This window comes from Ambystoma mexicanum, chromosome 12, assembly GCF_040938575.1.
Source record: "Ambystoma mexicanum isolate Mex_15411 chromosome 12, UKY_AmexF1_1, whole genome shotgun sequence".
NCBI classification, from domain to species: domain Eukaryota; kingdom Metazoa; phylum Chordata; class Amphibia; order Caudata; family Ambystomatidae; genus Ambystoma; species Ambystoma mexicanum.
In genome coordinates, this window is record NC_090936.1 from 915,035,245 (window position 1) to 915,179,423 (window position 144,179).

Here is a 144,179-nt window from a genome sequence, read left to right on the forward strand (position 1 = left end):
CACTTTTCTTTTTAATGTATGCAGTGTAGTGACCTGCATTGGTTGTAGCTCCTACGTGGTAGATTATACCTATTGTTGTAAAGGTTTTCTTTCCAAGTGACACTTGACCGTGCGTGAATCCAGTCAGCTTGCAGTTGGTTTTGGTACCATCTGAATTGTAAAGTAGAAGCATAAGTATTATGTAGTTACTATGTGTTTGTATCAGTAAGGTGGAGAGATTATCTGAATTGCACATAGCACATAATCTGCCATGGTTTGCATTCTGTACAAATTGCTGAAATGGAATGGATTCACAATTAGGTATGGATACATACACTAATCGCTCATTTGGGATTTGTTCCTGTATCACATTGTTACAGAGAGTGCATGTATGTTTCCATATGTATGAAATCTGGAAGATTTCATTTATAGGTATGTTTTTGTTTTCCAGTACTTGTAGTAAGTACATTAGAAATTCTTGAGGATCTTCTTGTGAGTTTATAGTGAATCTCACCATTGCAGCACATTAGTCCAATTCTTGTCTTATTCCGTGAACACTGTACATGTTGTCAGGATTGTTTGGTGCGTTTCTATGAAGGATTAACATTTGCAAACACAATTTATCTGTACTGTGTAAGTAAATATTGTTAACAATTGGTGGCAATTGAAATAGAATATTCTATGCTACATTTGCATAGCAATTTACAACAGTTTCATTTGAAAATTTGAATGGACCACCTAGTTCTGTCTCTGAGTGCTTTTTTCAGAGTTTTTGTTCCTTCTTTGAAAAAGTACCTGATTTGCTTTCCCTAATAGGTTCTTCTTTGCTTGTGGTAATTGATGATGTTTTATCTTCTTTTGTTTTCTTTGAAGGATGTGCCGTCAGATTTCGTTGCATTTCTGTTTGAATTAGTTTTCTTTTACCAAGTTTTACTTTTTCTGGAACAGGATATTGTTTCAGATGGGGGGTGTACAGTGAACACAGTCTATTGTATTCTAAAATGAAAGGAATATCATTGTTCAGTTTACTTGCATCGAAGTTGATTAGAAATAGACTGTCAAGTGTACGTAAGCGTGATATTGCTATGTAGCTCATGCCTTCTTTAAAGACTATGGCCCTCATTACGACCCAGGCAGTAAGTTACCGCCTGGGCCGTGACTTTACCACCATGGCGTAAACTACGTTTACGCCATGGTGGTTGGCGGACTTACCGCCCCATTCCGACCTTGGCGGGGCGGTAAGTCCCCAATCCCCATTTACCCTTCCCCATTCCCATTTTTGCCCCATAGGGCATAATGGGAGTGGGGAAGGCGTTAATTACGCCACCGTAAATTACGGTGGCGTAATTAACTCCATGGTCCCTTAGCGCCATGGATTTTAACACCTGCTAAAAGCAGGTGTTAAATCCGCCATGGCGCTAAGGGACCTCGTACTCAGGCGGTAAGGGTCGGCGCTGTTTACGCTGCCGTAAACCCCTTACCGCCTGGGTCGTAATGAGGGCCTATGTTTCCTATATCTATCAATGCTTTGTCCAGGGTAAGACCTTGGAATTTATGAATGGTGACTGCATTTTCAAGCATTAGAGAAAATTGTTCTCTACGTACATACATGTCTTTGAAGAGAAGGAATCGAGCAGTTGAGTGCCCTATCATTTTCACTTCTGAAAGTTTGTCAAAGCGAATATTGTGCAATTTCCGTGAGGAGAGGACACTTTCTTGCTGCTTGCTGCATTTTGATAACGTGCGCTGGGAGTTCTAAGAACTCGCGCATTTCGCATTTCCCAACTCGCCAGCTCGCTCGCTTCCAGGAGGAGGCAGAGCTCTGTGCCTGTCACGTGACTGCTCACGTGACCTACCCAGGCCTACAAAACAGAGCTCAGCACACCCTTGCGGCGTTAAGCCCGGCCACGTAAAGGGTGTCTGCTGTGATTCCTGCTGTTTGGCTGTTTGCTGCTTTACTGCTGTCTGTAACTGTGAGATAAACAATGACCTTGCTATCAGACGGCCCCCAAACCCGGAAAAAATCATCACAGCAACGTTGCGTGACTAACCCTTGGGCCAGGATGAAAGCCATTGCTGGGGCTAAGGTAAGCAAAACCACTGGCCGTGCGCTAATGGCTGCAAATAATTCATCAACACTAAAAAGCCCAATAATTACTGGAGAAATTAAACCTTTAACATCTCCCCCATCATCGACTCTTGATGAACGATGCACCCCAGATGATGGCTCCAACGTACTGCTCCAGCCTTGCGTTCTTTTAGAAGCGCCAGCATTCCAACCTGACAACCAATATTCATCAGGCACTTGTGTTACCAATCTCGAATGCAATCCAACTCCCAATGGCGATCCCTGTGCAAGAGCGTTAGCCAGCGAATCTGACTCAGCTGCATTTCAAGCAGCTAGCGCCGACCGGCGAATTTACCTAGCCTCTCTGCTGCCATTCGGGTGTCTCAGCCTGATGCGAGAGCTCCTCCAACTGAGCGATTAATGAATTCAGTCTTGTTGGCTCCTGTGCCTTTCAGGACTGATAACTTCACAAATGGTGTTGACCTCTGGAAAGAAAAAGGTCTTCTTTCAAATGTAGTGACTGACGAAGAACTGCTTAAAATTTCTAATTTAGACTTGGGAAATCCTCTGTTGAATAATTCGAATACCAAACATACTTTGCACATTAATCGACCACTAATGCCCACAAAGGTGCCGACTTTACTTCTTAACGCCAGAAACACTCTGTCACAGGAGAATTTCTCTAGTTACTCTCTGGCCAAGTCAAGTGGCTTACAGACTGGCACGATCAACGCCAAACACGTCTTGAAGCCCTCTGTTTATATTCCATGTCCATCATCTACAACAAATTTAGGTGGCTCTCTAATCGACCCTATTACACTAAAATCAGCAGGCCGAGCTACTTCAGAAGTCGAACTTGAATGTACCGAACCTGAGAACGACAGTGCCTTAGCTTGCCAAGCACCTGATGTTAGGCATCCTTCCATGTCAAGCATAAACGATAAATTCATCGATCTTAATATTCCAAGTATTTCCCAACTCCCAGTAAAAAAACTCAATCTATTGCCTATACTTCTTAATCGGAGCGGGATCGCTCATGCTAGTCGCCTGCAAAGAGTCGCTGAGCTTAAAAGAAAAAGCATATCCACCATACCTCCTCGACATGGAAATCCAACACTGAATGCAAGTACTCCGCATCATATGCAATCTCAATCAAGCGACGAAGTTCATTCAACGAACTTTGTAAAGAAATGTTCACATTTAATCCGCAGTACAATCTGGATAATTCAACTTGCTCCTCATCACTTCAGGAACTTGAGCCACAACTGCTCGGTATTTCATCTGAAGCACTTTCGCAGATCCATAACAATGTGTTGGCCGCCTCGGCGGTTGCTCTAGCACCATTTACAAAAATCTTTGAGTCTCTGATTGGCACGATAAGTGATCAAGGTGCTGCAATATCCAATTTAACGACAAAAATTGACAAGTTAGAACATTTCTCGAGCTTTCTACGGGATCAAATGACAACTAATGCAGAAATTGCAACGAGATGGCAGGACAGGCTGAGTGATCTAGCCGCTCGGCATCATTGCCAAAATGATGCTTTAATGGAAGGCCTCTTGGACTCTGTAAAATGGATGCGAAAGAATACATCCATTCAAGTATGTGGAGCCCCGGTGTCTCGAGACACATCTTCTGGTTCTAGTCATTCTCCATCGAGAAGCGATTTGGTGACAGTTCCTAATGAATCTTCACAGTCTGGTTTACCAACGAGCTTGTTGGCTTCCATGCAGGACGCTCAAGATCCAACTCAGACTGCACAAGGCTCTGTTCCGCAAGTGAGCACCCTTGTACCACACACGATTCCGCTAAAAGGAACTGTATCATTGCAAACCTTAACGACAGTAAATTCTTTTAATATTTTTAAAGGCTCTGCAAAAACAATTGCTACAACGACAGAAAGCAATCAAAAAAAGATATCTGCGAAACAAGCCCAGCAATCCCAAAAAAAAAGTATTCCACCGAAACAAATACAACAAAAGGTCAAAAAATTCATAAGAAATATAACAACTCCGAAGAAGACAAGTCTGTTCACCAGACCAGCTCACACAATAACTACTAAGAGAACTGTTGGAAATCCTCCAACAAGTTCAACAGGCACTGTCTTGAGCTTTTCAAAGATTTCGGCAAAACGGCGGCGCTTAGCATCTAGCGCTTCTTCTTCTGAACACGGCTCCTCAGACTCTTCAACTGATTTATGCAATTTATCCACCTATTCAGCTGATCCTGAGAATGCCATCATCGTCTCTGTCGAAGACCAAGTCGTTAGAACTATCGAACCCCCTTTGAGGAAAATCCAAGAGGCAAACAATCTTTCGAGGTTACCGCAGGCTAGCCCAATCAGTAGTCAACTCTCCTTAGTGACAAAAAAGGCTCCACAGAAAGCACTAAGTTCGAGGTTAAATCCAAAACAAACATTGAATCAGCTGAAAACGCGTTTGCCTCCAACTCAGCGAGCCCCCGGATTCGGAAATTCGGAAACACAAAAATACAAGTGGAAACTTTGCCTAAAAAATATTCACTCAGATGGCAACGAAGTTAATTTAAACAGAGGAAATATTCTAAAATTGCTTGCTTGCATTCCACCTTTGCGAGCGATCACATCAGACGACATCAAAATTGTGGAATATGTCTCTGAAATGTCCTCTGATCATGTTCTTCTTCATATAGCTTCTGCAGCAGTAAAATATATGCTACTTCAAGCAAACGAAGATCTTTTGGTATATGGCTTTGACCTCACCCTCGAGCCATTGGCCTCGAATCCCATTTCATCGACTAAAACAAATTTTGATCACGATGCAAAACTTGGAGCTGCCAAGCGATCAGCCCTGCATCAGTCTATGGTCTCATCCCCTGACATCTTAGATGCTGCCACGCATCAGTCTTTCGAAAGAAGAGCTAATAACCTGAAAAGATTTCCGCATGGGCCACGCAAATAACAACGATCACAAACTAAACAACAAGAGCTAATTCTATTGTCATGGAATACAAGGGGTTTCACACATTTATTCAACACATTCCAGGAATCTCTGGAGAATGTATTCATCATATGTTTACAAGAAACGTGGCTACGAGATCCTCCCACACGTGATGGTTTTTCCATATTAATAAATCCAGCTGGAAAGAACCCCAAAGGCCGGCCTTTTGCAGGATTAATAACTCTCTTGAAAATCTGGAATTGGTGGACGTTGGTGACGTCTACGAACCCTAATCCATTTGTGCAAAGCACTTTGATTAGACTATCATTGAGAGCTACGGTTTCTAATCTCTTAATTATCAATGGATATTGGAATCCCGCCATGATTTCATCCTCATCTTTCATTCAGTCAGTATTGAATGAAATTGATCTTACCTTTCTAAAATATGAAAACGTCTCTGTACTCCTCTGTGGAGACTTAAACTGCAGCTGGTTTAAGTTTGATCTACTCTCCAAATCAAATGTTCGGCTGCCGGATTCTGAGGTTACTCTGAGAGGCCAACTTTGGGCCAAAGATCTTCTAGATCGCAACTGTCACATGCTGAATGGAGCAATTCAGGGCGACTCGCCCGCAAATCCAACATGGCATAGCATGACTCGGACGAATACACTTGGTGCGAAGAGCATTGTGGCATGCCAGATAAACACTTAGATCGACTTCAAATAAATGCTGCAGGAAATCGACTGAGAACCAACGGCTCTACGATCGCCCATTTAAGTCATAGCTTAAATGTACTTCAGACAGTAGAGTACACACCGCTTCTGACAGACCAAACTCAGATAACCCTTAATTAAGAGTCCTTGGGACAATCCCGAAACACTTATATAGTTTAGAAATAGCAGAGGAAAAAAAAATCATTAAGGATGGACCTCAGGGGGCGTGGCCAGCCAGCGACCGATGAAGACGTGAGCCCGTAGAGCTCCCGAAGCCGCCAGCTACATCCTGAAATATCCTACGAATCTGGGCAAATACAGCCCTAAAAAGGTTCCTCAAGGGTGGCGGAAACCCAGTAGGAACAATATCTGCAACTGGTGCTAATTCCGAAGCGTCAATCCCGAGATATCGGCAGTTGGAGAGAGAGAGGCGGTCGGCGCCAAGACGAAATCAAAATGGCCGACGGCGACACAATATAGACCCACGGGCGCTGCCTCCCGTGGAAGCCGAAGAGTAGTGGTGCCAACCTCCGCTGGGGAAAGTCAGCAGCCCTGACTATCGTTGCTGACCGAAAAGAGCAACCACCTCCCCGCTCCCCGTGGCCCTCGCTGGGCTAGCTATCCTCCGGGAAGACATCCCGGCTACGCCGAGGCCTACAACACCAGCGTATCTTGGGAGACCAGCACTACAGGCCTAAGCTGAGCGGGCGCTCCAATCTCTCGTAGAGCGCCTGCCGCCAACAGCAGCGACCGTTGCGACAACGAAAGGAACCTGGAGAGCGGCACGCGGCAAAACCGGTAAGGTGAAGGGGGAGGAAGGGAGGCGATCTCCTGAAACACCGAAGCACAGCAGACGGCACCCCGGACTGTCCGTCTGCCAGCCCGCCTCCACCCCCCCCCCTACTACGAAGAATAGCCGGGGGGAACGCACGCACATTATTCCCCCCACACACCAGAAATGGGCAAAGAAAGGCTTAGAAGAACTGGAACCCAGAACACAATGGAGCAATATACAACGTCTGCCCCGACACCTATGGCTCAGAATAGAACTGTCGAATCACCAGAGCCCGAGGACGACATATCCCTTAGAGACGTGATGAATGCTATCTCCAATTCTCGATCCGCCATGGAAGTCAAAATGGATAGCATTTGCACAGAGGTCTCCCTGCTGCGCCATGATCTGCAGAAACTATCATCCCGTACAGGGGAGGCGGAAACGCGCATATCAGTGGCGGAGGACACTATAAGAAGCATGGGTCAACAAGTGAATGCCGCACTAGACCGCATTAAGACACTGGAGGAGAGGGTGGAAGAAGGAGAAGGCCGATCGAGAAGGAATAATATCCAAATCCTCGGCCTGCCAGAGAAAGAAGAAGGACCCAGCATGGAGCTGTTCCTCGAACAATGGTGCGCCGATCTATTCGCTCCCAAATCCCTCTCAAACTTCTTCTCAATCGAACGGGCACACCGGATACCGACTGGCAGACCAATTCCCGGAGCACCACCACGAGCGGTGATAGCCAAGATCCTAAATTACAGGGATCGAGATGCGATTCTCCACATGGCAAGGACGAAAGGGGCCATGACATATAACGGCTCCAGGATAGCCTTCTTCCCTGACTTTACCAAAGAAGTACAAAGAGCAAGGCAATCCTTTGACACTCTCAAAAAGCGACTTCAAGGGCTGAATGTGAAATACGGCTTGCTATTCCCAGCTCAGCTGAAAATCTACCATAAGGGCACTACTGTGCACTTCACGGATCCAAAAGAGGCATGGAGCTGGGCGGAACGCAGCCTAGAAGGCGAATGGGGCCCATGGAGACGGCAGGAAAACCGAAGAAACAGACCTCGACCAAACAGGCCGCCAAATGAGCCGCCACAGCAACAAATGGAAGAAATACCACAGAATGCCGATGATTAAATATGACCGACAGATCATTGCATGTAACGCTCTCCGCAACTGAACAATCGGAGGCACAAGCTGGAACAAATACTACACAGAACGGCTGGCGGCTGCGATAAACCACACCACGCAAGCCACCCCCCCGATTGCAACCGCAACAGAACGAAACTTGCAATCACCCGCCTCCAACCCACGGCGCCCAATACAATACCCAGACTCTCCACTACGGCGCCTCCAACGCCACAGTGACTAGAGACACCCCAAGTTCAACGGTTTGATTAAGTTTGGTTGTGTGGGCGACAGATGCTTCAGTTGGGGAAGGAGTATGGGGAGGGGGGAGAGTTGGGACTTGTTCGCGTTATTTGTTGACAACAAGGAAAGCACGGCTCAGACAAGCACTTTGAGATGGGAAGAAAACAGGGCAGTCCAAACACCCATAGCGCAGGATTCCTCTCGCCTAAACTGCTACCACTGACACGGACATTCAAACAGGACAAGGAATGAGTGCGAAAGAGCCAAATACCAAAAAACTTACTATCATGACATGGAATGTCAATGGCCTGGGAAACTGCATCAAAAGAAGACTGGTAACACAATACCTGAATCGTCACAACCCAGACATAGCACTGCTTACCGAGACGCATTTAGCTGGCACACGATGCCAATTCTTCAACAGAACCAAATACCGTACAGCAATACATGCAGGTTTTTCAATGGGCTCGAGAGGTGTGCTAATACTAATAAACAAGAGAATCCCTATTGAGATATCCAACATAACCCTGGATACCGGAGGGAGATTTGTCCTCATAAAAGGAACGCTATGGAATCAAACCATTGCCATACTGGCGATCTATGCTCCCCCGGCGCTTATAACTACTTTCCTCGACGACATCACACCGATCATAGCCAACAACACTGCAGATATACTAGTAGTAGGTGGAGATTTCAATGACGTAATGGACGTCAACTTAGACCGCACACATATAAGAGGGAGAAACCCAGCGATACCAACTAAAATAGCCACCTTCGCTACAGCAATGGGACTGAAGGATGCATGGAGAGATTTGCATCCGACGGAGAAACAATACTCTTTCCATTCGGGAGCACATGCATCGTTGTCTAGACTAGACTACTTCTTCCTCCCTGGCGAAGACATACACAAGGTAACAGAGGCAACGCTACAGCCCAGAGGGATCTCAGACCACTTGCCGCTGATGATCCTACTCGAAACAGAAAGACCCATGCCCCCACTGACTTGGCGCCTGAATTCATATTATCTAGGATTCACAGAGTTAGTAGAAAAGATTCAGGAAGCCACTGCCTCATATTTTGAACTAAATCAGGACTCGATAGACGACCAAGGAACCATATGGGAGGCGTACAATCAACGCTGAGAGGTGAAATACTGAGTTGGACTGCTGCTCACAAAAAAGCGCACAGGAAGGAGGTTGAAGATGCTGAAACAGAGGTCAGAAATGCCAAAATGCAATATATAAATACAGGCGCTCCAGACGACAACAGAACCCTGCAAGCGGCACAAAAGAAGCTGCATAATATCACACTCACCTGTGCGAAACAACCACATAGAGCTATGCGCACTAGACTATACGAGACTGGAGACAAAGCCGGCAAGATGCTGGCGTGGTTGGAGAAAAGAGAGGAGGGGCAACGCCAGATAAGATGTATAACCACCATGAAAGCTGAACGGACCTGGACTGATTCGGCCATTGCTGAAACCTTCGCAGAGTACTATGAGACACTATACGCCTCCCCGACGACTGCAGTGGATCCCAGCATCCTAGATACACTCACCATACCACACCTAAGTGATACACAAAGGATGAGCTTAGAAACAGAAATCACAGAGGAAGAACTATCAACAGCCCTATCCCAACTCCAAAATGGTAAAACCCCAGGGCCTAACGGCTTCCCAGTGGAGGCTTGGAAAAAGATTGGCAACGAACGAATAGTACCATATATGCATAAAATGTTCCTGTATGCCAAAGAAAGAGGAACCCTACCCCCGGACCTGAGAAAGGCCACCATAGTGGTGATTCATAAGGAAGGCAAACCAGCAGACATATGCAGCTCCTACAGGCCGATTTCACTTATAAACATAGAAGCCAAAATACTAGCCAAGATATTGGCTAACAGACTCCAGGCAGTCATACACACTCTTATCCACCCAGACCAATGTGGCTTCATGCCGCAGAGATACACACGCATGAATATCCATAGGCTGCACGCCGCCATTGAAAAGTCCCCAACGTTGCGGGAGTCACTAGCACTCCTCACGATTGACTTCGAAAAAGCCTTCGATTCAGTCCACTGGGAGGCCTTGTGGTGCATCATGGGTAGGATGGGGTTGGGTGAGCAATTCATAGGCTGGGTCAAGTTGCTCTACAATACACCGACAGCTGAGATAAGGGTGAACGGATGGACCTCACGCACCATTAATCTGGGTAAAGGGACCAGGCAGGGGTGTCCCCTCTCGGTGATGCTATTTGCACTGGCAATTGAGCCCCTGGCAATAATGCTGAGAGACTCACAGCTGTGGAGGGGGTTCCAATGGGCCCGGGACTGGGAGGATAGAGTTTCCCTCTATGCCGATGATCTACTGATCTATATGAGCGATCCACCAGTGTCATACCCCATCGTCACCCAAATACTAAACAGTTATGGAGCATTTAGTGGTCTACGGGTAAACTATAGCAAATCCATTCTATTTCCGATCCAAGGAACTGATGCGACAGCTCTATGCAATTGTCCATACAGAATAGAAACCGAGCAGTTTAAATATCTTGGGGTACAGGTTACGACGGACCTCAAGCAATATGTATCCCAAAATCTACACCCAATCAGAGATAGATTTGCAAACGACGTGAAACACTGGATGACCCTCCCTCTCACCCTATTAGGAAGGGCGGCAATGTTTAAAATGCTCGCTCTACCCCGATTCGTATATATCCTCCAAAACGCTCCACTGTATGTACCCAAAATAGAATTCCACAAAACAGACGAGATTCTCAGAAAGCTCCTCTGGGGTGGAGGACACCCCCGGATCGCACTAAAAACCCTGCAACGCTCCGTATGGGAAGGAGGTATAGGACTTCCCCACCTACAAACATACTATTGGGCAGCCCAGATGCCAATAATAAATGACATCCTGCATAACAACCCTGAATTACCACACATTAAAGCGGATAGCCAGATGGTTATGGGGCTCACCCCACTAGAGACCCTCTACCATAGCAAGGTACGCATGATCCCCAACACAATTAGAGCACACAGAACACAAATATGGCGAGACGCACACAAGCACCTAGGATGGGATGGGAAGCTCACGCTGGCACAGCCCCTATGGCGTAATAGGCGATTACCGGAGCTTGGTAAACTGCCGAAATGGGCGGCCTGGGAGGTAGCTGGGATAACGAGGCTAGCAGACATAATTCAAAACGGAGTGATAATGCCATTCCAGACCCTGAGGGACAAATTCAACCTATCCCCCACAGAACACTTTCATTACAGACAAATGCATCATGCACTTACCACATGTGCGATAGACCTACCGAATATTCCAGATTGCACACCAATTGAGAGGAACATTGTGGTAGAAAGTATCGGCAGTAAAATAACCTCCATAATGTACAATGCAATAGCCTCTTTCGCCACAACGGAACTTACAGACCTGAAAGCAAAATGGGAAAGAGATGTGGGGCCAATACAACCGGAAGAATGGACCAAAGCACTCATGTACCCAAGGGAAGTCGCCATGTCGGCTAGAATCAGATTGATCCAACGTAAAATCCTACATAGGGTATACTACCCAAGAGAAGCCCTACACCAATGGGGGAGAGCAACTGACCCCAACTGTCTAAGATGCCAACAGGCGAGGGGGTCCTTTTTTCACATCTTGTGGGAGTGCCCACGAATCCAGATCTTTTGGCAGAAATGTTGTGACAGATTGTCAGCGGTCATGGGCCAACGAATACCTATGGACCCCAAACTGCTGTTGCTTGGGATGGATGACGACTTAGATATTTCCCGATTTGAGAGACTCATGTTGGCAACAACCACAGGACTCGTAAAGAGGAATCTGGCCCAACTATGGGGCTCATCCTTATCCCCACAATACGACCAATGGATAACGGACGTGGACATCTGTGTGCAAATGGAAACGAGAATATACACTACCAGAGGATGCCCAGGGAAAGCACGCAAGATCTGGCAAAAATGGGAAGACACATAGTATGTTGTGAGCTCATGAATAGATTTCATAGACGTTTGGACTCCCTTGGAGACCCATCTGCATCATGTATAATTTGGATGACCTGTAACTTATTATATGAGGGACTTGATATTTTGACACTTGCAATGTGTATGAAGAGCCGTGCTTAGAGAATGCTTGTATGCCCGATCGATTCGATCGGGTTCTTTGTTCTTGATTTGTATGTTTATGTTTATAAAATGAATAAAATTTGTTATCAAAAAAAAAAAAGGATGGACCTCATACAAATCAAAAGAACACAGTGTGATCAGACTTGTAAGGCTTTGGAAGTGAAGAAGCGGCGGCAATCATTTAGATACTGGTTAAGATCACATCTTGTCATAATCGATCAAGGACGAGCAGAATCCATGTTAAAACTTCTGGTACAGAAAAACACACGTGAAATCTGGGCCATTTTAAATGGAGGTCGCTCGAAATCCAATCCTTCAATTTCTAATGAAATTCCGAGCGAGAAATGGCGTGAATATTTCACTTTATTATACGAAAACTCTGCATTGAAAGTTTCTCTCCCGCCAAGTGTGTCAAATTCCAGTTGGGACCCTATACCTTCGTGCGAAGAGATTGAATTTGCAATCGCTAAGCTAAAAAATTCAAGAGCTGCCGGCCCCGATCAAATATCAAATCTGATGCTTAAAAAGCACAAATCACATTGGGCCAAATTCATCCACAAACTATTTCTTCAGATTGCTACTAGCAAGAAGCTGCCCTCTTCCTGGTCCAAGGCAATAGTGGTCCCGATATATAAGAAGGGTTGTCGGGCTGATCCTGCGAACTATCGCCCGATCACCCTTCTCGACTCTATTGGCAAGATTTTTGGATCCTTCTTGCGCCAACAGCTGGTTAATTTGGCCCTCTCATCTGGTAAATTTGACTCCAGACAATCAGGCTTCACAAAAAATGTTGGCACCGATATGAACCTTATACTCTTGTCATTTCTAAAATTGTCAGCACTGGAAGCGAAAAAAAATCTTTTTTGCATTCGTCGACCTTCGACAAGCTTTTGACGCCATCAATCGGACCAAATTATGGGCAAAATTACGCTTGTGGGAGTGCCCAGATCATCTGTTAGATCCCATCATCGCCCTGCACTCTGACACCTCGATCCAAATCAGAGTCAATTCACAAGGCGACCTCACAGATCCAATAAGAACGTTCAAAGGCGTCAAACAAGGCTGTCCACTCGCAGCAGACCTCTTTAAACTCTTTATAGCCGACCTACCAGAGTGGCTAAAGTCTGTCCATTGCTTTCCTCCCAAGCTTAATGGTCACACTGTAAATCATCTGGTCTACGCTGACGACATAGTGCTGGTCGACCAGACTCAAATCGGCCTCCAACATCTTCTCTCCCGCTTGCAAGAGTTTCTATCCATCAATGAGCTCTGTTTGAATGCAGAGAAAACAAAAATTATCTGCATTGAACGATCCATGTCAAAGAAAGATAAATCTTTCCGTTGGCATATAGAGCAAAAAGCCCTAGATGTCGTTAAGTCGATTCGCTATCTAGGTGCAATGGTCAATGACTCGCTATGTGAAGCTGCCTGGATAGATGACTTGAAAGCTAAAACAAAGATCTTGAGTCTTCAAGCGGCCAAAATCAACTTTGACTATGGGAAATTTTCCATCACGCCTGTTATCATGTTCTACCTCCAAAAAGTAATACCAACAATAACCTTTGGCGGTGAAGCTGCCTTGAACATCGATCATAATGTCTGGAGCCGTCTGGAAGGAACATTTTGGAGACGTGTCTTGAATCTTCCGAATTACATCTCAATATCAGCACTGAGATATGAGTTAGCTCTGAACTCAATCTACATGACAATCGTCTGGAAATCTTTATCAACTCTACGTAAGATACTACTTGGTTCCTCTATTCCCGCATATAACATTCTCAAGCCAAGTAAAGATTCCACGGATAGCGTACTGATTCATGCATGGAAGCTTAAACTAAACTTGATTATGGCTGAAGCAGGCATACTTGAAGAAGAGTTAATCCAGCGCCCACAACACGCGAAGAAGAAGCTAGCAACATGGGATTGGATTACAACGTACAACAGCCGCTCAGCCCTCAAGTCCACCCTTCCTTCCTCCAGAAGTATGGTTAAATTACACTCTCAACCAAAATTTCTCACAGACTGCCCTTCGCGCCATCATAGGGCACAATTTTTGAGGTTACGATTGAATGCTCTAAACACTAATGAGATGCTCTGGATGCGTAAGAACAAAGATACAGTCAACAACAAATGCCGCTTCTGCAAAACATCAGCAGTCGAGTCTCTAAAACATCTGGCAGCAGCATGTCCCATGTTGACTAAACTACGTGAAGTACATTTAAAGGAATTCAAACCACTATCCAATGAGTCAGACGATTGGTGGGACTATGCTGTGGCAGGGCATAACATTAAGCTGTCCTGTCACTTAATTAACTTTTTTGATGAAGCTTTAAAGTCAGTTCCTATCTTAATGGCATAACTGCGCAATCGGAAACAACCCATTTATATCGGATAGTACTCCATGAGACCGACTCTCCCAATAGTCTAGCTTGAACTGTTAAATAAGATCTGAGTAATACGAAGGAAGAGTTGGAAAGAAGGAAAGGAAGAAATACTTAACTTTTTTTTCTCTCTTTTAGATGAAATGTAACAAAAACATGATATAATTTTATCAAGTTGAAGTTTTACAATAAAAACAAAAAAAAAATATTGAAAAACTGAATGCTGTTGTCACGTGGGTATGTTTGAAAGCCAACAACTGTACCCAGTGCCCCATTAACTAGCCCTTGCTCCACGTCAAGGTTACGTTTAAGCATTACTCTACAATTTAAGGATAATTTTAATATTTTTTCCAAACCAGCTGTGTTGGAGATTGAATTTTCTAAGGTATTTAGTCTTGTTGTGGCTTGCTCACACATGGGTATGTCATACCATGTACGTCTAGTTTGTCTGTGGTGCAAATTTCCATTATTGGTTGCATTTCTTTTTTTAACATTGACATTTTTGTGTGCTAATTGTTCCATAACATCAGTAGCACATGCATTATCGACATAAAGGGCATGAATGTGCCGGTTTTTCAATATTGCTTGTGGTTCTTGAGATAGTACACCAACTCTAATACTTTTTAAAATGTTGGCATAAGTGAGATCTGCAGATTGCTGCATGTTTTCTGTTAATTCTCTGTATTGGAAATGTTGCCAAAGATTGACATTTCCTATGCTGCCAACAGTTTACTGCAGAGTTTGTGTCCTAAGGTTTTAAAAATAGGTTCACCTTTTGCTGGTGTCAATTGTAGAAGATCTCCGAAAACGATAATGTGTTTCCCTGCAAAGACTTCTTCCTACTGTGTGTTCAGTACCTCTTGCAATCGGAGGTGAATCAAAGCCAACATTAGGTTGGAGACCATGCTCACTTCATCTATTAGTAGCATTTTCATTTGTTTTAATATTCTGCGTAGTTCCATTGCAGCTTCTGCATAAAGTTTGTAATAGTCTAATTTGTTTTGGTGTTCTACTGGAAGGAGTAGTAATGGGTGTAAAGTGACGCCACCTATGTTGTAGGCAGCTAAACCTGTGGGGGCAGTTTCAACAGCTGCCACTTGGTTGTTTGTCAATTGTTGAAGGAACTTGCTGATGATTTTGATTAAGAATGTTTTTCCTGACCCAGCCTCATCACTGACATACAGCAGTATAGGATTGTAATTTTGGCAGGTACATTCTTTATTTTCGTGTTGTACACCATGTGCAATTTGTTTTGTTACTTCTTCAAAAATGGTTTGCTGATCTTTGTTAAGTTTTGCCTGTAGTACAGTTAAGTCTTCTATATCTTGTTCATAGTGACACATGGTGTTTTCCACTTCTGTCATAGCTAATTCTGCCTCATTTGCTATTAGTGGCTGTCCTAGTGGTTCTTGGCTTCCTGTTACGGAAGATTGACTACTGTCGGAAGTGTCCTTATCTAGTTGGGCCTGAAGTTCTTCTTCGTGTTGCTGTTCATTTGCAACATTGTTTTGTACTGTGTAAAGTTCACATCGGTGATAGCGCTTTCATTTGCTTTGAAAGCATCTTCATAGCAGTCATAGTTATCTAGTATTTCTTCCTCTTTTCTCCATGGTTTAAAAAGGTGTAGCAAAGACATGTAATATTGTTCTTTCTGTTAAAGAGTTTTTAATGACAATTTGACATGATTAATTAAGCTTCGTTTGGTAAGTTTCACTAAGCTGCCTTCACAATCTGTCACTCTATATCTACCGTTGCTTTCATCGGGTTTTATATTATTTTTGTATGCAAAGTTTTTACCTCTGTGGTATAGACACATGCTTTCCAAAGTGCTACTCCTGTTCGGATAGTATGTGTCTGGTAATTTTTTTTTTTTAATGTCTTGGCTGTTGGGATCTTTTCTGCCAATTGTTTCTATGTCCTCATATGATTTTAGAACTCTTTTTCGAGATTTAGCAGGACCAAGACTTAGCCATACTATGTTGTCTGATTTTCCATACAAAGCAGTACCGGTTAAACGATCTGCCGCTTCATAGGCACCACATTCTCTATGAGAGAGAATTTTTATGCCGAGGATGTACAATTTCTGAGATAGTGTTTTGTCTGATGATAGGTCATTCCAGAGGTCTTGAAGCTCTGTTTTTTCTGCTTTGGTTAAGTAGGCTGCAACATATCGTGCAACTGCAGTGGAATTGTTTGCAATATATTGCACATATATTTTTGCATTCCATAAGAGGTCAAGGATTGTATTGTAATCATTGATATATTTTGACTCTTCTGTTCTTTTTATGTAATACGTGTTCTTAGATGATTTACCTTTAACACTATGTCGAACTGAAGACATGAAGTTGTTCACTTCACCTGTTTCTGTAACTGGTCTAGGGAAACCAAAGCGGCATTTGGTGTAGTATTTCCCTTTGCTTTTGTATTTGCGATGACAATATTTGCCACATTTGTGCCTTTGAAATTGTAAAATCTGTCCATGCAGGTCACTATGTGTCCGTTGTGAAGGGATTTCACAAGTGACATATTTTTGGATGAACTGCAAAACAGTGGCATCACTTTCGTGACCAGATTTAGCTGCACCTTTGATCCATAAAAGCATGTAAATATGTGGTGCTCCTCTCACTTGGTATTCTTTTCTCCAAAAGAAGTGTTGCACTTCTCCAAAGTGAGTAACAGTTTTATTACAAATAAACTGTAGCATAGCAATGAAACGATGATGGAAATATCTTGACACATTAACTGGATCTAGAGAGCAAAATTCTCCCGGTGTTAATATATCTTTGTTGGTTTTGTTGTTCGTTGATATGCGTAGGAACTCACGTAAATCTTCCCATGCATATTCTGCACAACTTAGTGTAACAAAGCAAGTCTGTGGTCCAAAGTTTCTGATCATACACTGCATGTCTCTGTGCCATCGGAACCAGTATTCTTTTGTACCACGCATGTTTGCTAACAGATTTGTTATACTTGATTGTAAAACCTCATCTTTTTCTTGTACTTTTTGTATTAATTGCGTAGCTGACATATTTTGAACGTGGGATCCAGATTTCAAAATGTGTGCAACTCCGTAACATAGGGTTGCTAGTTCACTTTCAAAGAGTAGGTGGAATATGTGTTACACATTTTGTCTAAATCTGGGATCTTGCAAATACATTCGTAATGAGCGTTATTCTGATGCTGTAATCTGAGTGGGTCTATCATCATATCTTCTGCCTTTGCCAGTAGGAAATAGCAGTGGAAAAGCATGTGCTTCCATACTTTTTTCCTATATGCTCATTGGTGACCCTTTGGTTTGTCGCATTTGGTAAGTTTCTAGTGCATCATATATGCTTTCATTGTAATGCAATGGATGAATTGTGTAATGGTCCAAAAGAGTGGATACTGCAGCAGGATCCAGAAGTTCAAATTGACCAGTTTCTTATGACTCTTGAATTATTTCAGTTGTTTCCCTTAAGCTTTCTTCAATATTTATTTCTTTGTAGTATTCGTTATTGTCTTTCAGATATTGCAAGGCTTGTCTAACATTATGTAAATCGACCAGTTTTTGGCAATTTGTTTTGTCTTTTGTGGTACACCATTTACAAAGACAATTAAAGAATGCTGTATTGGATGTTGCACTCCTAGAGTGTGTACATTTTCTGTTAGATCTAATGGCAAGTAAACTACTTTGCACAAATGTCTTTCACCAATTCAGAGGGAGGTAATTTTGCTGTTTTTGGTTGAAGGCGTATAATTGCTTGAAATTGATGACTGTTTGAATTATGATGCTCTCATATAAATTGAGTTGTTGCAGGGGTTTGGTAGTGGGAACAATTCCAAATTATTTGTGATAGCACGTGAAGGAGTTTGGTTGTTGTCGAGTTTTGTAGTGCAGTAACTGCAACATATTAGGGGTTCAGTTATTTGGTATTTGTTTTCTACTGCAAGATAGAGAGCTAATTCAAACCATTTGGAATCTTCATTGTCTTCTATTTTGTATGATATGTCTACAGTTTTTGTGTTTCTTTTGTAAAACGTTCTGCAGCAACACACACACACATGGTTTGGTACTTCAGCTGATGCACTTTTAAATTTTAGTATTTCTTTTTTGAATGTGTGTAATAGAAGGTTGCTATGTGCAAAATTGTTGCTAGTCTGTTCTAAAACTATTGCATTTTACAAGTGGCTTTCACTTCCAAAATATTTTCTCTGGATACGGTTGATTTCTTGTTGTAGATATTTGGGTGTACCATGCAGAAGAGTGTTATTTAAATTGGCTAATTCTAAAGCTGGGCTTTTAGCATAGTACATTTTATACACTAGATTTCTTACATTTGAATGATGTATTGATATCCTTTTGATATCATTGAAGGTGCTTTTGCAAATAGGTCCTGAAATGCAGGCTAATTAATGTCCTTGTAGACCTGTGTATTTGCGCACTGGACAGATATCCATATTTTGCAGCACTTTCATTTTAATTTTGTCTTTACCTTTCACATACTGATTGAGGAACTGACGTAAAGATTTGAAAGATTTGTTAGGAATGTCACACATTGATGTTCATGGCCATTTGTATACTGGATGTTCTGGTTCAGTCGAATCGAGAGGTAATTCTGAATTTTCAGGGGATACTTTTGTAAGCAGTGTTTCTTGTTCCATCATGGTATTATTGATTTTTTCATACCCTCGTCCACTGCTATGGATGGCAATTGTGTTTGTTTGATTATGTTTGTATGCTTCTTCATTAAAATATGGTTCTGTGGTTGTTGTGTGACTCCATTCACCTCTACAAATATTTAAGAAATTATTTTTGTTCACATTCTGTTTATTGACAAGTTTCTTTTGTAGTTTAGTACTTAGTTTTGTTAGTGGTTTCATCCTATTTAACACTAATATAAACAACTTCCTTTTGAGAAAGATTGCACTGTCTATGAGAGCTTGTAGGATACATTTTCTACGGTAGGTTTTAAGGGTTGAGGATGATTTCGGTCCTCTTCTTATTAGATTCTGAAGGACTCTGTGGCGAAACATTTTTGCTAAAATACTTTTTTTACTATGGGTTCTTGTTACTATATCAGGATTAATAGGAGCATTGTTAGCAGTACTTCTAGCCGATTTTTTGTGAAGCATTTTGTGTTTTGTGCCACATTTTGATAGAGGAGGTACAGTTTCGGTAGTTGAAGCGTCCTTTGTTTCGCTAAACAACTGTATTAGGTGTTCCAACGTTCTCTACAAACTCTGCTACAGATAGATGCTTACTTTGGACACTTTTATTTTCATTTGCTCTATTTCTGCGTTCCTTTCTTTGGACTTGCTTTTTTGGTAGGCATTCTTTGGGGTCTGTTGAAAAAAAGAAGGCATGGTTTGGTCTGTTGTACAAAGTATGTGTGCTGTGTGGATGAGTGCATGAGTGCAAGAGTTTGATGGGGAAGCTGTTTGTGGTGGTGTGTGAACGTGCATTGGCCTGTTATAATGAGTTGGGGAACCTAATTTTCTGTTTGCATGCTACTACACTGTGCTTCAAATGAGAGTACAAAGTGAGCTAGTGGTGAGGAGAAGCACTAATAGTAAACGTAATGGTATAAAATTAAAGCAGCTATTTCTTTTCTAGTACTGACATTCTAAGGCTTCTGTATGTTATTTGAGTTCCAAAAACAAAGGGATTTGTGAGCCACTCTGCCTGTTATTCTTTGTTCATTAAATGGGGATTTGTGGGTAGAATGGTTCAGAAATCATTGTTTGTTTTGATGCGCAAATTAAATAAATAACCCACACAGTCTCTTTGAGGAGCAGTAAGAATATAAAGGTAGTACTGTACTTACTTTTTTTTGCAGATTGACCAGGTTTCTTTGGATATGTCGTTTGCAGTGTAGATGCTGTTGATTTTCAGGAGAGTAGCCTTCACTGCGATTGTAACAAGAAGAAGTTAATAACTTTTTGTGTTTAAAGCAGTGATGTTACTGTGCACATTAATTTAGCATCTTTCGTCGGAGTATTCTCCTTTGACATCTCAACTGAGTGTATGTGTGCATTTCACTACACTATGTACTGCCTTTGTATGTTATTTGCAGTATGTTAGTTGAACGTGATTCGCAAATGAGTACAATTTTTAGTTTATGAAAATGTCTTATTTTTTTTAAGCTGCGTTGTCCATAGCAGAGAGGTTTGTAATTGATAAGTCATCATAGTAGATGGGAACAGATTCACTACTTTCATATTATAAGTACGGATCTGAAAAATCGGGAGACCCTCAGAGGGAGATGTCACCACAGCAATCGGGAGCGTTTATTTTTCTCATACGATCGGATTGGAAGTAGCATTAATATAGGCGGTACACAGTAAAAAATTGTGACATTTGCTAATGGAAAATCGAGTTTCGTGCTAAATAGGGAGTGTTGTTACGTATGTATAGATTATGCGGGAGACAGTAAGAAGTAGTGCGGTTTGTGAATGAAAAATCGAAAGTCTTGCCCTTAAAGGGGGAGCGTTGGTATGTATTGGCTATGCAGATTTAGTGGCATTAATTTGTTTACATTAAGGGCCTCATCACGAGTTGGGCAGTAACGTCGGCGCTATTAGCGCCGGCGCTAATAGCCCTACCGCCAAACCCCCCGGCATGATCGGCGTGATTAGCGCCGGATCACAGGTTTGGCAGAAGGGTTATTGCCCATTCCCCATTGGGCCCATTCGGGAATTCCTCATTCCCCATTGGGCCCAATGGGGAAAATTCATGCTATTACCGCCAGCGGATTTCCCGCCAGAGGTAATCGTGCCGAAAATCAGCAATTTTGCCATGGATTTCCCCCCAGCTCAGAGCTGGGGGGGAAATCCGCAAATGCCATGATCTGGCGGACCCTGAAATGCAGCGGTAATAGCGCTACTGCTGAATTTAAGGGTTACCACCAGACTCGTGATGAGGCCCAAAATCATTAAGGTTACACATGTTCTCTGATTAAAATATACATACCTGTACTTATACTCATGCATGTGCGCATGCACAGAGCTGTATGTAGAAATCCGCAACACTTGCACAGTAGTTTTTGAAGTTGGTGCTTTGTAATGATATGCGACTTGCATTCAGAGTGATCAATAGTACATTTGAAGTGCGAAATTTTGATGACAGAGTTAGATGTAGAGATGTTGCATGTGATTGGCGGATGGTTGTGTGACTGCTTAGCTGTGTCCAATGAGGGAATGGATTTGCGAGTGATGTCGAAAGGGTTGAAGGACTGGCTAAGAGTTACGTGCCGCTTGTCCGCAGGTAGGGCATGTGACATACGGGGTTCTACAGCAAATCCAGCATGGAAAGGGGACTCTAGGCATCAGCCAATCAGATGTTCACATTGTTCTTTTGTGTCGAAAGACGGTGCGTATGCTGAAGATGGCAGAGGTGGAGAGAGTCAGGGTTTTGGTCCTTGGAGATTTTTTTGTGCATGGTTTGCAGCACTATTCTGAAAGTAGGCATGTGGCACACAATTTCGATGTGAGAGGAGTGGAGGTGGTGTGGCACGCTGAGAGTGATTGCAATATTGCGACAATTCTCCAAGTTTGCAGAGACATGCGTAGGATGACCACTCCCCATGTGATACTTTTGCACTACGGTGCTTTCCATTTGGGCTATGTGAGTTCACGTACTTTGTTGGAAGATTTGGAACAGTTGGTGCTAGCAGTCATTAACATCTTTCCAACTGTGAAAGTAATTTTTTCTGGGTTACTCCCTAGAGGAAAATGGGACAACAGTTCTGTTTTCTGTCCTGATCACACTATTGGGAAGTGTATCATCAATCGCTGCATGCATGCTTTCATGTTACACGCTGGTATGTTTTTCTGCAGCCACGAGAAAATTGTTCCCAGTAATGCATCTTATTTTGAAGCAGATGGTGTTGCGTTATCTTCTTTGGGAAATGCCATGTTCATTTGGAATGTAAGGTTTGCTTTGGAGAAGGTTCTGTAATGATTGTAGGAGTAAAGTAGGAAGAAAAAATATTTTAAAAAATACAAAACAACAGGTGTCTGTAAGGCATCTGCCCAAAAAACAAAAAAAAAACTGCTCTTTTCAGAACCCACCTTAAAGGGGAAAAGGGGAATAATATTTAAATGTACAGTCGTCACGCTCTGATCCTCTACGTGTCCGCAGACATGGCGGTAGTCTGCAGACAGCCCGTATTACCAACAGGGATTCTGGGGTGGAAACACATGCAAATGAGAATGTGCGAAGGAAGGGATTGGTCTGTAAAGTTCAGTGGGTGTGTTCTGAACAGAGAAACTTACTGCGAACATCTTCTCTTTCACAGGACACCAGACAGCCATGGCTCTCTGTGCTCAAAAACAGATTATCTGGATTTTGGGAGACTCATGGATACATTGGTTGATGGTGCATGAAGAAAGTTGCTGTCTATCTGCAGATCTTGGATTTCCTCATGTGGAAGTGCACTGGCATGGCGTGCGTGGAATGAGGTGTCTGGACTTGGTACCTCTCTGTGCTACTTTACAGACAGAGCTTCATCCTGATATAATTATCATTCATTGGGGAGGAAACAGATTAGGCCTTGTCTCTGTAATTTCTTTGCAATTTGCAATGAAGGAAGGACTTGCAAAGGTCATGGACATGTTTCCAAATTGCCAAATACTTTTTTCCCGTATTGCACAATGACAAAGATGGAGAAAGCGAGGCGCAATGTTAATAAGGCTGTTTGTGCCTTTCTAAGGGATGTTGGCATGTCCTCATTCCACAATGAAAACATTTTGTTTCGCAGCACTTTCATTTTTCGCAGAGATGGAGTCCATCTCACATATGCTGGCAATCAGATTTTTTCTTCGAAATGTACAAAATGCATTGCAAACTTTTTTGGATTCATAGTCACCTATTTGGCAATCCCTTCTTTCCAATCCATAGTTTTTGAAACACACAAAACACCACCGAAAGGCTCTTTACAGAGCCACCACTTACTCCCAGCGAAAAGTGCTTTGGTTTTCCTCTGCTTGTACCCTCCATTTGTGTGCGTCCTATGACTGTCCGCTGACTTTTTGAGAAATGCTCTGGGGCCTACAACCGTCACTTGATAGTTCTACGGTTAAACTGAGAAAGGCGGCTCTGAAAAGAGCCTTTTTTGTAATTTTTGTTGTTTTCCAGTTTATTGCTTTCAGTACACAACACACTAGGAGAGGAGGGCAAAGGAGGGTAAGGAAGGGACACCAACCACGGGGATAAGAAAGGGCAGGTGGAGAGAGAAAGATGTAGGGTGGCCTTTACTTAGGTAATTTACCATGTTTACATAAGTTCTTTTGAAATGTTGCGGAAGCAGACAAACTGCGCGAATTAGTCCACATGCTCAGCGTGGGTGCGGTCACATGATGACGTCCTAAACACTTCTGCGAAGGAAATGCGTGCCCGTTGGACAGCAAATGCAGAGTAACGGACGTGCGCATGCCCGCGGGTGTTCTACAGACTGTGTTTGCGTCCTGAAAGTAATTAAAAGTGCAACACAAGTGACATGGACAGTTATGGACAGGCACGCTGTTTGCAGTACTTATGAGTGTAGTGCGCATGTGCGTACATGATCTGCTGACTGTACGGCCAGATACAGTGTCCTTAGTACACTTCCATTTTGTTTGCCTACGGACATGCCAGCCACCACGCCTGTTCTATGGAAGTTCCATCTTGGCTGCGGACGGTACGGACAGGTATATCGTCCACAGGACTTTCCCATTTTATTCATTTACAGACATCCCGGACACCAGGTGTGTTCTAAGAACATTTTTTTATCTTGTTTGTGAGCAGTACAGAGAGGTATACTCTCCTTAGGACACCCCATTCTGTTCATTTACGCACAACTTGACCAGATGGTGCGTTCTAAGATCCGTTCCATCTTGGATGCCATTGGTAGGGGTAGGTGTATTGCCGTTAGAACATCCATATTCTATTGTTTACGGCCAGCTCGAACAGGTGCCCTGTCCGTGAACATTTTTACTCTTTTTAAAAAAAATGTTTTGCCTGACACCCTTCCACTACAACTAACATAAGAACATTTCCAATACACACACACACATCAATCAAAAGAAATACTGGGGGAAGCAGATACTGAAACAAATATGGGGGAATTAAGGTTTAATACGAGCTGGTTCTGAGGGGATGATTTGTGAGGGGATGAAGGGATGGATGTTTCATCAAAATGTTTCTTCAAGGTTTGGGGATGGTTCACTAGGGAATGGAGAAGGGTGGGCAGGTACAGTGGGACAGTGATATTGTATTTTTCCTCTAACATATTCCTCCACAAATTGCCTTAAATTGTTAAAATTGTCATTTAGTATGCCCATTTTCAATTCCATCCTTTTCAGCCTATCTTCCTCTGTGTTGTTTGTTGTCCTTTCTTCTTTATTTACCTGGTCTGATAAAAAATAATATATATATATATATATATATATATATATATATATATATATATATATATATATATATATATATGTTAAATGACCATAAAATTAATTTGCTTATGCAGAGTAGTGTGTACCATTATTATTGCTATCTTCCGACATTTCCCCATGCAGAAAATTCTCCTCCAGGCACACCAAAGTACTGCACATTTCTGTGTCAAAACAACAGAAATACATTACTTTTTCTGCGTCTCATACAAAAAAAATACACACACATAAGAAAAATGAAGTTCACTTACTATTTTGTTGTAATTTCTCTTTGTTGTACTGTGTGTGTCTACTGTCGCTCCTGGTTGCACAGTTTTGTGAGATAATTACATTGGAGGCATACCTTTTTTTGTTATGGTATAATCCATTTCATTCCACATGGTCATTAAATGCATGGTTATTGTTTCAGATGTTTAGGTTCACTTATTTTTTTATTAGTACATATAATGTCTTTATGTGTACTTTTTCAAAGTTCTGCAGTTTCCATATAATACAATAGTACAATTCCAGATATCCCCTGACTGTTTGGGTACTGTTGACCTCGTCCGCTCCCGTCTGCAGACAGGCGCTCAGTCCATGCCTTTCAAATATCATTAGCGAAGGGGTTCAGTATGTTCTATGTTACATCTATATAAAGTAAGGAAATTATAGTACATATCTCCCAAAATCACCTGATGAAAGTGTATATTCAGTAAAAAACTTTGTTAAAGACATGTTATGATTAGGTTCCCCTTCTAGAAACCTGTGAAATTCACTAAAAAAAAAACTTTGTTAAGGGGACGTTATGGTTAAGTTCCGCTACTAAAAACCTGTGAAAGTCACTAAAAAAACTTTATAAACGTGACATTATGGTTCAAAGTAAAACCGAAAAACCCCTGAAATTCTAAAGCTATGGTAGGCTAAGCAACGATAACTGCCCGCACCACTGTGCACTGCTAAAACTACCACCCAGGATATGAAAGATGGCATCACAAATGTCATTTATGACATCACTGATGACATCACATGTCCATTTACTTTTCAGACGAGGGGTTGTGAATGTAATTTTAGCAAAAAAATATCAGGGATTATTGGGACATATGTAATAAAGTACATACTTCATCACGCAATGTAGTGTTTTAAATGAAATTCCATTGCAGTGTTCTTTCCAGTACAGGAACCTACTCATACAGAAATGTGGGTATTGGCTGCAGCAGACACCACAGAGGTGCTAAGTTTGTACTTTCCAAAGTTCTATAATAAAAAGGTGAATGTTTCTGTATCACACTTTCCTAGTCTACTAATTTTCTATGTACTAAATTGCTAATAATGCATCACTTACTATATATGTCTAGTAATAACCACAAAACATAAATAGACTACAATGCATACAAAGATGGGGCTTATATGTGGAGAGTGTATAATCTACATGATTATATTCACACACAAAAATGGTTGCTGTGTTTCAGGCCTACTTCTTCCCCTATGTATGTACATCATAAAATGCGATTAAATTCTAAGGAAAGTAGTGTAAGAACATGTGAGAATAGCAATATTTATAAATGTAATACCTTTTGAAAGTTACGTTTCTGAATGTCAGTAAATAAACCCACCTGGCCTAGATATGGCAGTGAACAAAAACGAAGGGGCTACACATGTGATGTCATAAGTGATGTCATCAATGACATTTGTGATGCCATCTTTCATGTCCTGGGTGGTAGTGTTAGCAGTGCACAGTGGTGCGGGCAGTTATGGTTGCTTATTATTTTTTTTTTTATTTGACTTTTAGTTTTGTAAAAGAAAACAAACTTTTTGTCATTTCCATTCCAATTCCCCAAAACCCAAGTCCTTCGACATTTCTCATCTATGGTTAGTACAGACTTGGGCTAATTTTTCGCAGATTTTGGGGCTATGCCATTGGTGGTTCCTATGTTTTCAATGGTGATGGTAATATCGTATCCATAAAGTTAATCACACCGCAGGTTAGTAGTACATTAGTCCCCTTAATCAGATGGCTCCACCATTCAACCATGTTACCATTTAACGGTGCATATCGTTCTAGGTTTAGAGAGTGTTGCCTTAGCCTACCATAACTGGCGAATTTCGGGGGGTTTTCGGTTTTACTTTGATCCATAATGTCACGTTTATACACTTATTTTAGTGAATTTCACAGGTTTTTAGTGGCGCAACTTAACCATAACGTCCCCTTAACAAAGTTTTTTTTAGTGAATACATATATACACACACACATATCCATGCCCTTGTAAGAGATTGAAGTTTGCAAGCAGCCAAGCCTTAGCGCTTAGGGTCAGAGGCAGGACAGATGAAATCATGAGAAAGGAAGGACATGCAAGTAACATTTCAACGAGTTGAAATGTGGACTGACGATGAACAGTTCACAATGGTGAGAATGGTAAAACAGTGCCAATCACTTAGTTCAATGAGAAAGGATGTGAAAGTTATCATTTCAATGCTACACTGTCACATCTCACATAGGGATTGGTCAAACATTACTTAATAATTCACTCCACACTTACTCCAGCTAGACCAATCAATTGCAAGTCAAATTCGAATGAAACAAGTTTAATACAGTGCTATCCAATCAGTAACCATGTCAAAGGCGATGACCTCAATGCAAATTAATGAATAGTTCAATATTTAATTTAGTAACAAGTTTAGAATAGACCAATTGACTTAGGGGAAGTATGCAAGAACGTACAGTGTTAATGACGACCAAAGGAAGACTTGGAAAGTGTGATCAAACTGTAACATTTGTTGTTGTTTGGGTAGTTCATAAGGGTTCCACGGGTGGAGAGAAGTTTGAATTGTGCATGTCATAATGGTCTATGTTATTGAATCACAGAGGGAGTCCGGCCACCTTGTAGGGCTGGAAATTAGGGCAAGACAATTAAGCCTGATGCATGTTGCTTGTAGGGAAAGGAGCACCGATAGATCATGGATTTTCAATTGAGCTGTGAAGGTATTGGTTGGGACCACATCGGCTGGAATGGTAAATTGCATAGTTTACAATGAAATGTGGACACCAACATGTGTAGGTGATAAAACCAGCAACAACAGATCAAAAGGAAATGTGTTTGTTCCCTCCTCTTCATATCAATGGAATTTCCATAGAATAGTTGTGCGAATCACAAGTAGGGGTAAAGATTTCCAACCAGATAGAGCCTGTTATAATTGAAATAGCTTTAAGTTGTGTAAACTGTGTAACTAGGAGTTGGGGTATAACCAAATATGGAAGGACCCCAAAGAGGGGTGTGGTGCAAATATCAATCATGCAATTATAAGTGGATGATGCTTAGATGAATTTATCCAATAAGAAGTGTGGGAACTAAAGGGAATATGGTTACATTGTATAGGTTTAACCAATCATGTTTGGGGGTTGACCTTGTAACAAAACCTCTAGGAGTGTTTTAAATGTTGCAAATTGTTTAACATGTGTGTTCTTTGAGTGGTTCAGGGAGACAGCCGAGTTTGATCCCTTGATGTCATCTAACACCTCCCGGCCGTTTGTACAATAAACTTACTTTACGCTTTAAGGGTTGGCTTTTTTTGGGTTGGGGTGATCAAAGGCCCACTCCTACCTTGTCTTTTCAGTTTTGTAATTTGCCATATAACTGTCAATCTTACAATTTGTAGTTGATGTCTTTTTAGATGATTCTCTGCATGGGCTATTATAATAAATGTTTTGCTCATATCTCGTGCATTCATTTTTTGGCTCTTTTGGATTGATTTTATTACTTGGAGTGGGACTTGCTCTACAACACCCATTGCACATAAGAAAGCACACCTAGAAAGAAGTCTCACATGCACGGACGCCACTCTCACATGCACAGATACCAGTTTCTGCTGGTTCTGCACACACCGACAGATGAGCACAACGTCTACCCTATGCCTCTCCCCCTCACTAACCAGACCTACCCACTTTTGTAACAGAGCCGTGTGACTACCTGGAGGCCATGCAAATGGCAGCGGTGTGCAGTATAAATCAATATAACATAACATAATATGATCTTTCCCAATAGATGGTGGAATATGACTCACAGCTTTGTACAGCACATGCAGCCGGTGGCCCCATCAATGTAGAAAGGGCCTCGTTATTTGTCGTTGCAAGACTTCAGTGCACAATTCTTTGTCCTGAGCTTTAACTTGCAATGTATTGGTTTAAAAATTGAATTTGGCAGATACTGTGAACCTCTTTCCCATTCAGGGAGTGCATGTGATCGTGGACTGTCCAGTTCTCATTCCATGGTTTCATGTCTTCTAGTACCCTTAATACGGCAGGAATGGATAACGATCGCAATTGATTATGGATTTATGGGATAGATAAGTAGGAAAATAAGATCAGTAATAAACAAGTGTGATGACACCATGCACCTTAGGAAAGACTTGCTATTAATGATAATGCAAAATCAATCGTCAACACAAAGACGTGTGTTGCTCTTCCTCACGGGTGCAAGAGGGGCTTGCCAAAGGAAGGGCATAAGGCATTGGGCAGGATTGTGGGTATTGAGGCAAAGGGGTGGCCGGAAATACAGTGCTTAATAGTACTTGGGAGGATAGCTCAGGGGCAGCGTGCTCGTCTTGCAAGCAAGACAACATGGAGAAACACAGGTTTGATCCTCGGTCCGCGCTTAGAAACTTTTGGGTGTTAAGAACATCATAAATATCATATCATATGTTTAAAAACCTTGTTTATTCATAAACTGTTTTGTCATGGCTTCATATGAGTGGATACCTCGCTGTATTTAGACTTCCTTAGGCAGGCACAATCATTATCCAATGCAATTGGTACACAATAGGCCTGATTCATGGACGCCTTTTATAATGGCGCAATCCCATAGCAAAATGTTCTGTGAATCAGGCCTAGTGTATCAGTTTCAGAAAGATGAGGAAATTGACTCTGCTTAACGTGACAGGAGATTCTTCACTAGGCTGCCCGTTATAGCAGAGCTATCCACCCAACCTTGAACTTCACAAATATACCTTCAATGTACAGACAGAAACTAGCACAAGAAAATCATGATTGATTGGCATATTTAATGTTTTGAGCACATACTTTACAAACCAAATCTATATTTCTTCCGGTGGTATCAAATAACGTGATTGATTCTAGGAACGAGTTGAAGGACTTCACCTATTGGGAAGAATATTTCTTTTGTTTCTGAACAGGGACACATCACGAGTGCCCACGTGGTGTATCTGCATTTTCCAGCGGACACAGGAGGCCCTGTTCTGAGCTCGCAATACGGGGGCGTTCAATAGAACTTCAGAAATGCATTGTTTGTTGTGAAGTCTGGCTGCGATGGCATCAGCTTTTGTCTCGTGTGTCCCTCCACAGATCTGCCGCCCAATGTGTCATTGTGCACAGACAGGCACTTTCTTTATTAATTGGCTTCACAAAACATGAAAGCTGTTTGCCGGTTTATTAATGGGTGACATTTCCAGCCTTCCGCCTCTTCCGTTCTAATGACAGTGATGAACAATTACAAAGATACAGTATAATGCAGCAACTTGCTAATCATTTTATAATTATGATATAAAAATAAATGATGACATTGAACTGAATAAATTATGAAGCGGCAAGCGCTATCGGCACGGGCAGCTTAGCTTTTCATAAAGCAGTGTGTCGAGAGTGGACGGGGAGTTGATTAATCGTGTTTTCAACGATTCCGCCTTTCATCAGGCCGGTTGATGTTTTCGCAGTGGCTTTTCTGTTGTTCAAGAACGATTCCATTGGGAAGGGACAGCGAGGAAACAAGAGCACGGATCTCTGCATTTTTTAATTTTTTTTTTTTTTTTGCAGAATTGCTGGAGCTTTGAGCATGTCTGAAATATTTATCCAAACTTTTTACTGAATGCAAGCCGAGCCGTAACACAAACTATTATGTTTTTTGCTGCGTCCCTTGTAAAAGCAATTGAGTCAATCGTAGGATGTCACCATATCACAGGTATAGAATGGCAGGCACTATTATATTAGCCAAGTGCAGTCTCAAATGCCCCAATAGTGCCATCATCTGCCTTCTCCCCGTATGTTTAAGTATAGCCTCACAGGTTATGCCACGTGCAGGCACACAGGCCACCACAATACAATACATTTTGGTTGTGCCCGTAAAAATAGAGCACAGCAACATAAAAATGCACATGTCAATCGTCAATTTTAAAATTAATGTCAACCTTCTGCATGAAAGCGAAGTCCCTGCAAGGCTTTTCATTTTTTCGAAGGTCCAGTTAAGAATGTTATTTTTTCAGTGGCTAATGCCATTAGAAAAGTCCTTTAAAAATGCACACCCTGCTGTGCTTTTCCCTTCCCTGCAGTCGATTAGAAATATTAGAACTGCAAATGCTTCATATTGCGTAACTGTATCTGATTGGTTCCAGCTAGGCATGATGCTTAATGTTTCTTGTGCATTAGAATGACATGATCATTTTAGAGCCATTCTGTAGGCAGAAACAGTGGGAATGGTGAAGAGGGTATGGTTGCAGCCTGGGCAGTGTTTGTAAGCAGTCAGTAGTTATCTGAGAATGATAGGGGGTGTTCAATAGGGGGCTGCAGGGTCTTGTCATCTAGCAGTGTCATTTATGATCTAATAAGGGCCATGAACAGTACTCCATTTCACAACTGGCAATGGGACGATGAAGCCGGGAGAAGTGTAAATGAGCTTCAGCCTATCCACACACAACTGAACCCACTCAGCTAAAAAGGACAGTCACTTTCCACCACTTCAGCCTATGGTACAGAATAGTGTGCATTCTACACCCACTCCACTTACCAGCAACACATACAGCACTGTTCTTCAATTACTGCGCAACTGCACAAATGAAGCATTGGCACACTGTTTGCCTCGTGCCATCTGCCCTAACACCCCTGGTCCAACACCTCATTTGGATTCTCTTCCCTCTCTGCCTCTGACTACTCTTACATCACCTGACATCCAGCTAATGCCCTACCATTGACTTGGTAAAGGGCCTTTAACAGTACACTAGTTAGTGGGCTATTATGTGTCAGGCATGATAGACAATTTCCCTACCTTCTGGTACCTTCACTTTGATGTCCCATGAAAGTGATCATTCTTACATTAATAATAATAATAATAATAATTTTAGTGTGATTTAGTCCAAATATTAGAACTTTATACAAAACATTACAATATTCCAGAAGAGATAAAACAGAACAATAAAACATTTCATAATTATACAAAATTACAAGAGTAAAAACTTCATGGTTCTTCACACTGTAAGAGTGCATATAAAACATTGCATATATAAAATAGTAATCACTAGTACCACCAATACAATTACACTGCTGTACAGATATCTAAAAACATTATCAGGGCATCCCATGTAAATTAATTTCAACAACGGTAAAACAGTGAAACAGGTATAATCGATTCAGCAAAACGAACTAAGCTAAACTAAGTTAAGTTTGTGACAATAATTTTCTAACCTGAGTCCACACTCTGAACGGGGCAAGTTGGGAAAATATTGTATATGAGTTGAGACAGTAGCCCCAACAGCAATCTCCAACGATACTCTCATAGTCTTCCCAACAAATTCATGTATAGTGGACCCAATTAGGGGCAAGAGGTAAGAACATGTCTGGCAGTTTCCAGGGTGCTTGGGTTCTTACAAATACGACATGTCCTATCATTTAAAACTAAGCCCTGTTGGACATCCGTAATAGCGAGGACCTGGAGTTGGTTTGTTCGAAGCCTTAGCAGGAAATCTCTTACTGCCGGATCAGGGCATAGTAATAGATAAGGCTGCGTTGTCCTATACCTGTGTATTATATTAACCACAGCATCATATCCTTTCAATCTTTCAAGGTGAGAGTAGTTTTCACACCAGTCCCAGTAATTTACAGGGTAATTCATAGAATTTCGCACAAAAGTGGCGCACGCGGCTGGCGTACAGTGTGCGCGTGCGAATGTCTGCGCCAGCCGCATGTGCTAAAATCAATATCCGCGCACAGCGTATTCATGGATTTTAGCCTCCAAAACCAGCCGTGGCGCAGAGTGGTGCAGCGACACTGCAGCAGCACCACTTACGCCCCCAAGAATGCCCTCGCGCAAGGAAAAGCCATCAAAATTCCCAATTCAGCGCAAAGGGCTAGGCTAACCCTGGACCAGTATACAGGGCTGTCAAATAGCAAACGCTGAGCGGGGAACGTGTATTACTGGGGTGCGGGGAAGTTTAACACGCAATTTCAGCAGGGTACGTGCATTACTGGGGTGCGGGGAAGTTTAACATGCAATTTCAGCAGGGTACGTGTATTACTGGGATGCGGGGGAAGTTCCACGCACAATTTCAGCAGGGTACGTGTATTTCTGGGGTGCGGGGAAGTTTAACACGCAATTTCAGCAGGGTACGTGTATTACTAGGGTGCGGGGGAAGTTCCACATGCGATTTCAGCAGGGTACGTGTATTACTGGGGTGTGTGGCAAGTTCCACACACAATTTGAGCAGGGTATGTGTATTTCTGGGGTGCGGGGAAGTTTAACATGCGATTTCAGCAGGGTACGTGTATTTCTGGTGTGCGCGGGAAGTTCCACACGCGATTTCAGCAGGGTACGTGTATTTCTGGGGTGTGGGGAAGTTTAACATGCGATTTCAGCAGGGTACGTGTATTACTGGGGTGCGCGGGAAGTTCCACAGGCGATTTCAGCAGGGTACCTGTATTTCTGGGGTGCGGGGAATTTTAACACGCGATTTCAGCAGGGTACATGTATTTCTAGGGTGCACGGGAAGTTCCACATGCGATTTCAGCAGGGTACGTGTATTTCTGGGGTGCGGGGAAGTTTAACACACAATTTCAGCAGGGTACGTGTATTACTGGGGTGCGCGCGAAGTTTCACACGCGATTTCAGCAGGGTATGTATATTTCTGGGGTGCAGGGAAGTTTAACACGCAATTTCAGCAGGGTACGTTTATTTCTGGGGTGTGGGGAAGTTTAACACGCAATTTCAGCAGGGTCTGTGTATTTCTGGTGTGTGCGGGAAGTTCCACACGCGATTTCAGCAGGGTACGTGTATTTCTGGGGTGTGGGGAAGTTTAACATGCGATTTCAGCAGGGTACGTGTATTACTGGGGTGCGCGGGAAGTTCCACACGCGATTTCAGCAGGGTACGTGTATTTCTGGGGTGCGGGGAAGTTTAACACACGATTTCAGCAGGGTACGTGTATTTCTAGGGTGCACGGGAAGTTCCCCATGCGATTTCAGCAGGGTACGTGTATTTCTGGGGTGCGGGGAAGTTTAACACACGATTTCAGCAGGGTACGTGTATTACTGGGGTGCGCGGGAAGTTCCACACGCAATTTCAGCAGGGTACGTGTAATTCTGGGGTGTGGGGAAGTTTAACATGCAATTTCAGCAGGGTACGTATATTTCTGGTGTGCGTGGGAAGTTCCACACGCGATTGCAGCAGGGTACGTGTATTACTGGGGTGCAGGGGAGTCCTACACGTGAATTGCCAGTGTGGGTCCTCCCAGGTGTTCCTTCTACACCCTCCACAGCCCCTGCAAGCATCCCACACCACAGGGGACTACCCTGCACCCCTGGTCATGTCCCGCAGGCAGCCCATCCACCATGGGCATGCCCCCCCAGCCAAGCCACATGTCACCTTGCACTACTGATCACCAACACATTACCCCCTTGCACCCCCACCCCCCAGCAGTGCAGGGCACCTGCCAGCAGGCCCCCACTCATGTCCCACTCATGTCCCCTTGCACCACTCCCCCAAGCAGTGCAGGGCAGCTGCCAGCAGACCCCCACTCATGTCCCCCAGCACCCCCACCCCCCAGCAGTCAGGGGCACCTGACAGCAGGCCCCCACTCATGTCCCACTCATGTCCCCTTGCACCCCCGCCCCCAGCACTGAGGGGCACCTGCCAGCAGGCCCCCACTCATGTCCCCTTGCACACCCACCCCCCAGCAGTGCGGGGCACCTGCCAGCAGGCCCCCACTCATGTTCCCTTGCACCCCCACCCCCCAGCAGTGCAGGACACCTGCCAGCATGCCCCCACTCATGTCCCACTCATGTCCCCTTGCACCCCCACCCTCCAGCAGTGCAGGGCACCTCCCTGCAGGCCCCCACTCATGCCCCACTCATGTCCCCGTGCACCCCCACACCCCCTCAGCGCAGGGCACCTGCCAGCAGGCCCCGACACATGTCCGCTGCACCGCCACCCCCCAGCAGTGCAGAGCACCTGCCAGCAGGCCCCAACACATGTCCCCCAGCCAACACGTCACCACAATCTAGATCCCTGGCCCTTATGGCCAGCCTCCACATGCCAAAGACCCACCCAAGTATTACATCCACCCACATAGAAATGCCAATTACATGATACAACCCCAATGGCAAGTATGTAAATGAACACATGTCTGTCACACACACACAATGCGTGCAAGTGAATGTCAAAACCCATATCATGACATGCATGAAACCAATGAGATAATACCACAAATGGAAGTATAACAAAATATATATTAAAGATAACATGAACGTAAATCAAATAAAACACACAACAATGGGAATAACAAAAGAAATGGTCCATGTCCGATAAATAATGAAAACAAAAGAAATCCAAAAAGAAATGTTGTCCAAAGTCACAGTTCAAAAAATCAAATCCAAGGGAAAATAAAAAGTAAAAACCATTGCTCCATGGTGAACACAAAAAAATATTAATAAAGATGAATCCAATGTAGAACTATTTAAAATTGAAGAATCCAGGGTCCATGAGCCCAATTTAAGAAATGAAACCTACCAAAAACTACTACCTAATAAAAAAACTATATACAAAAATGTGGTACATTGTCCAAGTGGTCCAAAATAAAGAAAAAACGAAAGGAAACCTAATACTAACTAAATAACTATTTACAAGGGCAGCGGGCAAGTCCAACCGCTCACTTGTTGATGTCCCGGGCCAGGGCATCATCGAACTCCTGCTCGATGTCCCGGAGGCGGTCCTCTTCCATGGCCCAGGGGGTTCGCAGGGACGATGACATCTGGATCTCCAGGTCCCTGCGAATGGCTTCGAGGCACTCGGCCTGCCTCAGGGCCCTACGCATGGAGTTCTCCGCCCTGACCATCGTGAGCCGTGCCTCTTCCGCCCGCTGCCGCTCCGCATCTATCGCATGGCCCAACCACTGCCAAACGGAAGACACTTCCGTCCAGGGTCCTCCTGCCCTATGGCCGATGCCTGCCCCTCCGATAATGAAGGCCCCGAGCCAATATGGCTCCCACCTTGTTGCTGATGTGCCACTGCCTGTGCCCTGGCTCCTGCTGCCTGCACATCCTCCTCCAGCTGGGGTGCAGTTGTTGAGGTGGCCACCCCTGCTGGACGTCCGACTCCCGACTGTGGCAGGGATGTGTCCTCCACCAGCCTGGCCGCAGGGTCAGAGGCAGCTCCACAGGGCACCCAGGTGACACATGGGTGGGAAGATGGCACGGAGGAGGACTGGCGCATAGGGGGTTCAGTTGAGGAGGGGGTCGGAACAAGGTCCAGAAAACGGAGGAATCCGGCCCTGGTGAGCTGTCCCAGTGGGTCAACGCGGTCAACGAGCCATGCGAGAAGACGTGCAGTCTCCTCATGAAAAGACTGCAGGTCAGCTCGCATGGCACGTTGACGCAATTCCACCCCACCCAGGACAGGCTCAACCCGGTGCCAGATAGCCACATCCGCAGGGAGAGGAAGGCCAGTTGGTGTAAGCCGATCCCCTCCCTGAGAACAGGTCTGGACGTAGGTATCCCTGCTGGTGCAAGATAATGCAGTCACAGGATCGGGGACAGGATTACACACAGGCACCTCCGTGGTGGCCTGTGCTGCCTCCTGTCCCTGCCCCTGCACTGCACCACTAGCACCAGTGGAATCCCCACCTCCAGACCCCGTCTCTGTCCCTTGTACGGCCTCCTCCTCCACCAAACCCCCCACCAACCTGGATGACTCCCTGCCATCTTCCTCCGTCGGGCCCTGTGGGGTCTCAGCTGCCCCTTCAGCTGCCGAGGAGTCCAACTCCAACTTCCACCTCTTGGACCTCCCCTCAGCAGCTGCGACCTGGGAAGCGGCACCTGACTCCTCACTCCCCGACGAGATGACAACCTGGGAGGGGAGCCGGGCCTTGCGTCTCCGGCTGGTGGTGCGATCCCTGCCGCTGTGCTCCACAGCACCCTCTCCGTCCTCTTCATCAGTCGACGCTGCAGACAGGGAGAGATAGGACACAGGCATCAGGGCACTGTACAATGGACTCATACACACATGACAGTTGCACACAAGTGTCATTGTCATACTTCAGACATGGCATCACAAGCCCCAACACACATGTCATTTCAAATCACACACATGAGCTATTCCACAGCCATATCGCAACAGCCAGCACCATCCATACACATACAACAGCATGAGCAGGCAAAGGTGAGCCAGACATCACATGAGACACAGGTAGTGCACTAGACATGCACACACACCACCACACTTACATGCATGTGTACACCTCCACCAAGTGTCGCAGTGATGAGATCGGCATCCATGTCACATCTGGCAATCAGTGTGCTACATATCAGTCTCACATGCATCCATGTTGCATGACAGTTGCACACTTGTCAGATACACATACATGCACATGTACACAGTGCAGATACATGCAGCTGGAACCAACATCCATGTGTGACACCACAACCTTGACAACTGACCTACACAGTCATTCAAACATGTGTGCTCACACATCTGCATTTGGCCTGCATGCTTACCCACAAATACACCATCCATGTGTCTCACACATGAAAGGACTCGCATGTGTCAGCCTCATGGCCCTGTACATACACATCCATACATGGCCCTACAAAACCACATGTACAACCTGCACACTACTGGCACACCACCACATGCACAGCTTCCAATCAGTATGCATGTACACTTACCGCTCGACTCCAGACGGGTCTGCCTCTCAAGGACCTGGACGTGGAGCGCTGGGGATACGCGTTTCAGGACCCTCATTTGGTCTTCCGACAGGTGGGCCCGGTGCCCCTTAGTATCCTCTGCCTTCAAGAGGCGCCGGGCCTTGTTGAGGGTCCTGGATCTGAAGTCCTCCAAGCGCTTCTTGACATGATGGAATTTGTGGACTGCCACCACCTCCGCGTTGAGGGCAGTCACGATGTCCGTCCAAATCCTGGTCCGTCCTTCCTTGTCGGCACGCGCCCTTCCGAAGAGGGCATCATACTGCCCCAGGACTTGCTCCACCAGGACACCAACTTCGGTGGCAGTGAAGCTGGAGGCCCTCTGCCTCTCTAGCTGGGGGTTGCCAGTGGTCTCATATGGTGGTGTGCCCGACATGGCAACCCCAGAGGCAGGAGTGGGTGGGCAACTGAGTCCTGGAGCTGGGCTGTGGAGCGATGCAATCCCAGTCGGGAGTCTTCGGTTCCAGCAGGGGTGATCACAGCAACAGCACCCCTGGCTGACGTGCAGGCAGAAAATGGCAGGGCAAGTGGGCAGCAGGCAATCAGGCAGCAGCAGATGGCAGGTGGGAGCGTTCTCGGGGCTCTGGGGGGGCAGTAATTCGGCCTTCTGGGCAGGAGCGTGGTCTTCCGTGTGTGAACTCGTGGCCAGCTTGATACAGAGTGATTTGGCAAATGAAAATCTTGCACGTCAGCTTGTAATTCGAGGAAAGACCCTTAGCGTGTAAGCGCGTCAGCGCACGTACGCGTCTTCTTTTGGCGGGGGTGTTGCCAACACCCACACGCGCGTATTTTTCACATTCTTTTTCCAGGCAGACGGTGAGTTCCGCACGTACTTAGCAACTGTGCTTGCCCCGTGTGTCGCATACCCCTTCAGAGGTAATTGTAGGCTGCGTGTATTACGCGTACGCTTATTTTTGTGTTTCTGGGTGCCACAGCGTAGTGCAGGTTCATTTTTGCACGCACGTGGTCTACGAGGGGCTGTGTGCACGTTTATTTTTGTTTTTGGGCTGCCTGTGCATTGCCTGACCCGTCATCTTCCCCCATGGCTCACAGACAGCCTTGTTAGAGCACTAGGGTACGAATTCCTTCTAGTACCCTACCCCTTTGACCCCGAATTGCCCAGGACAATAGTTTACTGCTCCTCCCATATGCACAACAACATCAGCGCCATGGTTGGGAGGCGACCAAGCGGTAAGGGAGGCAAAGGTGGCCGACCTTCAAAAGGTGGATGTGGTGGGTGCAGTAGGGGACGTGGCCAGGATTTGCAGGGTGCCTGTAGACCCCCATGTGTGGAGGTCCAATCAGGGACACCCATGCCCCCCCCCCATGGTTGAGGGAAATGTGGCTGAAACCGTCCCAGCTCAGCCCCTGTTGGACCAGCCCATTGTGGCACCTGAGCTGGCACAGGATGACTCCTGGCCGACTTCCAGGTCAGCAAGTCTAGGCCACATGTGGCGGTGCAAGTTGTCACCAAGGCACGTGGATCTGGGGCAGCTATGTCATCTGCTGCCCCAAGTATGCAGGGTGGTGAGGCTGCAGGGGCAGCTGCAGCTCCATCCACCCCAGCTCTGACTCTCCGAGCCAGGACAGTGTTGGTCCTGGTCCATCATACTGATGTTCCCCCTGCCAACATCACACTTCAGACAATGCCTGAACCAAGTCCTATGGTCAATGTGCATTCGCACACTCCAACAACCCAGTCCACCAGTGATTCTGCCCCTACTGACCAGAGCGGCGTTAGCCACTCTGGCTCCTCTCCACCTTCTAAAAAGAGGAAGAAGGGTGATCTGGCACGACAGGCTTAGACCCCAGGCACGGCTACACACTTCGGCACGTCAAGGAAGCCTTGCTTTAATGACGCGGAGCTTGATGCACTTGTGAGCTATGTGTTGCAACATAGCCACGAAATGGTGGTGACTGCAGGGTCCAAGACCACACCTGGTCAACGTAAGGCACACTGGCAGACCATCGCCAACAACATAAGTGCCCTTGGATTTGTGAGGCGCTCAGCTGATGATTGCTACAAGCGGTGGAACGACCTCAAACGCAGAGCAATGGACAAGCTGGCCTCAAGTCATGCCGCTACTCTGGTGACTGGCGGTGGGTCTCCACAAGAGGACAACAAACTCACTGAACATAAGTCTGTTGCTGGGACCTTCATCACAGAGGAACAGATCCGAGGTGTGGGAGAACTACCCGATTATGAAACATTGTCCGGTGAGTGCCCATGCGTGTGTGTGTAATACATGTGTATGTTGTTTGGGTGACGGGTTCTGATTGAGTGGCAGGTGAGGGTGTGTGTGACTGAGTAGTATGGGTCACCCATGTGCTTCATCCAAAACATTCTGCGGCCTTGAATTTGGGTGTGACACTATCCCTTCTGCCCACAGTAGTAATTTAGCGCAACATTACGGCAGTTGCCCTTGAGGTGGCATCATGCAACAACATTGTTTGTATTTTTCAGTGTTCTTTCAGGCTGATTCTTTCAATTCTCCCACTTTTGCAACCCATTGCTCAGCCCTATTGTGACATATGTGACACGCTTCTGTCAGTGAAGAACCCCACATAGGCCCACATGTGTCACCTTGGTAGTTGAAAGATTTGACCATTCAGGCTGAATGAGTATTGTCCTGATCACATGATGTTTTTGGGCATGTTTGAATGTGGAACATGCTAGGTGTTTCCTGTCATGTTGAAGTGCACAACCATTGATGTGTACATGGCCCTGCAATCACTGTATTTTTGTACACTGGATGTGTTGCAGTGTGTGGCACATGGCGTATCTTTTCACACTATGTGGCATTTTTCATCTCTTCATGTCCATCTCACATGGATGGGTGACAGTACTCATTCACTGACATATGGATGTACTTGTGGAATGTACCATGGCTATGGTACATGCCATCTGTGTGATGGCATGTGTGTATAGGACATGCCACTCACAGGCCAATGTGTGATGGCAGTGCTACCCAGCATGCAGCAAATGTGTTGCTCTTCCATCTTGGTGTCATCAGTGTCTACCATTTGCCTCCCCTTCAAACTCTGTGACAGTGCATGCATGGGAGGGTTATAGTCATGTGGGACATGTGTAAATCATGTACTGGTTCTGTAGCTTGTCAGGCCTATTTGTGTGCTATGGTGCTAATGCCTGTTTCCATTTTCTGTCTTTCATGTTTTTGCAGTGGATGACGCACTTGATGCTGGTGAGGTTGAGGAGATGGTGCAGACCCAGGAGGAAACTGAGGCACAACCAGCCACCAGTGAGGGATGTGGTGTGGTGGTGGGTGAAAACCCACTCTTGTTGTAGACGATACTGTCAAGGGGTGTCTCTGGGTGCACCTCCCCAGACCTCTATTCAGGTGTTGATTCGGATGATGAGACCTATGTGGCGTCGCAGGTAAGTGTTTCTGGAAGGGGGTCTGTTCTGTCCAACCCACCTGCAACAGGGGTAGAACCCTCTATGGGGATGTCAGTGTTGGTTAGTCAGCCTTTGGCGGTTACGGGTGCAGGGTCACACTCCACAACATCTGATCCTGTTCCTAGGCCAGCAGATCAGAGGGGGAATGCAGTCCTGCAGCCTCAGGCAGTGCCGGCACAGAAGGTGCAGATCGCCTTGCCCCAAACAGGTGTGGTGCCCGCCGACGCGGTGGCCGTACGCCACCAAGCAATACTGCATGGGATCAATCCATTTTACGGTATGGCAACCCAACAGGCAGCATCAGTTAAGATGATGGCTCAAGCAATGGAGAGGGTGACCACTTCCATTGTCCCACCTGAAAGGCAGATTGAGCTACTACAGCAGGCAACAGACTCCATTTGCCAATCACACAGGGAGGACATGTTGGCATCCAACAGGGACAGACAGGCGGCACTGGAGACTCTACGCCAATCGATTTCAATAGAGTCCCAGGGCCACAGGGAAGCCCTGAGGGTAGATCTCCATCACCTCAGGGAGACTCTTGTTGACCTTGAGACTTCCACTAACTTGAGGACAGAACAGCAGCTGGAGCGGCTCACACGTTCACTCTCAGCTGAGATGCAGGCAACTCGGGAGGAGATCCGGGCATCACGTCAGGTGATGCATGGGGATCTCCACACTAAAATCCTCCAGAACGAGACCTTCCACACCCGCATGCTTGCTGCCATGGAGGACCATACCAGGGCTTTGCGTGGGCTGCCTCCCATAGCACCACCACCTCCTGTGGCAGCAGCAGAGGGTGTTCAGAGCGACAGCAGCAGTTCTCCCACATTGGCATAGCCGTGCAGGCCATGAGCCCATGGAGGTGTTTTTTTTTCCCAAAATCCACACAGGTGGCTGTTGGTGCGCACCCTGTCCTCGGACCTCTTGGGTGCCCCCCCCTGGCCCCCACATGGCCATTTTTGATTTTTGCTTTTTTGATTTTTGATTTTTGATTATTTTTTGACAGTGTGTTGCCTTGTGTGGCTCCCGTGGGCATCCACTGTATTCCGGCTGGGCACATGCAGGTTTGTCCTGAGTTTGGGTTCAATGCTTGGGTTCGTGAGACACACACCACTCCTGCTTCCCGTTTCCATCGGCTTGCAAAGGGTGTGACCAAGTGACAGTGATGTACATAGTGATGTTGGGCTCCCATGAGCTGTGTGGGCAGTCTGTAGTCAATACTGTGTAGACATTCCTTGTGTATATTGTAGTTGTATTGTACACTGCATGTTGGAATTATATATGCTTCTGCTTCCATGTCTCCCTCTGAATTTGCAGATTCATTCCTCATGTCTTCACAAGGCCGTCTGCTTTGGAGATGGAGATCATTTTGTATGCAGTACACAGACAAGTTTTGAAGCCTGCAAGACTACAGTTGGAAGGGGGCGATGTGGTGGCATATTCAGGTTGTAAGACTACGACTACTTTAACTTAGTACTGTCATGTTTTACTTATGTTTGAGCTTGTGCAGCTGCATTGTATTGTTGGTAAGTATTCGGTCATGTGTGTTGTTAGTTCTACATTACTGGGAGCATACTGTTTGTGGCCAGTTTCCATTAGGGACACTGTACTTTGTGACACTTGTGTCAGGTTTTCGGGATTGTTTTGTTTGCTCTTACATATCATGACATGCCATGGTGTGTTGGGTGGTGGTGCTGGGGAGGGGTTGGGTGACATGGCACTGTTCTCATGTTGTATTTTGCAAGTGGGTAATGCATTTAGCAGCATATGTGTCTTTTGATGACACAGCATTTGTGGTGTTTCTGTAGGTAGGTATGCATACATTGTGACACTTCCAGGTGACCAATCTCAGGCTGGTATGGTAGTGACAGTTGACTGTCCCTTGAGTCATCATCATTGATTGTCAGATGGTATGTGCCAGGGCTGTGTGCACTCCACAGGGGTGTGATTCTAAGTGAAGTAATTAGCCACCAGCTGCGTTCGGGCTGCCTCACCCCATGCCGTTTCCCCTCCCATGCGCAGCGGGCGTGCATGTGGTTGGGGATGTGGGGGCACCACCATGTCCACCGGCACACCCCGGCATGTTGCAACGTTGTGAAGGACACATGCTGCCACTATGATCCTGCACACTACTGGGGGAGCGTATAACAGCTGCCCGCCAGAACGGTCAAGGGAGCAAAAGCGTGACTTGAGCACTCCGAATGTACACTCCACTATGCCCCGGGTTGCAATATGGGCTTTGTTGTACCTTACCTCGGGTGGCGTGGTGGGGTTCTGAATTGGTGTCATCATGTGGGTGCTCATAGGGTAGGCACTGTCCCCTAGGGAGGTGGTGATGGGTATCATTAGTACGGTTGTGACATTCCTTAGTATCTGGCATGCATGCATGTGCTGTGGCAATTATACTCACCGAGCAGCCATGTATCGCCATGCCGCCCAGCTTCTATGTCCCGGTTTAGGGTTAACATTCTGTAAATGAAACTGTCGTGGGTGGACCCTGGGTAGTTGGCATATACTGAGGTGATGATTCCCTTGACATCACATACTACCTGGACGTTGATGGAATGCCAGTGCTTGCGGTTTATATAGATGTGCTCTGATGCCCTGGCGGGACGTAGAGCCACATGGGTGCAATCAATGGCACCTAGGACTTTGGGGAATTGTGCCACCCTGTAGAAATCCTGGACGGCAGCCTGCCTTTCTGCAGGTGTTCTGGTCAGGTATATGTGCCTGCGGACTGATGGGCGTGCAGTCATGATGGCCAAAACCTGGTGTAGGCAGCGTGACTGCGTGGCCTGTGACACCCCCCCACTATGGCACTTGTCCGCTGAAATGATCCAGTGGCCAAAAAGTGCAGTACATTGAGGACCTTCTCCAGGGGGCTGATTGCTTGGGAGCAGAGGGTGGGTGATGTGAGGTCATCCTCCCACTCACTGACCAGGTCGAGTATTATGTGAGGTGGAAACCTGTATCTCCCATACACCTGGTCATCAGGCATGCCAAAAAGGCTGGTTGTGGTTGTGAAAATTCTTGGCCTGACTATCCTCCTCCTCCTGCGGTATCCCACGACCACTGCTGCTAGGAACGGTATATTCATCCTGGCGTCTGAGCTTGCTTGTTGTTTGCGCGCACTTTTATGCTGAGCGGGTCCACGTACGCCTGCTTCTTGCTGGCGTACGTGTTTCTGGATTAGCGTGTCTTTTTTGGTGCGTACGTGTGACCGTTCTGTGCATTTGCCTCCTGTACTTCCCCACCCACCCCAGTAATACACGTACCCCGCTCGCCCAGGCCCAATCGCATGTAAAACTCCCCGCGAGCCCCTGAAGTACACGTACCCCGCTCACCCAGGCACAATCGCGTGTAAAACTTCCCGCGAGCCCCTGAAGTACACGTACCCCGCTCACCCAGGCACAATCGCGTGTAAAACTTCCCGCGAGCCCCTGAAGTACATGTACCACGCTCGCCCAGGCACAATCGCATGTGAAACTTCCCACGCAGCCCCGCAATACACGCTATTTTCGACACAGCGGGTGTCCGTGTTTGTCCCGTACCCCTTTGCACGTCATTTGTCCTAGAGGGCCACAGTATGGGACATTCATCAGAGCTGTATATACAGGATTTTTGTTAGCGCAAGGAGGCTACCGCCTGCCTTCGTGTGGGAGACATGTGTTGATGTACTAGTTGACTTTTGGTTTGTGTCATGAGATCGTCATTTCACTGCTGGGGTGTGGGGGTGCAAGGGGACATGAGTGGGGGCCTGCTGGCAGGTGCCCCTCAGTTATGGCGGGTGGGAGTGCAAGGGGACATGAGTGGGGGCCTGCTGGCAGGTGCCCTGCACTGCTGGGGGCTGGGGGTGCAATGGGAAATGAGTGGGGGCCTGCTGGCAAGTGCCCTGCACTGCTGGGGGTGGGGGTGCAAGGGGACATGAGTGGGGGCCTGCTGGCAGGTGCCCCTCAGTGCTGGGGGTGCAAGGGGACATGAGTGGGGCCCTGCTGGCAGGTGCCCTGCACTGCTGGGGGGTGGGGGTGCAAGGGGACATGAGTGGGACATGAGTGGGGGCCTGCTGGCAGGTGCCCCTCAGTGCTGAGGGTTGGGGGTGCAATGGGACATGGCTGGGGGGCCTGTTGGCAGGTGCTCTGAACTGCTGGGGGCTGGGGGTGCAATGGGACATGAGTGGGGGCCTGCTGACAGGTGCCCTGCACTCCTGGGGGGTGGGGGTGCAGGGGACATGAGTGGGGGCCTGTTGGCAGGTGCCTTGCACTGCTGGGGGTTGGGGGTGCAAGGGAACATGAGTGGGACATGAGTGGGAGCCTGCTGGCAGGTGCCCCTCAGTGCTGGGGGGTGGGGGTGCATGGGACATGAGTGGGGGCCTGCTGGCAGGTGCCCTGCACTGCAGGGGGTGGGGGTGCAAGGGGACATGAGTGGGGCCTGCTGGCAGATGCCCCTCAGTGCTGGGGGTGGGGTGCAAGGGGACATGAGTGGGGGCCTGCCGGCAGGTGCTCTGCTGGGGGGTGGGGGTGCAAGGGGACATGAGTGGGACATGAGCGGGGGCCTGCTGGCAGGTGCCCCTCAGTGCTGAGGGGTGGGGGTGCAATGGGACATGACTGGGGGCCTGTTGGCAGATGCTCTGCACTGCTGGGGGCTGGGGGTGCAAAGGGACATGAGTGGGGGCCTGCTGGCAGGTGCCCTGCACTCCTGGGGGGTGGGGGTGCAAGGGGACATGATTGGGGGCCTGCTGGCAAGTGCCTTGCACTGCTGGGGGTTGGGGTGCAAGGGGACATGAGTGGGACATGAGTGGGGGCCTGCTGGCAGGTGCCCCTCAGTGCTGGGGGGTGGGGGTGCAAGGGGACATGAGTGGGGCCTGCTGGCAGATGCCCCTCAGTGCTGGGGGTGGGGTGCAAGGGGACATGAGTGGGGGCCTGTTGGCAGGTGCTCTGCACTGCTGGGGGGTGGGGGTGCAATGGGACATGAGTGGGACATGAGTGGGGGCCTGTTGGCAGGTGCCCTGCACTGCTGGGGGTTGAGGGTGCAAGGGGACATGAGTGTGGGCCTGGTGACAGCTGCCCTGGACTCCTGGGGGGTGGGGGTGCAGGGGACATGAGTGGGGGCCTGTTGGCAGGTGCCTTGCACTGCTGGGGGTTGGGGGTGCAAGGGAACATGAGCGGGACATGAGTGGGGGCCTGCTGGCAGGTGCCCCTCAGTGCTGGGGGGTGGGGGTGCATGGGACATGAGTGGGGGCCTGCTGGCAGGTGCCCTGCACTGCTGGGGGTGGGGGTGCAAGGGGACATGAGTGGGGCCTGCTGGCAGGTGCCCCTCAGTGCTAGGGGGTGGGGGTGCAAGGGGACATGAGTGGGGGCCTGCTGGCAGGTGCCCTGCACTGCTGGGGGGTGGGGGTGCGAGGGGACATGAGTGGGACATGAGTGGGGGCCTGTTGGCAGGTGCCCTGCACTGCTGGGGGTGGGGGTAAGGGGACATGAGTGGGGGCCTGCTGGCAGGTGGCCTGCACTGCTGGGGGTGGGGTGCAAGGGGACATGAGTGGGGGCCTGCTGGCAGGTGCCCCTCAGTTATGGGGGGTGGGAGTGCAAGGGGACATGAGTGGGGGCCTGTTGGCAGGTGCCCTGCACTGCTGGGGGTTGAGGGTGCAAGGGGGCATGAGTGTGGGCCTGCTGACAGGTGCCCTGCACTCCTGCGGGGTGGGGGTGCAGGGCACATGAGTGGGGGCCTGTTGGCAGGTGCCTTGCACTGCTGGGGGTTGGGGGTGCAAGGGAACATGAGTGGGACATGAGTGGGAGCCTGCTGGCAGGTGCCCCTCAGTGCTGGGGGGTGGGGGTGCATGGGACATGAGTGGGGGCCTGCTGGCAGGTGCCCTGCACTGCTGGGGGGTGGGGGTGCAAGGGGACATGAGTGGGGCCTGCTGGCAGATGCCCCTCAGTGCTGGGGGTGGGGTGCAAGGGGACATGAGTGGGGGGCCTGCCGGCAGGTGCCCTGCACTGCTGGGGGGTGGGGGTGCAAGGGGACATGAGTGGGACATGAGTGGGGGCCTGCTGGCAGGTGCCCCTCAGTGCTGAGGGGGGGTGCAATGGGACATGACTGGGGGCCTGTTGGCAGATGCTCTGCACTGCTGGGGGCTGGGGGTGCAAAGGGACATGAGTGGGGGCCTGCTGGCAGGTGCCCTGCACTCCTGGGGGGTGGGGGTGCAAGGGGACATGAGTGGGGGCCTGCTGGCAAGTGCCTTGCACTGCTGGGGGTTGGGGTGCAAGGGGACATGAGTGGGACATGAGTGGGGGCCTGCTGGCAGGTGCCCCTCAGTGCTGGGGGGTGGGGGTGCATGGGACATTTGTGGGGGCCTGCTAGCAGGTGCCCTGCACTGCTGGGGGTGGGGGTGCAAGGGGACATGAGTGGGGCCTGCTGGCAGATGCCCCTCAGTGCTGGGGGTGGGGTGCAAGGGGACATGAGTGGGGGCCTGTTGGCAGGTGCTCTGCACTGCTGGGGGGTGGGGGTGCAATGGGACATGAGTGGGACATGAGTGGGGGCCTGTTGGCAGGTGCCCTGCACTGCTGGGGGTTGAGGGTGCAAGGGGACATGAGTGTGGGCCTGCTGACAGGTGCCCTGCACTCCTGGGGGGTGGGGGTGCAGGGGACATGAGTGGGGGCCTGTTGGCAGGTGCCTTGCACTGCTGGGGGTTGGGGGTGCAAGGGAACATGAGTGGGACATGAGTGGGGGCCTGCTGGCAGGTGCCCCTCAGTGCTGGGGGGTGGGGGTGCATGGGACATGAGTGGGGGCCTGCTGGCAGGTGCCCTGCACTGCTGGGGGTGGGGGTGCAAGGGGACATGAGTGGGGCCTGCTGGCAGGTGCCCCTCAGTGCTAGGGGGTGGGGGTGCAAGGGGACATGAGTGGGGGCCTGCTGGCAGGTGCCCTGCACTGCTGGGGGGTGGGGGCGCGAGGGGACATGAGTGGGACATGAGTGGGGGCCTGTTGGCAGGTGCCCTGCACTGCTGGGGGTGGGGGTGCAAGGGGACATGAGTGGGGGCCTGCTGGCAGGTGGCCTGCACTGCTGGGGGTGGGGGTGCAAGGGGACATGAGTGGGGGCTTGCTGGCAGGTGCCCCTCAGTTATGGGGGGTGGGAGTGCAAGGGGACATGAGTGGGGGCCTGTTGGCAGGTGCCCTGCACTGCTGGGGGTTGAGGGTGCAAGGGGACATGAGTGTGGGCCTGCTGACAGGTGCCCTGCACTCCTGGGGGGTGGGGGTGCAGGGGACATGAGTGGGGGCCTGTTGGCAGGTGCCTTGCACTGCTGGGGGTTGGGGGTGCAAGGGAACATGAGTGGGACATGAGTGGGGGCCTGCTGGCAGGTGCCCCTCAGTGCTGGGGGGTGGGGGTGCATGGGACATGAGTGGGGGCCTGCTGGCAGGTGCCCTGCACTGCTGGGGGGTGGGGGTGCAAGGGGACATGAGTGGGGCCTGCTGGCAGGTGCCCCTCAGTGCTGGGGGGTGGGGGTGCAAGGGGACATGAGTGGGGGCCTGCTGGCAGGTGCCCTGCACTGCTGGGGGTGGGGGTGCGAGGGGACATGAGTGGGACATGAGTGGGGGCCTGTTGGCAGGTGCCCTGCACTGCTGGGGGTGGGGGTGCAAGGGGACATGAGTGGGGGCCTGCTGGCAGGTCGCCTGCACTGCTGGGGGTGGGGGTGCAAGGGGACATGAGTGGGGGCCTGCTGGCAGGTGCCCCTCAGTGCTGGGGTGTGGGGCTGCAAGGAGACATGAGTGGTGGCCTGTTGGCAGGTGCCCTGCACTGCTGGGGGGTGGGGGTGCAATGGGACATGAGTGGTACACAGTGGGGGCCTGTTGGCAGGTGCCCTGCACTGCTGGGGGCTGTGGGTGCAATGGGACATGAGTGGGGGCCTGCTGGCAGGTGCCCTGCACTGCTGGGGGGTGGGGGTGAAATGGGGCATGAGTGGGGTCCTGCTGGCAGGTGTCCTGCACTGCTGGGGGGTGGGGGTGCAAGGGGACATGAGTGGGACATGAGTGGGGGCCTGTTGGCAGGTGCCCTGCACTGCTGGGGGGTGGGGGTGCAATGGGACATGAGTGGGACATGAGTGGGGGCCCGTTGGCAGCTGCCCTGCACTGCTGGGGTGCGAGGGTGCAAGGGGACATGTGTGGGGGCCTGCTGGTAGGTGGCCCTCAGTGCTGGGGGCTGGGGGTCCATTGGGACATGAGTGGGGGCCTTCTGGCAGGTGCCCTGCACTGCTGGGGTGAGGGTGCAAGAGGACATGAGTGGGACATGAGTGGGGAACTGTTGGCTGGTGCCCTGCACTGCAGGGGGGTGGGGGTGCAATGGGACATGACTGGGGGCCTGTTGGCAGGTGCTCTGTACTGCTGGGGGCTGGGGGTGCAATGGGACATGAGTGGGGGCCTGCTGGCAGGTGCCCTGCACTGCTGGGGGGAGGGGTGTGGGGGTACAAGGGGACATGAGTGGGATATGAGTGGGGGCCTGCTGGCAGGTGCCCCTCAGTGCTGGGGGGTGGGGGTGCAATGGGATATGAGTGGGGGCCTGCTGGCAGGTGCCCTGCACTGCTGGGGGGTGAGGGTGCAGGAGGACATGAGTGGGACATGAGTGGGGGACTGTTGGCTGGTGCCCTGCACCACTGGGGGGTGGGGGTACAATGGGACATGAGTGTGGACCTGTTGGCAGGTGCCCTCCACTGCTAGGGGGTGAGGGTGCAAGGGGACATGAGTGGGGGCCTGCTGGCAGGTGCCCTGCACTGCTGGGGGCTGGGGGTGTAATGGGACATTTGTTTGGGCCTTCTGGCAGGTGCCCTGCACTGCTGGGGGGTGGGGGTGCAAGGGGACATAAGTGGGGGCCTGCTGGCAGGTGCCCTGCACTGCTGGGGGGTGGGGGTGCAAGGGGACATGAGTGGGACATGAGTGGGGGCCTGTTGGCAGGTGCCCTGCACCGCTGGGGAGTGGGGGTGCAATGGGACATGAGTGGGGGCCTGCTGGCAGGTTCCTCTCAGTGCTGGGGGCTGGGGGTGCAATGGGACATGAGTGGGGGCCTGCTGGCAGGTGCCCTGCACTGCTGGGGGGTGGGGGTGCAAGGGGACATGAGTGGGGGCCTGCTGGCAGGTGCCCTGCACTGCTGGGGGGTGGGGGTGCAGCAAGGGGACATGAGTGGGACATGAGTGGGGGCCTGTTGGCAGGTGCCCCTCAGTGCTGGGGGGTGGGGGTGCAAGGAAACATGAGTGGGGGCCTGCTGGCAGGTGCCCCTCAGTGCTGAGGGGTGGGGGTGCAAGGGGACATGTGTGGGACATGAGTGGGGGCCTGTTGGCAGGTGCCCTGCACTGCTGGGGGGTGGGGGTGCAAGTGGATATGAGTGGGGGCCTGCTGGCAGGTGCCCCTCAGTGCCGGGGGATGGGGAAGCAAGCGGACATCAGTGGGACATGAGTGGGGGCCCGTTGGCAGGTGTCCTGCACTGCTGGGGGGTGGGGGTGCAAGGGGACATGAGTGGGGGCCTGCTGGCAGGTGTCCCTCAGTGCTGGGGGGTGGGGGTGCAAGGGGACATGAGTGGGACATGATTGGGGGCCTGTTGGCAGGTGCCCTGCATTGCTGGGGGGTGGAGGTACAAGGGGACATGAGTGGGACATGAGTGGGGGCCTGTTGGCAGGTGCCCTGCACTACTGGGGGGTGGGGGTGCAAGGGGACATGAGTGGGGCCTGCTGGGAGGTGCCCCTCAGTGCTGGGGGGTGGGAGTGCAAGGGGACATGAGTGGGGACATGCTGGCAGGTGCCCCTGAGTGCTGAGGGGTGGGGGTGCAAGGGGACATGAGTGGGACATGAGTGGGGGCCTGTTGGCAGGTGCCCTGCACTGCTAGTGGGTGGGGGTGCAAGGGGACATGAGTGGGGGCCTGCTGGCAGGTGCCCCTCAGTGCTGGGGGGTGGGGGTGCAAGGAAACATGAGTGGGGGCCTGCTGGCAGGTGCCCCGCAGTGCTGAGGGGTGGGGGTGCAAGGGGACATGACTGGGACATGAGTGGGGGCCTGTTGGCAGGTGCCCTGCACTGCTGGGGCTTGGGGGTGCAAGTGGACATGAGTGGGGGCCTTCTGGCAGGTGCCCCTCAGTGCTGGGGGGTGGGGGTGCAAGGGGACATCAGTGGGACATGAGTGGGAGCCTGTTGGCAGGTGTCCTGCACTGCTGGGGGGTAGGGGTGCAAGGGGACATGAGTGGGGGCCTGCTGACAGGTGTCCCTCAGTGCTGGGGGGTGGGGGTGCAAGGGGACATGAGTGGGACATGATTGGGGGCCTGTTGGCAGGTTCCCTGCATTGCTGGGGGGTGGGGGTACAAGAGGACATGAGTGGGACATGAGTGGGGGCCTGTTGGCAGGTGCCCTGCACTACTGGGGGGTGGGGGGGCAAGGGGACATGAGTGGGGGCCTGCTGGCAGGTGCCCCTTAGTGCTGGGGGGTGGGTGTGCAAGGGGACATGAGTGGGGGCCTGCTGGCAGGTGCCCCTCAGTGCTGGGGGGTGGGGGTGCAAGGGGACATGAGTGGGACATGAGTGGGGGCCTGTTGGCAGGTGCCCTGCACTGCTGGGGGTTGGGGGTGCAAGGGGACATGAGTGGGGGCCTGCTGGCAGGTGCCCCTCAGTGCTGGGTGTGGGGGTGCAAGGGGACATGAGTGGGGGCCTGCTGGCAGGTGCTCCTCAGTGCTGGGGGATGGGGGTGCAAGGTGACATGAGTGGGACATGAGTGGGGGCCTGCTGACAGGTGTCCCTCAGTGCTGGGGGGTGGGGGTGCAAGCGGACATGAGTGGGACATGATTGGGGGCCTGTTGGCAGGTGCCCTGCATTGCTGGGGGGTGGGGGTACAAGAGGACATGAGTGGGACATGAGTGGGGGCCTGTTGGTAGGTGCCCTGCACTACTGGGGGGTGGGGGTGCAAGGGGACATGAGTGGGGGCCTGCTGGCAGGTGCCCCTCAGTGCTGGGGGGTGGGGGTGCAAGGGGACATGAGTGGGACATGAGTGGGGGCCTGCTGGCAGGTGCCCCTCAGTGCTGGGGGGTGGGGGTGCAAGGGGCATGAGTGGGACATGAGTGGGGGCCTGTTGGCAGGTGCCCTGCATTGCTGGGGAGTGAGGGTGCAAGGGGACATGGGTGGGGGCCTGCTGGCAGGTGCCCCTCAATGCTCGGGGGTGGGGGTGCAAGGGGACATGAGTGGGGGCCTGCTGGCAGGTGCCCCTTAGTGCTGGGGGATGGGGGTGCAAGGTGACATGAGTGGGACATGAGTGGGGGCCTGCTGGCAGGTGCAGTGCACTGCTGGGGGGTGGGGGTTCAAGGGGACATGAGTGGGGGCCTGTTGGCAGGTGCCCTGCACTGCTAGGGGGTGGGAGTGCAAGGCGACATGTATGGGGACCTGCTGACAGGTGCACTGCACTGCTGGGGGGTGAGGGTTGAGGGGGTCATGCGTTGGTGATCAGTAGTGCAAGGTGACATGTGGCTTGGCTGGGGGGCATGCCCATGGTGGATGGGCTGCCTGCGGGACATGACCAGGGGTGCAGGGTAGTCCCCTGTCGTGTGGGCTGCCTGCAGGGGCCGTGGAGGGTGTAGAGGGAACACCTGGGAGGACCCACACTGCCGATTCACGTTTAGGACTCCCCTGCACCCCAGATATACACGTACCCCACTCGCCCAAGGCCAATCGCGTGTGAAACTTCCCGCGCACCGCAGATTTACACGTACCCAGGCCAATCGCGTGTGAAACTTCACGCGAACCCCAGGAATACATGCACCCCACTCGCACAGGGCCTATCGCGTGTCAAACTTCCTGCAACCCCAGATTTACACGCTCCCCGCTTGCCCAAGGCCAATCGCGTGTGAAACTTCCTGCACACCCCCGAAATACACGCACACGCTATTTTTGACACAGCGGGCTTTCGTGTTTGTCACGTACTCCTTTGCACGTCATTTGTCCTAGAGGGCCACAGTATGGGACAATCATCAGAGCTCTATATACGTGCTTTTTGTTAACGCACATTTTGGCGCACATTTTTTTCATGCGCAGGGACGCTACCGCCTGCCTTCGTGTGGCGTACGTGTTTAGGCCTGTGCGCGTCTTCGCCGGTGCGCTGGTTTGCACTATTCGATTCCATGAATACATGTTGTAGGCAAGCGTGTGGGCGTTCCGCGCACTTGCCTCCTGTACTTCCCCCGCGATGCCCACGTTTTCACGTGTTGTTCCCCATTCCACGTGTCACGCCCCGTGTTACGCCTACTTTTGTTATGTGCACCGCACTATGCGTGCTTTCGCTGTGGCCGTAGCGCATGCCGTTAGATGACCTGTGCGCCGGCGTGCGCCACGCAGATTTTCAGCGCACATCCCACATTTTACTCGCGCACGGACTTCCATGTGTGCGGGTTTTGCTGTGATTTTCGCACTTGCACTGCGATTCGCACGGTTTCGCACGCTTGCGCGGGAATTTTCAGCGCACATTAATTCCATGAATCGGGCTGTTAGTTTACGCATAAAAGATTTTTTCAAATGAATTAATGGTCGTATTTTCTTTTCTGCTTGAATCCAACCGATCTCAAGGAAAAGTGATTCATTCAATGTTTTAAAGTTATCTCCCCGCGTGACCTTCTCGACATCATAGTTATTTCCCATTATCGCAAGCAGTTTACATTTTGGTGCAGAAACAGATTTTCAGTAAAAAACTCCCCAGGCACGCAAGGCCATACCCCTCAAAGAAGTTAGACCTAGCTCAAGTGTCAGATATTGCATGGAGCATGATGGACCCAGTCCTAACACTGCTCGCCAATATTGACCTTCTAGGATATTGAGCCAGTTTAAGTCCTGCATAGCTCATGCTTCAAGGCCATAGAGTATAGCTGGGAAAAAGCACTGCTGATATAACTTTATAGTGCCTGCCAAGCTAAAGCCTGCATTCCCCCTTGAGAACTTTGAAGCCTGTAGTGTTAATATTTTGGCTCGTCTTTTTTTACATGCTATTATCCTATTGTAATTAGGGGTTGTATCAAACTCCAAGCCCAAATAAGGGGAGGAATCAGCAAACTCGATCTGGCCCAAGCTAGATTCAATACCCAGCCGGATGGAGCCCTTACTGCTGACCCGCATTACCTTAGTCTTCCTCAAATTGATGGCCAAGCCCAGCTCAGAGGAATACTGTGCAAGTTCCTCTAGCAAGCTCTTGATGCCCGATATTGTTCTGTCTAACAGTATCAGGTCATCTGCATAGAGCATACCTACAATTGGAATTGGCCCCAGCCTAGGAGGGCAGTTTGACCATAATCCCATACGTAGGAATAAGTCAGAGATGTAAAGATTATACAACGTAGGCGCAGCTACACATCCCTGCTTTACTCCCATATAATAGTAATAGGTTCAGTCACTGCACCTTCATTGTTGAGTCTTCCCTTGGCGCTGTTTTCACTATGTAGTGCTTTTAAGATCTGAACTAACCAGTCGGGACAATTAAGGCTAATCAACTTTGACCAAAGTTTCTATCTTAGGACCTGGTCAAACGCGCTAGTAAAATCAACAAATAGCATATATAAAGTAGAATCTTTGTTGCTCATTGTGGTATTAATCAATGAATCTAGCACTCTGATGTTATGAGTGGTGCTGGCTCCAGGTCTAAACCCTGTCTGGGCATGATGAAGATGTCGCAAAAATCTTGCCGGTAGCATCCAACATGGACAAAAGTCGGTAATTGGTTAGCTCCCTACGGTCACATTTCTTGTGAACCAGGATCAACACCAACTTTTGCCATGTCGTCGGCACGGTGCAAGAGTGACAGACCCGGTAAAAGAGAGTTAGGAGAATCTGAGCCCAATTTTCTGGATCTTTTTTTCAAGACAGAGTTTGCTAGGCCATTTGGACTAGTGCATTAGATCTTCTAGAATTTAAGATGACTTGTTTTATACTTTTAAAGTTCATCAGGAGTGGCCAAGGTTTTGCATATCCCGTTTTGCGATGAGAGTAGATGTTAGAATTATAAAACTTACTCTTAACATGTTGTACCCACTGATCAGAGGAGATAGGATTTATTATTTTCTTTGACAGATCACCTCCAGACCCGGACAGTGTTTGCCAAATTTCACGAGTATCTCTACTGCCGAGGGTCTGAACACATTTTTCCCATCTCCCTCTTTGTTGTAGTTTTCGGTAGTGATAGAGCCAGTTATGGTACGGTCGTTTGAAAGACTTTATACAAACAGCTATCTCGTGAGGGATTACCAAGGGATAACCTGCCCCTCTGCAGGCCCTAAGTTCATGTCTCAAATGTCGTTTGCGATTCCGGATGTTTATATGAAATGACATTCTACTCTTACTCCCCCACTTTATCTGATGGCACTGTTATCCCCCCGGCAACAATCCGGATCAGTCCCCCTATCCATTCTTCAATGGCCTCAGGGTTTTTGCCCCAAAGAAGCTGTTTTATACAGCAGTACATGGGAAAAGCAAACATATTCAGCCTCTCAATATTGCTTTCAGACCAGAGGATCCTGTTCCCCGCCCGATTGATAACCACATTTCTGCAGGGACACAGCACCCCCTGTCCAGCAGGGCCAGTCATAACCAATACAGCCAAGGAGTGGTCACTATAAGAGTTTGATACCATCTGCAATCGTAGGACATGCTCCAATAGGGAGTCAGAGATGGCCATGTAGTCTAGGATGGCCGATTTAGCGCCAGAGACACAGGTTTTCTGTCCAGGGTAATCACCCTATGTACGCCCATTTAGAACCGTACAGGAGCACTCCTGAAGCAAGTCTAACCTCGCCTTCCCCTTACTATTAAATTTTATATTTGGAATACTACAGTAATCTGAGACGTGTTGATAGCCCCCACAACCACCTTCATCAACCAGTTTTGCGTTTCAATCACCACCAACAATAACTGCTTGGTCATAATAACATCCTTGCCAAGTATAATAAATGGTGTCCAATTGGTCAATGATTTGCTCTGTGCAGGCTTCCCTGGGGGATCATAAACACAAATTATTAGAATATCCTGATAACTGCCGAACCCCCCAAGAGGAGAAACTTGTATTGCCAGTATGCTACATCCAGGAGATACTTGGTATACCAATCTTGGTTTTAGCGAGGTTCTAGCACCAATCAATAAGCCACCACTCGGGCAACCCCGATTCTGTTTGATAGCTGCAACCTGAAAAGTGGTAAAACGATCAAACTCAACCTCAAAAGTACACCATGTCTCCTGTAACATGAACATATCCTGAATCGCCTGGAATTCTGAAAAGTACCTCCATGTAGCCAATGGCTAAAGCCTTTGGTATTCCAACTGGCAACAGTCCAATTTCAATCTGAGCCAGTTTTCAACACAATCATGGCCTTCAACCATTCCCACCCCTGTGCATCTGTGCAGTTCATCTTGGGTTTAGCAAGCTGGATTTCTTGGGTAGCAACTTTTTGTTGTGCTACCTGAGCACAGTTACATTTGGTGCAACCATCTTTTACCACTTCTTCCATGAATGGTATGTCCAGCACATAGCCCAGATGTTCTAATGAGTCTTTATGCAGTCTAATTAGAGATATAGTTTCAGGTAGGCTGCAATGTAACTTAGTAGTATAAGGCCCAGCAGTACGAAGGGGTTCTACAAAGTCAAAGTCATTGGAATTTAAGATTCTGAGAGAGGGTATTTTATTAAGTAAAGCCAGCAAAAGAGGTCAATTTAGTCAACAAGTACCTTTTGATCCCTGTATTGGTGAAATAGTTAAAGACTTTGGGCCTCATTACGACCCAGGCGGTAAGTTACCGCCTGGGCCGTGACTTTACCACCATGGCGTAAACTACGTTTACGCCATGGTGGTTGGCGGACTTACCGCCCCATTCCGACCTTGGCGGGGCGGTAAGTCCCCAATCCCCATTTACCCTTCCCCATTCCCATTTTTGCCCCATAGGGCATAATGGGAGTGGGGAAGGCGTTAATTACGCCACCGTAAATTACGGTGGCATAATTAACTCCATGGTCCCTTAGCGCCATGGATTTTAACACCTGCTAAAAGCAGGTGTTAAATACGCCATGGCGCTAAGGGACCTCGTACTCAGGCGGTAAGGGTCGGCGCTGTTTACGCTGCCGTAAACCCCTTACCGCCTGGGTCGTAATGAGGCCCTTTGGATCCAAACATACAGGCGTTAGACTGGTGACTGAGAAGTAGCTGCTCCTATAGCAACACTTAAAGTTGGATGGATATCAAAAGTGGTAGGCGGCGCCCCCACTCATCTCTGAATCTGAAGTGGAACTATTTATAGCTGGTACCGAAGGAGCTGAGGATTGGGGACCCTTCTCTATCAGCCAACTTGTGAGAGTACCTACTGTCTGAGCAGAACGCCTTTTTCTCCGTGCAGCTTGTTTCCTTTGTTTTTTTGACAAGTTAGCACTTTTAAGCTGCAATGTGAAGTTCAAAGGCTGATCGGGACCCAGTGGTTTATTCCCCAATGTAGGTAAATAAGAGGGAATATGCACAGCCTTCCTCTTTGTCTCCTGATGATTAGGAAGTGTTGTCTGCCCGTTTCTTGCATTTTTCTTAACTGGAATATCAGTTGTCAATGTTTTCGGGTCTTCCAAAGTATCAGGAATTACAAGTACAGTAACCTCTTGTCTAGGCAATGTTGGTTTGCTGCCATTTTCTGGGGAAGAATCCAATTTTAACTTCAGTATTGACTTTTCAACGGAAATCAAGTGGCTATGTAATGCTGCAATAGCGGATCCTTGCAATTTCAGATCTTCATGAATAGTACTGCATAGCTTTAATAAGATCTTTACTGCAAAATTCAATATTCCGTTATTTTGAGCAATACTGGAAGTGTCATGTGAACTGGAGTCTACCTGGAGCGACTCGCTGATTGGGCTTGCCGAATCCGGCAGGAGGTTGGGACTTACCAAAAGTCTGGTGTCCCCCTGTGAGGTAGTCATAGCTGGACCCCCTAGTTCAATTTTTGATGCCTCTAGAGCCAATGACGGCACCGTTTTATTTTGAGGCCCCTGGTTGGCGAGGCACGCAATGGTAGATGATTCCATCACCACATTTGTCTCTTGTTCCTCAAGAGTTGATGGTACAGGGAAATCTTTGCCAAAAGGAGCTTCATTCCCCATCTCTGTCCACAAGGGCTGAAGAATGATCCTGTAAAGCGTAACACAGTTGTAGAAGGGAATCATTATCAAGGTCCAATGGGCGGTAACTGGTATTCATCTCCAAATTTTGCACAGGCAATTCCATAGGTTGTATGCCTGATTCTTGGCGCATAGATTTGGCTCTGAAAAATGCATAAAGGGGGCCTGTGGAAAGGGTTTGCACTCCCAAGGAGCTCACCCCCTTTCTGGAGCCGGCGTCCTTATTTAGGGGTGTCATCTCGGGAGTAGAGCACAAATTTGGTGATCGAAGCCCATATGGTTTCTTTCCATGGGTCGCCCCTTTACCTCGATTTGCCGCTTTCCCCAACATCAAGGTAAAATAAACACAGGTTTCCGATGGTATAGTAGCACTTCAGATAACACTCAAAATTTGCGCGCAGTATTGAAATGTGAAGGCTAGAGGAGAGGTCAAAGGCAATCGCCCACAGTCACTCTCCAGCGCACTATAGATTAACTGAGTAGGTAAGTGAGAATTCTAAATTTGTTTCTAACAGTCGACTAACAGCAGAATATCAGGCACTCAATGTTAAAATTTCAGTTGGGCCAGTACTATTAGCTGCAGTCATCACCTGCGGATGTCAACTGGTAAAAGAAGAATGTTAACTGTAATCAGTTAACTATACAAATCCTGCACCGCTATCCACTTGCTTCAGACTTAAAAAGTAAAAACCCCTAAGGCGCCAGAGGCAGCAAGAATAAGCAAATGAAATAAGCAGGCGGATATATGGAAGTAATGGAGTCACTCACCCCAATTAGGAGTTGGCTGCCACCCGCGTTTTTGTCACTCTGGGTAGAAACAGGCACAACAGGACCTGCCAGCGGGAAACAAACAGCTGGACCAGCAAGTACAGCCCAAACAATGCGTCAGGTCACCATGTTTGTTAAAGCGGCCAAGGCTGCTGATTTACCCCGGGCACAGAACACAAAGCCTCCGCACTGCCGCACCTCCTGTGAGCGTTCCTTGTAATCTCGCGGCTGAGTAAAGGACCTTGAAGCGTTACACGTAACGCGTATCGAGCTGCAAAAGAGGCCCGTCAAGCCGCACTGTCGGCGGTATGCTCACTGAACGCACAGCCGCTTTCCAACAGCCGCTTCCGACAAAGCCCACCCTTCAGGAACAGTTCAGGAGACAGAGAGATCAGAAGGGGCCTACATTATGCCACCTCCACCAAAGACAATAAAGTTGCATTGATTACTAAATAACTCCCTGGTTTATGTTTGGTGTTAGCTCTGAGCCAGAGCCTAGAGTCATGGAGGGAGTTGGGAGGGTGTGGGAGCAACATTAAAAAACTGAACAATTATATACTGCACACATTTTTGGTTTTGTTCCTTAACAGGTCTTTATCAACATAAACAATGCAACACATAAAGTTGAAAAACAGAGCCTGTAATTATAGCAAGCTGAGCTCTCGGACACAGTTTATGTTCTGTCAAAGAACAAGATTAGCAAGGCCATTCCCATAAGGTTGCTTCATATCACAATATGACACTATTAGGGGTCCTCACACAACAAAGTTGAGACTGGAAGAACAGACCTGAAATCATCAAAAAATACCCTAGAATTAGCGAGAGGCTTATTTGTCACTGCAATAATTATGGATCTAGAATCTGCGCTCTCCAGGTTTTTTTAAAAATGGTGAGTGGTCATGGGCATTGTAGTATACAAGTGAGGCCATGTTGCAGACCTCAAATTGTATCGCTACAATATGTGCTTACTATGTAATCCATACATCAGATACAGTGCTTGCATCTCTTGAATTCTGGTCTTGGCCAGGAGAATGCATTTTGGGATTCCTGAACTAGGATACAAAAAATACAAATATAAAGTTGTGTACACAGCTTGTCCACAATGGTCAGGGGAAAGACCTAGAGTAAGACGAATGTTGTTCCCATTGCAGGATCATTCACTGAAAAGTATTCTACGGAGAATGAGCAATTGATCATTAATATCAGTAGGCAGCGCCTTTGCGATATGGTATGCCTACTGGCCAAACATTTAGTCACTTTTGAGCAATAGGAGCAGTTGGGCAAGAGAGTGAACTTTGATAGATCCGACAACAAGGTGGACTTTCATCTTCTTTGGAGGACCACCGTGGTCACCTTTGTTCATGCAATTTTTTATGGTAACTGTGCCCAACTCTGTAACAATAAAATAACAGATTCGTGCTGATACTAAGGTGGAATCTATTGCCCCTGGATCCTTTTGGTCATGACCTACCATTCCCCCATTAGTCTCATATCAAGTGTACCCCACTGACATATCCTGATCCCTGAGAATATTGGCAGACATTGACCCTCTCCCCTTCTACTCCACTGCTCACCTCATTCCTGCAGGAACACAATGGAGAGCACCTGACTGAACCTCAACTGGTATGAGGAGGTATGAGCCCATGAGAGGAAGTGATAATCTTCCTCTAGATGTTCTGCAGTCCATTCCCTTACCATCACTAGCATAGTCATGGTTCCCTGGGGGGGTTAGTACAGAGCCCTGTGATTTCTTCCTCTGCCAAATCCCCAGAACCCGATGTACTTCTTGTCTTTTCCTGATGGCATTTGTGAAGGGAGTACTGGCGTTTTTGAGAGTGTTGTCTTCAGGGTGAAATGCTACTCCAAGGAATTACATTTCGACTGCACAGGCTGTCCTAATTTACATTTAATGAAAAGGGTCAACGTTTCAGGGCCATTAGGAAAGCTCTTCAGTGATGCAGTTCAGAAATGGAATGCCACATGGTTTCAATGTGTGCTTTCAATGCTGAATGATAGATTCCAGGCCAGGTTGTATATGTGCCAGGGGGCCCTACATGCTGCTTATTTATGTATTTACTTATGTATTTATTTTTCCATTTGTATAGCACGCTAAACCCTTGGGCATCAAGGCACTGTTACATAAAGCCAGTTACACAGGTGGTCCGTACAAAAACATGGTGCGCATTCTCAATTGATGTACAATCTTTGTTTGCAAGCCTCAGGAGGAGGGAACATTGACAGTCAGAGTAAACAACTATGTTTTTAGCACTTTCTAGAAGGTCCAGTAAGATTGTTCAGCCCAGAGAGTAGGCAGGAGTAGGTTCCACTGCTTGGTAGCACATGTTGAAAAACTAGACCCCCAGCTTGAGCCTGCTTGAATTTTGGTTGGCTGATGCAGAAGGCGTAAATTGCTCTAGCCATTTTGACAACTTATTGTGAAAGCTAACTTACCCAGCATAACATACCCTGGATATCCTGGACGTAGAGAATAGTATAACACAATAGTTTGGAGGCAACAGCAGGCTATGCTTGAATTCCGATTATGTAGCTGAGTATGTAAAATTTTTAATGCCAGATCAACTACTTGTTGCTTGGGAATTTGCATACAACAATATTTCACAGATTGCATGTATTATACATAATGTTAGGCAATAGAAGTCATTCAGTATCTGTCACTGAGTGATTCTTCTTTTTTGTGGCCACATACTTGTTTTTTGCATAGACACGTTTTACCATTCTTTAGCAGCAGGAGATGGTTATATTCAGTGGAAGTGGAAGTAACTGAGTGACTCATCTCAGTACGATCGAAATCATAATTCCAGTACATTCTGGAAATTGTGCCATTCCTGCTCACCACAAAATTAAGGGCCTCATTACAAGGACAGCGGTTTGGGAAAAATCAGCTGTAATACAGTGGTAACTATTACTGCTGCATTACCGTACCGCCATACTACAACTTTGGTGGTGAGCAGGTGGAAAAACCACCATAAATATGCTGGAGGTAATTCCACTGCCTTAGCACCAAGCATCGGCAACATTCGCAGAATTACCACAGGTAGTAAGTAATTCTGCTGAAATCCCCATGGAGTCCTATAGACTCCATAAATGGGGACTACCACCACCATACCACCACTTGTAAACCAGCAGTAATTCCACTGGACCAAGTGGCGGCAACAGTAATTCCGTTTGGCATTGTTCCAGCAGGTTTACTACCAGAATACCACCAAACTTGTAATGGAGCCCTACATACATGTTTTCAATATATTAACGTTTTTTAAAAAAACGTATTGGGGGAGCCAACAATATAGGTCAAACAGAGCCTAAGATCTAAATCTGCACTGAAACCAAAAAATCCACACTGCAATTTTGTGTGAACAATTGTTGCACACAATTCATGAAAACACAATGTAGAAAATGATTTTAAGTTCTCAACGAATATCTTTGTGGTCTTCTTCTGGATGAATTTCACAGAGCCACTTTAAGTTACATTTTACAAAATGATGACATGAAGAATGACTTGGCTTTCAAAGTGTTTCGAGTTTATACAACTCTTCCTCAGGAATTGTCATCTATACACATATACATCAATGAACTGAAAGGCAAATATGCAACTATTAATAATTGCAAAAACCATACACCACTTCACAATATTAATGCAAATGAGTATCTCCAGATCATTTATAGTTAAAAGAAAAAGTGTGCTGAAAAACGTAATGTTGTCCATATGTAATAAGGGCTATATCTTGCATCAAACACTAGAGTATATGAAATGTAGTAAAATGTAAGACTATATTAACCAAAAAATAGTCCATAGGCACCCCTCTGCGAGATCGAACATGGCCCATTGACCTGTTCTTTCGGAAGGTACCCACCCTAGAGTCCGCAGCCATACTTTAGCTCACTGAACATTTCACAGATTGGAAATATCCATTTCCGTATCAGTCTTTGTCCCACCCATATGGGCAATCCAGCACTGAAATGCTATGGCAATTCCCTTCTGTCAAAAGTACCAACAGCAACCCCATACACGTGTTTCAGCCCAGTTGGGCCTCATCAGTGAGGTGGAGCTGTGCCTCTCCGAGCACAGTGAGCAAGGGGGCAACTTCATGTCAATGAGGGTAATTGTATTTATTATAGTATCTTTCAAACATACTCTGTAAAATACAGTTGTGCAAAATGACATTTTCCTTTATCCAAATCACTAACAATGGAGTGCACACAAACTTCGATGTTAGATTTGTGTGGTAGAACATGTCTTTGTTCAACCGGAGAATCCAAGCATGGAATTTTTCAGTGACAAAGATCAACAACATCTTGCCAACTACACTCTGTAAGAAAGCCGTTACCTCTGGGAAATATGGTGCCAACTTCTGACATGATTTATAACCTTGCACAGGAGTGGGATGAATACACAAGACCTCAAACCCCTCCCCAAGCAGCTAATCACAATTCCAACTCTAACCCATACTGTCACCCAGAACATATTGCCAATGTGCCAGCATTGTTCTAAATGCCAAACCTAAGCTCCAGTCAGAGCGGTTATGCTACCCCTAAGAGCAAGGTCAGTGTGATGATGGTGTCTGAGTGTAGAAAAAACACAGGACACATAATAGGCATGATTGCTCACTGCTAACCTGGTAATAATGCTGGTGGTTGTCGTCTTGCCATATTCTTTTGTGGAAAATCCAGTTTCCCGCCAGTTCATGAATAAAGTTGATCACTACATGGAGCTTCCCAGTCAACAGCACTTTTTACTGAAGACTGTACAAGATTTATACAACAAGGTACTTTATGTTATGGGGCAAACACTAGATCAAGTTTGAGGGCCAGAAATTACACTTTACCATGCACATGTTGACCAGTGGGCATAGCATTAATCTCACAGCTGTGACTGCACCGTGGGTGACCATCCAACCAGCTCAGAGGGATCTAAATCACTATGGAAATGTAGAGGGCACATATAGCATGCAGTCAGGCACCATACCACTTTCTATATGTATGGATCCAAAGACAGAAGTCACAAGGGATTTGATATTTAGGAGAAGGTGGAAGAGGTTGTGGCAAAGAGGGTAAGAACACAGCATCTACATCTTAGCTTAGTTGCTTTTGACAACAGTTTTAAATTCAATGCTGCCCTATGAATTGGTAAGACCTTGAATGTTCATTCCTTTCATCTTTGGATGATAACCTTCATCAGAAATTGTCTGCCTTTGAACGATGTGATTGCCATGGTCCAGGAGATTGTCTCACATTGCAGCTGGACCTGCAGCATGAGATGTGTTTTACCAATTCCAAGTGTGACACAATTGTCAACAGCGCCACTATAATTGCCACCCACTGAAATTCTATTTTGCAATTTTTGGCCAAATAAGTGAACAATGCATTGCCCTCCACGATTATTGCGACATCCACCACCAAGTTGAGATGGGTTATTATGGACATCAAGAGAGTTGGAGCAGCTGGCTGATGTATGTTGTGTACAACAGCCTTTTGATGAGACTACTAAGAGTATTAGCCAGCACAGTGCGTTACACAGTGAGGTACAGCCCCTGGTGTATCTGCTAGAACGTAGATAATTCAAAATTATATGGTTGTCAAGGCAAGGTGGAGAGAGAACAGCTAGCAAGGGAAGGGCTCTGAATTGTTCATAATGACCCATGGATAACCTTGATAAAAAAAAAGATTAAAGTGTATTCTTTTAAGATGCACAAGAACTCTCAGAGCTCAGCAGAAAGAGACACGGTTTTGATGTGTGAAGATGCACTGATGCAGCAGGTCAGAAATAAAAATGCACTAAGAAAAGTTTCAGAAACAAATGCAGCAACCCCTATTCTTAACACACCACCCCTAAGGTGCCCATACAATTGCCCTATTTATCAGCAGGGAGTGGATTCTAAGTTTGTGTGTACATACATGCATCAGCTTCTTTAAATATGGCCGGTAGTGATAGGATGGACACTGATAGTGTGAGGGACACACTCCTCAATTGTGGGTCCTCAATGTGGTTTAGTCTAAAAGAATATACAGTGGAACTTCAGCAAGTCAGATGGTGTATGCATTTCTACTTGACCCACCTCACATAGCTAGTAACAATGATCCAGTACAGACCTTAATGAGTGTGTTGTCAATTTGGCCAGCATCACTTGTGGGAGTTGCAATGGCATTTGAATTCTTCTCCCACCAGTGTACTGTTTGAGCGCGTCTTCACTGCTGCTTAGCTACTTGTATCTGCACAAAAGAGAAGCTTGGCAGTGCCCCATATTGATCAATTAATGTTCAATGAACCAAAAGAACATAAGGAAGACAGTGACAAAACCTGCTGCTATTGCCAATTTACAAGGTCTGATGATAGAGACTTGTTGACTGCTTCAAGTCAGAAACAACAGATTAGGCTTCTTCATTGAGACTTGTGGTTGTGAAACTAGCAGCTCTACTGCTGTTGTGGGGGATGTGATGGGGGTGTGATTGTCATACCCTGCTGAGATCTCATTAGCATGTGTGCTTCTACTCTTCTACTCATCCTACTCCTAGGTCATGTTCCTGCTATTTTGAAATTACAGTGTGGTGAGATACCTTTCAACAGGGTCGAGAGCTGCCAACATTATTACTTGTTGTGTTCTCTGAACTACTTGAGATACACTAACATGAGCATTTATTGGGTTTTCCCTGTTACCAAAGATCTGACAACATGAGATATTTTTGGGTTCTTCCCGGTACCTATGAGCCAGCACCCTGAACATTGTTTGGGCGCTCCCCACCTTATACGAGAGAGATCCAAACAGCATATTTTGGCCCAGGTTCTCTCTGTTGTTGGCATTCAAAGGATAAGGGATGAACTTGGAACAGCGAACAAAACAAGGGGGGGGGGGCAGGTCTTAACAAGGTGATGTCAGTAAGCATACGGGCAGTGGCAGTCAATTGAAGAGTGGAAGGTGCTGCTCGAATGCTGTAAGGAAGTGTGGAAGTCCCTTCCAAATGTAAATGATTCTGTTTAATTGCCAACATGGCTGACAATATGTTGGTGGTAGTTTTGATATTAGGGTCAGGAAGTTGCAATGGTAGGGCAGGGAAAAGTAGGAGAAAAGAACCAAAGTGAGGGACTGGGGCAGCATGTAAGCATTCATTGAAGAAACCCTCCTATCCAGGATAATCATGAACTGTCTTTCATTTTCACAGTAGAGTGAGCTGACAGATCGCTGACCCCACAGCCACAATCCACGGGCAATGCCAATTATTGCAAAAATACTCTTCGACATTCATCCAGGGACCAAGGTTAGTTTAGACTTCGTTCCAGTAAAATTAATATATACCCCAAATCCTTTGTAGGCACACAGCAAGAGCGCAAGTCCTTCTTGAGGGTTAAGAAACTCTTGAGAGAAAGATCTAGGCCAACTCAATGTTATGTCCAGCACAAGTGATGTTTGAATTCCATAATAAGACAGATGAGGCCATATCATTCATTGAATCCAACATCCTAGTTCCTGGAATACTTGATTGACTACCCTCTTAGTAAGCAGTGTACATTATGCTTGATGGCAGTCTGCAACAAGTTGGCTTACAGATTTTTCTCACTGTATTTTCCAAACTAGTGTTGTTTAATGGTGCATTTGTTTCAATCATTGGTGCTTATGTGATGTTCAATGGAGGGATTGAAGTCACCCACATCACTGTTGAGCTGAGGCCAACCCCAAGCAAAGTTGTACGTTCTAAATGTCTTTTAGTGTGGTGCCCACTATGATAGATTTCTGGCTGGTGATGGTGGAAGACAAATTGCTGTGAGAATTAAAGGGAAGAATTCATACTTGGCTATCTTCATTTCTATTGTACATGTATTCTGCAAGAGTAATGCTTTCTATGATTAATGTCAATCACATGGTTTAAAGCGTACAAAAATATCAAAGTCCTTTGTCTCTATGGCCGATAAGGTGGTATGCATGAGCTGAAACATTCCAGATTTGGGTAACCCAATCAAGATACATAAAATATTAGCAGCTATTGAATGGCATGGGGTCAAGATAGTCCTTCTGCAAGAGACACATGCATTTGAGAGAATGAATTGCCAGATTATGGGGGGAAAACAAATATTACACCTCTTACTCCTCACAAGCGGGAGGGGTCTTAACTATAATTCACACATCTCTTAAGTCCAAGCTCAGTAAAAACATTGTTGATCTTCTCAGTCACCTTGTTATTGTACTTGGCATGATTGAAGGTAGAGAGATCTTATTGGTCAATACATAAGGGCCTAACCTGGATGATCCATAGTTGTATGCTTTGTGACACGTTCCCTATGATACTGATCATATAGGGTGGTGACTTTAATACTATCACCGACACCACAATTGACCAGACTAGCACAAAGTTCAGACGACTGACCAAAACTTCTCACACCATACTGAATGGTATGCAGGGGTTAGCGTATATTACACCCAGACAGTCTGGAATACATATATAACTCTTTAGTCTGACTCTTCTTCCTGGATAGATCTTCGGTTTAGACAAAGTAAACTCATGGGAAAAGTATACAACTATATGATACTTCCCATAACTAATTCTGATCATTCACCCATACTCGTTAACTTGAGGTTTAGAAATCATACAATCAGCGTATCTACTGAAGGTTCAATCCCCAAGTGTTGCAAAACATAACGCTTGCATCCACTACCTATAATAATATAGCATTATTTTTAGACCTCAATACTGGTACCGTTGACTCATCAGAAACATTGTTGTAAGCATTTAAACTATATATACTGGGGATTACCATGTCAACCCAATTTGGAAACATAAAGACAATTAGGCAAGATATAAGGGAACATGAAGTAGAGTTGTGTAAACTTGAACTAGAGAAATTGGGCAACTCCACAGAAACATGCCTTGCAAAGATTAAAAGTGCTATTGATAATGTCCATCTAAATCCAGAAAAGGAATACACATTCATAAGAGGGTAAGCATCTGCCTGACAGAATGGCAAAGGGGAGAGATTTGGGAGGACACTCATGAGGATGACAGGCCAAGACAGAAGTGGTAGATGTATCCCATTGGTTGAGGACTCTAGGCAGCATATGGTATATACTAGCAGGGAAATCAATACTTTATTTAGCAACATCTTTGCTGAACTATACACCCAGAGATGCAAATAATAAACATAATGCCTGTCTATTCCTAACAAAAAGGGATTTTCCCTACCTAACTGAAATCTAACTAGGGAGCTCATCATCACTGAGGCAGTCCAAATAAAAAGAGTCTGTCCTCTGTCCAAATAATGCCCTACATTGAACCAACCACTAAAGATTGTGGCAACAAAACAAAAATGGGTTCCAGAGGAATGACTCCCTTCTCCTGGAAAGGCCTTCTCAGCCTTAATAGTCTATCTTAAGATAGTTCTTTGTGACATAGTTTACCAGTTCCTTTAATTCTTTAAGGGGACTCTTCCACCTTCTCTCATGTATCCCCGTTCTTGACTTATTTACAGTTCCATGTTTCCGCATTAGAGGATCTTGGCCTTCATTCCTCTGAATTTCTTTTGCCTAAATATCTCTCTCACTTGTGCTTTTTTCACAGACTCTCATTTCACGGATATCAGTCTCCATGGTTTCTTTCACTACTTTGTTATCTTCTATTACCTTTTTGGGAACCACCATGTAGGTTATTCTGCTCCTCTTTGCTATTGTCTTTGCCTTCCTAACCACTGAGAAACGTGTTATCAGTCGTTTGACTTTCTCTATCTTTTCTGCTTTTCCAATCACTGGAACGAGTGTGAGGAAACCCTCTGTATTCGATATATACTCAGCTACTCTCACACTTATTGGAATGAGTATGAGGAGTCCCTTGGTATTCGTTATATGTTCTGCAGCTTTCACAGTTACTGAGACAAGTATGATGAGTCTCTTGGTACTTGTTATACTCCTTACAGTGTTTATCATTAGTGCGACATTTATAATGAATCTCTTGATATTCGTGATACTCTTTGCTGTGTAGTGTCCCCTTCTGGGTCTCCTGCTGTTCCTGTTACCTCTAGCTTGTCGGGTTGGTGTCATCTGCTCTTCCTGTGGGGTTGGGATCCTGCTTTCTCAATGAACACTTTCAGTGCATTCCTTTCCTTCTCTGCTTCGGTCTCCATGGCTCCAGAGAGTATTCTGCTGGATGGTCTCTGCGTTGTTGTTGGACCACACAGTCCACCGCCTTGAGGCCATGCCACCACTTGGCAATGCTTGCCATACACACAAGTTTGTTTGTTTTGTTTGTTTGTTTTATTATTTATAATGCGCGAGCGTACCCGGGGGTATCAGGGCGCAGACTTTACAAGAATTTTCGAAGCTCCCTGCCGGCACACTCGCCTCTTTCCTCCTTTGTTCTCTATGTCCTCTCGATTGAGGTACTTTCCTATGCTCAGTATTCTCTCTCCCAGCTTTGAATTTCCGGGTATCTGCCTGCTCGGTGAACATGACTCCAAATGCAAGTCCTTCTTTGCTTTTTATGCATGTGAGCTGGGATCTTTATCATTCTTCTCTTTCCCTGGAGTATTCTTTATTACTCCATAGTTCCCTCTCTTCACAGTATTCTCTATTTGCCATGGAGGAGTGAAAAGCATTACTCCTTCACTCTTCTTCTCAGTGGATTTGTGTTGGACTCTAATATTGGAAGTTGTATTACTGTAGCAAACAGTGGTCTGTTCAGGTGGTATCTTCTGAGGACGTGATGGTCTGAGGGGTTAATGGGTCTCACTTTAGCCTTCACAAATCCCAAAACAGAGTGATCTATGAACACTCCAACCATGTGTGGGCCCAACTCTCTCTGCACCCAGAACCCCTCCAACAACACAGACAAGTGGCCAGAAAGTATCTATAAATCCTCTCAGCAGTATAGTGCCTTTGTATCATCATTTTATACAACATTGTCCTTACTTGTAGGGCCCTGGACAGTTTCAGGATGTTTCTTCATAGCCATTCCAAGCTTTTTTGTGGAATCGAGTGACCCAGCGCTGCTTCCCATTTTTTCATGTATTCTCATTGGGTGAGCGACCCTCCTCTTTAAAATGTTTATATAAGGCTGAGATGAAAGCTCTTTCGCATGAACTGGCCACAATAAATTTCTCGAATATGGTTAAGGGTCTGCTGTCTACCCACTTATTTATCGGATCTGATAGCCAGTGATGCATTTTGTGGTACCTGAGTCTCTCATTTTCCTCAACCCCAAATGCTTCTTTACACTGTTCATAGGTTTTCACTTCAAGCCCTTGCATCCTATCCCTCATTTTATAGCATCCAACCACTTTCCACGATCGGTAGGCCCCCCGTTCCTTCCCAGGCTTGAAATGATGGTTATAAATTAATAACGTAAATGGGAAAGGAAAGGTGGTGATCCCACTCCTCCTCACTAGTCCGCCCAAAGTGTCTTTCACATTCACTGTGACACTAATAATGTCCATGTTTCGGAGTCTGTTTGCTCTTTTCAGCCACAATACTCCCTCTAGGGGTACACCACTACTGCTTTGTCCATTCAGCAGCATATCTTCCAGGTGTTCCCTGTTCACCACAACCTTGCTACTCTCAGTTGTGCCATTGATAATATAGTGAAATGTCTGGGAGGGTGATCCATTCCTTATTTCTTGGCACCATCATTGCCAATCATGCCACCCTCAGCTTTTGGTTTTTCAACAGGAACGTAAAAATCATTTTATGTAGCTTCTTGAATGCATGTGACAGTGAGATTAGGAGGGCTTGAAAGTAATAATGAATCACCATTTTAATATAGTTTGCTCTGCCCAACCAGGATGCTTTGAGGGGGCTCCATTTGTAAAAATGTTCTATGGTTGAGTTGAGGAGTGGACTATAGTTTTCCCCATATAATGAGTCTAGCGTGTCTGTTATTTTTATAGTTCGGTACGTTATGCCCCCTACCGCCCATTTGAAGGGAGAGATATGCATTAGCCGGCTTAACTGGTCTCTTCCCATTGACAAATTCAAGATTTCAGACTTGCATAAATAGATTTTAAGGCCAGCTACTAACCCAAACATCTCAATTTCTCAGATGACCACAAGTAGAGAGAGTGTTGGCTCTGCTAAGAATAGCAACATATCATCTCCAAAAGCCCTCACTTTATGCATCTTTATGAATCTCCCACCAAAAGGAATACCCACTGATGTGTTTCTCTATCCTGATTCTGGTTAAGAATGGCTCTAGATAGATTGGGCATAGGAGAGGGGAGAGTTAACAGACCTGTTTTTTCCCCTCGATATGGCTACACTATTTGAGAGCTGCCCATTCACACCAACAATCTGATCATGGGAGCACAGTAATTTGCTTGCACCAAAGGAAGGAAGCGAAAACCAAATTCCTTCTGTTCCATTGTCTGGAACAGAAATGATCACTCAACCCGATCAAATGCCTTTTTGGTGTCAAATGAAAGTAGGAGGGCTTGGTCACCCTTTTTCACTACTTTCTCTACAAGATGGCATAGTCGTCTTGTGTTATAAAAGGTTTATCTATTCCTAATAAACCCTGACTGGTCTGAGTCAATCAAATTGAGTAAAACCTTGTCTAGTGGATCTGCAAGGATGCATCTATGTTTATCAGTGCAATGGGTTTTAGGAGCTACACTGGATTGGGTCTTTATTTGTTTTAGAGAACAGGACCACCTTGGCTTCCTCCATAGAGGAGGTAACAGCCCCTGCAGGTTTAAAGGTGCTGAAAAAGCCCATCAGCATGGGCACCAATGTCACCTGAAAAGTCTTGTAGAAAATAGCTTGGTGTCCGTCTGGTCCCGGAGCTTTGTTTAGAGCCTGTTTCTTGATCGCTAGGTGAACCTCTTCTAGCGATATATCTGTTTCTAACATTTCCCTCTCCATAGGGCATATCTTCTGTAGTATAACCAACTGGATGTATACGCCCTGCTTTATCAGGTCAGGTGTGTCAGAGGAGTAGATGGTTGCATACTATTTGGAGACCTTCTTGATTTTTTCGGCGTTTCTCGTCACATACCCCCCCAGTTGATTTTTTATTTTCCCTATCGTTTGCATTGCTGATTTGGGTGAGCGACCCTCCTCTTTAAAATGTTTAAGAGCCGGCTGGCTTTATTTGCTTTTACATAGTATTTCTGCCGCATATGTAAGAACTCTTTTCCCGCCCTTCTTGTGAGCATTAGATCCAGCTGCCCCTTGTGTTTGCATACTCTTTCCAAATTTCTATGCTTGCACTGCTTGCTATTTGATCCATTATCCTCTTACTCTAACTCTAGCTCTATTTGTGTCAATTGTTTGTCCCACTGCATTTTCATTGCTATGTGTTTGCCCCTTAGTACCGCCTTTAATGCTTCCCACAGGCGACTTGCAGATATGTCATGGGTCGCCTTAACCTTCTAAGTACCCCTTAATCTTTTCATCTATGTCTCTAACCTGCTTCTTATCTTTGAGAGTTCTGAGGCAAGCAGCTATTTCCAGGGCTCCCCTCATTCTATTTTAGGTACAAGTAGATCCACAGGGACGCGTGGTCTGCCAGGATGCACCTCTATCTCTTCTACTCTCGCTATAAGCGACTTGGTGGCCCAGATGTTGTTGATACAGGAGGTGGATCTGTGCACATGCGAGAAGAAGGTGTAACCCCTCGACTCCCCTTGCAGTCCAGGTGTCCTTAAGTGCTAACTGATCAATTTTTTGTGTCGCTTTTCAACAGGGCCACTTGTCCCTGAAATGTCTTGAATACCTGTCTCATTGCGAGTCCCAGACCAATTTTAAATCCCCCATCAATATAATTTCTTGAATGGCAAATTATTCCAGGAGGGCAAGCACTGACCTCAGGAAGCCGTCCTGTCCCGAGTTGGGGGCACTGCTACTGTAAGCCGGTGTCTATCTTTTCGTATCGTCCCACATTGTCCACTTCGGAGCCTAGGAATTGGACATTTAGCATGCACCTAAAGGTGGTAAGAACTCCCTCTGTTTTCTCCTCTGCATTGGCTTGGAAGCAGTGGTGGTAGTCGCTTCATTTGATTTTGTATCTGTCTTTTTTCTGGATATGTGGCGCCTGAAAGGCTAAAATCCCTGGCCTTTCCCTTTGGAGATACTGCTCAACATTTCTTTTTTTTCACAAGGGTGTTCAGGCCCCCTGTGTTATACATTAGGACCTTGAACATTACTTTCTCATGCAATACCTATTGGATGATCTGAGGCCAGTCATTCACTATGTTTAAGGAGTGTCTGTGTCGGAGACGGCTGCTACAAGAGTTTTGGCATAGCAGTGAGGCTTGACATGACACGTGTCATTACGTCTGTCGGTCCTTTCCTCAAGCTGCTGTGAGATGAGAAAGCAAAGCAAAGCGGCTCCTGTCTCCTGTGTATGGGTGTCTGGTGCCTGCCAAGACGCGCCGTACATGCCTTGCCTGCCATGCTAAAGGCAGGTCAGAGCTTCTGACTTCAACAGCACCAGGCTTAAAAAAGCGATACAGCGATACAGTGTCCCGCTGTGACCCGCTCTCCTGCCGGTGCCCTAGGGTAGGCTTCTAGACCTGGGTCAGTGGGGGTGAGTGCTTTTACTACCTTTAGGACCCCAACTGGTGTTTAAGGTGCTCCTCTTGGGTCTCTGTTTGGAATCCTCTTGTCCAGGGCCTTCACTAAATAGCTAATATCTGGAGGTTGAAGATCATTGCTCTCCTATACTCCCCTCCACTGGAGAGTGCATTGTACACTGTGAGCGCACAGCAAGTGAACTGTTTAGGTGTGTTGGTGATAGACTCCTTTGATGGCTGGGAGTCGGCATGATTTGTCAGGAAAAGACTTTGAAAATTGTGTGCCAGTCTTCCTAGATAGATTTGCGCACTATAAATACCACTTTATATATCACTGCTGTACTCTCCTCTGCTGAATTCACCTCTGCTCATGGTCTACAGAGACCATCTATTTGTGGTGACCTAAGGGAGCCCTAAAAGGGACTTGCATTGGGAGTCAGATCTACTCAAGCTAACAGAGGTTAATATTGATTCCAATTACCTAATTGTAGGCAAAATACAATTTAGTAAAAATAGTGAACTTGAACACACCTGGCCTGACACAATGATTATTACTGTATATGACCCGCCTCCTGGTATTGAACATCAAAATATCATTGGGTTATTAGAACCATTATTGTTGTCCACCATGGGTAACTCACCAGTGGTGTCATGTGGGGACTGTAATGCAATAATTCCAAGTTACCCTTTCTAGTGTCATTGAGATGACCCCGGCTCATCTCCATGCACACAATGGGGTTTGTATGCAAATGTGGACTGAGTTGGGCTAAACTGCTCTACTCTACAGGATTTACTATGGAGAATGGAAATTGTCCATCCGATGCACCACCTCAGTATACTTGGTCTATCTCTCGCAGTTCTAATATTATTGACTATGGGCCTCATTACGAGTATGGCGGTAAGGCAACAACGGTGTTGGTATCGCCTCCGGCACCGTTGGTACTGTACTGCCATACTAGGGGTTCTGCTTGTGGGTTCCCTTGCAGCCACCAGGTCTGACCGGGTGGCCGTACCATCACCCGCGAGCTGAACTTGATGGTAGCAACAGTACCATTATTGATGGTACCATTGCTACCACCCTCCCCATTCCCATTGAGCCCTATGGCGGCTCAAATGGGAATGGAGATGTGCCGGGCCCAGCACCCGCGCAAGAGGAATTACTGGGTCCGCCGAGGTCGGAATGACCCAGTGATTCCCCTTTCGTGGATGCCAGATCCGGAGACGAGCTTGGAGGTAGCCTTGCCGGTACAACCGGCAAGGCTACCTCCAACCTCGTAATGAGGCCCATGTCTTCGAACAGCAGCAAACATCGTTGGTGTCTGACATCTGTCTAATACACAGGGAGGAGAGTGATCACCAACCTTGTGTCTGTGTCCTGAGCTGCTGAATGCCTGCTATAGTAGTGGAGAGCAAGGTATGCTCACTATGAACCAGAGAAACAACTGCAATCAATGGACTGCCAACAACTTACACATGGCCAAAGTGTTGGCAAATTATTTGCTTATTGGCTTTATCAGAGGCCACTAGCAAAGGGTGTGCAGGGACAGGTTAATTATCAAAGTTGTATTGAGAGCATTACTAAAGTCTTGAGTAGACCCCAGAATTATAGTGAAAATGATGCCAGGCTGGTGCACAGGCACCACTTTAACATTGCATTAATGAACATAAAGAGAGAGGTCAGAAAAGAACTAAGAAGCAATTCTCATGATAACCATGAACCAAAGACTCACACAGTATTGTGAAAAAAATGCTGCGCTTCTTACAAAATCTGGTTAAAAAGCATACAAATATATTGGAATGTGAGAAGTGGCGCAATTGGTTTATAGTAGTATCACTAATGATCCAAAAATGTTCTGGAGGATCATTAAAACAGATAATATAGTCCAGTAATCTGTGAAGTATCTGAAGTAGATTGGGCGAGGCACATAGAGATGGGATTACCAAATGGGGCATCTGGATATTGTTGATATCATAGGCACATGCAAGTCATTCAAAGCATCGACCCAGGAAACACTTGCAATCAGTTGATTAAGAATAATCCACTGGTATGGGCTATTAACACTGATTTTTATACTGGATATTTACATTAATAGGCCAAGCCCAGCTACTCCCATCAACTTGTGTGGGGTGCATTTACAGGCCCTAAACAGAAATCACTGTCATCTGAAAAGCTGCATTAAACATTGCCACCAAAAACGGCTGTGCTTAGCTTTAACTGGCACATGTGTGGCAAGCATTTGAACATTGGACCAAGAATGGCTCTGCCTTTGCTCTTATTCCATCTGAATGACAAAAGGTTAAACATTTCATCAAGAATGGCCCTGCGTTTGCTTTTATTCCATCTGAATGACAAAAAGTAAAGCATTGCACCAAGAATGGCTCTGCATTTGCTTTTCTTCCATCTGAAGGACAAAAAGAAAACAGTTCACCAAAAACGGCCCTGCGTTGCTCTGATTTCATCTAAATGACAAGAAGTATGCACTACATCAAAATATTACCTCTTTTGATTTTTTATTCACATGAGTGGCAAGAAATTCAATGCTCCAACTAGAAAAGACTTTGTTTTTCCATTAATATGAACCGCAGCACTTTACACACAGCAAAAGATAAACGACTTTCTAAAGCCAAAGGGAAAAGACAGCACAGCTTCAGGGAAATCTGTTGTGGGGGGTGAGGTTGACTTAAGCAAGGTACATTATGATTTCCTCCACAAGACTTCAATCACCTTTGAAGTGGCCCACAACACCAGACAAACCAGTTTGACCTAAAGCAGGAATCTTCACAAGGAAATGTGATGTAATTAAGGGCGACATAAATCCCTGCTCTGTCAGACGTTAAGGCAGGGGCTCAGGGAGAATAAAGAAAGCGAAGTGTGGATGGAGCATGACTAGAAGGGGTGAGCCCTTCCTGCAACCCCTACTAAAGATGATCTGACACACTTCAAAGAGGGTCATAAAAATCTTCAGTTGCAAGCTGACCCAGGAAGACAGTGGGTTGTGGGAGATGATGCGCCCCTACCACAGAGATGGACAGATCCTTTCAATTGACATTTAAATATTGATTTTAATTCAGACATTTTTCGCAGCACTCAGAATAAAAATTATTTTATTTTATGCTATTTTTCCACGCAATTTCTAGGCAGTTTTTTAGCGACTAAGTGCATGTTCCTAGGACTTTGTGCACTGAAATGCCCAGTAAAGACTAGTTTCGGGTTGATTTAAAAATGGGACAAATATGACAGTTGGTGGAAATATGGAGCTGAACATTATGAATATGCTTGATCATTTGCAGATTTATAACTGTTATACATTGTGTGAAAAGGGTTAAAATGTGCCAAATGGCCATGCTACATCGTACGGATTTGGCAATCGATTTATCTAATTCCCCCTGACCAGCCACACCTGCAAATTTGGTTCACATGGCCAGGGCGAGTATAAGTATGAAGTTATGAGGTTAAAAAGTTGACCTGAGAACAAAGAACTGTAATAAATGCCAAACAGACAGATGGTGCCCTTCCCCCTGGAACCAATGATGGCAGGGGGTGGAGAGAGGAGGGGAAAATGTCCTATCCGGTGGTAGGGGTAATCATAGAGTACTCCCTCTAGATTGTAAAGTGAGTGACGCCATTTGTGCTATATAAGAGGGGACTGTACTAGGACAGACAAACGCACCAAAATCTGGGGAGGACGGAGAGGAGGCAGCTGAACCATACCAAGGAGAGTGCAAAGACTAGACCCCTTGCTGAGCTGTACAGAGTGTCCTGAGATCCAGCTGGCTGTCTAGAATCCCATCCAGAAGAGTGAAGTGACCAGATCCCTTGTTCTAGCAGTCCAGAGTGTCTTGAGATCCAACTGGCTTTCCAGAAGCCCAAACCAAGGCTTACTTTGTAAGTAGCAAATAACCCCAGCCCTAAATTGCATAAACCTTTCCCTTTTTGTAACATTACCTTCCACATTTCTCCTATTGAAATCCCATTGAAATCCCATTAAAACCCCATTGAAAATCCCATTGAAAGTCCCAAATTGACAGTATAATTCATGCACCGGCAAAATCTGTATTAGCATGTGCATGGTAGCGTATTCCCTATGATAAACTACTCAGTTGTGTGTATAAATCCTTAGCATTCTTTTGAAGTAAATCAATTAATTCTGCATTGAAATTCAGGTTCAAAATTGTTGCCATTCGAAATCAAAAATCTTGTTGTGTGTTTTTATTTAATTGTTACAGTCATTAAAGTATTGCCTCAAAATAATTAAATCTGTGTAACTAAAAACCAAATTTGCTTGTGTATTGTCTGCTTTACCCCACAAAGTCATAAGTTGCATCTGTCCTATTAAAAGAAAATGTAGTCCCATTGAGAGCAACCTCTTTTGTCTAGAATCCTATCTGTCCTTGTCCTTGAAAACTGATTTTCCTTTTCTGAACTATACCCCTTCCCTAGCTGTCTGTGATTACAACTCCCATGCAAAACGAATTTCCATTTGACATTTGTATTTTTCCTTTTGCATTTGCTTTCTCACAAAACCAATTTTTCCTTCTCTCCATGTTGCCCTAGTGCGCTGATTAGTAGTCTCTGAGCTTCCCTATCCCCTCAAGTGTAAGCAAACAAATTTCCTTTCAATCTGTGCCAGAGTAGTTGTACGTAGCCGTGTGAGTAATAATCAAAATCTGATTCTCGCGTTTTATCCAAAAACTGATTTTCACTTTCTGTTCTGGCTTCCCACCTTGGGGAGGTGGGCTTTATTCCAAATCCAATTTTCTCTCTCTCTATCCTTACTCCTTGCCACTGCCTTCCATTCAAATTAATAAAGTTAGCTGATATTTGGGGGTCAGTGCTGCAGGGGGAAGTGCTAAACTTTGGTGCTATCATTTGATTGAAAATTGTTCTTTTTCTTGTGTTGCCATTAAAGATCAAAGTGAACTGTGATAGTATATCTGAGCCAATTGTTCTGTAGGAATCACTACATTTGTGTTGCCACATATTGGTGGCTGCTGTATATTGAGTATTTTTCCTTTTGCATGAAATAATAAGTTAATAAATACCTTACTGATACACACCGGTCTGGTTCCTAGTCCATTGTGACACGGGTGTTTGTGAAGGTTTGGTGCAAGACGGGTTGGTGGCCTACTCAAAAGAATCCATAGTTTATAAAAAATAAAAAGCGCTTTATTGTACGCCACTTTCATTGTCAGGGAAGGAGTCCCTGGCTGGATTGTGCCGTGTTAAAAACCGTGACACTTGGAAGGAAAGTACTATAGTACCAGTGTATAAAAAAGGATTGAGACCAGACCCCCGTAACTATCAGTTGTTGGGAATGCTTGATGCTCCTGCTACAATTTTTGACAAAAACTGTTAGGAGAATTTACCAGTTACATTTCGGGAAAACAGCAACTTACCTCTAAATCAAACTGGGTTTAGGAGGGGCTCCTGTACGATTGACAATGGTCTATCTTGAATCACTATTATGGACTTATACGGAAGTTTCCATTTTCCTGGGGAATAGAAATCCATTAATTGACACCCACGATTGTTGTTTGCTTCTTCAGAGGGCTCCGACAAACACTGTATTTTATATACTTAATTAATGATTGCCCAGTGTTTAAGTGTGTTGGTGGGATTCGAAACGCTGCTGATCTGTGTGGTCTTACTTCTAAGACAGACACATTGCCGATAAGCTATTCGCCCAACCCCTGTTGTCTATTTCTATTGCCTTCTATGGACAGGTCACTGTCCCTTCCCTGTGAGCACTTTAAACGAGCAATTAAATGCTGATGACTCAACAGGAATTTACACCACACCAGGCATAAATTAAGACACGAAGCATTGAGTCAATTTGGCCAGTTTTTCCAAACCCCTGTATGCCTTGTTTACACTGAAAGGGCAGAATTGTATTTTGCATCTTAGTATATACAAAAGCCTTGAAGTAGAAGGCAGGTCCAGAGGCGAGTGCGGTAGCCTTGGCAGAGACAATGCGATTGCCCGAGCGTAGGCAGGGTCAAGGCAGATGGCTGTCTGGAAGGGTTCCTGCATTCCCAGCCTGAGCCCTTATTGGCTTTGACTGCAGCATCCCCAGCTCTGCTTATGCCATTTATTCAGTGGTCGAAGTCGGCGGGAGCGGTTGGGAGCTGTGCTCCTCTACTTTAAAAATAAGTTCAACTGTTCCAATACTTTTATTTTAAAAAGAAACTGTTCGAAGTGGTTTATTTTTAAAGTAAAAGTGCACGAAGAACTTTAAACTTGCATTTCAGTGCACTGCAATGAACATTCCTTTCAATAGCAGGTGTGTTTATTTGGGGGTTTGGATTGCATGTTGGAGAGGGTGTGGTGATGGGGTTTGTGGGGAGCTGGGGCAGGCAGCAGGGATCATTGTTCCACCACTTCCTTTTGTACATTTCAACCTCTGCATTTATTGTGTTGCTGTCATTATTATTGAGTGGAAAATCAATGTTTTGGAAGAGTCAGTGAAAATCGGAGCTGACCCACACCAGGGATGTCATTTACGGGTCGCCAGCGGTCTCACTTGCGACTCCTGAGATCTCGCTTGCTACCCGTGGTCTCCCTTGCTACCCCTAACAAAAAATGAAAAGAGAATACGCTTTTTTTTATTCAAATTGAAGCTTCTGGGCTGTGGCCAATGTCATGTGAGTCTTTCTGTTTCTAGAGTGGCTGGCTTTCTTGTACAGGCTTCTTTAAAACAACAGGTATTTCTACAAGTCTAACACTTTAAGCAGTGACCCTAAATAAGAAAGAATAGGAATAACAAATAATTTGTCTTTCTGGAATTCTATACAATAATTGCCAGACTCATTAAAGGTTTATTTCAGGCACACTTCAGGGGGTGAGTCACCAATTTAGTCTGTTCTTAAACACTTCAAATTCACAAAGCAGACAAAATACTCCAAAAAGCATTTAGAGGAGAATAAGCATCCATTTCGGACTCTGTATTGTGCATTTTGCAAGTTGCAGTTACAGCATGTTATTTTCTGCTGATACATATGGTGATCCATTCTTGTATGAAATGTATATCACGTCACAGTGTTATTGTAACCATATTTTTCATAGTGTACTTAGAAACAATGCAATGTGATACCACATCCTGTTTTGTCAAGGGGTAAATGGTTGTGTTCCATCGCTTTATGTGACGTCACTTCGGGGTGGGGCCAAATTACATCACTTCCTGTGATGTCATCAGGGGGTCAAGGGTCATGTGATGTCACTTCTGCTACCCCAGGCATTTTGGTGAAATGACATCCCTGAACCACACCTGAAAACAATTTTCAAAATGGTTCAGGAAACTTAGATATTAGGATGCTGCATTTCGGGCTGGCCAGTCTCCCGATATTACTCAAGTAAGGTTGTTATTTTTACTAAATGTAAGGTACTTTGTAACGATTTATTGAGAAACCACCCTGAACAGAGGGATTTCCTTCCCTCCCCACTTAAGTGGTTATGCAACAAACTGTTTAACAGATTCTTTTTTTTAGCCCAATCTCAGACATATATCATGCCCTTTGGATCCCTCTCCCCTGAGCTAACAATGAGCCAAGAACCAGGCCAGTGTAGGGGAAATATAGTGGTATTTTTCTTAATTAAAAGTAATAGAAATTGGCACAAAAATGTCAAAATCCACTTTATTCGTGGGACTACACAATCAACTTCTCTCAGCATAAATAAATCACAAAAGTGAGTTAAAAAGAACACAATCACAATTCTTCAATTTCTGCACATTTCACTTCACAAAATAATTACAATGATCAATAATAAAGGCACTTATCATGTAATGTTGTGCGATTTTCATTTTCCTGCAGGCTTCAAAGGGTAGGAGTAGGATTACAAGATTGGTAATTATGATTTCCCCCACACTTTTGGTTTAAAAGAAACACAATGGGATTGATCAGTTTGTTTTTCACCCCCCCCCCCTTTTTTTGGTCTCTGTTGGGAAGTCAGACAGAAAAATTGGAATGCTTTGGGGAATTTTGGATTTCAGACCTCCCTTACTGAAAGGTTGGTGTTGGGGAAGCTGGACAAAAAGGTTGGACTTATTTAATAACAAAGACACCCCTCTACCCCTCTTCCTTAAAGAAGTTGGGGTCGACTTGACAACAAGGATTACCCAATTAAATCATTGGCTATAGTTTTCAGCGCACACTTGGAAGTGAGCTTTGTTAATTTTGAATCTTAACAAAATTCACCCGTAGTGTTTGGTAAATGGAGAATTAATGAAATTTATATTTTTGGTTAAATAGACTAAGGATCTACATGGTTTTGCCCCCCACCCCCCCATCCCACTATAAAGGGAAAGGATTCAAGGCAAGCAGACCCCCCACATTTTGGTTTCCCAGGGCTCAGCTTTACTTACATAGCAAGCCTCTGCTTCAAGTTCAGGAAAGCCAGCTGCATTTCAGGACACACTGGAAAGATAGGGCAGGGGTCTGGTCACTCCACTCCCAAATATGGCCTCCTGCTCTCCACCATAGGACCCAGTCAGCTTGAGGCCTTCCTAGAGATAGACAGCTCCATCCTGATGCACTGTCAGCAGTCTCCTCTGGTGTCTCCTTACAGCTGTCAGATGGTAAGTTTCATGATAGTCTGTCTGTTCTCTCTGCCCTGTCTTTGTGTTTCCTTTTTCTGTGTGTCCCCTGTCCTAGTACAGTCCCCCTTATATAGCAGAGATGACACCACCAATTTTACAATCTTGGGCAAGTACCCTGCAATAATCCCTGTCAGTAGGATTGTACAGTTAACCTTCTCTCTCCTCCAAAACCCAGCCTCCAAGTCAGGATTGGGTAAGAGGTCTGGAGCAACATATGCAAATTCCCATCTGTGATCTGCCGTTGTTCTCCTTCCAACATTTTGGCAAAAATGAGTTATGTACCACAATTTCAAAATTTTACTTGCAACTGCCATACTAAGCATATTTTCTGATTCAGCTAATCTTCGAGAATTAGATAAACTGACCACAAAATCTGTACCATATAGCACAGCCACGTGGCACCTTTCTGCTGTTTCCACAAAAAACACAACAGTTATGAATATGTACATTATTAAACTTATCCCTAATTTCATTTTCCAGCCATTCATCAACTCTCACATTTGGAACATGTTCAGATCAGCTAGAAACATAGTTTAACTGGACATTACTGTTCCCAGAATCACTGGATCGATTTTATATTCCTGAATTGCTTGGAAAGCAGATAACAAATGGTAGAAAAATGAAATCAATCCACTTTATTGTTGCTGAGCAAAAAGCCTAAATGATAATAGTCCTTTAAAAATTAATTGTGAATCTGTATGTGGGACAAATGGCCCTGACTCCTGCCTTCCGGCCATTTGTTTTCACTGGATCAGCATATGCCCAGAGTTTTTTTTTTTTTTTATCAGTCTCCTGTGCTGGAAGCTTGCTCTTTGAAGTGGGTGCCCCCTTTTTCACACATTTTAGTCATGCTCCAGCCAAGGGTAACCTTTTCTTGAAGTCAATGCTTTCAGAGCCAGCAGGTCTGGAGAACACTGAATTTTCACTCCTTTAGCAGGACAATTTATTGCGGTTGGTCACTACATGGGAGATGTGACATCCAAGTCCTTGTTAAATTTTACCCACAACCAGCAAAAGGGTCTGTCTTGGGCTGACATGTTCCACGAAGACAAAGTGGCCTTTCAAATGTCACTGGAGATTTGTAGATGAAACCTAATAGACATTGCTTTTGGTCAACAGCACATCATGTTTTGTTTTCCTACCATTTTTCCGTGATCAGTGATGTTTGTTCAATTTTACTTTTTAAAACCGTTTTCATTTGCACACTGTGAAGGCCATTTTTGTTTTCAATGTATACAAATCCTGTTTTCCATGTGACAAGGATCGTTGATTGCTCCTTCTTTTTGTAAATTAAAATGCTTCTTGTCAATTGGCAATGACAGGTAGTCCCCTTTCCACATGGCTCTTTAATTTTACTTGAAAAACCACAACAAGGCCAGGCCATTATTGCTTTGGTGTTTAAAATCCTGCCAATCATGAGAAAGGGACTTCTGTTATGTGCCTTTAAATGCACCCCACATGCCCCCTCCCATTCTTCCATGACTCTTTGTTGGGGAAGAGCAGGGCAGAATGGGGCTTCATTGGGTGTAATTTCCTACATGAGGGAGTGGGCAGTCCAGTCTCCCCTTCCATCCCTGGGTTAAGGGGTATGGCATGGCACTTTCCATCTTTGGGTTGGAGGATGTGGCACGGCACCTCCTTTCATCCTTACTTTCCAGGTCCCTGTGGTTCTCAACGGTCCCCAGTCTCATCTCCAGGCTGGAAGTTATGAAGGTTAGTTCTCGAATCAAAGGTAGAAAAGGATTTATAATACTTTTTACAGAAGTTTTTTATTTATTTTCTTAATTTGTACAATAACACCAAGTACATTACTCCCAGTTATATATATATATATATATATATATATATATATATATATATATATATATATATAGGTTTGTCTTAGTTTCTATCCGATTTTTCATCCTTCCTTTTCATTATTGTGATGGTTCCTCTGCTTGACTTTCATTTGGCTCATCAATCAGTCAAAAAGCATGTCTGTGATGACAGCTTTTCCACTGGTTGATGTCGACCCATTTTTCATCTGTCTGTTCTTCTTTTGGGAAGCGGACCTTGTAAGCAACAGGTGATATTTTATCTACAATTTCAAAGGCACCACGCCAAGATGGGAAGAATTTCCACTCTTTGGACTGATTCCTTTGAAAATTGGACAGGTAAACCTTTTCACCAATTTCCTAATCTTTCTTGGTGGTCTTTAGATCATAGTAGGTCTTCATTTCTTCAGTGGACTTTTCTAAATTGCACAGAGCATAAGCGAAAACATGCCGGAGGTGCTTCCTTATATTTTCAATGCACTCATGAGCAGTGGACGCATGTATCAGTGTCTGCTCCTGAGTCCTATAGAGCAGATGCTGAAGTAACACAATTTTTCATCTGGTCATGAGCTAAAATGGAGAAGAACATGATGCAACATAATAGCCATCAGGACAAGCAGCAATCGGATGTCCCAGCTGAGTCCACAGTCTGCCACAAACTTCTTTAAGATTCTCGCAATTGTTTTGTTGTATTTCTCTACAGGCCTGCTTAGGCTGCATGGTAGGCAATGTGGAGTTTTCTTCTTACCCCTAGAATCTCCCACATCTTTGCCATCACCCCATTGGTAAAATGGCTTCCTCGGTCTGAATGAATCCTTTGTGGGAGGCTGAAACGAGAGAATATGTGGTTGATCATTAGTGCAGCAGCTGTCTCTGCCTCACAATTCAAGGCTAGGCTGAAAGACACTCTACCAACTTTGTGAACAAGCATGTCACAGTCAACATGTACTTGTTTCCTCTAGAGGAGCGAATCCTTGGTCCAACGATATTGACTTGAAAACCTGACCAAGGCAGTGTCATTCCCCTTTTTTGTAGGGAGCTCTGTATGTGAGTGAACTGGGCTGGAATTGAGCACACACAAGACACCCCTTCAGGTAAATGTCATGGTCCTGGCCCATGTGTGGCCAGTAGGCAAACTCGCACAAGATTTCCAATGTCGTATGAAACCCCCTATGACTGGCAGTGGCAGTGGCTCCGTCATGGGCATGGTTCAAGATCAAGCTCCGGAATTAGGTAGGTACCACCCACTGGTCACAGCCAAACCGTCTTGGATCAGGAACATCTTGGAAAACTTTATCAAAACTCAGAGATCCTCTTTACCGGTAAAATCCGACCATAGTAAAGAATCACGGTAAAACTCCAGTAAACCAACACATCACAATCAAAACAATATATAAACAAGACCGAGGGGTCTAAAGAGTTAGAAGCATGAAATATGCAGACCACATAGATGGGCAGGAAAACAGGCAGTGCAAGTAATTGCTATACCCAGTTCGACATCAGAGGCCACCTAACTAGAAGGAAGTCCGAGCCCTATGAAGAGTGGAGCCTTGTGCTCGAAAGTACCTGCACACACGGGTGCCAACGGGCAAAGGAGAGTCTTTTCAGGGAAATCAGGCAGTTCAGAAAGGTGGACGAAAAGATGGTGAACAAATCCCCGTGACTCAGGCAAGGCCTCCACTTGGGGGCAGAAGCAGGGCATGAGTGCGGGAAAGGGTTTGCTGTTTACAACAGCGATGGAAAGCCACAGGCTCCTGCGGGAGGGCGACCGGTTAGGGTATTGACTGCTCACGATGCAGGCAGACCGAGGCTGCTCCGGTTCAGTTTCAGTACTGCCAGGTTCAGATGCGATCAGAGGGACGTCTCGGTGCCGTGATGATTCCGCGACAGCAGGAGTCAGGGTGAGGGTGTCCCAGATGCAGCAAACACGCACAGGTTTGTTACCACAGCAGGGCAACTCGGCAACCGCGTGTATTCTGGTCCCAAAGCACACGTCTCACTTCAGACCTGGGAACGCCAAGTGTACGAATTGTGTGAGAGTGACGAGGACATGGGATTAGCAGTAAGCCAGATGATGGTGACAGAGCAAGGTTCCTGTGTAGGCTGATCAGTCCACTGGATGGCCCAGGGACGCTTCCGAAGGCTTACGTACAGGATTTGGTGAAGATGCCGAGAATAGTTGTTCCCACTATTCTAAAGGGTTGAAGCGCCTTTGCAGACCTTCTCGTACGATCAGAGGCTGAGTGGTCTCGCAGGACGAGAGAGTGCAGGGTGCCAAACCTTCAGCGGGTCACCAGCGATTCCTCGACTCAGCTTCTTAGTTGCAGGATACTTGGCTCCTTATGCTTTGTTCATGAGAACTCAGGAGATCGACATGGTAGTGGTGTTTTCGGCCTCCTCTTATCCAAAGTTGCCTGCACGCCAAAACAGAGAGGGCCCAATGGAAGATCCGCTCACTCACACCATATGTGGACCTATCACGGACCATGGTGGTCCCAGGCATCCAGGACACTCCAGATTCTCTGGCACCCAGGATGTGTATTGGGAACAGACATCCCAGCCCACATCCTGCAGGCACACACAAGGCATGCAGAAGCCCACGAAAGCGTTGTGTTTCGCGGGAAAGTGCATGACCAAATAAGGGCTGCCCCGGGTTGGCTCGACCTGGGTGAAGGTGAAGGGGCAAGACGGTCAGCAGACAGGAAAAAGAACCTTGTGGCATGGCCATTTTGGAGGCCATGCCACCCATTTGGGCCAAACGCGGGAAGCGCGGTTAACATGGCAAAAAGGGGTTCAAAACACAAAGAAACGATAGCTGCCACCAGTCCCGTCCGTGACACACTTGCACATTTCATAATAAGTCCAGCGAGAGTTTCTAGGGCCTTTGGAATGACTAGAGACCCAAGAGCGCGGTAATGTAAGTTACGGTGCACTCTTGTTTCATGTTGCTCAAAAGCTGCAACATGAGGAAAGGACTAAGGGAAACAAAGTCTCCCAGTACTGACTGTCTTAAGGGCATGTCAGTTTACCCAGAAGAAGTGAGCCAAAGCCCAGAGGAGTGTGGCGGAAGGCTGCGCTTCTCTGGCAAAGTCTGGATCAGGGTGTAAAACAACAGCAAAAAGTTTGGGGGTTGCCACATGGAAGGAAAATTAACTACAATTATGAAATCTTTCCTAACAAGACCCCTGCCAAGATTCTCTATTCTGGTAATGTAGTCGAGCAATCAAGGCCTAACTTCTCAGGAGGTGATGCATGCTGGTTCTTAAGTACAGTGTAGCAGGGCCGGTCTTAGACCAGATTCCACCCCAGGCAGGAAGCATCCTTGGTGCCCCTATCTCCAAAAATTAGAACACAAATTGCATGTTAAAAATGTTTGAAATAGGGCACTCAAATAACTAGATGAAAATGCAATACAAAATGGATACATTAGATACTAGGTGACACTCTTAGAATGTTACGTGTATTATGTGTTCAAAGAATTTCTCCGTGACATTGCCCTTGTAAATTGAAGTACAGCGTCAGATAGATCGAGACACTGACCAATGTCATTTTCAGTTGGTAAAATAGCTTGTTATGTCAAGCTTCCATTGGCCATTGTTGATCAGAGGTATGTTTTAATGAGCTTCAGTTTGTAGAAGCTGTGCTCATCACTTAAAACTGTGATGGGCAATATGTATGCATGGATTTGTCGTGTTGCACTTTTCAATTCATTTCTATAAAACAGAGTATTCTTAAAAGCCAGGCATAAGCACACATTTCTACCAATCAGACATGAGAAGATATGTACTTAAGTGACAAAGTAAAAAGCCTGGTTGCAAATGCCAGCTTCCCTACAAAGTGTGTGAGCCTGGACACATGATTATATCTCATTGTGGTTTATCTGCTAATATAAGAAGAGCCTGGAGATTATTCTTTTCACACTTTACCATACATTGCACCTTGAAACACTTGTGTATAGGCGCATTATAAATGAACAATAAATAAAATACATGCCAACATTATCCATTATATTAGGGAGATGCTAGTCCAGTCCTGGTTTTAACTTTACATTCTGGGATGTGTAGTCCTGGATTTATAATGGGGAAAACCAGGACTAAAAGTCCCAGAATGCAAATATAACCAGGACTGGACTAGCATCTGTTGAATAGAATAAATATGTTGGCATGCACGGAGTACACTATTAAAAATAAAGGCTTATTCATGGTATTTTGTTTCATGCATAGGTCAGTGACCATTTATAAATTCACATCAAAACGTTATGTGCGTCTTGGTTTACTGATGACATCTTGCATGCAATGTGACTGACTTCCTCTCTTGTCTCTAGTATCAAAGAATGAGGTCACTCACTGTAACATAATTTTCTATTATGTCAATAAATATGCAACATAGGGCACCCTAGAGGTCCTTTGCCACACAGCACCTCACAATACCTAGAACCATTCATGCGTATTTCAGTGGAAATTGACCTCATGTGTTAACCTTAAACCAGTAGTAACAGCTTGCTCGCCTAAAGCCAAGCAATGTTTAAAACCCACATTTAATACCATTCAGTGTACTACAAACTGTCTGAAACCGAAATCACTGCACTTTCATCGTGTTATTTTAATAAGTGCACAACAGGACACCGACCATAAAGAAAGGTAATTAGTTAGTGTGGGTTTTTATATTACAGTTGGAGAAAGTGTCAATGAGGTGACTCTCCTGGCAAAAGTGACATACTTTATTTTTGTAGTGCCAAAAATGGCACCCATAGACCCCATTGTTCGTGATGGGTGGCAATGTTTAATTTCCTTGGGACTGAATATCCAAAAGGCACCCAACAATAGTCATTTCTGACCCCTCTGTGAGTTATTTCAAGTTAAAAGCAGCAAACATTTTACACAGTTCGGCATTGCAGCAGGCACAAATGCATTCAGTGCAACTAGACTAAGATTTCAGGGGGGCTCTCCCTTAAAATGTTGGGAGGAGAGCTAACTTCAGAGACTGTAGAGGAGATGCAAACTTACTTGCGTGGGGGTATCTTACTTCTTTACACATACTAATGAGACTATTTTAGTGCAGCTTCGATGTTACAAGCAGTTAACCCTCTCCTTCACGTATGAAACCAGCCACTTAAGAAGTGTTGTTAGAATCTGCTGTCCACTGTCCCGCCTCCACCCTTGCAATGCAAGAATTACTAACACCCCATCACCATTTCAATTGCCTAACAACATATGCATACAAATGCAGTTGCTAATAATGAAACCCTTTACAGTAGTAATTGCCGGGCATTTGTTAACTGTGCAGCCGCAGGTTCCTTAATTGTAATTGGTTATTTATAACACGCTTGATACCCAGAGGCTTCTAAACACGGACCCGGGGATCCAACCTGTGTTGCTCTGTGTTATCTTGCTTCCAAGGCAAGCATGTTGCGCCTGAGCTATCCTCTTGAGACCGGTTAATTCTTGTGTCTTGTCCTACCACAGGTCTGTAGGTCAGGCAGGTCAAGTCAACATAACCCAACATTTCGGGGTCGGGAGCCCCACCCGCCCAATGGCCATTGCGCTACTGGTAGCAGCACTGCATTCCGGCACTTATAGTTCTACTTTGCCCATGTTACAGGCACTGAGATACAAGTCGAGTTGATGCCTGCCTCCCTCCCCAATCTCAAGCCAACACTGGCATCTCCCATGAAATTCCAAACTGGCATGAAACCATGTTTGAAGAACCTCCTTACCTGGCTGCCACTGGTGCAGGCAAGGCCAGTCCTTTCGCCTGCAGATCACTCCCTTCACTGCAAGGAGGCAGTATTTATGCACGATCCCTGAGCAGACAGCTGACAAATGGCCATTTTGTCACAGTTGGCTTTGCAAACAAATCCCATGCTCGCTGTGTGCCCCCAGCAATAGGGGGAGATGGCATAAGGCAGTTCAGGCGACAAGTCTCCAGTGTTATGAAAAACAATGAGATCAGTATTGCTTAGTAAAATGGTAGGAGGATAATCGATCAGCAAGTGCTTAAGAGGGAATATGGATTCACAAGTAACGTATTTGTAAGCGGCCCCATGCATAAATCACAATAAATAAAATACATCTGCCAGATGAAATTAAACTCAAATAGTACCTTCTCCAAACACAAGAGAGCAAACACAATAGATCTAACACTTTGGAAATCACAGGAATATTCAAGGGGCTGTACATAATATGAAACATAATACATGGCAGCAAAAGCTCCTAAATAGGTGCATTTATTTTACCAATGGAGCAACAGAATGAGGATGCATAAACTTTTAAAATACATTAATTGGATTCATAAGGGAAATTAGCGCAGAGCAAAATTACAGAGAGCAGAGCCTCTTGAATGGCCGTGCCAATCTCTTCTTTGAGATCGATCTTCCATACTCGGGTTGGTCTCTTCAATCCAGGACAGGCCAGTTCAGTTGCATGTGGTGGGTGGGTTTAGCAGTGGCTCTGTACAGCACATGTGCTGATGACTAGGGAGGCATGGGCGGTTGAGCCAGGCCTGTGCCTGGGAACTGTCTGACAAGCAACAAATGTTGCTTTTAAGATAAAATCAAGATGGGGGCTTGCAGAGACCCCAGACCCCAGGTGCTAGGCATTGACGCACCGCTGATGACAGCGGCAGCAGCACCTTGGCTGGCCTTTTTTGCTACTGGTCACTGCTCCAGTGCTCAGAGTGAGAGGTTTCATAGCCCTTTTTACAATAACAGATAAATGAGGCATGATTTCAGCTGTTCTGGCGCCCCTAGAAGCTGGCACCTCAGGCAGCTGCCTGCACTGCCTGATGCAAAGACCGGCCCTGCAGCGTAGTCCCCAAGCACCCACGAAGGAATGTCCACACACTGTAGCGGTTAAAACACAGTCTTTATATAATTAATATTCAAGGTCATGTACACAATCACGATAACTCACTTTGTACTCCGAAAATCAACAATGGTAAATATATACAATTCTAAAGTGGTACCACTAACGATATTAGATGTCCTTAAAGTGCATACGGTCAGAATGACACACAGATCGAAATAAATAGGCAACCAGCAGTAGAGAGAGGATGGAAAGCAAGATGGTTGAGCAATAGGCAGAAAACTGGTAACTACCGTTAAACACAGCTCTGTGTGGGGATCCCCCCACCTGGGCAACCTGTAGAAGAAAGATACAAGCCCAGTCCATACATTGTTCACACTAGACTTTCTAATAGTTCTGCAACCCCAAATTACCTGGCGTAGTAGCGTTCCTCGTCGGGGGAATCAACAACCCTTCTTGAGTGTCCTCCCTTTCAGGCAGGAGTCACGGGTCATCGAACATCCGACGGAGACAGGTCGAGCTACGACAGTGAAGTGGCTGCATCGTTCCTAGCGGTGCTCGTTGACGGGGAAGCGTAAATGTCCTGCCAGGAAGAGGCGTGCGGGGCACCTTGGTGTCGATAGTTCTGGACCGCAAAGAGTTTGAACTGTGGCATCTCTGTGGTCTTTGGGTGGATGCTGCTCGGCGCGTTGACGGTCAGGCATTCTCCAGCAGGATACAGCGGCGATGATGCAGACAAGCGCATCCTTGGGTCAATGAAGTTCTTAGGCAAAGGCAGTACGGCAGTTCCAGTTGGCGACGGCGGTCGTCGACAGTGGCTGACAACAGTCTGGGCGCTTCTTCTTGGAGTTCCGCAGCAATCCCCATATCGGGTCGGCAGCCTGTTGAAGGTCTGTCTACCAGGGAGCTTAGGCAAAGATCAGCTGTGCACGATGGTCCCTGGTAGCTCGGGAAGAGGGCGCCTTACCAGGTCCTCTCTGGGTCAGTTCTTGAAGCACAGCAGCTTTCAGATTGTGAAGGAGAGCAACAGCAATTCTTCTCGTCCAGCAGGGCTTCAGGATCAAGCTTCAGTTACTCCAGTTACTCGTCGTAGTGGACTTCAGCTTCTGAACATGATTCCTAGCAGTGAGAGGTCCCCAGATATACTGTTGATCTCCCATTCATTCAGCTGGATCACACTCAAGCATCCAATCATGACTATGGTCATTCATGCAGGCAGGCAGCATATCAGGCACACGGGGCATTCAGGCCATTCACTTCTCTCCAGACACTCACAACAAGTCATGTGTACTGGGACAGGTACCGAGCCATTCAACACTCCAAGCAGCATTCATACCAGTTTCGGGCAGGGCTGTCTCAACCATTGTGTCAACCACCAGAAACTAGACAGCCACAACATAGAATGTATATTCGTCACACACTCCATTCACCCAGGTCCCACCCACAGGCGTATCCACAACATACAGTCGTTGAGAAGGACTGGTAGTATATGGTAGTCCCCACTCTACCATATATAGAACTTCACCCAACAGCCAGTCAGGGGGAAGGGACAGAGGCAGGGCTTCCTGGGACTTCGGGAAGATCGAGGTAGCAGGTGATGGAAGGCAAGAGCCATGGGGGCCACTTTGTCTCCATCCGGAATCTACCGATTCCAAATGACAGGGCCTGGGCATCCAAAAATGGAGGACGCTCAGGGCACCAGGCATTTCAGCATGGAGCTTCCACCAGCCCAAACCCTGCTCTATGTGTCACACACAGGTGCCCAAAAACATACACTAGGGGCACAGGGTTGTACCCCTACCCATGGGTGCCATAAGGGTATCCCACGGGACTGTTCACCAAACCAAAAGAGAGAGAGCTGCACCGCCAGGAGTCCCACATGAACTCCTGTGCGGAAAACACGACGGAACACACAATAAAAAGCAGTAAAGGACAAGGATATGGAGGCCATGTCCCTCCGATGCATTTCCAGCATCACAGTCCTTGACCCTGAACACTACCTTCTCCCTCCTAATTTCACAGGTCACCTATTCCACACTGTTGGGGCAGGAAGAGTACACAAGGAAAATTACCCCCATGCCTACTAAAAATCTTTTCTGAGGAATACCGTTGATGATGTCGAAACAGTAATTTGGGATTAGTCCCATGATTTCTTTACCTAAATAAATACAATAATGTTGGGCATCAACCGCCATTCCAATAAAGGTGTCTGTACCCAAAATGATACTTGAGGGTCGATGTTATGCACCAATATTCATATGGTTTTGTGTTCTAGGTCTACTAGATGTGTTGGATTTAAATATAAACCTTATTGTTGGAGATGAGTATTTAGTTTTATATATGCGTCCTGATGTTTGAGGTTCTGTCCTCGCTTAATTTTGAGGGGAAGAGTACATTGTCACACCAACCTCTGACAATTCTTTTTCAGTGTTGTCAAATCCAATGGGGTTACTCCCCATTCAGGAACAGGCTTTATTATTAATTAACTCCAAATTGATTGCAAATCATTTAAGAATGTCACTTCTTAGATAAAAGGCCGTGCTGTAGCCTTGATCTTCCCGGAGTGGATGCCTGCCTCTATCAATCCTATGCAGGTCTACTCCTCTTTTGAATGCCTTGTTTGCAGGCTTTCTCTCTCTCATGGCCACTCTCTCAGCACGGCTGCTATCTACCAGCCACGTGGTCAGACCACCTCCTTCCTCTCCAAGTGGGCAGACCTTTCCTCCTCCCTCCTGGCTTGGACCACTCAACTCCCCCTCCTTGGAACCTTCAACATCCACCTGGATGCTTCCTGTCCCTCCTCTGGACTCTTTTGTGACCTCTGCGACTCTCTCTTTCTATTCTTCCCTTTGTCCTGACTCACTCTGCAGGGTACACTCTGGATATTCTGATCTCCTCAGACCTCCCCCTCTCTAACCCTCTCATGATTTGTCTCTCCTGGAGTGATTACTTTCCTTTCTCCTCTCCTCTCATCTCTCTCTCTCTCTACCCCTCAGGCCGCGCCAACCCACACACTGTACCCACCTTCTCAGTCATCTGACTCATGAAGTGGGTGTCAGTTGAGGCTTTCACCACCACTTTCTCACTCCCTCCTCCACCTCTGGCTGACTCACATCCTGACACAGCCCTTTCTATGCTCCACTCTTCTATTTCTGATACGCTTGATGAATATGCCCCTGTCATGAGGATCCGCTTGAAGCCCAAAGCCAAGTACAACTCCTTGTACGACTCAGATCTGGTCACCCTTAAACAAAAGTGTAGCGTGGCTGAGAGGAACTGGCTGGCAGTGTGTACATCCTCTGACAAACTGGCCTTCTGCCTGTTCTAAAGGCAATACCGACTCTCTGTTCTCACCAAGAAGATAGCTAAAATGTAAGCCCGTATCTCAGCAGCATCTAAAAACTCAGCCGAACTCTTTAAAATCTGCAAGAAGATGGCCAATCCTGTTGCATTCCCTACCTCTCTTGCCCCCTCCCAGGCCCTCTTCATGGCCCTGGCCTCTCATTTCATCTCTAAAACTCAGGACATCCTGCCCACCCTCTTGTCCTATCCCCATTCTCCCTCTACTCTCTCCTCTACCTCTGGCCTCCCTGTGGCCACCTCACCTCCTCCATTCTCTTCCTTTCCTTAGTTTTCCCCTGACGAGGTTTCTAGACAAGTCCAATCTATGAAAGCCTTGTCAAAACAGGTTCATCCCTGTTCTTCTAAAAAGATCAAGGACCCCATTGACACCCTCGCTCCAGCCTTGGCCGGCTTCTGAAATCACTCCTTCACCACTGGAACCTTCCCTTCCCCCCCTGAAGCCCTCTCTTGTGCACCCTCTTCTCAAGAAACCCACAGCCGACCCCTCTTGTCCGGCTAACTATCACCTGATCGCCAGCACTCTTTTTTTGGGACAACTCTTGGAAAAACTAGCCATCTCCCAGTTTAATATTCACACTGAATCTGTTGGTTCTCTCCATAACCCTCAGTCTGGCTTCAGAGCAGCCAGAAGCCCGGAAACTGCTCTACTGAACATCCATGAAGACCTGCTCTCCAACCTTGATACTAATCACCCCTCTGCCCTAATCTTACTCGATCTCTCTTCTGCTTTTGATACGGTCTATCATGCCATCCTGCTCAACTGGCTTCGTGATAACCTGGGTATCACTGATCAGGCCTGACCTGGCTGACCTCTTTCCTCTCAGACCGACCCTCCCAGGTCCAACTTGGGTCCTTCCTTCCCTCTAAATCTCTCTCTACCTGTGGTGTTCCCCAGGGATCTAATCTTTATCCCTGGCAGTTCAAACAATACCTGGCACCTCTCGCCCACCGCATTGCCGCTCTCTGCTACAACTTTCAGTGCTATTCGGATGACACTCGGCTCATTTTCAGGCTCCCCTCTGCCGCCTCTTCTCCCTTTCTCATCTCTGGTTGCCTGTCCGCAATCCAGGAGTGGTGTGCCGCCAATGATCTCTGCCTTAATGCCAGTAAAATGGAAATCCTCATTGGCACACCTGCACATTCCTTTCCTGTCACTCTCTGGCCGCCCTCCCTTCGCCCTCTTCCTGCTCCGACCTGTGAGGCTAAGAACGTATGGGTCATCGTTGACTCCACACTCTACTTCTCTCCTCACATCTCTGATGTCTCTAAGAAGTGAAACTACCAACTGCACCTCCTTGGAGGCATTCTTCCTTTCATGACCTTCCCCCAGAAGCTTACTGTCTCCAGAGCTTTGGTTCTCTCTAGGTTGGACTACTGCAACAGCCTCTTTTTAAATCTGTCTGCCTCTACTCTCCGCCCTCTTCAATTCATACAGAACAGGACTCAAGCCCAGTGATCACATCTCTCCAGCCCCGAAATCTCTCCATTGGCTCCCAGTGGCTGCAAGGATCAAGTTCAAGACCCTCTGCATTGTCCACAAGGCCTTCTGGGGCCTTTGACCAAAATACCTCCACCTCTCTCTTCGTAAACAACTTCCTATTCAAACTCTTTGCTCCTCCACCTCCAACTCCTTGAGATTCAGTTGCTTCTCCGAGCAACGAGTTTGGGGTAGATCTCTTTCTTCGGGTGGTGCCTCCTGCTGGAACAGTCTCCCAGCTTTTCTGAAACCTGAGGAGTACCATCTCCGTTCCCGGAAGCACCTCACAACCTTCCTATTTGCTTCTGCCTTCACTCTTCCAACCCCCGGCTGATCCCTTGTCTAATAATGCACTGGTCACCTGGCTACCCTCTGAATTATAGCCCAGGTCTCTGCCCACACAGTTGCACACCTGCACTGCCTCCTGGCAACCCATGCACTTTGGGTCTGTATCTGTAGCCCTACATTCCCCTTACCTGCACTTATTTAACACCTCTTGTCTGCACTTCAACCCTATCACTGGCCATCTTTTGGCTGCACGACCTGTTTTTTTATGCTTTGCACAGCACTTGCCCATCCTCCCCTTCTCCTGGCACTGTTTCCCTCCACTCTCCCCTGCACTTGCGCGATCTCTATGTCAATAGGCCTAGTAAGATCACTGTCTTTGTCCTCCCTCTTATTATCCTCCCTTGCCTCGTTGCGCCTTGAAACACTTGTGTATAGGCGTGTTATAAATGCCATATCATATCGTATCATATCATATCAAGGGGCATCTCTCACAATCCAACAATTACGGTCTATACTTGTGTTGCCAATGGACATTTTTAGCATACACCTGCTATACAAGAGATGTTTGGAATTCAGGGTTTCCAGACCTACTTCTCATTTGTCAATCAATTTAAATGTGGGAATGGTGTGATCTTTTTGGAGTTTCCTAAATAATTCTTCGCTGATGAAGCTCCTTCCATTATTCAAACATACTCTGGTGAGCACTGGTTCCTCCCCTTCAAATAACTGAATCGGGAAAAACAACTGCTCCCGCTTTTTCTGAATGTTTGTCAGACTTTGAGCAGACTCTTCCTTGCCTGGGTTCACGGGACTCAAGGTTTCCTCTGATTTTGGACTGGGGTAAGATTTTAGGGTGTTCCCTTCCAGTGTGGATTGCTACTTAAAACTGGGAGGAATGTTGATTTTCATGTATGGAGAAGGGTTCCCATCACCAGTTTGTTCTCCTAGAGAAATGGCTGTGTTTTCTGGGACTTGGTTATTTTTTAAATGGAACTGTACATTCTCAGAGCGTTGATCAATTATGTGACAGGCGCCTTTCAGGCTTACATAATTGCTACTCATTTTTAATTTGATAGGGCGGTTAATCTGAGTCCAGAGAACCTTGTTTACACAGATCAGAGGTGATAACCTCCCCAGGGTTCGATGTAATAATGCCCCCTGAAAAATATCGCCTTGCAACAAAAATCTGGGAAAAATTGCTGTTTTTTGGTGATATGTGTTAGGGAGAATTCTCCAAAATGGCTCATTTCCCTTACCTACTGAGTCCCTCAGCAGCTTTGCTGGATTTCTAGGATTTATTTTTTTCACCTGGTAAGAGTGTGAGCCTTTTTTTCCCACTCTTACATATGTTTTGCTGTGTTTGTTTAACATTTTTTATGTGTTCATGGACTCTGGAGCCTCACCTAATCCACAGGCATCATCTTTTTACTGTGTGTCACACAGCACCTTTAGTGCAGTGACACAGGGTTGTCTTTTTTAGATTTCCCAACTCAGACTCCATTTTCTGGGACTAGCTACTGTCTCCCAGAACATGGAAAGTTGCCATTGACTTTATTAGTCTTTTTAAATTCACAGACCCAGTACAAACTATCTTACATAGAGTTCTGGAAATCGTTAATAGTTATCCCTTTTTGTCTGTTTCTCGTGGAACATTATTTTGTTCCCCTTTCTTTAATATTTGGCTGGTGGCAGTGTATCTACCCTTTTTTTCCTACCGCGGTCTATTTAAATAGCTTTGGTACTGTTTTAGGCTAAGTTAGTAGCCTTGAACTTAAACCCGCTGGACCCCATTTACTTTTTATTTGGTCCCGGCTGGGTTTATTCACCATCCTTAGGCTCCTGAATGTCTGAGGGGGACAGGATGTGAGGGAGAGGTTTCAGACTCCCTGCACAGGGTCTTCTTCGAGACCCATGTCGCACTGTATATGATTGGCTGTGGTGACTGTCCCGCCGGGTGTTAGGCAAAAACCCGTGCAGTGCCCTTAGGGAACACTACACACAATTAAGACCACAGGTGGTGATGCAAGTTTTACCTTTGGTACAAGCCTGTACTACTATGTCATAGTGGTAGCAGTGGTGGAGCACCCAGGCTTATCTCAAGAGTATATGAGCAGTAGCAGAGATTACACACAGGGACCACAATTACTGTAACTCAAGCAAACACTGACTCAAGGTTTCTGGTAGAAAAAAAAGTATGTTTATTTTTAAACCATTCGTTATAAACACAACACTTCTATTAAACTTCAATAAAAACCACACGTTAAATTTACTACAACTAACCAATTCACTTTGTACAGTAAGTCTCAAGGTAAGAACCCTGTGTTGGAAGGAACCGGTATTAGGCACAAAAACATGTTACCGCAAATACGAATGCGATCACTTTTTGACAGTTCGGTCTATTAAACAAACGCATATCCGTGACATGAAATGCTACTGGGGCAAAAACACACTTAGCACCTGAGATACCCAGAGGGAGTTGGAGGCAAAAATCACAGGCAATATTTTGGTTAGGCAGGCAGAATCAAGAAACGCTCAGAGACAGAAGTTCAAAAGTCAAAGGGCCGGATCCAGGGTCGAAGACACCGGGCCAGTTGCCGAAGATCACACGGTCTAACAGTTCACGATTCAACAGAGCCAAAAGTACTTGGATATTGTCAATGTTCGGAAGCAAAAGTTATAAGAAGGAGGGAAGACAAGGTCAAGCCTTGGAAATGAAGAAAAAGGGATTCACACAGTTTCCTCAACAGAACACAGTACCTTGTTCCAATGGTGCAGCTGGTGCCGTGGCAGTTGTTCCTGTTGGTTTCCCGCAGACCCACGATTCCTGGAGCTTCGTCGAGAAGGAGGACGTCTGAAGGGGGTCTGCACCACACAAGGATGAGGCCGGCAGCAGCAACACGGAATAAAAGGTGTGCTCCGTAAAAACAGGAGAGGCTCTTCAGGTGGCTATCCGGACCACTACAGCAGTGTGCAGCGATTTCGACCACGGAAGAGGATCCTCTCGCTGTAGAAGATGAGCTGGTTATCCCCGCTAAGCTCAAGGGAAGAAGACTCCGGACTGGAACTTCTCTGAGTTGTTGAAGGGCAGATGGCTCTGGACTGCAGCAGGGCTTCACCGGGACGGGGTAGTTGCAGCAGCCGTCGTTCTCTCAGCTTCTCTTTGGTTCCTTGTAGTTCCAGTGGCGACTCTCAAACTTCTAGCCCAAGAGACCTGCCTTTTATGCGAAAAACCCCCATTCACACAGCCTGGCTATCAATCACCCAGCAGGGGGGTTGTCCAGCCCGGACAACTACCCTAGCCAATCATGACAAAGTGTGACTTGGGTTTCCTAGGATACACTGTGCAAGGGGTGACTACACCCCTCCCTCACATTCAGCCCACCTAGACACCAAGGTGCCTTGAGGAGGGCTTCTGGGCAGAAGCCCGCCAAAAGACAGTGAACAAAGAAGGAACACCTAGTTTACCGCGCAAAGTAAAACACAAGAAGGACTTTGACAAAAAGAGAAATGGCGAATAAACCCAACTGCAGCCTAAAGAAATACGATTTGGTCAAGCGGGTTTACGTTCGAGGCTAATATAATAGCCAAGAACAGTACCACGTTTATCTAATATAATCGCGGTAGAAAAGTTAGGGTAGATAACACTGCCACCAGCCAAGTCTAAATGTTAAAAGAGAAAAACAATGCTCTAGTAGGTACAGATAAAAAGGGATACAAGTTAACCCTTTCCTGTATTCCATGGAAGATGGGGTGTACTGGATCTGTGGTAGATTGACTAAGTCAAGTTAATGGTAACTTTACCCTTTTCTGGGGGACAGTAGTCGCCTCAGAAATGGAGTCAAGGGAAGTCTCAAAGACAACCCTGTGCCACGGCACTGAAGGTGCTGTGTGACACTCACAAAGAAGGGGGCTTCTGAAGTGGTGTACTTTAGAGTCTACAATCACAAAAACAGATGGAAACACATAGCAAAACTCAGGTAAGAGTGGGGGAAAAGCTCTTACTCTTACCAGTTGGAAAAGAATAAACTCAAGAAGACCAGCAAATCTGCTGGGGGACTCACTAGGTGAGGGAAATTAGCCATAAATGAGAATTCTCCCTAACACCGGGACAGCCACCCTGCTGTGTGATTGACAGCCAGGCTGTGTGAATGGGGGAAAACTGCATAAAATGCAGGTCTCTGGAACTGAGAAGGCAGTGTCGCCACTGGATCGAGAGAACCAAAGAGAATCTGACGGAAGAGGACCCCTACCATGACCGAACCTCCCGGTGAAGCCTTGCTGCGGGTCTGAAACTCCAAACGTCGATGACAGGGAAGATCCGCAAGGAATCTTCTCCCATTGAGCTGGTGAGACTAACCAGTTTGCCAAACTACAAGCCAGGCCTCCCTCCTCTGGTCGAATTTGCTTTGCACAGCTACAGTGAACCGGATAGCCAGGAGGACCGACCCTGCTTAGGTTTTAAGGAGCTCACCTTTTATTTGTTGCTTTGCTCTGCTGCTGGTTTCCTCCCTGGGCAGTGCAGGACCCTTCAGTCTTCCTAGTTCATGTCAGTCTGACAGTCGCTTCAGGAACCGTGAGCCTGCAGGACCTGCCAGGAACATCCACCTCAACTATAGTCTTCTTCTTCATTTAATGTACTGTTCAAACCCGGTTGTTCCTTTCGTCTGACTGCATTGAAAGTGTTTGAAACCTTTTGTCCTTCTCTATTCTTTTAAGTAACTTTTTGTCTGACCAACTACATTCTGAACTCTTGGCAAAGACGTAACCGCAAACTACCCTGAACTGTGTTATCCTCTGCAAAGACTTTGGTCCATTGGCTTTGGCCCAGGCCTCTTGATTCGATTTCCTCATTGTGGTTACTTTTTCTAGATTGCCCTGCATACTTACTTGTTGGTGCTGCTCAACCTTTGTCTAACCTTGTCTGTCCCTCCCTTTTAAATTGCTGGAGTGCCATTTTGCTCACACTTCATTTTGACCTCAACTTGTCCAGAATCTATTGGGTAGGGTGTAGTATATTAAGAGTGTGATTTTTCTACTGCTTTACTCTGGTGAATTATTTTACAACTGATGTGTAAATAAATGTATATTCTTTTACTCAGAAACCTTGAGTCAGTGTTTGTTTGAACCATAGTAACTGCTGTCCTTTGTGTAACTATTGGTACTGCTCACTTTATTCTTGAGATAAGTCTGGCTGCTCAGCCATCGCTACCACTTTACTGTGTAGTACAGGCTTGTACCAAAGGTGAATTTGTACTGTCACTTGTAGTCTTAATTGTGTGTGGTGTCCCCAAAGGGTACTGCATATGATTCTGCCAAACAGGACATTATCACATGGAACATTTGGGGGACACCCCCGCAGCCCTCAAACCCTTTTTTATTTTTCATGGGAGCGGGGGACACCCACACAACCCCCGCCTGCCCCTGTCCCTATATATATGGTCACCTATATAATGTCACCATGACCTTTTCCCGGCAGAATTATATACGGTGACCATATATATAGGGAAATTATTACCTGATACCCCCCTCAAGAGATCAATCCCCAGTAAACAAGGTGTGCTCTCTGAAGTCACAGCGATCACTGGTGCAGTCCAATTTGTATGTCCATTTCCATAGTCCATTCGACAGAAATATCATTCTCGTCAACATTGTTGAGTTGTCCGCCAAGTGGAATGAATGGAATTCGGTGGCCCTGCCCCCATCCTGGGCATAGTTGGCCAAAGACCCTTTTTGACAAGAGGGTGGCTTGCGATCCAGTATTCACCGGAGCCAATAATTAATACTGACGCTGCACCATAACTGGTGCATACAATTGGCCTTCTTTCTCCAAGGTGCAAAGAATTGAGAGTTATTTGACAGCCCAGTGGTAAGTTTTTTAATATTTAGTGCTGGCACTGTGTGATTTTGGCCAGTTTTCTGTGTTGGAGTTCGATAATCTCTAAAAAAACCTTTGCAACTCGCAATGGGCTCCTTGCCTGTCATCCATTGCCTGGCAACAGTTCTCAGAACCTGTTTGGAGAAAGGACACCCCCTCTGTTTCACTTCTGTTTGGCTCACATGCTTGAGGTTGAATAGTTTCTGGGTCGGTCTCCATACTTACCCTGTCCCACTCAGGGGCTTTTGGGACATTTTTTCTTTGGGAGGTATCCTCTCCTTTTTGAGAGATTTTCTGCTTACCTGAATCTTCCAGGGATTCGTCTCTTTCAAAGGGGATAATCTGTAGTTCCTCCACAAAGTAGGTCCTTCTTTGGCCTCTCCTACTTACCCTTTGCTCTTTGGCTTCCAACATTTTGGGGGTAGAAGAGACTCTTTCAGGCTGAGAGATTTCTAGGGGTTCTGTTTGTGTGAGAAAGGAAGCTGCCTCTAGGGCTTGGCATCTCCCCTCCACTCAGGCCCCCTTCTCCGGGAACCTGTGGGTTGTTGGGGGCTTCCTCCAATCATTTCTCCCCTGGGACATCATACCTGGAGGTTGGGGAATTTTGGGAAGCAGGGCTAGGTTGAGAGTGGGTTTGAGCCCTCAGCATGGACCCAGATCATTGGTCTGTTGGTGCACCTGTTGCTCCAGTTGCGAGACCTTGTCTGGGTCATAGGGAGGTCTCAAGCCATGCCTCTACTGCTCCTGAAAGGGGTAACTGTCCCTTCTCCCAGAGTAGCTCGGGTACTGGAAATTCCCATGATAATTTGCCACCCTGAATCTCCCTTCTCCCCAGTTCAGGAATCTATTTTCCTGGAACCGGGGGGAGAGAGGAAGATAGTTTTGAAAGTTCTAGTTTGGGAGATATTTGGGGAAAAGGTTCAGATTGGGAGGTGGAGTGATACCTCGCTCCTGAGGGAAGGTTGGAGGGATGTTTTCCAGGGCAGCACTTACCTGAATAGTTCACCCCCCTTTGGGCCAGGGTAGTGTATACATACCCCAGGATTGGTTTAGTACACTTGTTCCTAGGACTTGTATAGGTGGCAGGGTCAAAGGGATCATTGTTTGGGACCCCGCCTGACTACCCTTCGATTGGGCCGATTTGGGAGGTCCCTTCTGCTTTCCATTTTGCTTGTTGGCAGGAGTGTTACCTTTAGGCCCTCTTGTCTCCAGATCCAATGGAGGAGTCGTTTTTACCTCTGCCACCTTTGTAACATCAGGGGTGTTAGATGTGTGGGGGTTTTAACAGTATTTTTACTTTCAGCAGGCTTTTGCACCTCATAAATCCTGGTGGCCTGTTCAATCACCCAATCCAGGGTTCTATGCATGTGAAAGTCACGCACCAACTGAGTCATTATGTATTTTGGGAGAGCATGAAAATATGTAGTTATGAACTCCCTTCTATTGGTTCACCCGCTGGGAAGTGTGAGAATATGCCCGCTTTAACTCCTGCACAAACTCTCCAGGCACCTGATCTGGCCCACACTGCAAAATATGCAGCCTTACAGGCCTCTTGTGGGTTACTATAGGTAGAATTCTTTTTCAATATGACCACTTTATAAGTGGAGCATTTTTGATGATCCTGGTCCTCCAGTCCTGCAAAGAAACTGGAGTACTCAGGTGAGAACGTCCATTTATCAAATGCAATACAATTCACATCATTCATGATCTGGAATTATGCCATCATCCGCTCATAAAGTTCCAGGTGCTCCCATACCAAATTCTTTGCATTCTTGTGGTCTGGGGTCTGGAATCTCTTTATGGCTTTGATTTGTCTTATTGGGTCTTTCACAAAACCCTTGCTCTGTTTCGCTGTCTTTTTCTTCTTCTGCATCAGAGTCCATTCACCTTCTGACTCAGCGCTGATAGTGGTACTACCTCTCCTGTCTTCTAGACGCTCCCTGTCTCTATGAGACTGGGAATATCTCCCAGAACCACAGGGTCTGGACTTATCTCACCTGGACCAAAGTGAACCCTCAGGTTCACTCTCCCTGGATTTCCGTTCCGGCCCAGGATATTACCCAGTTTCCTCATCCCTCCTACCAGGTCGTCTGGGGAATTACCCCCTTCTCCTGAATATACAGAGGTTTTTAGAATGCCCTTCCTAGGCTGAGAGTCTGGCTTATCTCCATCAAAGAAGCTGGCAAGGTGGTCTCTTTGTAATCACAACTTCAAACAATCTAACGCCCTGAATTTCCCCTCATGAGAGTTTTCATGGTCTGTTGTACTTACCGTATTATTCCTTACTTCCCAGGACACACTGGTTTGGCCACTTTTCCTTCTGCATGGTAGACATGAATACTCATCAATATCAGCCAGGGTCTGGCCTTCCTGATCAGCTGGACTCGGCCTGGGTAAGTCTAACTGCCTTATGTTGTCCGTTTCTGGATAGGTGGCATGCATGAGGTCAGTTCCCATTTGTGCATGAGAGGATAAAAATGACTGGCATGGGGCTCCTGCTGGGAGGGGCACCACACCTTGATCAATGGGCCTTGTCCCATATCCTGATTGGTATGGGCGCCTCAGGTCCTGTTTACTAGTTTTGATTTCCTTGGTGAGGCTCTCACACCTGTGTCTCTCTTTATTTATTTGCTTTTGGTAATCGGATAACTGGCTTTTTTAATTCTGACACAAAGGCCTGTTAGTGTCAAGCACCTTGCTCTGAGCCACCAACCGATCTTTTTTTTGCTGCACCTTGTGCTGAAGTGATTTATTTTCCCTCTGTGAGCACTGTATGTTGTGTGCATATTCAAGGCGCTTTTCCTTCAGGAGAAGAATCTTGTTCTCTTGGTCATCCCTACATTTTGCTGCCTCTAATAGTTCAGCTTCTATTTGCTTCATTCACTCTACAATCTCGTTCCTTTCTTCTCTAATTCTGGTCAGTTCTTGAGAAGCTGACTGACTTTTTTCTACCGCCATTTCCAACTGATTTATCTTCTGTAATACGACATTGTCATCCTGATTCAAGAGGTCTTAATCCAGAGCCAGCTGTGTCCTCTGTTGTTTCAGAGTACTCCCTGCCCACTTAAAAAGGTTATGCAACAAACTGTTTAACAGATTCTATTTGTTTAGCCATATCTCAGACATATATCATGCCCCTTGTATCCCTCTCCCCTGAACTAACAATGAGCCAAGAACCAGGCTGTTGTAGGGGAAATATATTGGTATTTATTTAAATTAAAAGTTATAGAAATTGGCATGAAAATGTCAAAAACACTTTGACCATGGCTCAACACAATCAACTTCTCTCAGCATAAATAAATCACAAACATGATTTCAAAAAACACAATGACAATTCTTCATTGTCTGCACATTTCACTTCACAAACTAATTACACTGATCAATAATAAAGCAGTTTTAATGTAATTGTGTGTGATTTTGATTTTCCTGCACGTTTAAAATGCTAGCAGTAGGATTTCAAAATTGGTAATTGTGATTTTGCCCACACGTTTGGTTTGAAATAAACACAGGGTGATTCATCAGTTTGTTTTTCAGACCCCCCTTGCTTTGGTCTATGTTGGGAAGTCAGACAGAAAAATTGGAATGCTTTGGGGAATTTTTAATTTAAGACCCCCCTTACAGAAAGGCCTTTGTTGGGGAAGCTGAATAAAAAGGTTGGACTGATTTAAGAACAAAGACAGCCCTCTTCCATAAAACAGTTGGGATCAGCTCGACAACAAGGATTACCCAATTCAATTATAGGCTATAGTTTTCAGCACACACTGGGAAGTGAGCTTTGTTAATTTTGAATTTTAACAAAATTCATGCTACAGTGTTCTGCCAAATGGGGGAATTAATTATATTAATATGTTTTATTAAATAGACTAAGGATCTACTTAGTGTTGCCTCCCCCCCACCCACTATAAAGGGAAAGGATTCAAGGCAAGCTGATTTCCCCCACCTTTTGGTTTCCCAGGGATCAGTTCTACTTACATAGCAAGGCTCTGTTTAAGTTTCAGGAAAGCCAGCTGCATCTCAGGACACTCTGGAAAGATAGGACAGGGGTCTGGACACGCCACTCTCAAAGATGGCCTCCCGCCCTCCACCATAGGACACAGTCAGCTGGAGGCCTTCCTAGAGATAGACAGCTCCTCTCAGATGCACTTTCAGCAATCTCCTCTGGTGTGTCCTTACAGCTGTCAGATGGTAAGTTTCAGTAACCTTCCTGATAGTAAGTCTCTTCCTCTCTGCCCTGTCTTCATGTTTCCTTTTTCTGTCTGCCTTTGTGTTTCCTTTTTCTGTGTGTCCCCTGTCCTAGTGCAGTCCCCCTTATATAGCAGTGATGACACCACCAATTTTACAATCCTGGGGAAGTACCATGCAATACTCCCTGCCACTAGGATTGGACAGTTACCCTTCTATCTCCTCCAAAACCCAGCCTCCAAGTCAGGATTGGTTTAGGGGTCTGGAGCAACATATGGCGATTGCCATTTATCATTGCCCTTTGTTCTCCTTTCAACTTTTCTGGCAAAAACTAGTTATGTATCACAACCAACTAACCACCAAATCCATACCATTTAGCACAGCCCAGTGGCACCTTTATGCCGTTTCAATAAAAAAGCACAGCAGTTATGAATATGTAAGTTATTAAGCATATCTGGCCATTATAGTTCCCAGAGTCACAGGTAGATGGATTGTATATCCCCCAAATTGCCTGGAAGTCACATAAAAAATGGTACAAAAATGAAAATCAATCTGCCTTATGATTGCTGAGAAAAAAGCCTAAATGATAATAGTCCGTTTAAATTAATTGTGAATCTTCATGTTGGACAAATGGTCCCGACTCCTGCCTTCCAGACATTTGTTTTCAATAGGTCAGCTTGTGCCCACAGTATTTTGTTATCAGTCTAATTTGTGCTGGAAGCTTGCTTTTTGAAGTGGGTGCCCCCATGTTCACACATATTAGTCATGCTCCAGCCAAGGGTAACTTTTTCTTGAAGTCAATGCTTTCAGAGCCAGCAGAGAACACTGAATTTCAACACCTTTAGAACGACATTTTATTGTGGTTGGCCATTAGATGATAGATATGACATCCAGGCTGGAAGTGGTTGATGTCCTTGTGACATGTTGTCCACAGCCAGCAAAACGGTCTGCCTTGGGCTGAATTTTCCATGAAGACAAAGTGGCTCTCAAATCTCACTGGAGATTTGTAGGTGAAAAATGATATACATTGTTTGGTCAACCTGCACACAACATGTTTTGTTTTCCTGCCATTTATCTGTGAGCAGTGATATTTTCTCACTTTTACTTTTTAAAAACGTTTTTATTAACACACACCTGTGCAGGCCATTTTTGTTTTCAATGCGTAAAAATCCATGTGACAGGGATCTTTGATTCCTACTTCTATTGTAAATTAAAATGCTGTTTGTCCATTGGTAATGACAGGTAGGACCCTTTCCACATAATTGTACGTCAAAACCTACAAGGCCAGGCCGTTTTTGTTTCAGTGTTTAAAATCCTGCCATTCATGTGAAAGGGACTTCTGTTTGGGCCTTTAAAAGCACCCCACATCTGACACCAAGTGACCTCTGACTTTCGGAAAACCAATGCCCGGCACCAGCCTATTAAATCGGAAGGTTCAGAGGGGACCGTGGCATGCAAGCCTTGCTGTGCACTGCGTCAAGCTGGTTACAGGTACAGGGATCAGAAGAGCCTTTGAAGGCATCCCGGTCAGAGGTTTATAAATGCCCGTCTGACCTTCTCTTCAGGATTCTGATATTCTCCAACCCTGCCTGCAACAGTTCCTGGGAGAATTTAAAGAATGATTCAAGCCGCACATGTTCAGTTAATTGACTCTTCAGATCACACATGCCTCTGCTTTGCAGGCTAGGTACCTCCTCCATTCCCAATTCCACTGCTTATTGTAAAGGTGGACATATTTCCAAGACCGCCATCTACTTTCCTCCAGGAATGTATGCCCATGATCTTCAGTGGTGGGTATAGTTGTCAAAAATGAGCTGAGAAACTAGAAGGGAACAATCAGCCACTAAAAGGGTACGGGATGCATGACCTAAACTTGAAGACACGCAAGTAGGAAATAAACCATTGTGTTTCTCAGGGAGTAGCACTATAGACTTGAAAGCCAGTTAAAAGATGACCGGTGTCCTATTGTGCAACCTCTTAAATGCAGTACATGGCCCGCAGGGTTCGAAAATTACCCCATGATGGGCATTTTGTTTTTTGCCGAGGTATCCTTCCAGCCCCCGTTTTAAATAAGGCTGCCTGTTTTAATACGTGGCATTTTGATGGAAAAACGGGCACAGTGTTGCTTGGAAACGCTCCAGGGACCCCTGCGTGTTTATTCTGTGTGAATAGGGAGGGTGCTTCTTGTACCGCGAAAGTAGCTCCATTAAAAGTGCTTTTCAGAGAACGTTTATTGGAAGGGGGCGTCCGAAAGATGTGGGTGCACAGAACGCAGCGCAGTGGTATGTGCGTGAGCTATGGCTTTCAAGCGCCAGGGTGATTGGGAAGACTGAGAATAAGGGGGCGGAATTGAATTAACGCGATTGCTTACGGGCAGAGAGGCGTAATAAGAAGCACCGAAGATCACACAATGATTGCAAACAAGCGCCAAATAGCCAGGACTTGACAGCCCCGCATGAGTGACGAGAATAACCTTCTGCGAGTGCTGGGAGTCTGGATCGACTGCTGCTGCCACCTCCTATCCATACGCTACCTCTGCTGGGCTCCCTCCCTGGCATGGGCTGTGGAGAGCAGAGTGCATGGACCAGATTTGGAAATGCACACATGCTTTTAAAGAGATAAGGGGCGCAGATTCTGATTTTCTATACCCATTTAAGCAGAACACAGAGTAGGATGACTGAGGCAGTATTTCTTGAGATATAAGGAGCAGGGCTGTCTGGTGTTGTGAGAGAGCCATGCCCTGTTCATGAGAATTCAATGCATTGTTCATAAATTAGCAACTGTACACAAAATGCACATCTTTATTACTTATTAATATAACTATATATTATCCCTTTTTGAGTGCAATCATGATTTTATTTAAAACACAGATGCCAGGCTAAGTCCTGGAGGATAGCTCATAGGTTAAAATCTGGCCTCAGACTTGGAGCCAGACTGAGCTCTATAACTCGGAATTGCAGCAGAGCTGGTTCAGCTTTTCATCCTTTTGAGGGCAACTCAGTGCCATTAAACTGGGTTGAAATAACAGCTAATATTACTGTACAGTTGTAATAACAGCTTATATTACAGTCTCAAACATGAGCATATGTTATTCTTGCAGCCGGGCATGAGAGATATTACCCTACTTATGCACGTAATGAAACAATACAATAATTTATGTGTGTTTACTCTGGACAAAAACAGTTATCTGCAATTGTTTGCAGTGGGCACAAGGGAAAACATTGATAAACACAGACTCTGTGACATTTTTTAAATCACTGGAAAAACACTGCATAAAGTAAAAAAAAAGAAACCCCTGAAACAGGAAACCCTACTTACTCTGGTGGCATGACTAAATGGATTGACACTTGCTCTGATTTGAAACAGGACTGCATTCCTGCACCCACGCTGTTTAACATATATCTGTCAGATTTTGGTGAGGGAATTGGAAACCCGTCATTGATTCCACCTAAGCAGGGCAACGTGGGTGTACAGTGGATTGCATATGCGGGTGACATGGCCCTGCTGGATTTAACTCCTCAAGGATTGCAGGTCTCACTGGACCACCTATACTCTTATGTTAAGTTTAACACCTTGAAGATTAACTCTGGTAAGGCAAAGATCATGGTCTTCACCGCCACAAAATAACTGTGGTAAAAGTTGCAGTAAGTTAACATGAGCATTAAATGGGGAGCCAATAGAAATGGTTATCTCCTACAGATAATTGGGAATAATAATTGACCCCAGATTGGACGGAAAGTTACACCTTCAATGTGTCCACTTTAGGACAGCCCAGGTTACAAGGGTTATTATGTCACAAACCCATAGAGCAGTAGGATACACAGTTGGAACAATGATTAAATTGTATCTGACTAAGGTGCTCCCTATCATACTCTATGGGATTGAACTTCGGAGCTTTAGCATGACTATGAAACTAGAATTACTAGAGAGAGGTGCACTCCAGAGACTTTTGTGAATAAATAAAAACACTCCGGCTGAGTACATTATGTTGGAATATAATGTTGTGAACATTGTTGCCAAAATTGACAAAAGTTGCTTACATATGTACTGGAAAGACGTGAATGCCACACCGGGAACGCTACATGGGTGTCTGAGAGATGTTCTTATGAGGAAGAGGACATTTACCAGAACCTGTGTCATTTATAGACTCTCTGACACTGAAAATGCATGGATCAGCAGATCGCTGTACAGTGTATTGCAATTGTCATACTTAGGGTTTAGTAATATGACTCAAATGATCATGAATAAACACAGTCGATAGCAAAATCTAGTGGACTATGCTGGTAAAGTGTCTGCTGAATTATATTTCTCGCTTATCCTCGGCTAGGACCATTTTCCACTGTATGCACAATACTTTCTTGGGAAACATCTTATTTGGTGTTACATAAGAATTACGTTTAACTCTGTCCAGGCCTATGAAAAACAATTATCTCCATGGGAGCAGGAATGTGTCATATATGTGATGTAAAGGCAGACAAGTCTGCTAAACATCTTTTGTTGCATTGTCAAACTTTGGAAATCTTAATGAATATGCACATCTTGTCTTGGGGCAAATAAATATGTGCCAATGCCCACGACATTTTGGGACGTTTGTATGTCAGGAGATGATGAAGGGGGTATTTTTGATTTTACAAAACTGTAGAAGATAATTGAAGCAAAATTGAGGACTATCAACAAACGCTTTTTTGATATTGGACTTAGACACTGATGTACAATCCAACATGAATGTGTGATTTACTTGACGAAATATGTAAGATAACGAAATCAACATTAAGGATTATCAACTATTTTACTTTGGATTTAGAAATGGATTTCTTTTTTTTTACGTTTTGAAAGTTTACAATACAATACTAATAATAAAATAAAAAAAGATCCACCCCTCATATTGTGAGGCCCAGACAGATCCCCCCTGCCCCTTTCTTCAACAGTACCCAGAATCGTCCGAAGTAAAATAGTTGCCCCTGAATCAAGCCCCACAACTTGACCAAACAACAAAATGCCCCAGGGAGAGCCAAGATTCCTAGTGAGTCCTGGGCACTCAGCCTGTAGGCCTCAGCCTCCATTTTTCCAGAGATCTAACTGTGGGGCTACACTAAGACCCTCACACAAATTCTAATTGGCTTTCGGAGCCTGTGTTGGTCCGCACAATCCCTTCCCCATTTGATAATGCACCGCCCAAAGTGACATCAACCTTTGTCGTTGAATGTGCTTGAGAATATTTATTACCTAAAAGTAACCAGCCCAACCTCTGCTCCCTCATAGTCTCTTGATGAAGAAGCTCATTTAAATTCTACCAGGTCCGATCTGTCCTGGAGAACTTATCTACTGGAATGCCCCAGTTTCCCTGTGGGATTTCTCCATGCAGGTCGTCCCCGGCCTCCTCTTGCAACTGTTGCCCACTCCCATGTTTTTTTTCTTTCTGGGAAGTAGGGGGTTAGGGCACTTACCAGAAGTCAATTGGTCATCTTCTTTCATCTATAGAATGTGGGTCCTTTGCTTGCATTTTGTGATCCTTTGCTGTTTGCCTTCCCACATAAAGAGGAGGCCCAAAAGAACGTCCATTTGTACTTTGATTTTGAGAGAGAGTTTTGACTATGGGCCACATCTTGATATAGTTATGTGCATGCATAAACACATTTTGAATTACTGGAATGTGAATTTTCCAATAGTAAGTGGGGTCCGTGCGTGTGTGTCTGTCTGACTTTGCGTTTTGTTAACATTATTGTTAGGAAAGATTATCTTGGATACTGGTCAAACATGGCTGTGTCACAAGTTTTTTCATCTATTCTTTTTGCATCTTGTTGTTTAGCCTTCTTCCTGGCCTCAGAGGCCAGAAAGATCCTTATAAGGAGTTCAACTGCCCGGGAAAGCAGCAGCTTTTGGCGGGCTATTGGAGGGGTTTGTGTTTGCAGGCAGGATGTGGGCTGGATCAGTCTGACCCCAATACACATCCTGCTTTCTGTGTGTCTGAGTGGTATGCATGAGTGTTCCCGCCAGTAGTCCTGATTGGACCATTGTGGGATGTGTGTGTGGCTAGTTCTGCCATTGGCGAGTGGGAGTTTCAGCTCCTACCTGGCTTTTAGGATAAGAAGAGGGCCCCTGCATGCATTTCTCAGAGATACTGGAAGAATCTGAAGGAGCCAAGAATCCGTCCAGCTGAGAAGACCCGCAAAGAAACCTGTAACCTGTCTGAAGGAGGCCTGGCAACCAACTTCTGCTGCAGTCCTGGTGGAGCCCTGTCTGTCACGTGATCTCCAGTGGGCCTATGAAGGTGCTACAACCCCAGGAGTGGAAGGACCATCTATTCCTGAAGCCTACTCAGTGCCCAGTGCAAAAACCACCTTCGGAAGTGCCCGGGAATCGTCCTGTGGCTGACCAGCTTAATTTTTGGGCTACCGGGTTATCTTTGTTGCCGTTCGGAGTTTCTGCCTGAAACTTGGCCTACTGCAAAGACACCCTCTGCGAAATTTCTGCAACCTTGCGCTAATGGGATCGAGAAAGACCATAAAGTCTGACCGCGGTTACTGAGTCCTGCTGCATCGCTGTGTGCAGCATGCACGGTCCAAAACCTGCTTTTCTGACCCGCCTCCCGTCCCGAGAAGGGTGCTGCATTGTTTGTTTCTGCATTTCTTCATCAAGAGTCCTTGCACCAGCAAAAGATCCTAACCGGAGAATAACTCAAACCTGCAACCCGTGAAAATCAAGGACAGTGGAATTTGGCGGGAAAAGCAAGCCAGGACACCCTTCCTTTGTTCTTGAAAGTCTTGGAACAATTCGGAGTGAGGGGGTAAGTTACTTAGCTTTTAACATACCCCTACACTCCCATTATAAGTCAATGGACCTATAATATCCTTTATCCTAAACCTATTGGCTTTGCCAGTACTTGCCTTGGCAAGACTTCTGACTGTTGGGGTAATTTTGGACACTTGTCTATTTTGAACCCTGGCTCTAAGAATCCATCACTGGACCCCAGAGACCCCTACCTACATTTTCTCCTGCCTCCTGAGTTCAGTGTCTTTGTATCCTGAACAATAGGGCACAAGGCCCCAGGCAATTTAGTGTTGGACAATATTAGTTAGGGATCATCTCTGTTGACCTTTTTGTGTGTGATACTTAACTATTCATTCCCTTACAGGAGTATTTTGAATTGTATTATGCACTTGAACCTGTGACTGTATATATGTATTTTAGTTTGATGGTATTGGTTGGTAAGTCTAACAGCTTGTAGTCATTTTTCTTACAGTGTGTTCGGCTATAATTAAATAACTGTATTTTTATACATCCTGTCTAAGTGTAATTTGTGACTCCCATTGTGTGACCTCATTGTGGACCCTTTTACACTCTCACCCCTCTGAAGAACTTAGCCTAGACCGCCTGTCACTGCTACCTTAAACTGGTTTGGCTACAGCTTCCCAGAGTTCTCCCTGTCACAATATAGGTTGGCCTTCTATAGATCTGTCCACCAGGCCAGAGTATAGGAAATCAGTCTTTACAATTATTAACACCACAATTGAGACTCTTTTTTACCAAAGGACACAGGTTTGATAAATCAATATTAGAACACCCTACTGGTGTTTCCAGGTAGCTGATTGGTCAATCTATGGGCTGTTTGGCGGAAACCTGTGCAGTTCCCTCTGGGACCACTGCAAAAGATTTAGGACTACAGGTGTTTGGCAGTAAACCCACTTGGTAGCAGTCTGTACCACACAGATTCACTTGGTAGCTGTGGCTGAGCAGTCAGACTTCCCTCAAGAAGAGTTAGGCAGTATGTGGAGTATACAATATAGGGCAATTCTACACAGTAAGACAAGCAAACACGCAACAAGGCTTCGATGTAAAGATATAAAGGTATTTATTTATAACGACACATCTATAGAAAACACTCTGGCACTATCACGGCAAACACTTCAATTACAATTACTCTACGAAGGAAACAGTTCAACCCCCCTAATAATAGTTTGACAAGTCTAGGTTCTACCAGCATCACTTATTTGCAGACAGAGGTGTATGCTTCAACCTAGATGGCACTCTAGTATTCGTTAGGACGGGAGAGAAAAATAAGCAGGTTACGAAATCAACACAGTTCAATACTTCACGGGAAAATGCAAGGCAAGAAGACAAGAACCACGATAGATCATAAAGTTCAGAGGCCAGGCCCACTCGGAGAGAGGCAAGGCGATATGTCCCAAAAAGTCTCTTAGTGGAAAAGCGTTCGAGTCTTTGTAGCAAATTGTTATCGGAATATTGGACCAGTTCAGAACAACACGCTAAAGAGAGCTTGGAGGCGACCCAAAGGAAAGGCGAGGATTAAGACACCTCACTCGATCCGGCAGAAAGGGAAGCCAGGCGGACACGGTACCTTGTTTGTGGAGAGACAGCTCCGGCGGGGGCAGTTGTTCCTGGTGGTGGATGCACGTCGGGTCTTGGCCAAGAGTAGAGATGATCTCGTCGTCGAAGAAAAGTGAAGTCCGGTGCACCACCAGGGAAGAGACCAGCCGCGGAGTGCTCCGTCACAAGGCACCACCTTTTGGTCGCGGTACAGGGGTAGTGGCTATCCGGTTGCCGAGGTGCTTTGCACAGGCAATTCGACCACTGCGTCCTGGAGCGAAGAAAAAGCAAAGGGGACTGGTTGTTCCCACCAGTCAGGGGAAGAGACTCTCCGGCAGGGAGATCTCCTCTGTCGTCGGGAAGTGGTGAGTCGGTTCCGCAGGGCTCCACCGGAGGTGTCGTCGTGCAGGTCGGCTCAGCGTTACCCTCGTCGGATTCTTAGGTCCTGTGGCGACTTCTGAAGATCCAGTCCCAAAAGCCCTGCTTTTATGCAGAAAACCCCCATTCATTCAGCCTAGCTGTCAATCAACACACGCTAAGTGGTGAGCGGGGAGGCTCACCACTTGGGCCAATCACACCAGAGTGCGAACGGAGTTGGCAAGGTAACTCGGTCCAGGGTGCCTAAACCCCCTCCCACACCCCTGTGGTAACCCAGGCAGAATGGCACCACTTTGGAGGGTCTCTGTACAGAAGCCCGCCAAAAGTGGAACAAAGGGCTCAACCTTTGGTTTAGGAGTCACAGAGACGAACACAGACGCCATTTTAAAAACCGAGTTCTGGCAGAAAATACCCTCCGGTCAACTTATTTAAGATAAGTAAACTGATGGTATGTTAGAGATTAACGAGGAAAAGTATCAATCTCCAACAATGGGAAGAATCCCATAGGGTTATGCTCGGGGTCGAACATAACAAGTAGTTTCCACTGCCACCAGCCAAAACTCAACGAGGGGGGACGGGACAGTGCCCCATCGAATAACAGACCTAGGAGTAATCGAATTACCCCTACTAGTACGTCCACAATAGGATGGTTTGTACTAGTTCTGTTAGTAAATTTAGGTCTAGTAAAGCCAACGGTGACTTTACAAGGCCCGGGGAGACAGTAGTCAGTCCCCGGGTATGGAGTCTATGGTGGAGGTCCGCTAGGACGCCCCAGTGTTACGGCACATAGGGTGCGGTGTAACACACATAGCAAAACATATGAGACCCTATGGAGTAAAAGACCCCATAGCCCATAGAACACATTGACATTCAAAGGAATTACACACATTCATGTCCAAGAGTGGGAGAAAAAGAGTCTCACTCTTGGCAGGATGGAAAAAAACAAACTCCAGAAATCCAGCAAAGCTGCTGGGGGACTCACTAGGTTAGGAAATTCAGCCTAAACAGAGAATTCTCCCTAATACTCGCCCCCCCCAGACTAAGGGACAGGAGGATTTAATCCACTACTGGATGAATCTCATACCTGTAGTCGATGACATACATCCTAGAGAGACCATCAGCATTTTGGTGGTGACATCCTGACCTGTGCGCAATGGTGAAATCAAAGGTTTTCCGTTGTAAGCTATATGACCTATAAACCTTCCTAGGAACATCAGTCTTTTTAAGTTTATAGGGGATCTGGTTGACCAGTCCCTCAGAAGTTGAGACAACTACTGAACCTATGATAGGCTTTTTCAAGGAGTCCTTATAAGGAAACCCCTTAGATCGAGAGGGGCCTCCAGAGGTCTTCCCTACCTCTCTGTTGAGAGAAGGTTGCGTTTTAGGCCTCTTGGTTGGAGGGGATGGAGATAAGCAAGGTACATGCTTCTCCTTCCTCTGAGATCTTACCTTACCTACTTTAGGAGTTTCCCCCTTAAGTCTAGGAATTGGGTTGGAGTCTTCTGTGGAAGGTCCAACAGTCTGACGGTTTTTGGCCTTAGACTTTTCTTTTCTGGTTTTCCACCAGTACTGAGAATTACCAGTTCTCTCAGGCCTGGTTAGGGTTCCAGTAGGTCTATCCACCTCTTCCTCAGAAGCAGGGGGAGTCCCAGACTCTATAACTGGGGGAACAATGATGGAGCTTGGTTGGGGCTCCCATTTCCCTAACATGTTAGCCTGAAATTTGCCTGGGTCAGAGGTCAACTTACCAACACCAGGGCTTGTTGTGGTATTCTCAGTAGAGGTTCCCACAGGCTTAGAGTGGTTCCTTAAGGTGGCCTCTCTAGCCAATTTGGTTTGGTTATGGGTCTCCATACTGGAAGGCCTGGGGGTACTGGATACTACTCCTAGAGTTTTTAGATCATTCCCCAACAGGACTCTCCCAGGCACCTCAGTCTGAACACTGACAGGAATCAACACTGTCATGTCATTACACTGAATGAGGGCTGGTAGAATTGGAACCATTTGGACAGGGCCTCCAGACATCTTAGCGGGACCTTTGGGTGCCTTAGCAACATCCTCAGGCCTGAAAAAGCTTTTGTCCACTACTGTTCTGCTGGCCCCAGAGTCTCGCCTGGCAGGGGTATCCTGGCCATTGACAAGAACACTGTCCACATAATAACATTTAGAGTTTTCTGGTATAGAGTCATACACTCTCCTATTCTGATTACTAACCAGATTCATTGACTCTACTGCTACACTTGCTTGAAGAACCCAAGGTTCTTCAGCAAAGACTTCAAAGTGAGCACTAGTCATTTGGACTTCCTCCTCAGGAGTGAAGGCTAAGGAGACCATGCTGATCCCAGTAGGTTTACCCTTACATTTTGGATCTCCTTTGATATGGTCAGTTGCCCCACAGAGATAGCATGTTCCAAATGCTCTCTGGAATGGTGGCTTGTTCTGACCTCCTTCTGGTTTGTGGCCAGAAGGTACACTATTCTGCTGTGGTTTTCCCTGGGCCTTACCCTGGTTATTTTGTTGTTTGGGGCCCTCTTTGGGTTGGGAGGTATTAGAATTCTCTTTTGAGTCTTTTTTAGGCTGTTTTCCCTCATCCTTCTTCTGAGTTGCCCCAGAATCCTTATGAGTAGCCCTGTTGGCAACCCATAAGTCAGCAGCCCTAGCTAGCTTCCGGGAATCCAATTCCTTCGAATCAGCCAAGTGCTGTCTAAGCTCAGGAGAACAGGCATCATAAATCGACTCCAACATAAAAAGATTCTTCATACCCTCATAAGTGTTCACTTTGTAACCCTTAATCCATCCCTCTAAGTTTTTCAACCCTTCACTCACCCAGGTAGCCCAAGGGGTACCATCATGCTTTTTGAGGCTTCTAAACCTCTTAAGATACTGGGAAGGGGTCTTCCCAAATCTAGCTATCAAAGCTAGTTTCACACTTTCGTAATCCGTCTTATCCGCCTCCCCCAACTCCATTACCACATCAGTCGCAACAGGGGGGAGCCTAGAGAACAACCAGGGAAGTACCTCATTCCCGGTGATGTCCTGGAGCCCATGATTGTACTCAAACAGTTTTAACCAATCCAACACATCCAATCTCGGTTCATACATACCCACTAATTCCTTCGGCATCCGGGGTCTTTTCGGACTGGAGCTCCTAGAGGAACCAGAGGAGAGAGAAGCACTTTCCACAGACAACTTTTTCATCTCTAACTCGTGATTAAGTTCTATTTCCCTGAGTCTTAACTCAGCTTGCTTCTGCTCAGCCTGGGCATTCATCCGTCTGAACTCGAGCTCTTGGTTTCGTTCAGATTGAGCCAAGAACCGTTTGTATTCTAATTCGAGCTTCATTTTTTCAAGTTCAAAATAAGCAGGGTTACATGTGGGACCTGGTATGGGCCTCGTAGGTACAGCTGGTAAGGCAGGTAGAGGAGCAGGGGAGACAGTTTTGTTAGCCTCTCCTTCCTCTTCAGCCTCTTCATCACTATCATCACAATTACGATTTAGATCAACACCATCACTGTTATCTACATTTGCTGGAGAAATTGGTTCCTCTGAACCAGTACCCAGACTTTGGTTTTCCAGCAATCTCGCTATAAGTTCTAACTTCTTGCCTCTTACAGAAAGATTCTCTTGCCTACAGAGAGCTCGTAAACTCTCAGTATTTTCACCGGACAAGGACTCTTGACTGCAAGCTTCCATAGTAGACATGTTTTTGAAAGTTGCTTTTTAGTGCTAAGCTTTGTGGTTAGTTATCCTAAAGTGTCGAAAAGCACTCTAAACTGTATACTCGATACAAATCCCACCGCTGTACACCAGTGTTAGGCGGAAACCTGTGCAGTTCCCTCCGGGGCCACTGCAAAAGATTTAGGACTACAGGTGTTTGGCAGTAAACCCACTTGGTAGCAGTCTGTACCACACAGATTCACTTGGTAGCTGTGGATGGGCAGTCAGACTTCCCTCAAGAAGAGTTAGGCAGTATGTGGAGTATACAATATAGGGCAATTCTACACAGTAAGACAAGCAAACACGCAACAAGGCTTCGGTGTAAAGATATAAAGGTATTTATTTATAACGACACATCTATAGAAAACACTCTGGCACTATCACGGCAAACACTTCAATTACAATTACTCTACGAAGGAAACAGTTCAACCCCCCTAATAATAGTTCGACAAGTCTAGGTTCTACCAGCATCACTTATTTGCAGACAGAGGTGTATGCTTCAACCTAGATGGCACTCTAGTATTCGTTAGGACGAGAGAGAAAAATAAACAGGTTACGAAATCAACACAGTTCAATACTTCACGGGAAAATGCAAGGCAAGAAGACAAGAACCACGATAGATCATAAAGTTCAGAGGCCAGGCCCACTCGGAGAGAGGCAAGGCGATATGTCCCAAAAAGTCTCTTTTTGGAAAAGCGTTCGAGTCTTTGTAGCAAATTGTTATCGGAAGATTGGACCAATTCAGAACAACACGCTAAAGAAAGCTTGGAGGCGACCCAAAGGAAAGGCGAGGATTAAGACACCTCACTCGATCCGGCAGAAAGGGAAGCCAGGCGGACACGGTACATTGTTTGTGGAGAGACAGCTCCAGCGGGGGCAGTTGTTCCTGGTGGTGGATGCACATCGGGTCTTGGCCAAGAGTAGAGATGATCTCGTCGTCGAAGAAAAGTGAAGTCAGGTGCACCACCAGGGAAGAGACCAGCCGCGGAGTGCTCCGTCACAAGGCACCACCTTTTGGTCGCGGTACAGGGGTAGTGGCTATCTGGTTGCCGAGGTGCTCTGCACAGGCAATTCGACCACTGCGTCCTGGAGCGAAGAAAAAGCAAAGGGGACTGGTTGTTCCCACCAGTCAGGGGAAGAGACTCTCCGGCAGGGAGATCTCCTCTGTCGTCGGGAAGTGGTGAGTCGGTTCCGCAGGGCACCACCGGAGGTGTCGTCGTGCAGGTCGGCTCGGCGTTACCCTCGTCGGATTCTTAGGTCCTGTGGCGACTTCTGAAGATCCAGTCCCAAAAGCCCAGCTTTTATGCAGAAAACCCCCAGTCATTCAGCCGCGCTGTCAATCAACACACGCTAAGTGGTGAGCGGGGAGGCTCACCACTTGGGCCAATCACACCAGAGTGCGACCGGAGTTGGCAAGGTAACTCAGTCCAGGGTGCCTAAACCCCCTCCCACACCCCTGTGGTAACCCAGACAGAATGGCACCACTTTGGAGGGTCTCTGTACAGAAGCCCGCCAAAAGTGGAACAAAGGGCTCAACCTTTGGTTTAGGAGTCACAGAGACGAACACAGACGCCATTTTAAAAACCGAGTTCTGGCAGAAAATACCATCCGGTAAACTTATTTAAGATAAGTAAACTGATGGTATGTTAGAGATTAACGCGGAAAAGTATCAATCTCCAACAATGAGAAGAATCCCATAGGGTTATGTTCGGGGTCGAACATAACAAGTAGTTTCCACTGCCACCAGCCAAAACTCGATGAGGGGGGACTGGACAGTGCCCCCTCGAATAACAGACCTAGGAGTAATCGAATTACCCCTACTAGTACGTACACAATAGGATGGTTTGTACTAGTTCTGTTAGTAAATTTAGGTCTAGTAAAGCCAACGGTGACTTTACATGCCCGGGGAGACAGTAGTCAGTCCCCGGGTATGGAGTCTATGGTGGAAGTCCGCTAGGACGCCCCAGTGTTACGGCACGTAGGGTGCGGTGTAACACACATAGCAAAACATATGAGACCCTATGGAGTAAAAGACCCCATAGCCCATAGAACACATTGGCATTCAAAGGAATTACACACATTCATGTCCAAGAGTGGGAGAAAAAGAGTCTCACTCTTGGCAGGATGGAAAAAAACAAACTCCAGAAATCCAGCAAAGCTGCTGGGGGACTCACTAGGTTAGGAAATTCAGCCTAAACAGAGAATTTGCCCTAACATGGGCTATATGCACTGTATAGCCCGCAGATTGATTACAGCCTGTAGTTCATTTACGTACCTGAACACCTGGGGCTGTCGGCGGGTAGGGAAACCTGCAATGTGGACGCGTTGATCGGCGTGTCATTTTGGAACGGAAAGAGTTAACTTTCCATTCCGAAATGCACGTTGCAAGACCAACGTGTCCACGTAGGCACGCCCAGGGAATGAAACTAGGAAATGAAAGCAAGGTAAATACTTTCATAGCATTTCACATAAATAAAAAGGGGGCTGACATGAGCTGCACTGCAGCATTACGGGAATGTGTGAAAACGGTTATTTTTGGCAGTGAAATTAAATGTTGCACGCACTTCTGGACGTTCAGTGGAGCATGGAAGTGCCAATGGAGACGAATAGAGATGAAGGGCACAGAAAGGTAAGTTAATTGCCTGTTAATTTAATGTAGCTTGCAGATGTTTATGAACTGCATGTTTGTGTTGAGTAATTGATACCTAACATTTGTGTAGTGGGGGGAAAAAGCACACCTAAAGTGAACTTAAATAGAGTAGGGGGCAGGCATACCCACACCTGATTCCACTTTAGTATGATACTCCTCCCACACTAGCACCTTCCACCACCCTATAAAAAAAAATGTGTAATTGAAGTACAACAAATGTCTGCAACTTTTATTTATCATTTTGCAATTTTTTGTACTTCAATTAAACATGCCTCATGTATTCAACTTTAATTAAACAGTGACGGTGTTCTAATAGCTTTATAGACATGCAGTTTGGGCCTTACCGGGCATTATGGTCCCTCATAATACGGTCTTCAGGGCCCATAACGCCCGGTACAGTCCTCGCTGCAGGTCTATAAAGCTATATTAAAGGCGATTTGATATGCACAGTAAAAGCATGCAAATGTCTGTATAGCAGGACACATTCCAACCTTAGTGGATGCTTCCTGCAACATATACTGCGGCCTAGTTCTAATTGTTCATCTCAGCAGTGTACTTGCTAATCGAAAACACCTAACATTATTCTTTCTTGGAAAATGGCAAACATGTGCACACAGTATCTTATGGTTCACTGCTTGTATTTGTAGCCCGAAGCCATTAACACCGATGCTGTGGCTCGTTAACACATGAATTCTTTGCTCTTGCACGCATTATAAAGCACTCTGGACATTCTCATTTATTTCGTCAATAACCACAGAACACTGGCAGTTAGTTTGAAAAAAGCAATTTTATGTCTAGTTCTGAGTGTTTAACACTCTCTACTGTCTATAAAGAAGTAAGCTATTTTCAAAAAATTGTAATGCAGCAATGCAGTTGAGCACCCAATTACTATACGGAGTACCAGGAAGGGAATGGTTATTTGAGCAGCATTTGACTTTTACCCCACCTTAAATATATTCTTTATTTAATGAGGCAACCCAAATCTTTATGTGAAAATGACCACATTACTGCAGTATTTCATGTATTGTTGGAAGCGAGTGCTGTCTTTAATGGAACTCTTGTTGGACCTAATCACACTCCCATATTGCCTCGATTTGCAAAGAATTGGGCATCCAAATAAGAGAGCGGTGGCCGCACGTTTGATATGTCTGATTCTGCCGTTTCACAGGTATGTGATAAAAGGATGTGCTGTCCGCCCACTTAACTACATTAGGGTTGGGCATGCACTAACACTAAGTTATTCAGAGGTTTCTGACCTTCGTTCTGGGAGTGTATTCGACCATTGGTTCTATGCGCAAATTCAAATGCCACTGGAAAAAACACCACTTGGGTTATTGGTTCATCTTTTTTTACGGGCGTAATAACGCCTTGTCGCCACCAGACCACCTTACTGAACTTTCCAGCCTGAGCTATACATTGCCCCTTACCCCTTGTATAGACAGAGACATAGAATGGCGGGGGCAGAGGTTCTGATAATCTCACTTTAATGCCAGGACACTGACTTACTAGTGGACCGCCATGAGATGCCTGATAGAGTCTGTTATGTTAAAAATGCGTTTCTGCCCCTATTTAAGGGATAGAAACGCACGCGGGAGTTAATTGGCTCGCCCCAGGTTGTTCCAAGCTAAAACCATTACACCTGAAGGTCATATTTTACCATTTAATTAATGAATTTCCTATTCCAAACCCGCAAAAGGAATGTTTGCTTTCTCCACACATGGGAAAGCCCATGTTGATTATGAAAAATGATGGCCTTTTCTACATGAGGGAATGTCTACTGCGGCCAAAAATAGATCAGCTGTGCATGTGTATTCCAGAAGGGCCTGAGAAAGTGTCCACCATGATTGTAGATTTGCAGTGACTGCTTGATATGCGCTTACTTTACTCATGCATGAAACAATGTTCCTTTGTATTTAATGGGGCCAATTCATAGAATTCGGCGCACAAGTGGCGCACGCGGCTGGCGCACAGTGTGCGCGTGCGGTAGTCTGCGCCAGCCGCGTGCGCCGAAACACAGCGTATTCATGGATTCCAACATCCACAACCAGCCGTGGCGCAGAGTGGCGCAGCGACCCTGCAGCAGCGTCAGTTACGCCCCCAAGAACGCCCCTTGCGCAGGGAAAAGCCATCAAAATCCCCAATCCAGCGCAAAGGGCAGCAGCAAACGCAGAGCGGGGAGCGTGTATTTCAGGGGTGTGCGAGTGTCCCCACACGCGATAGGCCTGGGTACGTGTATTACAGGGGTGCGCGAGAAAATCTACACGCGATTGGGCTGGGTACGTGGATTTCAGGGGTGCGCGAGAAAATCTACACGCGATTGGGCTGGGTACGTGGATTTCAGGGGTGCGCGAGAAATTCTACACGCGATTGGCCTGGGTACGTGGATTTCAGGGGTGCGCGAGAAAATCTACACGCGATTGGGCTGGGTACGTGGATTTCAGGGGTGCGCGAGAAATTCTACACGCGATTAAGCTGGGTACGTGGATTTCAGGGGTGCGCGAGAAATTCTACACGCGATTGGCCTGGGTACGTGGATTTCAGGGGTGCGCGAGAAAATCTACACGCGATTGGGCTGGGAACGTGGATTTCAGGGGTGCGTGAGAAATTCTACACGTGATTGGCCTGGGTACGTGGATTTCAGGGGTGCGCGAGAAATTCTACACGCGATTGGCCTGGGTACGTGGATTTCAGGGGTGCGCGAGAAAATCTACACGCGATTGGGCTGGGTACGTGGATTTCAGGGGTGCGCGAGAAATTCTACACGCGATTGGCCTGGGTACGTGGATTTCAGGGGTGCGCGAGAAAATCTACACGCGATTGGGCTGGGTACGTGGATTTCAGGGGTGCGCGAGAAATCATACACGCGATTGGGCCTGTGCGAGTGGGGCAGTGTATTATGTAGGTGTGCGGGAAGTTGAAGAGGTGAATTGCCAGTGTGGGTCCTCCCAGGTCTCCCCTCTAGCCCCTCCACGACCTCTGCAGGCAGCCCACACCACAGGGGACTACCCTGCACCCCTGGTTATGTCCCGCAGGCAGCCCATCCACCATGAGCATGCCCCCCAGCCAAGCCACATGTCCCCTTGCACCCCCAGCACCGTGGGGCACCTGCCAGCAGGCCCCCAACCATGTCCCACTCATGTCCCCTTGCACCCCCACCCCTCCAGTCACCAGGGGCAGCCTCCACCAGGCCCCCACCCATGTCTCCCACCACCCCCACCCCCCAGTCACCAGGGGCAGCCTCCACCAGGCCCCCACCCATGTCTCCCACCACCCCCACTCCCCAGTCACAAGGGGCAGCCTCCACAAGGCCCCCACCCATGTCTCCCACCACCCCCACCCCCCAGTCACCAGGGGCAGCCTCCACAAGGCCCCCACCCATGTCTCCCACCACCCCCACCCCCCAGTCACCAGGGGCAGCCTCCACAAGGCCCCCAACCATGTCTCCCAGCACCCCCACCCCTCCAGTCACCAGGGGCAGCCTCCACCAGGCCCCCACCCATGTCTCCCACCACCCCCACCCCCCAGTCACCAGGGGCAGCCTCCACCAGGCCCCCACCCATGTCTCCCACCACCCCCACTCCCCAGTCACCAGGGGCAGCCTCCACAAGGCCCCCACCCATGTCCCCCACCACCCCCACCCCCCAATCACCAGGGGCAGCCTCCACAAGGCCCCCACCCATGTCTCCCACCACCCCCACCCCCCAGTCACCAGGGGCAGCCTCCACAAGGCCCCCAACCATGTCTCCCAGCACCCCCACCCCTCCAGTCACCAGGGGCAGCCTCCACCAGGCCCCCACCCATGTCTCCCACCACCCCCACCCCTCCAGTCACCAGGGGCAGCCTCCACAAGGCCCCCACCCATGTCTCCCACCACCCCCACTCCCCCTGTCACCAGGGGCAGCCTCCACAAGGCCCCCACCCATGTCTCCCACCACCCCCACCCCCCAGTCACCAGGGGCAGCCTCCACAAGGCCGCCACCCATGTCTCCCACCACCCCCACCCCCCAGTCACCAGGGGCAGCCTCCACCAGGCCCCCACCCATGTCTCCCACCACCCCCACTCCCCAGTCACCAGGGGCAGCCTCCACAAGGCCCCGACCCATGTCCCCCTGCACCCCCACCCCCCAGCACTGTGGGGCACCTGCCAGCAGGCCCCCAACCATGTCCCACTCATGTCCCCTTGCACCCCCACCCCCCAGCAGGCCCCCAACCATGTCCCCTTGCACCCCCACCCCCCAGCAGGCCCCCACTCATGTCCCCCTGCACCCCCACCCCCCAGCACTGTGGGGCACCTGCCAGCAGGCCCCCAACCATGTCCCACTCATGTCCCCTTGCACCCCCACCCCCCAGCAGGCCCCCAACCATGTCCCCTTGCACCCCCACCCCCCAGCAGGCCCCCACTCATGTCCCCCTGCACCCCCACCCCCCAGCACTGTGGGGCACCTGCCAGCAGGCCCCCAACCATGTCCCCCTGCCCCCAGGTCCTGACGAAACGCAATCATGGCAGTAATGGGCAGCATACCCAGCACAAACACCCAGCCAAGGATTGCATCCACCCACATAGTAGATGCAATTACATGATACAACCCCAATGGCAAGTATGTAAATGAACACATGTCCCTCACACACACATACACAATGGGTGCAAGTGAATGTCAAAACCCATATCATGACATGCATGAAACCAATGAGAAAATACCACAAATGTAAGTAATAAATAGATGTATTAAAGATGAAAATGAAGTAAAGAAATAAAATACACAACAATGGGGATGACAAAACAAATGGTCCATGTCCGAGAACTAATAGAAAAAATCAAAAAACAAAGGAATCCAAAAACTAATGTAGTCCAAAGCAAAATAATGGGGGGGAAAATAAGGAAAAACCATTGCCTCATGGTGAACACAAATATAAATCCAACAAATGTTTTCCAAACATCAAACTATGTACAAGAACATCCCAGGGTCCATGAGCCCAACACCATAAATTAAACCTACTACTACTAACTAATAATAAAAATATATACAGAAAAGTGGCCATTGTCCGAGCGGTCCAAAAAAAAGTTACAAAATAAAGGAAACCTAACACTAACTAACTAAAGAACTATATACAATGGCAGCGGGCAAGTCCTGCGGCTCACTCTGTGATGTTGCCGGCCAGGGCATCCTCGAACTCCATGTCGATGTCCCGGAGGCGGGACTCTGTCCTGGCCCCGAGGTCTCGCAGGGACAACCCCGTGTCCACCTCAAACTCCCTGCGAGCTTCCTCGAGGCACTCAGCCCGCCTCAACGCCCGACGCATGGAGAACTCCGCCCTGACCATGGTGAGCCGCTCCTCTTCCGCCCGCTGCCGCTCCGCACCTATCCGCTGGACCAACTGCTCCCACACGGAAGACACTGCCATCCCAGGGTTCTCCTGCCCTCCGGCCGATGCCTGCCCCTCTGATCTTGATGGCCCCGAGCCATGATGCCTCCCACGTCGAGCCTGCTGCTGCCTCCGACGCCACTGCCTCTGCCAGCACGACGGCATCCAGGCTGATGGAATCCACCGATGCCGTCGTGCACGTGCCCTGCCAGATGATGCCGGCACATCCTCCATCTGCAGGGGGACAGTTGCTGGTGTGTCCACCCCTGCTGGACCTTCGACTCCCGACTGTGGCAGGGATGGGGTCCCCACCGAGCTGGCTGCGTTGGTCGGGGCAGGTCCACAGGGGGCCCTGGTGGCATCTGGGCCACAAGACGGCATGGAGCACGACTGGCGCATAGCCACCACAGAGGAGGAGAGGGTCGCCAGAAGGCCACACACATGTAGGAAACCCCCGACCATGGCGGCTCCCAAATGGTTCACGTACGCACGGTGCTCTTCGTGATGATGTGCATGCTCCTCCCGGGAAGCATGCACCTCATCACGAATGCCAGCCGTGCGCAACGCGACACCAATCAGGACCCTCTCCACACGGCCAGGGGTCCCCTCGTCCGCAGGTAGAGGAGTGTCAGATGACATGGACATCTCCCCTACCTGCGGACGGGCCTGGGATGGGGCATCCCTGCTGGTGCATGGTGGTGCAGTCACAGTGTCAGGGACAGTGACATGCACAGGCACCTCCACGGCGACCTGTGCTGCCTCCTGCCCCTGGCCCTGGACTGCACCACTTGCACCAGCGGGGATGCCCCCACCAGGCCCCATCTGTGGCTCAGTAGCGGCCTCCTCCCCCTCTGTGGAAACCACCAACCTGGATGTCTCCACGCCGTCTTCCGCCGGTGCAAGCCCCTGTGGGGGCTCACCCACCCCTTCCGCTGCAGCCGTGGTGGCATCCCCACCGCTCTGCTCCACAGCGCCTTCTCCGCCCTCTTCTTCACTTGCCACTGTGTAGAGGGAGACATAGAACACAAGCATCAGGGTACTGTACAATGGTCCCCTAGACAGGAAGCAACAGCAGATGAGTGGCACTGTCATACATCACTTCCATCATGTCCCTCCACAACACATGGGTCAGTGCAGGCAAAACACATACAGTAACAGGCATGGCGCATGCCACGGACATTGGCATACATGACCAAGGGACTCATGATTCATACAATGTTGGTTTTAAACTCACATGCATCATGGGTCTTGCCATCACATGCACACACCTCACCGTAGTTCCATCCATCTGGCCTCGTACACCACAGACGCAGTGGATACAAGGATGACTAGGCTGCATCAGTGAATCTGAACATTGTCACAGACATGTGTCATGCATCCATGGCAGTTACAAGTCACAGACACGCAGGTCAGACACACACACATGGACACCATACGTGTACATGGGACCAGCACCCATCCCTCACCCCCACCATTGTCCAGGAACAGAGACTGCCATGCTTCCATGTGTCCATTCCGCACAGAGCCCCCCATGTTGCAATAGAACACATGCACTAACCATGTGGTTCACACATCACTGTACTCACATGCCTGACCATGATGTCCCTGCACACACACATACGTACATGGCCTATGTCACACATACAGGCAGGTATCAGACAACCAGCACACTGCAACATGCCCTGTCTCACACAGTAATGCTTGGCCACTTACCGGCCAACTCCAGATCGGTCTGCCTCCGAAGGATCTGGGCGTGGAGCGCTGGGTCTACGCGTTCCAGGACCCTCATCTGGATGTCACTCAGGCGTGCCCGGCCCCCCTCCGCGAGGCGCCGGGCCTTATTGAGGGTCCTGGACCTCAAGTCCTCCCAGCGCTTCTTGATGTGCTTGATGTCGCGGGTTGCCACCCCCTCCGCGTTGATGGCAACCACTACATCGTCCCAGATCCTCTCCCGTCCTTCCTTATTGGCGCGTGGTCTTCCGAAGAGGGCATCATAATGCCCCAGGACATGCTCCACCAGGACACCAACTTCCTTCTCACTGAAGCTGGTGGCCCTCTGCCTCTCTGGCTGGGCGTCGCCACTGGTCTCAGATGGTGCTTGCCCTGACATGGCGACCCCCGAGGCAGGCGTGGGTGGGCAACTGGGTCCTGGGGCTGGGCTGTGGAGCGATGGTATCCCAGTCGGGAGTCTACTGTTCCAGCAGGGGTCGACACAGCAACTGGACCCCTGCAGATGGCTGATGTGCAGGCACCAAATGGCAGGGCACGGTGGCAGCAGGCAGGCAGGCAGGTAGGCAGGCAGCAGCAGATGGCACGTGGGAGGCTGCTCGGGGCACTGGGGGGCAGTGATTCGGCCTTCAGGGCAGGAGCGTGGTCTTCCGTGTGTATTCGCGTGGCCAGCTTGATACGGAGTGATTTGGCACGTGAAAAACTGCACGTCCGCGTGTAATGCGCGTAATCGCGCGTGAAAAACTGCATGTCCGCGTGTAATGCGCGTAATCGCGCGTGAAAAACTGCATGTCCGCATGTGACGTGACGCGCGCGTGCGTTTCCCTCAGCACGGGTTAAAGGTGAGCGGGCCCAGCAGTTCGCTGTACGTGCCTTCCGTGGAGACCGACGTGTGTTGCTGCTTCCAGTTGTTTCGCGCGCCATCTACTTCACAGCTCTCAAGGACGTATCTCTTCTTTTGGCGGGGGTATTGGCTACGCGTGTTTTTCTGCATCGCGCTAGTCAGACGGTGAGTGCAATACACAGGGGCACCCACTGCGGGTGCCCCTGTGTATTGCACCCATTTTCGATTCATCGTAGCCTGCGTGTCCCACGTGTACGCGTTATTCGTGTTACTGGGTGCCACCGCGTACTGCGGGAGGTTAAATCCACGCACGTAGGCTGCAGGGTTGCGTGCACGGTTTAATGCAGTTTTGGGGTGCCTGAGCGTTGCGTGACCCGTCACCACATCACAGGGGTCACATACAGCCTTGCAGGTGCAGGGGGGCTGTTAACATCTTGCTTCCCACCCCCTTCACCCCAATTGCCCAGGTCAATTGTGCTGTACACCACCCATTGGCACCACTCCATCTGTGCCAGCACTATTACATCTGTGCCATGGTTGGGAGGCCACCAAAGGTGAGGGGCGCCTCAGCTGGGCATACTCCTCGTGGCGGGCGTGGTCGGGGACGTGGCCGTGGTGACCAGGGAGTAGGGGGACTCCAGGGTGTCCAGGGCAGCCACAGAGGGGGAAGAGGCAGGGGTGCGCCACTTGAGCACAATGTTGTGCCATGTGTTGGTGCAGCCATGCCACCACCCCCTGTGGTTCCGGGGGATGCAGCTCCTGCATCTGGCACTGGCACCCGTATGACCCGGCAGTCCGTTCCATCGACTGCCACGGGCCCAAGGGTAGCGGTAGCTGCAGGTGCAGCTGTGGACACCGCCACCCAGGCTCAGGGTCTGCCAGGCAGGCTGCGTTGGCACTTGAAGAGCCCTTGGTAGATCTCCAACAGGCCAGGGGGGAAACCATAGGGGCACGCCGGGCTGCTCAGACCAAGACACGTGTCCCTGGGGCAGTCATGTCATCTGCTGCCCCGAACAGCCGGGTGTTGGCAAGTGCAGGGGCAGATGCACCCAACAGCACCCCGGTTGTGAGTCTGCCAACCAGGACCGTTGCGGTCAATGACCCTGCCACAGCTGATGTTGCTGCGCAGGGTCCATTAGTGGGCACCCAGCTGCCACTGACACAAGTCAGGCCTTTGGTCATCCCTCCACCTGCCACTCCCTCGGCTCAATCCACCGAACCCACTGGCCATACTGGTCAGGGCGGCATTAGCCAGCCAGGGTCTGCGCCACAGTCCAAGAGGAGGAAGGTTGCACCTGCAGCACAGGCTGGGACCCCACACACAGCCACGACCTCCTGCACGTCGAGGAAGAAGCCTTTCTGTAAGCAGGAACTGGACTTCCTCGTGGACTACGTGCGGGGACACAGCCGTGACATGCTAGTGGGTGCCAATAGTCAGACTACGGCTGCCCAACGTGACACCCACTGGAAGCATGTTGCGGAACATGTCAGTTCATTCGGCCATGAGGTGCGCACGGCGCAGGAGTGCAAAAAGCGCTGGAATGACATCAAGCGCAGCACTAAGGCTAAGCGTGCCTCAAATTACAACTTGACTCTGGTGACTGGCGGTGGGCCTGCACCAGAGGAGGAAGAACTCACTCCGCATGAGGCTCTCGTTGCGGAGTTCATACCACCAGAATTGGTCGAAGGTGTGGGAGAGATGCTGGACTTTGATGCCCAGTGAGTGTTGATGCGTAGTTGTTGAGGACGTGTGTGTTTCACTTGTGGGATGTGTTGTGCATGATTGCTGCTACATGTGACGTGTACATGGTTCTGATGTGTAAGTAATGCAATGCTACCGTCATGCATGTCTCCTCTTCCTGCATGCGGGACTCCATGTGGGCATGCTCCCTTGCCCCTCCTCCGCCACTCTGCACCCCAGTTCCACCTTTGCACTGGTCTGCTACATTCTTGCCAATGTGTAGTTTCTTGTTCATGTGTCCTGTGTAGATGCTAACTTCCAGCTTAGAAACTGCCAGATATATGCCATGTGGTACAGCCTTAGTACTCGATGCAGGGTATCCCACTTGTACTGTGCATGGGTCAGATGTCCCGCAGGGACATGAGTGCCCATTCATGCTCCATGTGCATTGCACGCATGCCCCTATGTGTCCTTGACTAGATGATCACTGTAATATGAGTCCTTGGTTACATACATTGCCTGCCATATTATCGGCCTCCCCATGTCAACTGTGGCTCAGTCCTGCGTTGCACACATGTTTAGGCTCTGACAATCTGTGTGGCTCACAGGCCTCAGCCTGTTCAATGGCCAATGACTCTGTCCAACTCTTGTCGTGTCTTCTTCACACGTGGCTGGCCTCCGGATCTTCCATCATGTGTCCTGCCCACTGTCCCAGCATCATTTGCAGTGTTGTAATTTGAATCACATTAAGCTGTTGATGCCAGTCTACACTGCTTGTCAATACACAGGTGTATGGGCAGCCTTTTGATACCATGCTAGGCATCCCTGCTTTGGTACTGGGGTGGAGGGGTGCTTGGCTGCTAGACATGGTACACATTGAATACACAATGCACGTGATGTCTGAATTTGACATTGCACTGCCTTCACATTTCCTGGCACACACCATGGAGTGCTTGTATATGTAGGTAATGAGTGGCGTACACATTTTCAGCACTGCATAGACCCACTTCCATGCAAACTGCCACCTTTCAACAGGTCTGATCACAGTAGCTATTCAAAGTAGACCCAGCATGCATGCCAGGTCATATGTTGTGTGTCACATGTCTGCCGGATGCCTTTGCTGTCGGTGTGTGTGTGTGTTGTGTGCTTCTGACATGTGTAGTGACCTTTTCCTCTCTATTTTTCAGGTGATGACGCAATGGATGCAGAGGATGGTGTTGTCATGCCAGACACAGGGTTGGTAAGACCACATCAACCCGGCACTAGTGGGGGTCGTGGGGTGGTAGGCCACGAAAACCCCCAAGTGCTGCAGTCCATCCTGTCTCTGGCTGCCTATGAGTCCAGCCTTGATGACGACTCTGACGTCCATGTTGAGTTGGATGAGCATCAAGTCCATGTGTCAGGGGTGAGTGATTCTGATGTGGACACTCCTCTGTCTGCGACACCTGCACTGAGGGATCAGACAGTCTTGGTTCCTCCGCCCGTGGTGGATCGGGACGCAGGGTCACCCTCCACACCAGTCACTGATGTGCCTGGGACATCACGTCGACGGGGGCATGTAGTCGTGCAGCCGCAGGCGGTGCCAACACAGCGAGGACCTCCGGTCCTTGGGTCCCGCAGGGGTCAAGCCCGGCAACGCGGTCGCCGCGCGCAAACGCTGTATACTGAGTGGGAGCAAGACATGACTGCCAATTCCGAACGGCAGGGGGCAGCAATGGAGAACATTGCTGACAGCATGGAGCGTGTGGCCCGATCTGTGCTCCCCCCTGCTAGGCAGGTGCTTCTCCAGCAGCAGGCGGCACGGTCCACGGCCCGCTCGCTCAGGCTGGGCATGGCGGCCTCAGACAGGGCACGCCAGGCTGAAATGTCGTCTCTGCGTCAAGCAATTGCTGCTCACGCAGAGGCACACATGGATGCCCTGAGGGAGGAGTATGCCTCCCTCAGATCCACTCTGGGTGTCCTTATGATGTCCCAGAGGCAGCAGGCAGAGGAGAGGTTTGCACAGCTTGAGCGCACCATCTCGGCTGAGCTACAGGCTTGCCGGGAGGTGCAGCGGTTGTCCAGCCAGGCCTTGCAGGAGGAACTCCGTGTTACACGTGCTACCTTGCAAGAGGAAGCACGTGTATCACGTGAGGTTCTGCATGCAGACCTATGTAACATCGCCACACAGAACCAGGCTCACCTGTCCGGCAGACTTGCTGCCGACGAGGGGCAAGCTGCGGCTAGGCGTGGCCAGGCTACTGTGCCATGTCCTCCTTTCCGGGATGAGCCAGACTCGGACGACCATCTATCTCCCACATAGGTCGTGCTGTGCAGGCGTTGAGCCCATGGAGGTATTTTTTTTTGGCTCAGCATCATCGCATGTGGATGTTGAGCAGCACCCTGTACCTCCCCCCTCCTGGGTGCCTCCCCTCCCCCCCGGGTCGTATGTGGCCATTTTTGATTTTTCGTTTAGTTTAGTTAGTTAAGTTTCTGTTTGATAGTTAGTTTAAATAGGTAATGTAGGTTTTCCGTAGTTAGTGTAATTAGTTAATAGTTGAGTTAGTTTAAAATTTGTAGTCTATTGTGCTTTCATGTGACAGTGCGGTGCCTTGTGGTTTTTGAAGGCATCCACTGTCTGTTCCAGCTGGGCCCTTCATGGTTGTCTTGTGTATGTGTTTGCTGCTTGGGTTCCTTGACTCACATATGCCACTCCTGCCTCCCTTATCCATGGGCTCGCAAGGATGGTTCGGTGTTACAGAATTTTACACAAGGGCTTTGGACTGTCATATCTGTGGCATGTCTGGTGCTTTGTGACTTGTGTTGACACCCCTAGTGGGGATGATTTAGGTGTAATTGTCCACTGTTCAGCTTTTGCTAGATGGGGTGTGTCATGATTAATGTGGACATTGATTGCTATGCATTGTGTATTATGTCTCATTTCTTTCCTGTACACGTGCCTGTTGCAATTCATGCTGTAGATAGTGTTCCACACTTTGCAAGTCAAAGACGGACTGATGGTGTGATTTGTGATGTGACTCTCTGACATGGTCAAGTAATGAGATGCCTGATGAGACACACACAGATCACTTTGATGCATTAATCATTTGTTTCATGCACTTTCTGCAGGGGGATGAGGCACCAGAGCACCTTTTCCAGCAGACATGGCCCATTGGACGACGGATTTCCTGACCCGTTTGTTGGTGCCCACATGCACATGTGTGCACGAGCAGAGCCACAGTGATTGCAGACCCACATCCTAGAACTGCTGACATGTTCCAAGGAACTCCAGGCAAGGTGAGCATCACAGGGGGGCCACGACACAGCAAAGCTTGCACCAGGCGAGTTGCACATGCAGGCTTAGTCACAGCACTGAGGGTGAGCTTAGACGAATATTGGTGTTGAAGCACACAATGCAGCTCAGATGTGTTTGTGGACTGATGGCTGTTGATAGTAGGGTTGTCTGGGACACATGCAGGGGCAGTGGCACATACCCTGCGGTACACCAAGGTTCATTGAGGCACTTGTATCAACCATGTAGCCTTCCGAGACATGGAAAGGGGCAGCTCACAGGGACATACAGCAAGGGACATACTTGGGTGCAGTGCATGTCTATTCCACGTACTTCATGATAAATGCACTGCCAACTTTGTTTTGGTCATGGTGGTACGCAACTTGCTCTGTAGTCATGGCTTGCCATATGGGTCTGTCTGCTTACCCAGGGAACATTGCATGTTGTGTGAATTGTGACACATTGGTGTTCCATTTGCCACGCACCCACCAGCGCCTGACTTACTGCATTGACTGTGTATGACCCGTCACAGGGGTGATGTTATATATGGGTACGAAGCATCGAGCACTGATTGTCTGTTTGTAGAGTAGTTTGTTGCTATGGGGCATGTTTTGTGTTGTGTTTTCGTGTAATTGGCACATACAGGTTGTTGACTGTGTCTCTCTTTGCAGCATTGGAGTGCTCCTGTAACCGGCCCTGAGAGTGCGCAGGCAGGAGGTCAGTACTCAAAACCAGAGCTAAGTGTCTTGTTGTTTTCCTTATAAACTGCCCTGCATAGGCTTGCTGGGGAGTGTACTGATGCATGGATGTATGTGTGGTCCTATTTGGTATGTTTTTTTCCCTATTCACCCGTGATCCTATGCAATTATGAAACCTGTACCCTCTACCCGGTGTTCCTGCTTCCCGTGCCTATCCAAGCAACGTTCCCTGACCCTCTTTCCCCACTGGGGTTGCGGATGCCTGTGTAAGCCCCGAACTTGCAGGCGCCAAAACCCTAAAGGGGGTGGTTGGTTCGTACCACTCCTGAGCCTGGACTACAGAAGGCCAAGTTTGTTTGGATTGTGTATGTGTTCATGCAGGTTGTAAATTTTCGTGCATTCCCTAGTTTCATATGTCATTCCTCCTCCCCTCACCTGCCACTCATTCCAGTCATCCAGTGTGTATACTGGAGGGGTGGGGGTGGTGGGAGACATGGGTGGGGGCCATTGTGGAGGCTGCCCCTGGTGACTGGAGTGGTGGGGGTGGTGGGAGACATGGTTGGGGGCCTGCTGGCAGGTGCCCCACAGTGCTGGGGGGTGGGGGTGCAGGGGGACATGAGTGGGGGCCTGCTGCGGGGTGGGGGTGCAAGGGGACATGGTTGGGGGCCTTGCTTGCAGGTGCCCCACAGTGCCGGGGGGTGGGGGTGCAGGGGGACATGAGTGGGGGCCTGCTGGGGGTTGGGGGGGCAAGGGGACATGGTTGGGGGCCTGCTGGCAGGTGCCCCACAGTGCTGGGGGTGGGGGTGCAAGGGGACATGAGTGGGACATGGTTGGGGGCCTGCTGGCAGGTGCCCCACAGTGCTGGGGGGTGGGGGTGCAGGGGGACATGAGTGGGGGCCTGCTGGGGGGTGGGGGTGCAAGGGGACATGGTTGGGGGCCTGCTGGCAGGTGCCCCACAGTGCTGGGGGGTGGGGGTGCAAGGGGACATGAGTGGGACATGGTTGGGGGCCTGCTGGCAGGTGCCCCACAGTGCTGGGGGGTGGGGGTGCAAGGGGACATGAGTGGGACATGGTTGGGGGCCTGCTGGCAGGTGCCCCACAGTGCTGGGGGGTGGGGGTGCAGGGGGACATGAGTGGGGGCCTGCTGGGGTGTGGGGGTGGTGTGAGACATGGGTGGGGGCCTTGTGGAGGCTGCCCCTGGTGACTGGGGGGTGGGGGTGGTGTGAGACATGGGTGGGGGCCTGGTGGAGGCTGCCCCTGGTGACTGGAGGGGTGGGGGTGGTGTGAGACATGGGGGGGGGGCCTGGTGGAGGCTGCCGCTGGTGACTGGGGAGTGGGGGTGCAAGGGGACATGAGTGGGACATGGTTGGGGGCCTGCTGGCAGGTGCCCCACGGTGCTGGGGGGTGGGGGTGCAAGGGGACATGTGGCTTGGCTGGGGGGCATGCCCATGGTGGATGGGCTGCCTGCGGGACATGACCAGGGGTGCAGGGTAGTCCCCTGTGGTGTGGGCTGCCTGCAGAGGTCGTGGAGGGGGTAGAGGGGAGACCTGGGAGGACCCACACTGGCAATTCACCTCTTCAACTTCCCGCACACCCACGTAATACACTGCCCCACTCGCACAGGCCCAATCGCGTGTATGATTTCTCGCGCACCCCTGTAATACACGTACCCAGGCCAATCGCGTGTAGATTTTCTCGCGCACCCCTGAAATCCACGTACCCAGGCCAATCGCGTGTAGCATTTCTCGCGCACCCCTGAAATCCACGTACCCAGGCCAATCGTGTGTAGATTTTCTCGCGCACCCCTGTAATACACATACCCAGGCCAATCGCGTGTAGATTTTCTCGCGCACCCCTGAAATCCACGTACCCAGGCCAATCGCGTGTAGCATTTCTCGCGCACCCCTGTAATACACGTACCCAGGCCAATCGCGTGTAGATTTTCTCGCGCACCCCTGTAATACACGTACCCAGGCCAATCGCGTGTAGCATTTCTCGCGCACCCCTGAAATCCACGTACCCAGCCCAATCGCGTGTAGATTTTCTCGCGCACCCCTGTAATACACGTACCCAGGCCAATCGCGTGTAGCATTTCTCGCGCACCCCTGAAATCCACGTACCCAGGCCAATCGCGTGTAGATTTTCTCGCGCACCCCTGAAATCCGTCTACCCAGGCCAATTGCGTGTAGATTTTCTCGCGCACCCCTGTAATACACGTACCCAGGCCAATCGCGTGTAGAATTTCTCGCGCACCCCTGAAATCCACGTACCCCGCTCAATCGCGTATTTAACTTCCCGCGCGCCACTTTTTTGATGCGCTGGGACTCTACCGCCTGCCTTCGTGTGGCGGCCGTGTTTCAGCTTGTGCGTGTCTTTGGCTGTGCGTGGCTTTGCCCTATTCGATTCCATGAATACGTGTGGTTCGAGTGCGTGTGGGCGTTCCGTCTGCTTCCCTGCAGTACATCCCCAGTTACGCCCTTATTTTCGCGTGTTGTTCCCCATTCCGCGCGTTACGCCCCATGTCCCGCCCACTTTCTGGTGTGTGCGTTGCGGTTGTGCGCTTTCACTGTGCACGTAGCGCACTCCTTTCGCGATGTTGCAGTGACGTGTGCGCCATGCACGGGTTTGGCGCACATCCCGAGGAAGGCACGCGCAGGGACTTCCATGAATCGCACGCGTGCGCGTGCGCCTCTTTTTTTCCGCTTGCGCCTGCTTGCGCCTGCTTGCGCGTAGATTTTCGGCGCACGTTTGTTCCATGAATCGGCCCCAATGTCTCTACGATTGAGACAGGAACAGACATTTCGCATTCCAAAGAGGTACAAATAAAGGGCCTGATTCAACAAGCATTTTCCAATGGAATTGCGCCATTATAAAATGCTTCTGTGAATCAGGCCCTAAGTTTGTGAAGTAGATCACATGCACAGCAAGAGTATGGATTTATGGGATGGTAAGCAGTGGTCGAAGTGCGTGGGAATGGTCAGGATCGGCGTTCCGCTACTTTTATTTTTTACTGTTAACAGCTTCATTACATCTTGCAACCATTTTCACCATTCTGGAACTGGTGGCATAGATTTGGGAGCCTGTTGGGGTGAGACTAGGATACATTATTGCATTATTTGAGTATGATTTTAATCTCCCCAGAAAAATCTTTACTTCGTGATCTAAGTAATATATGCTCAGATGGAAAAGGCAGCTTTTTTGCCTCACTCTTCATTTTAAAACTAAGAGTGAGCCAATATTAAGTAATATCCGGTACAAACTGTGGTTACGTTATCTCAGTAATGCAGACATATATTTCCTCACACATTCCGCAATAATGAGGAAATATATTTCTGCATTTTTGAGATAACATAATCACAGTTTTTGAGACAAACTTGAATTGTAATAGTCCTTACTTAAGATGAGTGGGCGTGACAGGATATTTAAGCCTTAGAAGAAGAGTTGCGCTCGAAACACGTGTCAGCTGAAACCAATTTACATATTTTCCATACATAAAAACGGTTGGTGAACACGCGCAGTGTGTTTGTTTCATTCGTATATTCCTTTAAGTGGTGGAGTCCCTGGGGAGGCGTCCCACGCCCAGGCACAATCACCTGCGGCAGCATCACTACTAATCACTCAATTCCAAAGTGGCGGGAAACAGCAAGGAGGACACTTCACATATATACTAGCTTAGTGGTGGAGAGGCCACTAAACATGGCATTTCCTTCATCCATCTGGGTGGGACCAGGGCCTCTACGGTGGATCTGAAGCTGGTGTCTAGTAGAAAGGGAATGCTTTTCCACAGCAGAAAAAGTTGGTATCATGCTGTCTGAGGTTGATCCCCTATTCATGTTTTGAAAGAGGTGTGACTGCCTATGTCAAATTCAAGAGACCCGCCACAGAATTGCAGTTGTGGAGGAAACAACCAGGTCGGTAGGTAGAAGTAGTTGGTGTTTATAGTGAGGAGCAGGAATGAGGTTTTAGTGAGGTTCAGTTTTAAATAGAAACTGGACATTTTGGTCTGTATCATGGTTGGGAATTCTTTGAATTGGTGGATGATTTCCACACATGTTCTTTTGACTCAGAGTTGTGCATCTACTATGCATTTTGGATGTGAATGTTGTGAATGGCTCAGAGGGGTTCCAGGAGTTCTGTGTAGCAGTTAAAGATCATGAGTGGTTGCATGGATCTCTTTGAGATTGCACAGATGATGGGAAGAGGTGGTGATCTGGAGGTATCATCTGCCAATTGGATGATGCATCTGGGCCAGAAGCCTGTATGATATGCTGCTGGCATATTTACATGCTTGAAGTTGGATGGGTAATGCTCTTGCAAGAGTCTTGCCTAGGAGGGGAATTTGTGTGATAGGCAGTAGTTGCTGAGATCGGCAGTGTTCAGAGCTGGCATCTTGAAAAGTAAGAGAATGTGTATGGTTTTAAAGGTCTAGTTTTAAAGGTGGGTAAGAATGTGCCCATGATGAGGGGACCTTTCATGATTGCTAGGGTCGGGTGGAGGGCTTATCTGAGGATAGAAGTTGTCAAGATGTCTTTGGGGGATGCTAAGGCCTTTGTCAGGTCCTCGACGAAGAGTGTCTTAAAAATAATATGGTTTGAGTCATAAACAGGCATGGAGTTGTCTGTATTAATAATAAAATAATAATAATTCATCATTTATATAGTGCTACGAACCCTCAGGCGTCTGAGCGCTGCTTATTATTACCCACGGTCATTTAACAACCTCGGAAGGATGAAAGGCTAAGAGTTTGGCCCTGCTGGGATTCGAACCTGCATCAGCAAGCTCTACACAGATGTCAAAGCGAGGGCTCTACTTGCTATGCTATTGGACCAACTAATTGGGATTAACACCAATGTTTTGGCAGACCATGCTGGTATTATCAATGAAGAAATTGTTCATGGCAGTAATTTCCCAATGGAGTTTGACATGGGAAGGGCAGTGAGGAGAGTTGATGTATTTTTTGACTGAATTGAAGGAAGCCTCGCTTTCAGTAGTGGCTTCCGCTATGGTGATGTGGGTGCCTTTGCTATTGTGATTTGTTTCAGAAACAAGTCCAGAGGTTTTCTTAAAGATAGGGTCATGTCAGATGTGATTTTGGACTTGTGCCAGGAAACCTCTTCTTTCCGGATGAGTCTTTTGTTGACATAGTATTCTTGTGTGTGCCATGGATCATCTGGTTTGGGCTTGGTGGTTCTTTGTTTTCCTGGGTGTTGATATTTAACTTCAGAGTCTTGCTGGATGCTTCTACTGGAGTGTTTACATCCATTCTGTGAAGTTATAATGATAGGGCGGTGTTGAGGTTGATCAGGCCATCTGTGATGGTTCTAAAGATAAGTCTTTGAAGGATGAGGATGTCTGCTTTGATCGGTTGGATTGGGTTAGGTTGGTCCGAGTGATTTGGTGGATAGTGAAAGTAGCAGCAAAGTGATCTGACAAGTTGAGAGGGAGCAGGGTGTTGTATGGAGGGTTTGATAGCTTGTTACTTTTAAGTGCATGATGTTGCCTTTGTTGCGAGTTGGAATGGATGTGTGCTAGTTGGGTTTCTGTGTGTCCACTAGCCTGATTATTGCCTCCTTCAAGGTCCTTACTGGCAGTATTCCCAGGGATGTTGGTGTCCCCAAGAAATATATTGTTAATGTTAATGTGTATGAGGAGCATGTTGTTGACCAAGTCATTGAATTTGCTGATGAAAGGTCTATTAGCCTTAGGTGGCCAGTAGATGAGAATAAAGGCGACAGTATCTATTGAAGTGTGGGGGGTGAGGCACAGCAGTGTTTGCTTTGAAAGCACTCATGGTAGCCATGTACAGTCTTCTTGTGCAGGGCCAGGAAGCCTTATGGGTGATGGTGAGCCATCCGCCAGTGTTGTGATGCATATAGTTGTTGTGGATAAGGACATTTGGAAGGAGGTTCAATATTAGAGATTTGTGTTTCCAGGTTTCAGTTATGAACATTATGTCCACGTCTTAGGTGGTGATAATATCTGCAATATTGGCTGCCTTTGTGAATGATGATTGGTTGCTGACGAACACTAGCTTCCAGGTCCTTGTAGGGAATGTTATGTGGGTTGGTTTGAAGCTGATGTGGATGTGTAGTGCTGTCCTTGTACTGGTAGTTGTATGCAGTTGTTTCATTGTCTCATGATGGTTGAGTGGGGCTGTGCATTGAGAGGGGTGAAACACATACTATATGGCTGGCTTAGCTGACCTGTACGGTTCACACAAGGAAAGCAGCACATTAGGATCCTTTGCATGACCCAACAGGATCACAAGAGGAATTCACCTTTTCTTGCTATGCCCTTACTCTAAAATGCACATAAAGTGAGAGTTAGGAGGGAATGGGAGCATATGGGACAGCCATAAAAAGAGGGAAAACACAGGCAGTGATTGGGTTGTGGCTGATACAGAGGACAGGTCATCCTGGTCCACTTGCACCAGCCACCAAATTCAAAAGGAACAGAGGCTGGAAGGCAGGTTAAATGGGGAAAGGTAGGGTCTGAGCAGGGAAAAGGAGCAGGGCAAGACTGGAAGTGATTGGATGGTGAGAGGGAAGAGGTTATGTGTCCTTGTTCCATGGCACCTGTTGACAAGCTGAAAAAGGAAAAAGGGTGGTAATGCAGGTTTAGAGGGAAAGGGAGGAGGACGAGTTGGAAGAGAAAGTACAAATCTACAGCAGTGATCGGTTTGTGGAGGCAGAGGTCACATGACTGTAGGGCACTTGCAACAGCTGACCAACTGGAATTGTAATATAAAAAAGGCTGGAAGATAAGAAAGAGTTGAAAGGAGCAGGCGGTTCAGGCAGAAACAGCAGTTTTGGTATTAGATATGCTGAAATTGTGCTGCGAGTTTAATATAAATGTGATATGTACATGCATGTGTCTATTGCCTATGTGCATATGTGTATGGATAGATGATATGGAAATAGAGAAAGAACAATTAGAAGTAAAGATGCATTTTTTATTTTTTAAGAAAAGGGTTGTGAGGGAGAGTCTCTTGGAGTGTATGGTTCAGAATACGTGATCTATTGCAAATAATGGAACTCATATCAGACATGCAAAAGGGCAGGCTAAGTTCATGTTAAGATATATATGTTTGTGTATGTATGTGTGGAAGCCCGGCCGCAGAGTTAAGGGTGGAGCATTTTGTGAAGGCAGAGCGCTGTTTTGCTGCTGTTGGCTCTGTGGCGAAGCGGGCACCATGGATTATAAATACCTTTATTCAATTGGTGGTTTCAGCGATCAGGGAATCACAAGTTGTCCCACCACGGTAAGCTCTTTCAGTTCTTTACATTGACAGTACTCACCATACAAAACGTGATATGGAGATAGCGGTGGCCTTTGTATTGCTGCGGATAGTCGTGGACATTGAGCAATAACATTAAGCGCTCATAGATTGAGTCTTCTCTAATAACAGACTCAATTCACCTCAGCTACTGGTAAAAGGAAAAAGAGACAAAGGTGGGAAAACGGGAGACTATTGGAGATTGTACTCCTTTGATCCCATTTTTTCCCTTCAGACCACCTCACTCCTTAAAACAAAGTGTGGAACTCCACTTGAACATTAAATCAATTCACTGAATTTAAGAAAAACAAACAACATCAGACTTGTATCGAGTATCCACTACGACACTTAAAGATTTTCACATATTTCGGAAATGTCCTCTTGTTACAATCTAAGAAGTGGCCCTTTTGCTGATGACTTAAGAGCTCCCCAATGGGACGGCTCCTATATGGAAAAATCCTTGCAGGTGGAAGTAAACAACCTAGGTCCGCCGATCCCTATTACCTTGCCAAATGAAATCAACTTAGTGGAGGTCCAAATTCATCACGAACCTCAAGTTGATAAGACATTAACAGAAGAGATTCAGAGAGATTTAGTAAAACATCTCCCATCTGCATCATTACAGGATTTCAACTTGTCATCAACAACCATAAAATAGACTATTGACCACTATTTCCAGAGACGCAGACATAACAGCCTGAATGCTCTCACTTCAAACTCCTTGAGGCTCCCAAATCAGGAGCCCAACACACCGACTGAGAACAGACAATTAGAACTACCAGGGTCAGTAATGGATCCCTCAAGGACTCCCAATCATCTGTTAAATTCAATTCAAAACCCGCTATATCAAGGAGAGAGATTAAATTCAACAGAGACATTCAGAAGAGAGTCAGATTTAAAAATGAGTCAATTAGCCCATAGACCAAGGGCTGCCCTTGGAGGTGAGAACCAAGATCTTAAGGAAGGGGATCCAACCTTACCAGCCTTGAACTATGTTCTTAATTCACTGGTGAAGGTTTTGGAACTTCTGAAAAGGGATCTGCAGACGCACACAGGGATCCTAATGGAAATGACTAAGGACATACGACAATTAGAATTTACAGTTGTAGGTCAAAGCAATGTAATACTTTGTTCACTTTTGCCCTCACTAACAAAGATGGAAGATGGATTCTCCAAACAAAGTGTGGACCTAACTGAAATTAAACATCAACTAATTTCTTTGCTGAAGGAAGATTCTGAGATTAAGGATTTGCTATCAAAACATCAGGAAATGGAAACTATAAGAGATGACATTCCACCAGGACTAAGTATACATGTCGATGACACTCCTTTATCGGAGTGATGGAAGAATTCTGCTGCCTGGCACAGGTCGCAGACCTATCATTGGAACAGCCTCCTGAAAACCAAGAGGAAATAATTGAGATTTCAGCACAAGAAGTGATTGAAAATATAACTCCATGGAAGAGGAGTACACAGCAATCATATAAGAGAAGGAGAAGGGAAAGGTGGAAAAATCAAAAATTAGACCAAATGTCATCCAAGTCTAGGTGTAGACAAGATAAGAAAACAAAAAATATGAAGGGACCTAAAACAAAGAAATCACATGTAAATAGTTTTATGAAGGGGCTCACAGACCAGAGGAAGAAACTTGAAAATCACATGTAGCCGGAAATAATTGACCGAAACCTGGAAGTTGAACCCCCTCGTCCAGAAAGCTCAGGGTGGAACAGGATCACAAAAGCAAAAAAAACAACAAAAGAAAAAAACTAAAACAGGTATTGTCCCAGAAAAAGTAGTGGGGGTACCAATGGATAAAACAACTACTGTTAACCAGACAGAAGGAAAACCAGCAAATGTAGATACAAATCTACACCAACAGGATGCTGTTAGGTCAAAGACAGCAGCGAAACTGCTTAAATTGGCACCAATATTCTTACTCCAACAGAAAATTGTTCCTAAAGCTTCAGCACAGAGAAATATCGGCTTGAGGAGTGATCCAATATTCAACATTGCAAGAGCAAAAACTGGAGGTCCAACAGAAACACCCAAAACCCAGATAGAATATCTACAGGGTGAGGTTGAAGACTCCTTATCCAAGCTGGAGACTAAGAAACCAGACCAATTTGTAGGAGTGGAAAAAGAAGGAGCTATGACTCCATCCATGATAATCCAATCTTCTGAATTTAAGACTGTGAGAACTGCAAACTGTCAAGAAGAGTCAGCCCCTTACGCTGCCCCTAGACTATGGTTTACTAATGAAGAAAACAGGCAGTCTGGCAAACCTTTGAATAGGGGAGCGATTCTGTCACT